General features: G+C 37.3%; 6 protein-coding genes and 1 long non-coding RNA gene across 8 annotated transcripts; 3 read left to right on the plus strand and 4 right to left on the minus strand.

The window, feature by feature from the left end:
• Positions 1-2,345: 2,345 nt before the first annotated feature.
• paxip1 (PAX interacting (with transcription-activation domain) protein 1) lies at positions 2,346-30,754 on the minus strand. Its single transcript, XM_056267480.1, has 20 exons — positions 30,599-30,754; positions 29,828-29,962; positions 29,621-29,664; positions 29,390-29,453; positions 29,176-29,286; positions 21,682-22,311; positions 19,479-20,340; positions 19,234-19,328; positions 17,823-17,915; positions 17,508-17,645; positions 10,463-10,584; positions 10,054-10,238; positions 9,894-9,937; positions 9,662-9,729; positions 8,803-8,905; positions 8,196-8,364; positions 7,252-7,352; positions 6,922-7,056; positions 3,144-3,219; positions 2,346-2,974 (listed from the first exon to the last, which is right to left on the minus strand). The coding sequence occupies exons 1-20, from the start codon at positions 30,677-30,679 to the stop codon at positions 2,856-2,858; spliced, it is 3,375 nt and encodes a 1,124-aa protein (XP_056123455.1). The 5' UTR covers positions 30,680-30,754; the 3' UTR covers positions 2,346-2,855.
• On the minus strand, positions 10,356-82,668 carry cnpy1 (canopy FGF signaling regulator 1). Of its 2 annotated transcripts, XR_008809025.1 has the most exons (7): positions 82,424-82,668; positions 81,173-81,281; positions 78,677-78,792; positions 75,000-75,209; positions 74,298-74,394; positions 73,179-73,281; positions 10,356-10,365 (listed from the first exon to the last, which is right to left on the minus strand). XR_008809025.1 is itself a non-coding variant. In XM_056267496.1 (6 exons), the coding sequence occupies exons 2-6, from the start codon at positions 81,270-81,272 to the stop codon at positions 73,241-73,243; spliced, it is 564 nt and encodes a 187-aa protein (XP_056123471.1). In that variant the 5' UTR covers positions 81,273-81,281; positions 82,424-82,668; the 3' UTR covers positions 72,815-73,240. The 2 variants fall into 2 exon arrangements, 1 of the variants encoding a protein (XP_056123471.1); XM_056267496.1 differs by lacking the exon at positions 10,356-10,365 and having other exon boundaries at positions 72,815-73,281.
• Positions 39,942-42,431, plus strand: htr5aa (5-hydroxytryptamine (serotonin) receptor 5A, genome duplicate a). Its single transcript, XM_056267487.1, has 2 exons — positions 39,942-40,719; positions 42,049-42,431. Exons 1-2 carry the CDS (start codon positions 40,021-40,023, stop codon positions 42,382-42,384), a joined length of 1,035 nt encoding a protein of 344 aa, XP_056123462.1. The 5' UTR covers positions 39,942-40,020; the 3' UTR covers positions 42,385-42,431.
• en2b (engrailed homeobox 2b) lies at positions 65,101-68,512 on the plus strand. Its single transcript, XM_056267493.1, has 2 exons — positions 65,101-65,647; positions 67,468-68,512. Exons 1-2 carry the CDS (start codon positions 65,176-65,178, stop codon positions 67,782-67,784), a joined length of 789 nt encoding a protein of 262 aa, XP_056123468.1. The 5' UTR covers positions 65,101-65,175; the 3' UTR covers positions 67,785-68,512.
• Positions 78,366-78,670, minus strand: LOC130101677 (uncharacterized). Its single transcript, XR_008809026.1, has 2 exons — positions 78,548-78,670; positions 78,366-78,508 (listed from the first exon to the last, which is right to left on the minus strand). It is a non-coding gene; the product is annotated as an uncharacterized LOC130101677 (long non-coding RNA).
• A 3,269-nt stretch (positions 82,669-85,937) lies between the features above and the next one.
• On the plus strand, positions 85,938-120,853 carry rbm33b (RNA binding motif protein 33b). The gene is made up of 11 exons (XM_056267485.1): positions 85,938-86,001; positions 86,341-86,389; positions 93,632-93,705; positions 94,071-94,251; positions 104,675-104,792; positions 107,223-107,491; positions 109,118-109,366; positions 109,964-110,572; positions 114,136-114,291; positions 120,420-120,454; positions 120,578-120,853. The coding sequence occupies exons 1-11, from the start codon at positions 85,994-85,996 to the stop codon at positions 120,654-120,656; spliced, it is 1,827 nt and encodes a 608-aa protein (XP_056123460.1). The 5' UTR covers positions 85,938-85,993; the 3' UTR covers positions 120,657-120,853.
• Positions 120,854-125,044: 4,191 nt separating this feature from the next.
• On the minus strand, positions 125,045-128,899 carry shhb (sonic hedgehog signaling molecule b). Its single transcript, XM_056267486.1, has 3 exons — positions 128,300-128,899; positions 126,439-126,700; positions 125,045-125,731 (listed from the first exon to the last, which is right to left on the minus strand). The coding sequence occupies exons 1-3, from the start codon at positions 128,606-128,608 to the stop codon at positions 125,052-125,054; spliced, it is 1,251 nt and encodes a 416-aa protein (XP_056123461.1). The 5' UTR covers positions 128,609-128,899; the 3' UTR covers positions 125,045-125,051.
• Positions 128,900-144,179: the final 15,280 nt, after the last annotated feature.

Raw genomic sequence — 144,179 nt, forward strand, 5'->3', positions numbered from 1 at the left:
GACCACTTCAATTTCCCATCACAACAATATTTGAGCTGCAGAGGGCAGCACCGACTTGCAGGACTTCTCGGTGAAGAGAGACATGCTGTAATCACCTAAAGCTCAAATGGATGAACCTCTCAAAATTCATTTGATTTATTTTGGGGGAGGTGTTACGTTTTCTTTTCATTTTTCATATTTGTTGTAATCATGCATTTTTGCACAGCTGTATTTTTTGATGGAAAAATAATATTGACCCAATAATTTGAAAGCAACTGGCATCAGTTTTAGCACACTTTTTGTAGATAAAGTACTCATAGTAATAAGTATGTTTTTTCTTAATACATATATATTATTCACATGTGACATGACTCACTGTAACCAGACACTTTGGATGTGATCCTGTCACGTGTTACCAGAGTTGCCCTTTAATGTTTCAGACCTTTAAGTAACAATTTAAGAAAGGCTATATTGAGATATCAGATAAACTGAAGTGGGGATCTTAAACAAACGTCTTTAAAAATGGGTTTCAAAAGCCATTTTAGAACTATGCCTATGCCCTTTAGCAGTCATTTCATTATATGAGACGTGAAAGCAATTAATACCTGATTGATGTAAGAGTCATATCTATTATGTGGACAGCAAAACTCCTCTGAGACAAATGATTGGCACATCTATTAATTTGGACTTCTTTGTGCTTAGATATGCATTACTTTTAATGCCAAGTTCAATTCAGTCTTCAAGAATTAATTTAGCATACCTGTTCAGACACACATGGTGCAGTTGATCATCAGCTGAGTTGACTCTTTTATTGTTGCCATTCACATACTAAGCACCATGAAATTCACTCAAGGGCATTTGTAATGAATATTAAAAATGAAATTTCAATTTTCTATAAATGAATTTTCCGATTTGATCAGTTTCTCCAAATGGTCATACAGGCACAAACAATCCAATGTCTAATTAGATGAAAACACTGTCTGGACAAAGGAGTGCTGCATTTTCATTCCAGGTCCTCCTCAAATTTGTAATTAGCCAGCTTTAATGAAAGATAATTAGTTCATATGCAAATTTTAGAATGACTGAATCCCTAAGCTTTGCACCATCTAATTAGCATGTAATTTGTATAGTATAATACATTTACCATTAAGAAGTGAGGAGACCAAATGCTACAATGCTACAGAGAGGAGGAGAACAGGAGTAATTAAAGCGCAAGTCCTTTTAGCATTTAAGATTAATTATTGTGTCTCCTGATGTTTTATGGTACAAGAGCATCAACATCATAAATCTTTGAGGACATTAACAAACCAACAAGGAACTTGTGTAAGTTAATCAAAGATCTGGTCACTAATTTGCATTTTTAATTCATCGCAATTAACGAGAGTGTCAATTGGATAGGAAATTAGGATGGCTGCAATAGCAGTTTGCTTTATTTCTTTAAAGTGCCTCTAGAAAAGGAAGCTCATATTTATGCTTCTCAATCTTCTGCTAGAGCTTAATTTACTGCAACATAACCAGATATTAAGCATCTAACCAATAGTTTAAAAAAATCATGTTGTCACCATAGAACCATCCATGAATGTTGAGCTAAACAATCTGAACAGCAGTTACAAAAGAAAAAGAGATACAAACATTTCACAACACTCAAAGGCTAAAGAACCATTTCAATGGATCCATGAATAAAACTATTTAGTACAAGTTTGCAAAAGAATATATAGTTGTATGCATTCCCCGATGCAGTATATTAGATGCCAAAACAAAAGCATTTTGAAGACACTTCGGGTACAGGTATCGATCTCTATTTCCACACTCGAGGGTGGATGATCCCCAGCTCTGAGCGAACCACCTATTGTTTCCCCTGTTGCATTTCTGGCACATGACCTTGGCTGGTTAGTTTTAATTTATCCCATTTTAGAGGGCATTACTGCCAACTCCTCTCCACAACCCAGCTCAGGAGCCAGGGGATCACCCCAGGCGAACTGTCTGACAGCACACAATTGCCTTCCACCGGTAAGTACTCTAACACTTCATTAGCATTTAATTGAATTTCGTCTATCAGGAATAATGCTTTTAAGAGAAGAATGCCTCAATGAGAACAGAGCACCCTGTGTACTCCCAAAAGCATCGGTCAGGAGAGATGATTGGAAGCCATTGTGTAAATATGTTTTGTGACCTGCTAAACCTGGTAGTATTCTTTTTTTTTTTAGTTTAGATAGAATAAAAGATCTGTGATTTAGGAAACTTTATTTTAACCTAGGTTATCTTTTAGACTTGACATTAACAAATACTAGTCGATGTTCAAGCAGGCTCCAGAAAAGTGTATAAGAATCAAAACAGTCAGTCAGATATATTGACAGACTCATTAGTTAAAAATCACAATCAAATTCAGATTTTATTCCAAACCATAAAAGGGGCAGACATGTATCACAGTAAAAACAGCTTTGCCTTGATTTAAACAATCATTACAAATAACAGTAATTTATTTAGATTCACTGTTACTTTGTTTACAAAATTGGTAACAAATTATTTATTAATCAAGTAATAAAATACAAACATTGAAATATAACATAACTGTACACTAAAATTTAACAAGTAACCTTTAGCATCGATCCAGAGCAGGGCACCAGCAGTCAAATAATATTCATGTCCTAACAAGGACATCATGTGAATTTATATGTGAGATTGTTAAGGAGCAAAACATACATCTATAATTCTTTACAAAAAAAAGATGTTGCAAATGTCTAACTAAATGCCATCATATAACATCAGAAATGATGAGTTTCACAAAGTTTAACACCACAAATTCCAATTCATTGAGAGAAGTCCGGCATCACTGAAAGTAAATACTTGTGGTTCAGGGAATCACAAGAAACCGCTCAAAAGTGATTGTTGCTTATTTGTCTGTTAAATCTTGCTTCTATTTTAAAAGGATATGATTCATAATCCAAGGTTTGAGTCAACACCCCTGTCAATATAAGCTCAGCAGTATACACATCTGAAATAAAGAAAATAAATCATTAGATTCTGCTTGATGACTGATGAACAGTCTTAAATCTATACACATACTATAGCATGTCAATTTCATACTACCGTGGTTTTATACTATACAGTGATAAATGTAAATACTAAGATGGGAACTGGACATGAAGGATATGCCGTCTTACCAATGTTCTTCAGGAAGAACTCTCGACACATATGCCAGTCATTTTCACAGGTTATCAGAATGATCTCCGGTAAGTTCTAGATCAAACATGGATGAATCCAGAGTGCAATAGTCAGTTACTATTTTACACATACAAACATCAACAGAACAAACTTATTTTAAATAATGTCTTACATGCACATCCAGCATGCTTATTTACAGTTATATAGCAGGCCATAGTGTCAAAACCTTTTGGTAACACCTTACAATATAACTAATAATTATGGCATTTAATAATTACTGTATACTACTGTACTCAAGTTTGGGGTGGGTAAAATGTTTAAATGTATAAATGTTTCTGAAAGTCTCTTACACTCACAAAGGCTGCATTTATTTGATCAAACATATAGTAAAATGTTACAATTTATAAGACTTTTCTATTTGAATACATTTTAACCCTCTGGGGTCCTTCATTTCAGAGTCACACTCAGGACCTTCGGGTCCAAATGGGCCGGAAGGGTGGGATTAATATTTATAAAAAAAAAAAATCATCTTTTTTTTTTTTTACTTGTTTTTTATAATATTTTTTCTTTTCTTTTTTGGTGTTTTGAGATAATTTCAAAAATAAAAATGATTTATAATTAATATTAATGCAATAATTATGACCCATTTTTTCCCCATTGAATATAATAGAAATTTAAAAAAAATATTTTTATTTTATTTTATTTTTTTTAAAGCTGTATTTCATTTTAGAGTCAAGCCTAGGCCTCATGAAAGCAATTTTTGAAATGAGATGGATGCCATCTGGTGGACAAACTGAGCATTTTAAAAATTCAAAATTCATATGTAATCTGAATTTATTAGTGTGTATGTGTATAAAAGTGTGTTTGTGTGTGTGTGTGTGTGTGTGTGTGTGTGTGTGTGTGTGTGTGTGTGGATGTGTCTGTTTTGCACTCTTGATGTTTTATAGATTCACCCCTTCACTGTTGTGTGCTTTTTTTCTGGATCGTGGCTGATTTGTAGTTTGTACGCACAAAATAACTCTGTATTTTCACATTTTTGCCAATTTCCCATTCATTTCCTATGCGGGTCCATTTGGACCCGAAGGTCCTGAGTGTGACTATTTTTTTTACAACCACTTAGACTATTCAAATCCTGTCCCCAATTTTTTGGGGTGTTCATATGCCAAGTACCAACAAAGTCACCAAATTTCGGACCATTCCGATAAAGCAATGATTTAAAAAAATATATATATTTAAATGCTTCGGGTCCATTTGGGCCGAAGGACCCCAGAGGGTTAAACTTGTTTATTTCTGTGGTGGTAAAGCAACATTTTCAGCATCATTACTCCGGACTTCGGTCACATGATCCTAGGGCTGGACGATATGGCCAAAATTTATATCACGATATATTTCTTAATTTCGGTCGATACGATATAATTCCGATATCGATATGAACAGTATAAAAGCCTAAGGAAAACTGCCAAGAACGCCCACAATGAATGTCTGTACCTACAAACTTCTGAAAGATTAATTTGCCAAGTCTCTGAAACCTCCTCCTATAAAACTATATAATATTTTAGAAATAAAAATGGTACAAATAAATTGTTAATATTTTATTTGTATTTAGCCTTCATACTAACAAGAAATGTGAAATCACCGTCAAATAAACATAAGACTCAAAATATTAATATTAATATCTTTAACTTTAAACTATAGGCTAACATAGGTTGATTATAATATTCTTATAGATTGAAAAAAGTGCTTCAGCCAGAATAAAGAATAAGAAAAGTGCAGAGTTGCTGCAGAAAAAACACAGATGTTGCTAAGGGAGATTTTGAGTGCTGATGACACCCTGAATTCATTCCGTTTGATGAATCTGAATGTCGTGTTTACGCTAAACAAGTGATCGGGTCACAAGCTTTAAGCTTCAAATTGGAATTGATTTTTTGACATGCGCTCAATGCACAAAATAGAGTTTCCCGCTGTTTGCACATAATAACTATTCTCCTACATTGATTGATTATTTATTTGTTTTAAACCGCAGACTTAATATTTATCCATTTCTGGTGATAATTTGGAGACAATGAACATATGAACCGTTGTGCCGCTGCTTATATTTATCACGCAGTTAAAGCTGCAGTCGGCAAGTCTGGCAGATTGAGTGGACTTAGGCAAAATTTGGAATGTTTACAACTCTCATGCCCCTCCCCCACTATCAACGGATACCCTCCCACCGAGTTCGTGCTCGTCAGTGCGTGTGCACCAGGTTATCTGTGAACGCGCCCGTCTCATCAGCATCCATCAACACCATGGAGTATTTGGAGGTATGCTGCCCTGGCTAATCTACCAATAGATTGCAATTGCAAACGTCATTTATACTCTAAATGAGCTTACTTGATTTGTTAGTGTTTTGAAAGCGAGATACATCTGCCATCACTCTTCGTTACTGCGCGAACTTCAAGCGTGTGTTTGTGATTGTAACGTGCGTGAGGGGTGGCGTGTGCCCGATGTGTGATTGACAGTCAGATCTCACACCCCCCTGCGCTGATTGGACATGATGATCCGGGAGCTGTGGATTTTTGCAAAACAAATAACACGCTCCAGGTGGAGTTAGAAGTTCGGGTTTTTTTCTAAAACCACTTTATTTATGTTGTTCTGTCGGATTATAGTGTCGATTTCACTGAATATGATCAAAAAAATGTTGCCGACGGCAGCTTTAAAATACCCCTCCCCGCCATAGACTGTAAAAAAAAAAGTGCACGCGCCCAAAACCAGTCGTCTATGGCTGAGAGTCTGAAACGAGGACTGGTGGGACGTTGTCCTGCTCCACTTCACAGATGCTGAGTGAAATGAGTATTATAGAATGACGGGATGCTCATTTATATGACACTTTATTTAAACAGGAAAAACAGCTTGTTCGCACGTCATTCATACGCTATTTCAACGTCATTGCACATGCGCATTCCTTTCAGTTTCGGTTTTCAATCCGATCAAGTGTTTACATGTCCTCTCGATCGTATTAGAAAAGGAATAAACCACCGCTCTCTATTCGATCAAAAATGTATTCGGGTCGAGCTCAATCAGATCGATTAAGGTGTTTAAATAGAGGCTTTTCAGTCCGATCGAGCCGTCAATCCGATTACTAATGGATTATCTGGTTGCATGTAAACGTAGCCCATGCCTGTAATGTATATTGAAATATCGAAAATGTGTTTAAAAATCATATCACCGTTATTGAAAAAAAATATATATGGCGATATATATATATATATATATTGATATTGAATTATTGTCCAGCCCTACATGATCCTTCAGAAATCATTCTAATATGCTGATTTGCTGCTCAAGAAACATTTATTATTGTCAATGTTGAAAACGGTTGTGCTTCTTGATGTTTTTGTGGTGAATTTCTTCAGGGTTATTTTATAAACAGAAAGTTCAAAAGAACAGCATTTATTTGAAATCTAAATCTTTTGTAACATGATAGATGTCTTTACTGTTGCTTTCGAACAATTTAATGCATTCTTGCTGAATAAAAGTATCAAGAAAAAAAGAAAATCTTTTGGAAGTGTATATTAGGTACTACCATAGTCCTGGATACTCCTCTTAAATAGTGCGTACTTTCAATTTCACATTGTGAGCAATTATTCCAAACACCAAACAAAACAAAAAGAGCACAAAATCTAGAAAACAGCTCTGTTGTGTAGGCTGTAAATAGATGTTCATTAAGTCTGACACAGCATCCTCCTCAATACAACAGCCCTGTACGCCCCTGTATTGAGGATCTGATTAGTGTACCTTGTTTTGCTTGTGCTCCATGATCTTGCGGAAGGAGGGCTGCTTGGAGAGCACTTTCCCTCCGGCACTCTCCACTATAACTTTCATTGTGCTGAGGCTTGGACAGATTCCTGGAGTTATATAGAAATACTTCCCCTGTTAAAAGAAGAGTGAGACGACTGAACACACACCCATCAGTGAAACACATTCTCTGTGATATCCAATTAGGCCACATGTCAGTGCTGAAATGAATAGTTGTTTGGCTTATTGTTCTGCAGTCATATAAACAAGTGAACCTGCACACAGGGGAAGTGATAGTGGATGGACTGTAATGTCCTCAAAGCTCCTCACCTTGAACAGCGGAGCTGCATGAGCTCTCTTCAGTGACTCCTCCAGGCTAAAACAGAACAACACCTCTGCCTCTGCATCTCGCAGCATGTAGCTCTGCTCATCTGCAAACAAATCAAATTATCACTAGGGATGCACAATACATCTATGCCTGCTAATATAATGTTCTTAAAGGCATAGTTCACCCAAAAATGAAAATTCGTTAATTTACTCAACCACGTTGTTCCATAAATGTACGACTTACTTTCTTCTGCAGAACACCGAATATATTTTGAAGAATGTTGTTAACCAAACAGTTTTGGTGACCATTTACTTCAAATGTATGGACATTTCTCAAAATACAAGAAATAAAGTCATACAGGATTGGAACCACATGCGGGTGAGTAAATGATGACACGCTGTCATTTTTTGTGAACTATACTTTTAAAGTACAGCCACAGGTGTGACTGAAACAATATTGCAGGCAGATCATATCAGGCCTTATTTTTAAAGTACTAAATAAAGGTGTAAACCTAAAAGGTAACAGTATATTCAAAGCCTTTCAATGTTTTAATGCATTTGTTGTAACATTCTAGATTGGAGCTTATGGAAAATACACTACAAGATTAATAATTCCAATATTCATTTGCAAAAACACTTTTTTGGTGTTGATGTCAAAGTTGGCAGTTGGATACCAAACAAAAAGTTGGATACCAAACAAAATTTCCACATCAGCACATTTCTGATGGACTTTACTTTCCCAAGATGGAGCTGAGTTGAGATTGCCATCCATTTCTATGGAAACTGCTTGTGAACTCAAGAACCAACTTTTTTCCAATCTATGTTTTTTAGTATTTAATTTTTTAATCCAAAACCTTTCTTGATGGGATATGAAGCAAGGCTCCTCAGAGCGTCTACACATCAGTAATAATCGATTGAAACGTAAATTAGACTCCACACAGACTCACCCACAAATTTCTGGCTTTTCCAGCTTTCCTCCAGCCATTCTGGAGTGACTATGTGCTTGACTACGGATACGGCAGTGAGGAACTTCACCGTTCTTGTCACTTTGTTAGCAACCAGATGAGTGCACTTCTGATTGCTGTCAGCCACTTCCCCTCCAAGATCATACAATTTCTGCAGCCAAGGAGAGAGAGAGAGAGAGAGAGAGAGAGAGAGAGAGAGAGAGAGAGAGAGAGAGAGAGAGAGAGAGAGAGAGAGAGAGAGAGAGAGAGAGAGAGAGAGAGAGAGAGAGAGAGAGAGAGAGAGAGAGAGAGAGAGAGAGAGAGAGACCAAAAGAGATGAAAAAAGAAAGGATAAAAGGATGCAGGGGAGGGCGAACAGAACACCATGAAGGTTACTTACTGAAGCTCATCTGAATGGAGCAACATATTTCTCAGTGCTCTCGAACCGTTCAAATGGAATTAGTTCATGACCATTTTACAACATCATTTTCAACCTTTCCAGCAGCCTTTGACTAGAGAAATTTTATGGTACATCTTCAAACTAGGCCATTGTCATTAATTTGACTAAATGTATCCGATATCTGCAGGAAGTGAGCATGTGTTTAGATACCTTTATGTACTGCTGAGCCTGCAGAGGTTCAAAGCCTGTGAAAAGCACGTAAGGTGTGGACTCAGGTGGAAGCTTTTTAGTAGGTGTTGGCAACTCCTCTAACCTGCAAAATAAGAGAGACAATGTTATTTTGTCCAAAATTCAGCTCGGAAAGTTCTCCATGGTTTTTGAACTTCTTGTACTTAATGGAACTTTCTTTTAATATGTTATTTATTTATTTTAGCTTTTTTGTCACCTACTCCCTAAGTATATGTCTGTCTTTAGGCGTACGCTAGCATATACGTACCATGCGCACGGCGCAAATTTCATCATCATTATAGTATGCGTGTACTGTACACCCAGAGCTCTGTATGCTCAGCTACCACATGCACCTTGAATTTTTTATGCACTTATTAGTTTGTCCTAAAGCTGTTGTCTCACAGTCAAAAAAGAAATGGAGATGGAACAACAAAATGCAACAAACAGACAAAAGAGACGCTAAGAGATGTTGTCTGGCTCTTGGGTGAGTGGGTTAAGAGATACGCATAACTCCAGTTTAAATAAAGATTTTTTTACTGGTCATAACTCCTGGAGAGAAATGGGGAAGACACTGGACAAAGATGAATCTTTTCATCATTCATGCGTCGAGCGCCTGTGTTCAACTTCACATATGCTACCACATTGAGTTTATTGTAAAGGCTATGAATTTGGCGGTACTCATGCACTAAGCATTCATGATAAAACTGAAGTGTACTTTGGGCTTTACAGGAACATTGAGAGATACAACAGAAAATTATAGGAAGAACGGAATCACCACAATACAGATTCTGCTATACAGCTCTACCTACAGTTCCAGCAATCTTTCACTGTTTGTACTCACTTGGGCCTCTTGTTGGGTGGCTGCAAGCCGATGTCAGCCTGTTTCTGTTTCAGCTGCAGTCGCAAGGTCTGGTTGAAGAGACAAAAAAAAAAAAAGATGACTGAGTCTGCACACATACACCTCTGCCCAGACATGCTGTTACATGTGTATCCACTGAGGACCTTCACTGCAAGACTCAAGCATCACAAAGAGAGAGAGCAATCAGAGTGTGTCCGTGTGAGAGCCCACTCACCGCCAACACCTCCGGTGAGATCTTCACAGGAATGCGCCAAGCACCTGACCACAAAAATGAGAGAATGTTATTCTACCTCCTCAATAGCTTGGAAATCTGCCAGCTATACAGCATCAAAATAACTTGAAATTACATTGCTGAAATTTTAAATGAAACTTACTCAGAAGATTGTGCACAAGATGCGGGTTGGGTGCCAGTGGTTCGGGCAAATTGAACTGAGAATATCTACTGTGCTGGATTTGCCTCAAAGCTTCAAAGTGCCCCAGAAGTATGTCACACAGCCACTGGGCGTTCACACATGGGATCCTCCACTCCTTTGCCTTCTCGTATTTCAGCCCACTCGGCCTGATGGCATTGACAGGGGCATAGCATATTAACGATAATTACTAAAAACAGACAGATTGAGTTTCCAGAGAGATATAAAACAATTACTGTTGTTTTAGTTTATATTAAAAAAAAAACTCTACTTTAGATTTTCTACACTAAGAAACTTTTAACAGTTGCTAGAATAAAAAAAGTGAGCAACCAGTTGGAAGCAGGCAACAACAGGAGACTGCATTGGTTCTTACTCTTTACAGATGAGCACAGTGTTGCTTCGACACAGATAGCCTGTGTATCTTGCTCCTGCTAGATAGGCCATGAGCTTCAAATCATCACGGTCACTGTCCACGAATCCAGTCACAGAAATAACCTGAGTTACGACAAAAAACACAAAATCAGATAATGACACTGAAGTTCATGTAAAACTCAGCCACTCAAATGTATGATAAACTGAATAATGGCATATGACTAACATACATAGGACTGGGTATTTGATTATATTTTATTTCCTTTTTGTATTGATTCAATATCAATGAGTATGGTTCACACACACTGTGTGAACGTTCATGCCCTGGATTAGTATTTTATTATTATTTTCAATAAAACAAGTATTTTTATTTAAAACACTAGGATTGTTTAAAATCAGGACATTATTGTCATTATGGATGTATTGGCCAAATATTGGCTGATTTTAAATTTTTTTTAAACAGCTGATGATCAGGGCCAATTGTATCCTGCCAATCAAAAGGGGGCAGTAAAACAAATAGTACTACAACTCATACTAAGTGTGAAGAAGCCTCCATCTTGTCTTTAATCGTCTTATTTTACGTTAAAATATATGCATTATGAACAAAGAACCGTCCTTATTTCCAACTTCCAAGCAATATGTGTTTTTGTTAATCCTGTGGACATGTAGTTGTGAATGGGGTCTCACACACTGCTTGATCCACGCCCGGCATTTCTCCCCTCGGCATTTAGATTTTCGGGAAGGAAAAAAATTCCACTCCCCCGTCCAAACTTTTAGGATACCGGGTATCAGATTTGCACAATCCATACGCACAACGCTTCGGCATGTTTCCCTCGCTCGAAAGCTTGCCAGACCTCCCGCGCCTAGTTACGGTTGCTAAGACACGATTGGCCAGTGGCGGTTTTCGGACGTGGCATAGCGAAGGGTCAATTTAAGGCTGTCGAAGTTAAAGCAATAATGTAATAACACAATCTCACTTTAGTGCAGTTTTAAAAAACAATTGCCGGCGTTAGCTCCGGATCTATTTGACTATGAATCACAAGTAGTTCAAGTGAGGGTTGCCCATTCCATGATTTCAAATTCTGTCAATTTTATCACAAAATTCAAGCAATAAATGCCACTTTGAAATGCGGTGTAACAGATTGTTGTAGTGCCCAAGTTCAAGCAGCAGGGCGGAGCGCAAGTCATCTCTCTTCTACTTTTATACAAGTTATAGCACAAAATAAACATGAATGAACATCAGAAGGTATATTAAAAGAGAGGTCGACCGTTTCATTGGTTTTGCAGATATATATATCGGTACCGATAGTTGATTGGTGGAACTATCCTTATCGGCAAAAATCCACACCGATACTTTTTCCGGGTTACGTCCGTTGCTGGAGCGGCTGAGAAGTGCGCGCGGTCATTACACAGCACGAGAGCGCTGAGAAGAGACTGCTGGCATTATACAGAGCAAGAGCGGCTTCTAGAGGACAAATAACACACGATCACTGGCTGAGTTGTTTACGCTAACACATGAGGCAGCGCGCAGCACGGAGAGAACACGCAGCACAGAGAGCGCTGACACTTCAGATGTGCGTTTAAAACACAGAGATAGCGGAACGGTATGAATACAGAACACTAAAGTACATATTGCCATATCATTATAAAGTAATTCATTTATTGACTAGATGCTGCATTCGCAGAGAAATAACAGCAGTATGTTTGCTGTCAAGTCTGAGAGGAATAACATTAGAAACGGCTACCGCAAGCGATTAAAGCAATGTGACAAAAACACACGCAGACATGACCCAAATGTTTTATGTCGCAATTGTTACCATCTATTTCCATTAGTTTATATCCGGCTGGTCACTTTTATGCATTCATTAGTCGGTGAAGTTGCGTATTTAAAGCTAGTGACGTGATTGCTTTCTCAACATTGATATGTTCGTGCAGCCGACAGAAACAAACAGATTTTTTTTATCACTTCAATATATATTGTTATTTTGATTAGATAATCATCAAGTGTTCTAAAAGAGAAGCAAATAAAGTGAGAGACTATACATGTAATATAGGTCTACATTTATGTAATTTTAATGCTATGGCCTTTGCAGTTATTTAACCCTTTCATGCATGAATTATGATAACCTCAGTCAGGATGTTTTTCCTATGTGTTTTTATTGCTCTTAAGGCATGAAAAACAAGATTTGATTTGATTTTTTCTTCCTTTTTTTTAACAAATTTTTCAAAGATATTTTCAGATGTCCACTTGAGTGGACAGCATGCATTTATGGTTTAAACTGAAGAGATACTGTATTAAACATAATACAATAATCAAACAGATAAAGTATGTGTATTTAACAAACTAATCAATACAATCATATCAAATCATGTGAAAACTATAAAATATATAAAAAAATATATATAAATCCAAAATATTGCAAAGGCAATTGACCTTCATACAAGTTGCACTTCGTGTATCTTTGATATCAGAACATGAGGACGTGATTCCATCAGAATTTTCTACAGCCTGTCAAGGTACAACTGTGGAAACCACTCAGATGCCCCCTCCAGTGTGCCAGAGTATGTCAATTTACCCTTATTAGCTGATAATTCTGATTATGTTAGAGATGGACACATTTCTAGCATTGCCCTCTTCTGAGAAGACCTAGCGATACGTTTTTTTCAATCTCATCTGAAATGAGCAGTGTTGGGGCAGGCATAACGCATTCAGATGACTTTTTTGATGTTACAAGTAAAGTAATGTGTTACAAGTAACATGCATTACCTAATCAGATTACTTTTTGATCTAACAAGTAATTAATTACAAGTAATGTGCATTACGTAATCAGATTACTTTTTGATGTTACGAATAAAGAAACGCATTACAAGACAAGTAACATGCATTACGTAATCAGATAACTTTTTGATGTTACGAGTAAAGAAACGCATTACAATAACGTGCATTACGAAATCAGATTACTTTTTGATCTAACAAGTAATGCATTACAAGTAACATGCATTACGTAATCAGATTACTTTTTGATGTTACGAGTAAATAAATGCATTACAAGCAACATTCATTACGTAAACAGATAACTTTTTGATCTAAGAAGTAATGCATTACGTAATTAGATTACTTTTTTGATGAAATGAGTAAAGTAATGCATTATAAGTCACATAAATTATGTAATTACATTACTTTTTTAGATGTCAATGAAAATTACATTCTAATAATACAAATACATTTATTTACAGTCAAAAAAAGTTACTGCAGATTATCGGTAAGTATTTTCAAAAACAATATTCACAGTATAAGTATGAATTGTAGCTGAAATATAGCCATTGATGCATGAGGTCCACTATAGTGGACAGATGATAAATCTGATTTTTCTCCCAATCTAAAATCAAAACTTGGAAATTTTTACCGTGATATGACTCGTTAGATATTGCTTGACGCTGCAATATTTTTTTTACCTACAAGAGTCTCCTAGGATAGAAGGAATGGGTGGATATTCCGGAGCAACTTGGCATTTCTGACTGACCATTGGCCATCTTGGTTTGGAGGGGGAAGAAATCAAAACACAATGGCTTACAACCTGGTTGCAATGTATAGGATGATGCACCAGGGTCCACTGAAGAGATTGATGTGCAACTTTGCCATCAAAACCCTTGCAAATTCAAGAAAATGCTTTTTAAATAGCTGTCGGCCATCTTTAAGCATGACTTTTTGGATTTATATGAAATGGTAACACTTTACAATAAGATTCCATTTTTAGCATTAACTAAGGTTAATAAGTGTTGTAGAAGTATTATTCACTGTTTGTTAATTTCAACATTTAGTAATAGGTACAATTGTATTGCTCAAATAACAATGCATGCAGAAAAACTGTATATTGTATATTGCATAATGCATAGTTCATGAAAGCTATATTACATCCTTGTTAACAAATGGGACTTGCAAAGTGTTACCTATGTCATTTACAAATGTTTCTAGGTTATAGCTAAAAAAACACATATTTGACCTGTAATATTTTAATGTTTAAATTATTTGCTGTAGAGTTTGTTCTGTAGAAGTTCTCATTTTAATATATTCATTTTTATATATTTATTTAATTTAGCACATTTCAGTTCAGCACTGTTTTACTTGGAGTGTTATGTTTGTTTTTAATCCAGTATCCATTTAAAAAAATATCGGTTGAATAATCGGTTATCGGCATGCATGGTCAAAACTAAATATCGGTATCGGTAAAATCCACTATCGGTTGACCTCTATTAAAAGATAGAGTACAACTTACTAAAATGTATCATCTCTCATGTAACTGCCCAGTGTTTTAGTCACAAAATGTTTACATACAGATTAGAGCCCGACCGATATGGATTTTTGGGGGCCGATGCCGATACCGATATTAGGGAGTAAAAAAAGCCCGATACCAATTTATCGGCCGATATTATTTATGTGTATATTATAATACAGTAGCAATATTATTTATGTGTATTATAGTACAGTATACCAGTCAAAAGTTTGGACACTTTCCTATTGGTGTGTACAAACTTTTGATGGGTACTTTACACATATAAACTATAAACAGAATAAATATATTTTATAAACACGTTTTGCAATGATCACTCAAATGTGGTGATCAAACACTTGTGTGACACAGATATGTAATGGAGGCAGGGGGAATGATAGAATGAGAATTATACAGCTGAACTGTAACCAAACTAGTTTGCATTGCATGTTATATTATATTATATTATATTATATTCTAAATACTGTTGCATAATCTTCACTAACGACTTTGTCTTTTAATTTAGTCATAACTTGTATCAATAAATATATAAAAAGTGTCACTGACAAAACCTTATTATCTTCTATTTTTACTCTTAATTCCTCTAATCTCTACCAGTGGAGGAAGAACTCAGATCTTTTTACTAAAGTAAAATTAATAATATCATAATGAAAACATTTTTAATTACACAGTACTTTTATACTATTTTAAATAATTAGTAAGCAAAATATAGGCTACTAAACGTGAAACTAGGCTACTCTTAATGCAAAATGGCCCTATATAAAGTGTTATAATTATATACATTTTTGGAATATTGCTTAATGTTGAAACGTAGCGTTATAGGCAGAATGAGCTTTAACACTGTGTCTACACCGGACGCGGCCGTTACTGCTCGCGTCGCAACAGCTGTTTACCCTAGACAAAGCAGAATCAGTTTACTGTCGGAGATCGCTCGCGCCACGCATTTTAATCAATGTTTCATCAACCAATTGCCTTAATAAATAAGAAGTAGGCCTAAATATAGCAGACAATATAATCAGGACTTCTCAGCTGCGCGCTTGCAATAGTCACAAGCTCACACAATACGTGACAGAGGCTTATAGCAGAGATATCAATTCTGTGAATTACACTGCGCAAATCACAAGTAGGCTACTACCCACCGGATGAACAAGGGTTGGCTCTCAGTCTCCACAGGCTACATAAAATATTTGTTTTATTTTATTTTATTTTTCGTGTTCGCATTTATGAGGAAAAAACAATGTTACAGACGCCACAGTTCAGCACTACGGACGTGAGCGCTCTGAAAGCGGCACTAAAATATGCTTTGAAACTTTCACATAGACATCAAACAGAAAGCACAAAACCTTTCGTTTCAAAGTGAATTTCGTTTTGTATTAATTGTATCTTAATTTTAATCAATGTTTCATCAACCATTTGCCGGAATTTAATTTATAAGAAGTAAATATAGCAGACGATAGATAATCTCGACACGGAGGCGCCTGCGGGTGAACTGGAGCTCGTCTCATGAACCGAGACTCAGCGTATAGACCTGAGAATTGAAATATATCTATATTGAAATGTCTACTTTTAAACAGAACAATTCAAAACGAATGACAGACAGACTCATGTAATCGTATGAAATGTGCATTTCTCTCTGGCACGCGTTCACTGAAGATCGCGAGTCAGCATCGTCAACTTCATCTTTGGCTGACACTGACTGAAAACACTTGTTTATTAATAAACAATTAAAATGTCTCCTTGCTATATTTGTTGTATTCATAATCATTACTTTTGCCAGTTCTTGTGACAGCTTTTAGGTGCTTTATTGGCAGCGCCACCCTTACATGAATCACCGCACCCGCATTTTTTATAATATTCATTTATCGGCCATTATAAATGCCGATACCGATAGTTAGGAAAATGCCTAAAATCGGCCGATAATATCGGCCCGCCGATATATCGGTCGGGCTCTAATACAGATGTTATTTGAGTGTGTGAATTATATCTGAAAATAAATAGCAGTTAAATATAATAGTTTGGGATTTGCTGTTAATTTTAACCTTTCATATAATATAAATGTACTAAATGAGAAGGTTCCCTGTATAGTTTACAGCATTAGTTGGGAGATATGTACTACCTAAAATATATACAAATGAATCAATATTGAATTGAACTTTGTAATACCATTTACCGTGATATTTTCAGAGATGGTTATCGTAGCATTCGACAGCATAATAAAATTCAAACAGTACAGCACAAAAGCCTGAGGCATTACCACCAAACTCTCAGCATATGTAATTTCAAATAATCGGATATCAGTAGATATTTTGTATCGTGTATCCCTAATTATCAATAATTAATAATAATTAAAATGGGGGACGGTTCTTTGTTCATAATGCATATATTTTAACGTAAAATAAGACGATTAAAGACAAGATGGAGGCTTCTTCACACTTAGTATGAGTTGTAGTACTATTTGTTTTACTGCCCCCTTTAATAATAATAATAATAATCACAACAACAATAATAAAATATATGGATTATTTTTTAAAAAAAAACATGCACATTTTAATGAACCTCAATATATAAATATGATTATTTTAATTAACCCTAATATCTTAATATTATTAATAATAACAATAACTTCCAAGTAATGACAGTCAGGTATAGTTTAAAAGGTATAGTTTACAGCAATTAATCTATCATTTTGATATTTTTACCCAGGCCTAATTTAATATGATGTTGAACCCTTCAATAGAAAGGGCTGGTTCTTACATGCTGCGAGCAGGGCTTGGCCCCTGGAGGGAAGCTGAAGGGAAGATGAAGAGTCCTGTGAGGGGGGACCATCTTCTTCTTCTTGAGGACAGTGTTAAGCCAGTGAGCAGTCACACAACGCTTTCCCTCTCTCAGAGCCTGGTGCAGGAAAAACAGTTTAATAACAGATCATTAGTAAATGTCACGACTGCGAGTAGCCTAAAAAAGCACACATAACATTGAGGACATATTCCCACCAATTAAACCATGCAGTATAAAAGACGGTGTGATGATGTATAATGTATGTTTCTTTTCAAAGCAAGCTTTTATGTTTACCTGGAGATAGGTGTTGCTGACTTGACTCTCACAAAGTAAATGAGTGCAGCGGCTAAGAGCAGAGTCTACAGTGCCTCCGTTTGCCTGAATGATCTGTTTGCAAAATAACAATGTCTTAATTAGATTCTGCCAGAAAAACAAAAACAAAAATATCTAAAAGGGTGTTAAGCGATGGGTAGATGCACCTTCTTACAGATGTTCTAAAATACCATTTCATCATGTGCTACTCACATACAGAATCTAAGAATTTAAGAAACTGATTAATTTTAATAATTATCCTGACACTTGAAAACATCCAATTTTAATTAATTCCTCCCACTAAATGAGGTTTGTTGCACTGGAACTGGGTTGCTCCATCACCTGTTCTCTGTTATTTTCTGTATATTTAGAAGCACTTTACAGATCACATTTTAAACTGTTTTCTAAACAAAAAAACTAAAACAATTGTTTACAGTTTGGAGTAGTGGTCGACCGATAGTGGTTTTTTGATGGCCGATGCCGATATCTTAGAGAGCTTTAGATGGCAACTTCTTGAATCTGCAATCCTATTAGAGTATTTTTCAAAAATAAAGTAATTGTTTACATATATATGACTATGTGAATAAAAAAGAGGTAAACACTGTAACAGGGCACTCAGTAATCTGGTAATTTCGTGCGCACTGGTAATCATATTTTTTTTCAAATAAAGACAAGGTAAAGCTAATTTTACATACAGCACACAGTGAAAACGATATGAATATGACACAGTGGGTAACTGGATATAGCACAGCATATTTTAAAACCAAGGATTTCAAGTTTTTTGATCGAGTCTCCTGTGAAGCATTCACCTTCTGTTTGCATTCACTCACTTGGCATGGACCAACCGTCACTCGCAGTAACACGCTTATGCAGGGTACAAATGCACACTTCACAAGATATCACAGCTGGATTCGATTAAATCTGCAAGGTTTGTGAAATTAAATGTTTATTAGATATTCAGATTTGTTTAAATGATGTAGATGCGCATTTGCTGAATGTTGACGTAAATGAGAAAGTATTTGAGCCTGATTGTTCGCCTTTTCTGTTACAAATAATATAAAAGCAAACGCTTTACTTTTCGCATACCATTTACTTTGTTTACCAGTTCTGTCTAACAAAGTATTAGATATGACTGACAGAGATCGTAAAAACTAATGAAGACGGAGAATGTGAGTGAGCGCTGTGTGATCAGGCACCCCGTCAAAGCGCCGCCCGTCAAAATAAAAGTCCCGCTTCCAACACATCGGCCTATCAGAAAAACTTATCGGCCGATGCCGATATATTTAAAAAATGCCAAATATCGGCCGATATATCAACCTTGGCAATATATTGATCGACCACTAGTTCGGAGTAACTAATTCAGTATTAGCTGAGGTGTGGTGGAGTCACTTGCCCTTTTCCATGTGGCCAGTAACTGTTTATCAGCCATCTGTTCTGGATAGTCAGCAATAGCAAAGATACAGCCAACCAGGAATCCCTCTTCAGGGACTGAAAAAAAAAAAGAAGCATGAAGCTAAATTTATCTGGCATCTTCTCAGTTCATTCAGAAAATTTTTTTAGGCTAGCTAAAATTAGCTGAGACTCAGCATACATCTCAATAACATATGTATTGTGTTCACAAAAAAACACTGTACTTACTGTCTTGGCCTGGCTCATGCCCAAAGAGTTGGTGTAGCTGTGCAGGCATCACTGGAGGTTGCAGCATGGTCTGGGTCTGATGTGGAGTAACCTGCTGGTTCTGATGCTGCAGAGGCTGCTGGTTCTGCAGATGCTGCTGTTGCATTTGCTGCTGTTGGAGTTGTTGTTGCATGTGCTGCTGTTGGAGTTGTTGTTGTAGGAAATGTTGTTGCTGCTGCTGCAAATGCTGTTGGTGCATCTGCTGCTGGTTTTGCTGCTGCTGTTGTTGTTGTTGTTGTTGTTGTTGTTGCTGCTGCTGTTGTTGTTGTAACTGCAACTGGAGTCTATGCTGCTGTTGTAACTGCTGCAATTGCTGCTGCAATGCATGTTGCTGCTGCAAGGGTGGCCTCTGGAGCTGCTGTGGTCGCATTTGTTGCTGTGGGAATGTGTGTTGCTGCTGCTGCTGCTGCTGCTGTTGTTGTTGTGCATACATCTGCTGATGCATCTGTTGCTGTAAGAACTGATGGGATTGCTGAGGCATTTGAGGAAAGCCCTGCTGCGGCTGCGGCTGCGACTGCGGTTGCTGCTGCTGCTGCGGTTGCTGCTGCTGTTGTTGCGATTGCTGTTGCTGATGGTGGTGCATCTGCATGACCTGCGGCAGCATCATAGGATGCTGTTGTGCCATCTGTTGTGGGTGCTGTTGTTGATGTTGTGGTAGCTGATGTGACTGCTGCTGCTGCATTAACTGCTGTTGTGCTTCAGGTGGTAGTTGTTGCTGGGTCTTACCTGGATTAAACAGACTCTGGTTGGGAACACCAGACTGGCCTTGATTTCCCAGGTGCTCCACCATACCTTTAGAGGAGGATGAAAGACCCTGGAGGATCTAAAATTTCACACAGAAAATATAAATCATACTAGCTTCATAAATGTGAAGAAAAGAATCAAACTGAAAAACAAAACAACTCTTTTATATTAAAATATAAGGGTGGGTGGTATGGCCAAAACCTGATATCACACACAGTATGTTTCAATTTAATGGATGTCAATATAAGAAGTTAATTAAATACTACATTATATATATATATATATATATATATATATATATATATATATATATATATATATATATATATATATATAAATAATACAAATTAATTAGTAAGTAATTATCTAATTATCTTATTTTATTTAAATGTTCAAACAGTATACCATCATGCTTTTATTTTGAAATATTGCCGGCTAGAGGTACAAAACTGAAGGTCCGGATCATATTACTGAGTCACGGATTGGATAATTTTTCAGATCAGCAAAAAAAAAAAAAAAAAACCTTCTTTGCATTATTTAATACAAGTTTTATTACTGAATTAATATTTAATTCAGTAATAACATAAGCAAAAATTACAAGTATTGATAAATACAATAGAACAAAGTTACATATAAAGTAAGGTCTAATAGTAGTACTCGGGTTCAGAAATGTATGTGTAAAATAACACTGCACAGTGTTCACAGTATAAAATAAATATAGATTTATCTTTGTTAAAGCTGTGATTTGTCATTTGATTAATGTCATAGACAGCACGCATTCAATATACTTTTGACACAAATCCGTTTTTTTTCTCAATTGTTTACGTACACTTGAGACATAACCGACTGTGTTTAATAGAATGCTTGCAGAAGCGGGTATTTTGAGATAACTTTGTGTCCATTTAAGCGCAAGGAGACATGAAAGAACTCAATTCTGTGTTCACTCACTGTCTGTGTGCACGATTTGAGTGTGCGCACAGAAAACAGCGTGTGAGTACCGGATTGAGTTCTCTTTCTCCTCTTCTTGTGCTTAAAATGTTTAAGAACGGTTAAATGTTTAAATAGGCAAGACTACGATCCGTTACACCCCATTGCCAGCAAATAAATAAGTGTGCTGTTTTCAGAGTAAGGTCATTTACATGCATGCCGATCACCAAGCCACTCTGAGAATGTGAAACACTGTATTTTGAACTAGATGTGTGTAAATGGCACACTTCAGTCTGAAACTGGTAGCACATACATTTACTTAAATAGGGTAAGTAAGCCTGCGTGATTTGCCAATTGTACTAAGCCATTTCACAATATCGATTTTTGATATATCGTGCAGCCCAAATAGTGTACTTATCAGAATCTCTACCAATGGATACATCTTTACTGTCACAGAGTACATACGGTCATAGAGCTCAAAATTATTTCTTACACTGGAGGGTCGCGAGGCTTGTTGCGTATCTGCATTGTTAGTAATGTTCCTCAGTGTCCTGGGAGTTGGATTCCATCCACCCATGACCTCAGATCTCTCCACCCCTAGAGGCACACCTCCACCTGTGCCTACCAGCCGAGCATCTGGCGGCCCAAAGCCTCCAGGTACAGGTGGGACATTGGCACACAGATTGATCAAACCCGTTTCTTTGCCAGGCTGTAGTCGACGCTTGGCAGGGCCAGGCTGTGGCACCTCAGCTGGGGTCCAGTTCAGGTTGCGGTCTTCCTTCTCTGGGGATGAGTCATCAGAGTCATCGAACATCAACTCTGATTTGCGCTCATGTTTTGGTGAGGTTGAACGACTACGCCTGCCTACTGGGGAAGCATCACGAGATGATGTAGGGCTGGACTTTCGGCTGTGAGGTGAGCGTCTGTCACTGTAGCTGCCTTCAGAACCTGAGCTCCTCTCATTTTCATACTCGCTGCCATCCTCTTCCGGTGCCTCATATAATGTAAGCCGTGGGTGATATAAAGTCTCATCTTTCCTGTTCTTTTCCTTTACAGAGTCCAAAATCCATTCTGGGGTTACTATCTTAATGTTGCTATGCCGCAAAGCACACTCATACTTGGCCTGGAAAAAACAGAAGTAAAAAACATATAAAGAGCAAATTTCAGGTGTACTGTAAAATATATTATTTTTTAAATATTCAATTGTATTTAACAGTGAGATATTACAATAGTAATATTCTTCATTTTGTTTAACCCTTTTCTCTGCACCCCCCATTTTGGCAAGTGGGCCATAAATGACACACCCAAAATAAAAAAAGTTGCTGCTCATAAGTTATTCTGAATAGACACATAACTAACTTTAAAAAAAAGCCAACAGTTTCCAGTTAAAGATTTAGAATTAGTCAGACTGTTATTAATATGGAGATATATAAGCTCAAACATAAAAACAAATATAAAAATATTGAGAATGTTTCTTAAATGTATAAAAATATTATGTGGCTGTGGTGTTTAAGTCACAAGTCTGCTCATGCTTCATTTCAAATCTAAGGATGTTATCTCTAAAAATAAAAAATTTATGTACAGTACCTGGTATTTTTTTTAGTACCACCTCGGTTGAGGTTCCAAGCGAGCTGTACTGATCCTAAAATTTGATGTATAAACACTGCAGATCACTGATTGGCCAGAGAGAATCGTCACAACCAGCGTCATTGGATTTGAGTCATTTGAATTTGGCGCAACTATAACGATCAGTCTATAATCCAACCCACTTTAAAGCGGTACTAAACTGCAGTGGAAAAGCAAAGTAAAGCGAGCCGAGCCATACCATGCAATGGAAAAGTTCCATATGCCTGCTTTGGAGATAACTGCCCAATTCATGTTTCTATTGTTCTCACTCGATAACTCTTTCATACCTCTGCCAGGTATGAGACCTAATCTTCATTACTCTTTTATCATTATTCTTTTGCTTTTTATTCAAGGCTATTAGCTGTTATTCTGGTATTATGGCTTCTCATTCACACCGCTTTGATCCCAATATACAGGGTTCGACATTAAGCCTTTTCGTGTGCTTGTCCTTCGAACAAGTAAATCTGTCATTCACTTGTCCGAGTAAAAAAGTTGCTTGTCTGGGGAAAAAAAAATTGTGTTGTAAATATAATTTATTCTGAAGCAATATTCTCATCAGTGTTCAATCAGCTTTGATATACTTAAATTGCATATTGTCAAATACTGTATGCACAATATGGTATTTAGGGCATTTCCCCCCCTAATCTTATTAACATCATTATCATTCATTTTAAATTCTTAAATTTGATCAATTAATTAAATTAGAATAATAAGACACTATAGGGCTGTTACTCTAGGTAAGGCTGATCAAATTAAATAATTTATGTTACATTACATAATGTAATAAAATCAGAATCATTCTCTCATTTTATTGATTCCCTAGTTCTTTTTTTGTTATTGACGTTTTAATCAGGCTACTTATCCGGTTGGGCAAGAAAAATTCTCTTCTAATTGTCCCTTCAAAAAATCCACTTGTCCCGGACAAGCGGACAACCATTAATGTCAAGCCCAGATTTATCCACCTATTATAAAAAAAATGTAAAAAAAAATTGTTTAACCTTGCGTGAAATTCTTTTGACGAAATACATCATGAAATATAACTGGACCTGTGCAGCAGGTGCATTAAAGCCACAATTAGCATCAAGCTACATAAGACAATTTATACGATTAATTCAAACTCCCTTTAAACCACCAACGAGTGTTTGCAATAATTTCCAATTGCGATTTAATATGGGTTTTGGTCATATGTTGTTGAAACTTGGAATATGTTATTTATAGCCTTTTATAAGCTGTCATAATAGAATATTGGTGAAACAGATTTGCCAAATGCTCCACAAGTATTTGTGTTCCATACAGGTTTGGAACAACTCAAGGGTGAGTAAATGATGGCTCAAATGATACATTTTCATTTTTGTGTGAACTACCCCTTTAATAAAGGTTATAGATCCCATTAAAAAAACATTTAGCCATCGGCGTCACAGAAAAAGTGGCGACCCATAATCTGCAGTGAAGGAATGTCAGATGTGATATTTCAAAGAATGGATCGGTCCTCTAGCTATTTTCTCATAATTTAAAGGGGTCATATAATGCCATTTTCATAGAAGTTAATTTGATTCTTTAGGGTCTAAATGAATTTGTAATATACTTAATTAAAAATTCTCATTAGTATTGTAAGAAAACGCTCATTTTACCTGGTCAAAAACAGCTCTGTTTTCAGCACGCCGTTTCAGTGCATACGCCTTTAAATGATAATGAGCTTCGCTGAGTTCACTCCGCCCCTCTGTTCTGCGGGCGTTTTGACAACACACGTGGAGTGTTGCCTTGACAACAGTTGAGGGTATATTTTGGAGAAAGAATGGCAGCGGGAGTCCCTGAGGACACATCTGTGCAAGCGTATCAGTTTGTACCGGAGTCGGACCCAGAACAAGATGACAGCCGCAAAGAAGTTCGACAATTAAGGCTCGATCAGGATGTTTCTGAATGGTTGGTAAACATAATGTCACTTTGATCTATCTTTGTGTACTGGCAGGGTAGAGTAACTTAGTGAGATGTACGAAAGCTATGTGTTTACTGATGTATACGAACTCAGTTTGTAATAACACAATAACCATAACGTTGTTCATTATAAACGTGGGATTATGAATTATATTGAGAACGTCGTACAGAGAAAACATGCCGTAATGTATGTGTGCCTGTAATGTATGCCTGAGTGTAAACCTTAGCCGCATTCATCGTGAAGCGTGCAAGCGATTTGCAAAGATTAATATAAAGGTTAATAAAACTTTACACTCACTTCTTCTGGAGGTGCAGCAGGGACACGAATAGTTGGTACCGATTCTTTTTTCAGGAGCAGCTTCTTAGCAAAACCAGCTTTATACTGATCCTCGTTTATAAAGCAGTCTGCGAAAAGATTCGCGAATCGCGCAAACATGAAAGCATTGTCGTTGCTCGTGGGGAATATTCCCTTCGAAAACAAAACTCAGCCACTGTGTCTTCAGCGGTTCGGATTTAGGATCATCAAAATGACTGTGTTCGTTATTACACCCAAGAACAGAACACCACAATTGCTTAGACACCATTCTGCTCCAGCGAATCAACAATGACGGACTATGATGACAGCTCGCTCAGGGCGGGTCTGTGTTGAAACGCTGCTGTCAACAGGGTTCCTGCACACTTTTGAAAGTCAAATTTAAGGCTTTTTAAGACCTTTTTAAGACCTGAAGAAATCAAAATTAATACCGTACATTAGGGCTGTGCAGTATTGACAAAAATATATCTTGATATTTTCAACGTTTTGTTGATAATAATTAGATGATATTTTACTGATTGTGTTATAGGTTTGGTCTGTTTAGGTCTAGGTCTGTTGGGGTCTGTTGTTGACAGCTGACTCACGAAGATATTCATATTTTTCATATTCTATGCAGTGGTCAGTTCACAGCAGTGACAGAAATTAATATTTTAATTAAGGGGCAATATTTGCCACCTTAAATTGATTTTTTCAGGGGCATTTTTACCTATATATGGACATTTTTTCTAAACTTATTTAGAGTTATGCACCACCTTTAATGTCAAATACTATCATTCAAATTAAATTATACAGTAATTATACAATAATACTTAATTATATAATAATCATACAGTACCACTGTTACAGTCAAATTAAATCATTCATTCAAAATCCATCTTTGCAGTGCAGAGGTGACAGAAGCGGCATCAGAAGTGGCATTAATTTATTTACACTCCATTTACAACTGCATAAATAAAGCTATGAGATATATATTTTTAAATCAATATTCAATATTTAAATATGAAATGATTTCTAATTTTAACATTTTATTTAAAGGGTACTTTAAATATGAAACCGCAGCGGCAAATCACTGTCTTAATAAGTGAGTTGAGGGAGTCATTCATTCAACCGATTCGTTCAAACGGCTGATTCATTCGAGAAAGAAGCAAGTGATTCGTTCAAAACGCGGATTTCAGTCAAGAAATCATCGCTGTCGGTTGCATTGAGACTCTGCTACGGTTTCATTTTGAAATTATAGTCGGCGAAATAAAGGGAAAACAAACAATATTGACAATATTGTGTCTAAAAAGTAACTCAATGTTAACTTATTGTTAATTTAACAGTTGTATAACATAAATATCACAATTGGAATTATGCACGGGAAAACGGCACTCTTTCTGATGTGATATTCTAATATATGATATAAATATAAGACAAAAACTAACTTGGGGACATAACAGTTACACTGCACACATCACGCAGTGAAAGCACGAGAGACAAATGCGATGTCAGCTCGCAGTGCCTCGTACATTGTTAAAACAATGATTACAATATCATAAAAGACAATACACATCGCACACCATACGCACATAAAGAATGAACTTACAACTGAACTGACATTTACGACCTTTCTTCTCCTTCTCTCCTCTCGCGTGCAGGAGACAGTTATGCTGCCGCGAGCCCGCGACTCGCGAGTGACGCGAAATGTCACGTGAACTAGCAAATCCACAAAGATAGAATAATAAATAAATAAAAATACGTACGCTAATTAGATGGTTTTAATTTGGAAAGCTTTTAGATATGTCTAAGTCAAAGTGTCATCTAAAATTTAAGACCTTTCATAAGTAAAAATAAGACTTTATAAGACTTTTTATGGCCTTAAATTTTAAAAATCTAATTTAAGACTTTTTAAGACTTTTTAAGGATCCGCGGGAACCCTGGTCAATCAACAATCGTGGGAGGGGCGTCCGACCGTGTGACGTCACGCGGTCGAACGGCTCGATTTGAGGCAGGGGAAAACATATAAGGAGATTAAAACAAAAACACTGGATAGATTTTCAGGGCTCGAATTTCGGCACGGGATTGCGGGTATTGCGCATAATTCTAATCATTCCCGCAGGTCTCCCATTTATAATGCGGGAAATTCTCGCAATCGTAATCCACACAGATTATAAAATCAAATCATTCTTTTAACAACTATCTGCCAAACGCAATTTCACAAACACCGTGAGTGTTCAGCGGTGCCACGCGTCTTTTATCTCTTCTCTCAAAATGTGTTGTGCAAGGCATCAGTAACAAAAGTTATTTTTCGCCGATTATATTGCGGTCTGCGGGAGTTCAGTATACTCTAAACATAGTCGCTTTTGTCTTTAATAAGCATAAAACGCATGCCATTGCCAGTATAATGAACACAGGATCCGTGCACTAGCTCTTAAAGTGACGGCAGCCATATGTGTGTGTGTCATTAATTTTGTTGTCAAAACAACAAAAGATAGCTTTAAGTTAAAGGAATCAGGATTAATAGCCTATGTATTTAATTTATTCAGGACTAAAATACTACCCAGTGTTATTTTCCATTTGATTACTTTATTCAGTTTCTGTATATGAATACTAGTGTTAGACCTATTTAAAAACTTTTCTCTTTATTTGTCTTTATTTGTATCTTTATTCTATTGTATTTATTTGTGCTACTTTTTTCAATTTAATTAAACAATTTAAATCAAGCTTCCTTGTGTTGTGTAAATTTACAACCCCCATTGTAAAAATGCAATGAGCGCAAACATTTAGGCAAGATAAATGTAATAATTTTGTTTGGAAAAAAATTCATTCAAGGAAATTCATACAGGTTCGGAACAATTTCAGGGTGAGTAAATGACAGAATTGTAATTTTTGGGTGAACTATCCCTTTAAGGCTAGAGCACCCAGGAACCGGGCCTGGGCTCTATAACCCATTATCTGCATTTTTGGTTCATTGCCAGTTTATAAAAAACAAAGAATGTTAACGATCTCTGTTTCCAAGTCCTCATTAACCAACGCGACACAGTCAGGTTTGTTAAAATTCTTGCAGTAGGCAGTGGAAACTTGCGGGTTTGGTTGTGTGGGCCATGAGATGGAAAAGGATGGGAAATACAGGGTGGTGATGGCGCAGTGGATAAGACACATGCCTTTGGTGTGAGAGACCCGGGTTCGAATCCACTGTGAGACACCAATGTGTCTCTGAGCAAGACACTTAACCCCTAGTTGCTCCAGAGGCGTGCGACCTCTGACATATATAGCAATTGTAAGTCGCTTTGGATAAAAGCGTCAGCTAAATGAATAAATGTAAAATGTAAATGTAAATTACTGGGTATGGCTAACAGTCGACAGGGAAAATAGGCTATAGTCTGAGGCAGCCCTAAAAAATAACAATTATTATTATTAAATGTATTATTATATTCATATAGATATAAAAACAAAATGAATAACAACAACTTTTAAATAGCTGTTTTCTGAAATAATTTTATGATAAATTGCAGCATGATAATGATAAAATTGTGTGTTTGACAGATACACTAATGCCTACTGAACAATCCACAACCCCAAAAGTCAAAGAAAACAAAGAGATCACATCACTGCAGTGACAATATTTTCATGATACAAAAAGGTTTCAGCATTGCTCACCAGATATTACCAACGACATTTGTTTGGTTACCAAGAGTTTCCTATAAAAGGCAGGCTTTGAAAACCTAGACAGTGAAGATGGGGCAATAAGACTGACTGACCCTTGTTAAATACACCACTCAGACCTCAAAAACAGAGCCAATAAAACGAGACCAGCAATCCAATCCAGTCCCATCCCTCAATTGATCCAAGAGAAAACAACCCACAGATGTAAACCTAGACAACATCTTGCAGATAGCAGCTGTTAAAGGCACTCTATTAGTCGTAAACTTTAACTGAGCTGCTGAATCTCACACACCTCCCCCACTTTACTATGGAGAGTGTGGACCATAAGACTGTGTTGATGCACAATGCCTTACTGTGCCCTATACATTTAGTGTTAGTAAACACACACCCTCAATCTGACTGACATTTAACTTATAATAGCAAACATTAATTATATGCATTAAGACAAGATGACAAACATGTGCTTACCCCCTTCGGTTCAGGCACAACAAGATGGGTGCACTTCTTGTTGAAGTGGAGCTGACAGTCACCTCCATAGAACGTGATAAAGGCCCAAAGTGTGTTGAGATCCTCTGCCAGCTATAAACAAAGACAAGATTAGTAAACACTAAAATCAACCCTGCTGCCTGATAATGGCAGACGATAATATGTCGATTTTAATGAATATGCATGAATTACTTACATGTGGCAGACAAGCTGTGACACCAAAGAACACTTGTCCTGACTCTGGAGAAAACCCTGTAACTCTGATTTATTAACCGTCAAGATAAAAAAAAAATGAAATGGTATGATATTCCTCTTTAACTCATTATCAGTTCCAAGATTGCATGAAGTTTATGGTGACATGTGAACATGGGTGCAAAAACAACAGTAGAACTGAAGATTTTCAAACCAGTGAATCTTAAAAGGATACGGTAGCAGGTCTCCACATTTGACAGACAGGATCACCCAGCTTGGCTGAAACAGAAATTAATGTGCATGTTAAACATTGCAGCACAATTTTATTAGCAACAGTAAGTGATCACATCTAATTATAGGCAGGAGATCTGTCTAAAATGTTCCCAACTAAAAATGTCTGACTTCTAAACCCTGCCTTCAGTGCAATCTTATGTCTGTTTACCTTCACAACAGGCAAGTCAAAGACCTCTCTGGACTCCCCGACCTCTGGATTGTCCCCATCTTCTGCTATAATGTGGGTGGCGAGGGCATTGTAAGACACTTCTTTTCCTTTCCCAGCTTTCAGAAGTTGCACAACCTATAAGCAAATGTCAACAGGCAATCATCACCATGTCAGTCATAAAACAGATAATTCATAAAAACAAACTTATAATCTGCTTGCTGCAAGCTCTTAATGTATGGACCAGGAACCGTACATAAAATCGTGCAAAAATGTAAGCATAAACTACACATAATGCCAAAAGATGAGACACTATGATAAACACAGAAGAGGGCTAACGTTACAGATGCTAGCGTTATAGCGTTTCCTTGACTTCCCATTTAAGATACAAGCTACCCTTGACAATTAATGTATACACACAGTTCAGGGGCATGATTATTCATTCACTTGCAAATAAATCGCTGATACAACTAACAGATTAGTTCAACGTGGGAAGTGTCGCATTGTTGTAACTGATGATGGCTAACATACTGAAGACAGGACTTTCGCTAACAGCAGATAAAGGAGAGTACACCATACATACAAAGGGCGTCCTGAATAAATAAACCCTAATGTACTCAAGAGTTACATTAATACAGTTTTTCCAAATGTATCCTCTACTTTTCGCCATGTTATGAGTTTTTTATGTGGGTTAGCCTTTATGCTAACACCAGTCAGTAAGCCACTATTAGCCAAAAGGCTAAATGAATGTCTTCTTATTACAGTTAAAAATACCTTCTGATCAATGTCTCCCACCACATAGAATTTCACATCCTTGAAAAGCTCTTCCGGTACTTTTAAGTCGTCTTCCGACATTGTTTTGACTGCTCTAAATTATTTTACAGCGGAAAGTAAGCATTGTGTGGCTGTCAGATTAGCGTACAACCGGCCTCATAGGAAAGAGGTACAGAAGCGCCAAAGAGGATTCGGCGGGCTCTGGGCGCTTACATGTCTTTCATGGGGGAGATCAATCACTTTACGCAATTAGGTCTAGTAAATATATAAAATGCAAGAATAAATTGTACAAATTCCATTATTAACTTGCTTATCTTGTTTCGCAGATCGTTTGGTAGACTTAAAATATTTAGTTTTAAAATATCAAATATACTGTGTTTTCATAACACCCCTATATTTGTGCAATATGTCACATGTGTGGGCGGCGCGTCATTTCCTACGCGCTTATTTACATCAATAAAAGCGCCAAATATGAAACACTTGTGTCTGTATTGTGAGCGTTTCATTTTGTAGCACCAAAACATTTTATCTAGGAATATGTGTAACTTAATGATCGATTTAAATATAAAAGTAACAGTGTGTTGCTACACTTTCCTGTATCTGTTTGTTTAACTTGATGTAACTAATATTTTATCATTATAGTAGATCTAACTTATTCAGTTACAGGTCAAACATTTTTTAAAGTGCTGTTAATAAGACCTAATATGATGTAACAAGGATGATACATAACCAAGTGAAACTTCAAATCTAATAAAATGTATATTATGTCCACAAAAAAAATAAAAATAAAGAGAGAATAAGTTAAACCTTTTATTGCAATGTATGGTCTGGCTGGCTCCAGGACATGTCAGTCAGAAGACATCTTTACGGATAATGAAAATGAAAAGAAAAATATCTATTAAAAATAAATGTGGATTTTTGTTGGTATGTTAAGAAAAATGGCTTATGTTACTATAATGTGTAAATAGCCTAAATAAGGTTACAGTTGCAAGGAAAAATATTTGTCTTTTTTCTGCTCAGTTTCTCCAAAATCAAAAAGTCAGCTAAGAGCTACTTTTTCATTCATTCTCCCTTTCCGTATTGTGGTGTTTTGAGGACACTTTTGTTGAAAAAAATATATATCACGAATTTGTCTTCACAAATAACATAGGCCTACTGTAAAAACCTTTTCTCAATTGGAAATGCTCGAAAAGCAGCACAATTATACATTAATAGCCTAGATATAATAACAATGTGAGGGTTAGGTTTAGAGAATGATGAAGCTTATAAGAAAAAACATTTATTGGTGCTTTAGTAATAGCTTCAGCTTCAAGTCTGTATTTTTGTTTGTTTGCCTTTCACATGTTGAAATGGCTGCCTCGGTGAATGTGATTTCCCCTGCGTAAAGACTGCAGAAATCTACAATCATGAAAAATTAAGGAAACAGGGTAGCCTACAATCAAAAACGTAGACGAGAAAACATCTCAGTTGTCTATGTCATTGTGATATGGCAACACTTTGTTCTTATCCTTGTATCAATGTGGTCTGCGCCGAGGTGGCGACTTGAGACACTGCAGTAGCGCGGACAGTCACTCCTCTCTTGCACGAGATCCTGACACTCAGACTCAGGATATTGTTTAGCCTACTACAGATTTGGGTGGCACTGCCGTCGTCGCTGAAGCAAAAGTGTTGTTTCCTAAGGTAAGTGGGAAGCATGGGTGGGAAGGGGAGGAAAGCAATAAACGGTTGTGGAGAGATGCCGTGAATACGCGCTTGTGTAGCCTAAATCTGACATGCAACGTAATATGCTAGGCTACCAATGAATGATGCTGTATTGGCTGAGATATAATAGTTGAAGTAGCCTAATTAATAGCCTATGAATGTCACGTGGAAGTTAGTCTTTCTAATTCATTAGTGGGCTAAATTGAATTACATTACGAAATTATAGTGCGAACCATTTACGACTTTATTTAAACACTTTGTGGAACTTAATTGTAATCTTAAATGTCTTAAAAATAATTTAAGCTTCTACCAATGAAAAAACAGCGCCAGTGGTCAAGTAAAAAATTATAACCTATATTTTAATGACCTATTTCTGTGTTTAGGGCAAGGTCCCATTTCATAGTCGTAATTTCTTTGCACGAACAAATTTTGTGAATGGCATGAAATATTGTTACAAATGCTTCTGTGAGTCGCGCTATCAGAATTCAGAATGTTTTGCATGGGCATACTTACCTCGCATCTGCATATGTTAATTGCTGGGCTGCTTGAGTAACATTGATGCTTAGCAGCATATGTAAATCAATGCACAAAAGTAGCCTACCTTCACAGAGCAGCTCAGTGCTGTGCCTTTTGATTCAGCTACTTTGGCTAGATCACGGATTTAAAGTGTATGTATGATCATGCACTCATATTGCAAATTAAAACGTTTTTCAAATGAACAGTACAACACTCTTAAAAATAATGGTTCTTTATTGGCATTGATAGTCCATGAAGAACCTTTCCTTGGAACCTAAAGTTCCATTCCTCAAAAGGTTATTTATAGTAGGAAAAGGTTATTTACATTTTTTTTAATGTTATTCACACTAAGAAAACCATGGTTCTTTTCAGAACTGTTCACTGGAAGGTTGTTTGGGAAACCAAAAATTGTTCTTCAATTGTATTGATAACTTTATTGATACCTTTATTTTTAAGAGAAAAAGCTGTTTCATTCTCAGAATTCTGTTTCATTTCACACTCAGAAAAAGCTGTTTCATTCTACATGGAGTAGGTCATCTCCTGATGGTCGCTGCCATATTGAGATCATGGCATGCCTTAAAAATAATAATAAATAATAATAATATCAGCAATATTGTTTTCTTTTAGTGCTTTCACCCAGTGCTCATGGCTGATGGTTTATGAAGAATAAACTTAAAAGTACATGTAAACAAAACAGCACATCAAACAATAACAAATATGGTGTACATACAACACAAGAACTGAACTGAACTTAGACATGACAGCATGTTCACAATCCTCCAGACAGGAGTACATGTGGAAATACAAAAAGTCCAAACAAGCAGTCCCTGCTGGAGTGATTAAATAGACTGTGACGACCCGCAGCTCCCATGCCACAGATCAAGGGAAAAAATTAATCCAACACACAGCGACCACAGGGAAGAACTCATGGCCTTCCAATCACAGTGCAGTGCAGCAGCCAGACCTCATGAACCACCAACAACGCACAAAAACTAATTGGGATTGAATCCAATAATGTCTGTCATATAAATGTGTGTGGCGGAGACAGAAAAAAACATGAAGTGGCAAAACAAACTTAATGCATCAACAGCAATAGTGTCAAAAGTTAAAGGGGTGGTATAATGCCCTTTTCACAGATGCAAACTAAGTCTATGATGTCCCCAGAGTCACTTCATCTACATATGAAGTTTTAGCTCAAAACACCCCACAGATATTTTTATATAGTATGTTAAAGAAATGGCTTTTTAAGGACTACAACAAACGGCTGGTATAGATTACAGGACATTCCTCCCAGGTTAGTGACATCACCAACCCTAAAATTGACATAAACCCCACCCCTGGGAACGCGACTTATAGATTATCATGACATAATATGCTAATCAATGACTAGAAGATAGACACATAAGCTACATAAATACATCAACTAACCATTCAGAAATGTCCTGTTGCATTCTACATGTTGTCACTTCTTGAGTCTCTCCATCATTGTCTGACTCCGGTTTGAATATAAAAGGCTAAACGTTTTTGAAATTATCAGTGTGTGTCTGTGTGAGGAGGTAATCAAAGCTCCGCCCTCTGTGAAGGGAGCAGCAGCTCATTTGCATTTAAAGGAACAGACACACAAACGGTGCGTTTTTGCTCACCCTCAAAAAGTGACAATCTTAAAAGAAAATATCTCCCTTTGCTTTGAATTTTGAGCGTTGTAACTTTCCAGATGTTGTTTATGCTCAAACAGCAACATTACACACTAACTAAAGTTAGAAAAGTGAAATCATAATCAATCACCCCTTTAAAACTTACTGAGTGCACCTTGAAAAGTGAGAACTATAAGGAAGTGCCGTAGGTTTGGCATGTTACATATGCACACAGCAACAACAACAAAGTGTGATTTCTGTGTGGTTTACAAGTACTTGCCAAAACAGTGTAAAGGAGCATTGTGTTACTGAGCAAGTCTGTAAAAGCAGTTAAATGAACCCTTGTCACCTATTTGAAGGAATCCGCTGTGAAGAGAATTGCCAGTGTGATTAGGATGAGCCCTCCGACGCTGCTCTGTTTTAACTGCCATTAAAGTAATGATTTAAAGAAGAAGACATTAGCTATGTGAGAGCGGATGACACATCTGTTGGATGTCTCATATTTGATTTAAGGAAATTATGTGGTTTGTGAAAGTCCCACACATGCATATCATTTTTAAAAGACTGTCTAATAGAGCAGTGTGACACTAAAGGCCAATGCACACCGCACTGACAGACAGCAACAGACCCTTCAACGGGTTTTGTCTGATCAGTGTGTTACCCCTGTCGCGGTTGGTTGGCTCTCGTTTTCGACGATTGAACATTTTTCGGGTCTTGGAATGTTTGAGAAGTGACGTATTGTAATTGGCTATTGGTAATTGACGTACTGTCGGCGCCTGTCAGTGCAGTGTGAATTAGCCTTGAGCTGATGTTTGATTTAGGCCACAGACCAAAAAATATATTCTATTGTAGTATGCACAGGTTCAAGCTTGAGGTGTTCTGAAATATTTTAATGTTACACATACATCAAGCACAGCCTATATTATCCATACTTACCCTTAAGGCATGGGAAGACTGAAGCTATTTTGGTCACCAATCTGCTTGTATTTCACCTTTTCTGTTTGAAATGTTTATTGTTTCTGCTTATGAATTTCCCCACGCCATACATGAATGCTTAATCTGTTTGGTCAGCGTTCACACAGACATTGTTCAAAAACTCAATTACGTTTTTTAACAATCGCTACTTGAACAGATTCCAGTGGCAGATTCATTATAGAGTCACAAAGCATGATTAAACTAGTGTCATGAAGGAATACTTGTTTTAAAATATTGATGTAAGCACCTGTTGTAAAATATAGATTTAAGCTTTTCGCTAACATTAAATATGAATAAATTATCAAAGACTTCATTAGACTTTGCTCCCAGCAAGATATCAAAATGCAAATACTTTGATCATTAAAACAGAGCAGTTGAAAGGATCAGTTAAGAGTCCACAATCCACCCAGAATCCAATTTGTGAAGGAGAAGTGTTACAAGCAGTGCAATATTTTACATCGAATTATCAGCACCAATGGTTGAACAAAGTAGTATGTTTCTGAACCTTCAGACTCAAGAGTATTTGACACTTCTTATACTGATCATGGGCAGATGGGGAAAAATCTATTAGATCTTCCTTCATTGAGAAAATAACTACAGCACCATGTTTTTACCTCCCTGCCATTGGGCTAAAATGTTTTTACCAAGTTGTTACACAGAATTTGCTTGTCAGCAACATGTTTTCAGATAATTTTATACAATGTCAACTGACACGAAACTTATTTACACAGCTGTCTGGAATATTCTGATCGGACAATCGCGGTCAGATTCAAGATGTCCTCCCTGCAGCCTGTAGTGCGATGATGTAGAGTAGCTACTGTTTTAAAGGTGCGTTCGCGCCATGTTGTAATTGCTGTAATTATGTTATTTCAACTTGTAAAAAGCGTTCATGTCCTTGTAGAGTTCATAATTACAGCTTGTAAGATGGGAATTTTCGGAGAGCACCTATTCACCAGATTCATTTAGGCGTTGATAGTGTTGCCATAGAAATGCATAATTTCAGCTCAGAATAGAATGTCACCTGTTGTAATCTCAAAACTACGGTAATTATGCTGCATTCACGTGCTATCGAAATGTCCTACTTCCCGCTTCTGAAATTTTGATTACGAGCTCATTGCGTTCAACCGTTTTGTTGTCGGAAAGACACCACAGGTTTATTCTTGCATATTTATTGGGAAAATCTCATTAAAGCCAAAATGATAATTAGCTTCTCATTCATTGACAACTGTATGAACATTCACCCTGCTATCAGTAATGGGCAACTTCGATCCTGGAGGGGCCGGGCCATTGTCCTGCAGAGTTTAGCTCCAACCCTGACAAAAAATCACCTGCCTGTAGCTTTTTAGCAATCCTGAAGACATTGTTCATAATATGTTTTTGATTTGGGTTGGAGCTAAACTCTGCTCCAACAGTGGCCCTCCAACACTGAAGTTGCCCATCCCTTAAAAGCGCTATATAAATGAAGATGACTTGACTTGACTTGACTGATCTCTGGAGTCTGGAATTTTTAGTCAAATAAAGGCTATTTTTTGCAGTGTATAAAACATATAATACGCTTCAAATGATTATTCATATATGTGAATATGCACTACTTTAAAGACACGACAAGGCGAAACTGTTGTGGAAAAATCTAGTAAAGAATACCAGTCACAGCAGCAATCGTTCTTTTCTCCGGCCATGTTTAATGTTTATGGCCCGTCCAACTCTGGAACTTGGGTATCAAAATTATCTCTGAGCTTCCCAGTGGTAAAGATGACTTGAGAGGGGGTTCATGTGCAATTTTTAACTAGAAAACTCGTATTTACAATTGTAAGGGGATTTACAGTCATAAGCCCTATTCGCACGGGATAAGTATTACCTGGTGACCTCTAGTCATTTGTAATAATTGCAGAGGTTGTCTGTGATCTTAATCCCGTGCGAATCGGCCATGTCTGTGATTTTGCGGGGTCGTATATAATTTTTTTCAAAGTTTTTGTTTCCTGTGCGCTTTTTTATCAGTCTTTCGCGAATAATGGAGTGTTTTGATAGTATTTTGGGTGCTGGGTCATATCGCTATCGAAAGAGAAAGCTGAAAACCATCAGAAGAGCAAAAACAAAAAGAATGATTTGATGGAGATGAATGATATAGCAGCATGCGGAAAGGAACATTATTCTGTTTATGATATATCATACAGCTAGACCTATAACTACAAGACATTTCCAAGCAATAGACATCATATCCGGGAGATAAGTCAGTAAATTCGAGTAAAATCACAGGCTTCACTTATCCCGTGCGAATGCGCCACACGAAATTCAGATGTGGGGGGGTAATTTCTAAATCACACGTGGTCCCCAGGTAATATTTATCCCGTGCGAATAGGGCTAAAGGCCACCTTATCCACCTAAACCTGCTTCACGGTATAGGCCTCTGTTTTCGGTTTCCTTTGTTCCTTGTTCCCGCTTCTGGTTAGAAGCATCTCTTTCCCGGACATTTACCATGACTGTTCCCTGCTGGTGGAATGATCTGCCTAGCTCAACCAGAGCTGCTGAGTCAGTAGCCAGTTTCAAGAAACTGCTGAAGACGCATCTTTTTCGGCAGCACTTGATCCAGTAATACAAAAAAAAAAAAAACATTACATGGACTGCGTTAGATTAAACTGAGAGGGGTCATAGCACTTGCATATTGTTGTCCTACTGTTAGTTTAACTGCTTCTATTGTTCTCATTTGTAAGTCGCTTTGGATAAAAGCGTCTGCTAAATGAATAAATGTAAATGTAAATGTTAGTCTACTTGGTTACTCATTGTTTGATTAGTGTTCACACCTTCACTGCATTGATTGGTTTGGTCTGTGTTTAAGTTCTATGTTTTCCTCAGTTCATTCTTTGTCTGTCTTAGATATCATTGGGTTGTTCTGTTCAAGTGTTTGCCACTTGTCTTGTTATTTTAATTTTCTGCTTTATTAAAGATTAAAGAATTATGTAATAATTATAATACTTGTAGCTACCTTATGTTCACAGTCAAAGTTTATACTATTGATTTTATTTTTCTCCAACAGCTCATATACTTATAGGATTTTATATATTTTCTCCAACAACTTATAAAAACTAGAAAAAATTGTTGCACTCTAAATTGACAAAAAAAAAATGTTTTCCTCAGGTGCTTAGAGCCAAGGGAATATGGAAAACGAGCAAGAAGGTGGCTGGCCACACTCTGGATTCAGTACAGACTACAGAAGTCTATCAAATATATATATATTTTATGGATTGCATTGTGCAAAATTATGTCATGTTATGATAGCTTCTGTTGTCTGTACTGAATCCAGTGTGCGGCCAGCCACCTTCTCGCTCGTTCTCCAACAATTTATGCATATAGAATGGTGCATAAAACCAATTCATAAGTAAAAAGGGGTTTAAATAATAAATCCATAGTGCATTCCAAGTGATCAAGAGCTTAGTGCGTTCCATTGAAACCTTATGCACGATTTCCACCAGTAGTGGGCACTCGTGCAACGTAAGAAATGACTCTCATCCGAGTCCACGAGACGGAAGGAAGTAAGCGAGTGATTCACTGCCTATGTTCAGTTCCTATAGGTTTTGTAATTATTTTGTAGTCCTTTTGCTGATTGGTTCCCCCTGTTCACTAGTCTTGATTTCTCCCAGGTGTGTCTTGTTATATTGTTAGCCTTGTGTATTTATACCCCTGTGTTACCTGTGTTCTTTGTCAGGTCTTGTCCTTTTATGGCTTCATGTTGGTGGTTGTTTCTGTTCTGTTCTGTTCTGTTCTTTTCCGTTCCGTTCCCTGTGGATTATCTCTGTTCCATTCCGTTCCGTTCACAGGAAACGTGAATTTTGACTGTTTCCAATCTTTGTAACTTGCATACTGCACATGGATCCAGGCAGCACCTTATTTCTGAGTTCTCCCTGCGTGACAACTCGCCTACGTTTTATGAACAGTACCTGTACTGACTGGTGCATCTCTTTTAAAGTCACTAAGAAATCAAAGTTGACAATTGCTATTTTTATGGAATATTGCAGTATTTATTAAATGATTTCACATCATTCTTTTTTTTTCATGTGGCCTTATATTTTTAATCAAAATAACTTTCCTCTTGCAGCGACATCTTTTCTCTGATGACGTGTTTACTGGTGCAAAGACAACCTGTCATTCACTTGACATCACAGAAATAACAAATGACAACTATCCAATCAATTCCAGAGGTACAAATTCGAGTCCCGCCCTACATCACAATATGGAAGAAAAGACTGTTGCAACTTCCGTTTCATGCTGACTTTAAGCTTTAATATTTATAACTTGAATTAAAAAAAAGGTCAAATATATATTAAATTTTTTTCCAAATAACAGTTTTATGGTGATTTTGACTGGCTGACTGTACATTACCCCTACATGTCTAAATGGTAAATTGTATCATTTCATAGCAGATTCTACAAGCAAACATTCAGTTTCCGATGTTAAGTATCGCTATTTAATATGTGTAGAAGCAGATTTTTTTACCAATCTCTATTTTCTTTTCTTTTTTTTACAGCTGTTGCAGTCCAGTGAAGTTCTTTCTTGCTATTTTGTAAGTGGTGTAAAGTGGACAAAAGTGCACTCAATAACATGGCTGATGTCAGCCATAACAGCTCCTTTAATCAAAGCTCAGAATATGGAAATGTCTACTGGCCACAGACAGTGTTCAGCGTCTTGACGTTCACACTGCTGGCAATGCTTGTGGTGGCTACATTTTTCTGGAACATGCTCGTCCTTGTCACAATTCTCAGAGTCAGAACATTCCACCGTGTGCCCCACAACCTGGTGGCATCCATGGCCATATCTGATGTTATGGTGGCTGCTTTGGTGATGCCTCTCAGTCTGGTCCATGAGCTCAACGGTCGGAGTTGGAAGTTGGGCCGAGCTCTCTGCCAAGTCTGGATATCTTTCGATGTCCTGTGCTGTACGGCCAGCATTTGGAATGTGACCGCAATAGCCCTTGACCGTTACTGGTCCATAACGCGCCACCTGGAGTACACGCTGAAGACCCGAAAGAAGATCTCTAATGGGATGATTGGCTTGACCTGGCTGCTCTCGTCTGTTATTTCCCTTTCCCCTCTGTTTGGCTGGGGTGAGACCTATTCAGAGATGGACATGGAGTGCCAGGTGAGCCAGGAGCCGTCTTACACCATCTTTTCCACATTCGGGGCCTTCTATCTGCCTCTCTGTGTTGTGCTGTTTGTCTACTGGAAGATATACAAAGCTGCTAAGTTCCGTATTGGATCCAAGAGGACCAACACCATCACTCCAGTTGCAGAGGCTGGAGAGGTATAAATGATACTGTATGTTGTGAAATGCTTTTTCTTAATGCAGCAACATTTTAGGATCTTTATCTGATGCATGTTTTAATTTTGTACAGACTGTACAGCACAGAGAACTTCTTATATTTTAAAATTCCAGAACGTATTCTATTAATTCAAATCAGACTGTTCATATTCCTCTTTACATTACCGGTATTCTACAGAACGTCACTGGACAGCAATTCAATAGGCAATTGAACCCGAATGTCCCATTAGCTTGCTCTATTACCTTGAAAAGCATGGCAAAATCTCTGAGCATGTCACAACACTGTGGCGAATAGTAATCCTGACACCTTACGTAGATAAGTTCCACATTATTTTCCATTCTATTACCATCCTGTTCTACTTCATTGGGTTTAGGACTGATTGTCAAAGGTTTGACACAGAAACTTTAAGGGTTTAAAAGCTTATGCTTAAATGGCTATTTTCATGGCCATTCTAATACTGCCGAAGTCCTATGCAATTTCACATTATGTTATCTAGACCCTTGAAGAAATGGCACAAAAAACCTACATGAATGCATGAGTGAGGTCAGCATGTCATGCATTGACTTCATTGGATTGGTTTTCTTTGAAGACTGTTTTTATCTATATTCTCACTCTAATTAAATCATTTAAGAATTGAACACTATTCAAAAACTGGGATCAGTGCAGTTAATACTTTTATTCAGAAAGGATGTTTTAAATGGTTCAAACGTGACATTATAACATTCGCTCTGTTACAAAAACTCTATTAATTTATCTAATTTCTACTAAATGCTGTTCTTTTGATCTTTCTATTCATCAAAGAATCGCCAAAAAATGTGTCATGCTTTCCACAAAAATATTAAGCTGCACAACTTTCAACATTGATAATAAGAAATGTTTCTTGATCATTAAATCAGCATAGAATGATTAGAAGGATCATGTAACACTAAAGACTGAAAATTTCCCATCACATAAATTGCATTTTAATATATTAAAATAGAAAACAAACATTTTAAATTGTAATAATATTTCACAATATTACTGCAGATCTTCTGCATATCTTAGTGAACAAGAGATTTCTTTTATTAATTAAAAATCTAAAATCTTACAGACCCCAAACTTTTGAACATTAGTGTAAATATTTCAAATGTAATATGTAAATTCAATTCACATGCTGTATGAGGACACGTGGAATATAGAGGAATTGAATGATTTTATTGAAGAAGAAAAAAATGTACTAAAATCGATCTAGGTTGAAATACGTACTGTGGTTTATTTGATTATAATCTATGCTCCTGACTGATCCACTCAAGACACATGTGTTCCCTCAGGTAAAAGAGGCCTCCAGGCAACTGCCTCAGATGGTGTTCACGGTCCGCCATGCCACTGTGATATTTCAGACTGACAGTGAGACGTGGCGAGAACAGAAGGAGAAGCGAGCGGCTCTGATGGTGGGCATCCTCATCGGAGTGTTCGTCCTGTGCTGGATCCCTTTCTTCCTCACCGAGCTCATCACTCCGCTGTGCTCCTGTCACATTCCACCGATATGGAAGAGTGTCTTCCTCTGGCTGGGCTACTCCAACTCCTTCTTCAACCCGCTCATTTACACAGCCTTCAACAAGAACTATAATAACGCTTTCAGGAATCTCTTCTCCCGCCAGCGCTGAGAGATAGCAGAAGTCTTGGCCTCGCCACAAATGCCAGTTTAAACCACCCATTTGGGGAAGTGTGGTTATGAGCTCTTCAAAAAACACAGTGAAGAACACTCATCAGAAATGTCAGTCTGTCCCCTGCATTAAATGAAAATAGACTGCTTCTGGCTTTTGACAGTCAGTTTACATTTACAGTATGACATTACATTCATTAGTTTCAACTGAACAAATTTTTAAAACATGTGACTTCAGTAGAATGAGTATAAATTGAGTATCTTCATAACACTTTTTTTTTTGAGAAATGTATACGTTTATTCAGCAAGGGTGCTTTAAATCAAAAGTGACAGTAAAGGCATTTAATTATACAAAAGATTTATATTTCAAATAAATGCTGGTCTTTTGATAGAATCCTGTAAATAAGTAACAGTTTCCACAAAAATATTAAGCAGCACAACTGTTTTCAACATTAATAATCAAGAAATGGTTCTTGAGCAGCAAATCAGCATAGAGTGATTTCTAAAGGATCATGTGACTTAAAGGGATACTCCACCCAAAAATGAAAATTCTGTCATCATTTACTCACCCTCAAGTTGTTGCAAACCTGTATGCGTTTCTTTCTTCTGCTGAACACAAAGGAAGATATTTTGAAGAACTATGGAACTTTGGCACCATTGACTTCCATAGTATTTTTTTTTTCTACTATGGAAGTCAGTGGTGCCAAACAACTGTTTGGTTCCAATCGTTCTTCAAAATATCTTCCTTTGTGTTCAGCAGAAGAAAGAAACTCATACAGGTTTGCAACAACTTGAGGGTGAGTAAATGATGACAGCATTTTCATTTTTGGGTGGAGTATCCCTTTAAGACTGGAGTAATGATGCTGAAAATTCAACTCTGCCATCACAGGAATAAATTACATTTTAAAATATATGTAAATATAGCCTATAATAAAATAGAAAATGTTTATTTCAAAATTTGAATAATATTTCACAATATTACCGTTTTTACTGTATTTTTGATCCAAATTAAAACATTTGAACAGACCCCAAACTTTTGAACAGTATATATAAAACTGTTAAAATAGACATACTGTATATAATTTAAGACAGCGAGAACTTAATTTATGTTTTTATATTAACTTGAATAAAAACATTTATTTATTTATTTTGGGGTATCGAATTCTTACTTCAAAAATAACTTCCCATTGAATTATTAAGTTTTATGGGATTTAATGAGAGAAAATGACCCAGAACTACATGTGGTAATTGGCATCCCTTTGGTAATTGATGATTTTAACTAAGATCTGTTTTAGGATTTGGTTACATTTTAATTTACAAGCACATTGTACCTTTTGTTTAGGCTATATCATTTTGGACACATTAACCTTTTATGTTATTCATTGTAGATTATTATTGTTCCTGATTACAATGCAGACATATTCAGACACACAGGTACAGATGGTTTTTGTTACCGTTGTGTGTTAATATGAAAGATATAGCTTGTTAAAATGAATAAAATAAGTTTGGCATATTGTCTCTGTTTTGATAGAGTGAATATGGAAATGATATTACAGCTCCACTGATAATATTTATGAACTGTTGTTTGATTCTCATGTTCTCATCAATTTTAGCTGATGACCAAGCCTTTCCAACTGTGAAGTGAGTATAGCTACATGTAATTTAGACTTTGACTGAAGTCATCTCTGCTTTTAGAATTTTAAAATGGTGGATCAACAGCACTTATTCCCCCTATAATGTCCGTGCAAATTATATTGGGCCACTTGACATCTGTAAAGAGCCTGGATTTTCATTCAGTCCCATCCGTGTCTGAAGCTCCCACTTGTACATGAAGTGCTCATCATTACGAGTGGAAATAGCCATATAAATAGAAGCAATCTTGATAAAAAATACTAAAGAACAGATGAAGGGCTGTAGATATATTGTCAAATCTAATACTATGCTCTCATTTACCTTCAATGAAGATGCTTCAGGCTGTGAGTATTCATATTAAGATATCTGTGCATGGGAATCAACCTTATTTAGCTGTTCATTCTTGCTGCACTTACACATTAGAGAATGTGTTTTGAAATCCATGAGACAAGAGATTGACAGACCAAAGGCTGATGGCTGCAAATGGAGCTTTGTAGAGTGCTTTTGAGCTAGGTTGCAACACACTGCAACAAAAAAAAGAGACGTTTTAGGGCTAATTGAAGTGAAGTGTCAGGTAAGAAAATTGTTGGTGGCGTGGGAGACATAAATAATGGATGTGACACCTGCCTAAATGGCACCTTCCCCTTTAGCAGAGATGGAAGGGATAGTAAAACATCTGACTCACTGAGGAAATAAGCAGATACATGATCCTTTTTTTGCAGGTATTCTCACAAACTTCATGATGTAATAAATTATGCTAATGACCAAACACAAGAGATCACATGTGAAAGAATTATTTTATCAGTGTGTGGCTCAAATATTCAAATGCCCTCATTATTTTCTACCCGAGGAGGGAAAAAACAGGCAGATCAGAATGAAGCTGCATGTAAAATACGGGACTATTTTTGAAGCAGTGGTGTGGGATAATATTTATTGTCAAAATCCTGTTCCTTTACCAAGGACAGATGCATCTAAAACATTTGTCTTTTAGTGGATGACAGAACAGACGATTTTTTTTTCTTTTCAGAGAGCTCTGTCGTGATTTCAGATCAGATCTCGTGGAATTCAGAAATGAACTTTTCATAATGTTCATATTCTTCAGCCTTTAGAAATAAAGAGACAACACAAAGAGATGGAAGAAAATGCCATTGTCGATGGTAACCTGGGAAACGATATCTGCGCCAACAAATATAACGCATATTTTATTGAATTATGAGAAAATAGCTAGAGGTCAGATCCATTCTTTGAAATATCACATCTGACATTCCTTCACTGCAGATTATGGGTCGCCACTTTTTCTGTGATGCCGATGGCTAAAGATTTTTTTTAAATGGGATCTATAGCTTTATCAAAAGAATAGTTCACCCAAAAATGAAAATTCTGCCATCATTTACTCACCCTTGAGTTGTTCCAAACCTGTATGGATTTCTTTCTTCTGCTGAACACACAAGAAGATTGTAGGTAACCAACAGTTGATGGGACCCCATTGACGTTCAGAAATTCATACAGGTTTGGAACAACTTGGGGGTGTTTAAATGATGGCAGAATTTTCATTTTAGGGTGAACTATCCCTTTAAGTGAAAGTCAATAAATTCAGGTCTTGCACATATTTTCTGAAAATGTGCACATATTTTTTTTATGTGCACATATTTGCTATGTATATAAAGACATTCAATAAAACAGGTTAGTCATGCATAAACATTTGAGACTTTTTATTGTCACACAGCAAGGCATGTTTTACACGATGCTCAATAAAAATATCACAGGAATCATAAAGAGCAGAACTGGAAGTAGTGCAAAAAGTAGTGCATACTTTTTTTTGCAATAGTTGAGAGATAATTGTTAGAGGGAATGAACTCATATCATTTTGTTTCTGACACAAAGCTCATATTCTATTGTGTTCTATGAGATTTATTAATCTGGATCTGGTTGAATATATCGTTCCCGATAGTTACAGTTGCATCAGCTGAATGTGTTTGTTGTGAAATTTCTGCACTTGAATTGCTGTTCAATTATATCCTGATTTGGTAGTGTTGGTGTATTATTTAAAAAGGCATGAAAAGATAAGATTGGTGCAAAGATAAATGCAAAGCGAGACATACTGTCAGATTTTCTCATTTTCTCAATTACATGTGTATGAGATGGAAAATATCAGTAAGAAACTATCATAAAAATAGATTACAGTGTATTTCAAAACAGCATTTCAGTCGAGAGGAATCAAGCAATGCAGACATTTTTTTTTTGTTCTCAATCTAACTGCAATGTCATTAATATATTGCAAAGTGTTATCTCCCTGCAGATATTAAGCAATTAATTTTTCAATTATTATCAAATTCTTTCACAATAATTTTTGATATTATATAGCTTGATTAATTTTAGCTTGGTTTTAGATTCAAACAAGAACAATGTAATTGATAAATTTTTTACTCCCATCTATTGCTCAACTGCCACTTGATTGAATTTTTAACTACTCTGCAGAACTTTAATAAGTAAATGATGTATAATTGTGTGACAATCACAAAATTGATTCCCCGTGAATGTACCCATATAAATACAACATTCATAGACTCTCTATCAATAACTTTGACTGGAACATGACTGTAAATGTGCAATAGACACATTCTGACTATTCGTTTATGTATCTTTGATTGTTTTTATTTGGAAGGCCTTTAATACAACTTTGTTTGGCTGCTGTGTTATGCAAACCTGCCCCCTGGTGTACATACATGGGAAACACATTGCCTGAGGATTAAAGAGTCTCTATTCGTCAAGAATACAGAACAGCCAGCAAAGTGGTTATGTGCAGTTCAATACATATTATTATATAAAGAAAAACATACATATAGGCTACTATGATGTTGAAAATCGATGTTGCTGCTTCATATTTTTGTTATAGCCTATATATTTTTTCAGGATTCCTTGATAAATAGAAAGATCAAAAGAACAGCATTTCTTTGAAATCTAAATCTTTTGTAACATGATGTCTTGAATAAAAATAATAATAATTTCTGTTTTACAGACTATTGAATGGTATCATGTTTTCCACAAAAAGGATCATGTGGTACTGAAGACTGGAGAAACAAAATCAAAATCGTATAGTTAGCCTACTGAGATATAGGCCTAAGCCTTGTGACAACTTTCCCATAGGACAATCAGCCCTGGTCACACCTACGTTAGAATTATTTTCTGTGGAAACTATTCTAGACTTTGAATAGAGACATACAACTCAGAGCATGTTGAGCTTCATACACTGAAGGTTGAATATACCAGCATGTTGTGTAAATGTAAATCAGCCTGATGCCTCAAAGCTGTTGTGTAATTTCACCTGTTGTCTCCATTTTGTCCAGGTGAGGGCACACTAGTAAAACAACACACTCCCTTCATAACATGAAACAATACAGACTAGGCTTTATGCACAGCTACTTCCTGAACTTCAGCCAGCCCTTTGTTTCCTGTCTGTCATTATTGCACAAACTGATTAATCCAGGTGTGCCTGATTATTGTTACTGAGGCTAGGCACACCTGGATTAATCAGTCCAATAATGAGGCAGACAGGAAACAAAGGGCTGGCTGAAGTTCAGGAAGTAGTGAAGCTGTGGCATAAAGCCACTTGACCAACTGCTTATAAGGTAGCCTAATATTATAGCCTAAGTGCATTTAGGCTACATGGCATATATTTACCGTTTATGTTTGGTAGAGGTATAGTTCCTATTTTTATCTCAACGCGTCCATATAATGATCTCACGGGGTATAATACGAATGGTTGTCACATGATCAAATACATCAACATTAACAGACCTTGACAAACTCTGAAACGTATCCAATCGGAAGCATAATTAGATCATTTAATTGACAGCTAGATTCAGTGCAGGGATGGGACCTTGTGACCTGAGAGAATTAGGTTTTGACATCCCTTTACCTGACTGTCTGGCACAGCGTGACAGACTGATTAAGACCAATTTTACCCATGTGGTCACATTTTGCCACTTGCTTTTCAGGTGTAGCCATCACATCTGTGAACAAGCTTTGATTTCTGGAATACAGGCCACATTTTACAATTGGTGTGAAGGTTTTCATTAATTTATAGGCAAACATCCTGAGAAAGACTCGGAATCTTTCATTTTATATCATGAAACGGGCAGTTGATGTCATATTCCACTAAAACAGGATCCTTGGAAAATCGAATCTAGCTCCAGAGCCTCCATCAGCACAAATTAGTCATGATTAAAGGTTAACATCTAACGAAGGACAGATCAAATCACTTGGCAACACAGCAGAATATAACACACTATGACATGATGAATTAATTCTGATTCAGATTATACTCATTGAGAGGTGTTAATCTATAGCCTACCTCTGACGGCCAATAATAGGCCTATATGCTGACATTTCAAGCAGAATAGTAGCCTATATGATGAAATCATTACTGCCAAAAGCCATTTCCTCACACTTTCCATGACAGAGTTGATCTGTTTTGGCTTAGTGAAGCAAATGTTAATTCAATAGGCCTATATTTTTATTCAATTAAGTCATACAGAATTTGGAAGCATATCATTGCTGCTTTGGTATTGAAATATGCCTATGTAAATATGTTTATACTTATAGCCTTATTAAGGTGCGGTCACATTGGCGATATTTCAGCGAAATTTCGCGGGCAAAATAGGTTAAATGCATAGGCGGAGTTTGGGGGGGGTTAGGGGGGGCACTGCCCCCCCAGACCAGAGCCAATTAATGCCTGCCTTGTGCTTTGAAAAAAAAAAAAAAATACTGTATTCATATTTTCTCATTTTATTTGTCTTATCTTATCATTTTTGCGGGTATAATGAGTAAGTTAAGGCTAAATTATTTTTAATTACTGTATTGAAAAAGAAGCTAATTTTCTCACGACTGGCGGATCTCAAAGTATCGCGGTAAGTGAGGAATTTCCTGTGTGTTTTTCGCGTACAGACACGTCCGTTCACATGGATCCCCAAAAAGGACTAAAACCGCTGTATTATTCATGCCAGGCCGACTCTCCATGAGAGGATAAAGAACAGGCTGCGGTTGACGATGGGAGCAGCCAGGTTTTCTTCTCTTGCGATCCTTCACATCGAAAGCGACATTACGGCCAAGCTCTCACCTGAGACCATTATCGACGCAGGACGCAAAAAACCGAAAATTACTGTTGCACTAGTCTGAGCAATATCTAGGTCTGTAAGTTTTATTTCTCTGCCAAATAACTGCTTAAGATGGAGAAAAACTCAACACACTGCTTTCAATATGCTGTTCAATATGTTTCAAAAGTGGAGAGTAGGCTATGTGACCGTTAATTTTTCCCGTGTCTCAATGTTTTAAATGTTTCATGAAATGGCTACAACAAAATGCGAAATAACTTTTTTTTTTTTAATCGCTCTCATTGCCACAATTGTGTTTCAAACGTGGAGAGTAGGCTATTGTGTGACTGTTCATTTTTCCCGTGTCTCAAAATGTTTTAAATGTTTCATGAAGTACAATAAAATGCGAAATATAACTTTAATCACTCTCATTGCCACAATGTGTTTTGAAAAAAGGAAAGAAAAGAAAAACTAAAAATCTTTTTGTTTTGGTTGAAGATAATATTTTAACAGTGCAAAAGTGGTCCACATTTCATTTATCCTAATTGTGTCCGAACGACAATGATTGCTACATGAATGAATGAATGAATGCTACAATGATTTTTTTTTTTTTGCCCCCCCTGGCTCGAATGTCAAACTCCGCCTATGGTTAAATGTCAAGTGTTAATGGTGTAGGCCTAGTAGTGATGTAGCCTAGAACACTGCGCATAGCCTACTGAAGTCACTTTCAACTCAAATTCTCGCGGGACCCATTTAAACATGAGCGAAATCTTCATGGAGAACTTTTTCGTCCTCACGCAAAACTCTTGAATGCGCGGATTCCTATTGAAATGGCTGGATTTCGCCCCCTAAACTTCGCAGACCACCTGTCTGTGGAATACTCGATTCTGATTGGTCAATCGCGCAATCCCACGTTCTGACATCTCCTAATATTCATGGTCGTCAAAGCGACTGCGTATAGACCAGGCGCTACTTTTATGACTCACCTATCACAAGAAGATAGGGAATGGAATCATTAAGAAACCATAGGCCTAAATGTAAAAAAAAAAAAAAAAAAAACTTAAAATTTATTTGGCAAAAAATAAAGTTATTTCAGATACATTTCTTCAAAGTTACATACAAATATTCCTATAAAACATAATCAAAGTATTGTCAACAGTTTCTCAATCACAGAGGATGACCAACTAGCCCTTGACTGCATTTCACCTTCTCACTAGGCTATACTTTACAGGCTTACCTTCTCAAATCACTGTGGATTCCTCCTGCCAGAAAGGATATCAATACAGATATTGTCATTGGTCTCTCTCCCCCTCACCTAAGTTACTCTCATTCTATTTTTCTCCCTCCCTCCTTTTCTCTATCTTGTTAGAGCACATACAGTGATGCTGGCATACATCCAGCTCTCTTAGTGTGCCCAGACTGCCGCTTGGATGAGCGCAGTAACCTTCAAGGAAATGTATTCCGGTGTCATTGGCCGGACTCCGTGCTTCTGTTTGCAGATAGAATACAGAGGTTCCCATTCTCCGGCATCATGGGAACTCCCACCATCCCTTGCATCTGTGCCTCCACCCACCACCAACCAATTATGAGCGAAAACAAAAAGCAGGGGGAAGAAATGAGGCACTGTACCCTCTGAGGAATGAGTCTCTTCATTTCAATTTCAGAGCCAGAGGATGAGCAAGTTGGCACATTCAGACCAGGAGGCCAGCATTCAGTATTCTGCCTATATCGAATATTATCTCGGTCAACCAGATCACTAAATGTTGATTTAAACTCTTGATATGCTGCCATCAGCTTTATGTTGAAAGTGTGACAAGCTGGACATTTTTGGATTTTGGAATCTTTACCATCATCCTGTATTGCTTAATTACTTTGCTTTTGGCATCACCAACTGCTAAACAGAAGAGAGATTTATGATATTCTGACATCATTTAAATCAGAATGGAATGCAGCAAAATTGTACTTGGAATGAAACCACTTTCATCCCTAAAGCATTTATGCATAAAATATTCATTTCTTGGCATTCATGTGATATTGCTATGAATAACTAGACACAAAGCAATAAAAACAAGTGGCATATCAGGGGATTTGACAAACAACAATTACATCAAATTGACTTTAATTAAAAACTGATGAAAATATCATGTGATGTACTAACACAGTCTCATCGGTTCAAATGTGTGTGTGTGTGTGTGTGTGTGTGTGTGTGTGTGTGTGTGTGTGTGTGTGTGTGTGTGTGTGTGTGTGTGTGTGTGTCAATTCGTACGAATTTTACGAGGTGGCTGATTCCTACGAATTCATACGACCTCACTCGTACAAATTCGTACGATTTTTGCTAATTCGTACATATTTTACGAGTTACCAAATTCGTATGAATTCGTACGAATGACCTACCCCTGACCCCGCCCCTAAACCTACCCATCACGTGGGTATAGACAAATCGTACGAATTCGTACGAGTGAGGTCGTACGAATTCGTACGAATTAGCCACCTCACTCGTACAATTGGTCGTGAGATGGCGTTGATGGGTGTGTGTGTGTGTGTGTGGCCTGGTAAACCCTACGTTATGGGGACAAAATGTCCCCACAAGGATGGCAATATCCGAAATCCTTGTTCGTGTGGGGACATTTTTTGGTCCCCATGAGGAAATCAGCTTATAAATCATACTAAGTGATGTTGTTTGAAAATGTAAAAATGCAGAATGTTTCCTGTGATGGGTAGGTTTAGGGATAGGGTTAGTGTAAGGGAATAGAATATACAGTCTGTACAGTATAAAAATCATTATGTCTATGGAAAGTCCCCATAAAACATGAAAACACAACAATGTGTGTGTGTGTGTGTGTGTGTGTGTGTGTGTGTGTGTGTGTGTGTGTGTGTGTGTGTGTGTGTGTGTGTGTGTGTGTGTGTGTGTGTGTGTGTGTGTGTCTGTTGATTTGCCTTGAACAAAAGTGAAAGCTATCTTAAGAAGAATTCCAGCCTTTTTTAAATGCCAAAAAGGCTCAGTAGGCCTATTTGTTTATCCATTACTCCATTACTTTAAAAATGCCATTTTTAGATTTTCCTGTTGTGCTGACCTAATGTTTTGTAGAACGTTTACATCTGTGCATTTCATTGTGCAAACATCATGCTTGCTTGTCAATAAATTTGAATAATATTTTATTCAGGAACTGTGGTGCTGTGGTGGTGCTATGGAAATGACATGTGTGCCTGATTGTCATTGCTGTGAAACACCATCGCCCACATCCCTCCCATTTTCCCTGTCCCGTCCCTCACAGGCCAGACACTGTTCTATCTATTTGCACACTGTCAGTCTCAAAAGCAAGTGGCCCTCTCCTTCTCCTTCTGGGCAAGTCCCTCCTGAGAGGCGGCCATTCTTGCCTGCTGGGATACTGACAGTTAACCTTTCGCTCAGAGATTTCTGGGAGCTCTGCCAGATTTTCCCACCCTGAATAGCTTTTTAAGAAAAAGCTGCAAACTTAACAGATCCCACATCCCGAGCTGTACTACCTCTGCTACATTATAGCTTATACCTACAGAGCCTGTTACAAACCTCTGGTGGAGTGAACAAAGCTCATGACCTCTCCATGTGCAGCGTCTTGTTGTTCTTTAAACTTCTAAATACCCCATGCAAGGTATTATATTTGAGGTCATCTTAGTTGTCGTCATTGCCAAATTATGAAACAAGACTAAACATTGCACATGATATTGTGGTAATGAAAAAAATATAAGTAAGCATTTACTCATTTCTTTTCTCCATACAGAATCAGTACAATAGCATTAGAATGTCAATGGACACATGAATGAATATCATGTCATATATGGCATACATCATAAGACATCTCTGAACTTTTGATCCTCTCCAAGTCTTGAGAGATCTATTGTTCACCCAAAGACTTAGTGAACAATAGTGTTTGACACAGGGAATCTGGGGTACAGTATGGGTGTCTCTCGTCCAATCTGGTAATTAAGTGGGGTGAGAGCCAGGAGGGGCTCAGCAGGGGCGATGCCTGGATGGTAGGGGTGCTTAAGTCACTGCAGGGTATGTAGGAGATCACAGAGAGCCAGAGACAGACACCCCACCAGGATACCAGGCTGCCTTTTGACATGTCAGGAGTGCGGAGGTGTCACCATGCTTATGTGCAGATTTGGGATTTTGTCTCTAATTCATGGAGGCGAATGAAATGAGTTCCACCACTATATACTATACTATACTATACTATACTATACTATACTATACTATACTATACTATAATGGTAGCCTGACTTCGTCATACTCATATTCTAGTCAGAATGTGAGTCTGATACTGCTTCATAGGGCTTTGATTATGAGGCGTGTCTTAACCGAACCAGGAAAAAAAAAACTCTACACTCAATTGGATAGACCTACAACCAATGAGAGCAACGCAGTAAGTCAACTACTTTGCATAGCACAGTTGTCAACTACAGAACTCAAATGCACGCACGCTGGAAGAAGTAAAATAACGAGTGTTGCTTCTTTTACTTGGCCCTCTATGAGTGCGACCAAAGGAGAAACCACAACGACCACAGGGTTTTCATTGCGTCCCATCTTCTTAGTTACCATCGGAGCCAGCTGATAAATTAAACTTTTGCCGAATCCCATAGGAAGGACGGCAAACACATCTTGACGATCGACAAATGCCTTGATTGCAGTTCTATGTTCGTCTTTTAAAATGAATGCGCTGTCGATTTCTTTTACAACGGACGCGATAGCGGACTCTAGTCTCTACATCTCAGTTCTCCAGCGGCAGTCATCTGTGAGGGAAACCAGTTCAACCCAAGCGCTCTTTGATAACGTGAGGATTACGTCCCTGCAGATCATCTGTCCATCATCGTATAAAGCCCGCCCTGGCAATTTGATTGGCCCGACGATTTCTGAACCGATCATAATTACTCCTCAATGGAGCGAGACGAGTCCAGACCGAACTTCCCGATCAAAAAATGTTGTGGGCGGGGTTCGGGCTGGCATCCAGGCTACTATAATGGGGCAAAGGAGTGAGAATAGTTTGGTCTTATACCGTTGTAAAATTCTCAAATTTTGTTATATATTGTTAGCTGAAAGGCTCTTCCATAGCAAAACACAATGAATCTGTTCTAATTACCAATGCTTGCAGAGCTGTCTTAACTTTCTCACAATACAGCTGTAAAAAAGTACACAGCATGAGCAACAAACTAATTAATTAAAATAATATTACAGAGATTACTATCCATAGCAATTATGAGCCATTAGGTCAGTTTAGCAATGAAATTCTCAGTCTGCCCTATAGGAAACCATTAAGTCCATTGTTCATAAGCCATTTAAGATTATTTTAATATTTTTATTATTATATATACATTAATCATACCGAGAGCCTCTTTCGCTTTCCTCTTTTTTGTAAGACTCTGTAACGTAAGTTTACATTTGCCACAACAAAGAGCTTATACAAATCTGATGCCATTTTTAATAAATCCCTTTCCTGCACATAAATATAAAAAATTGGATATCTGATTGGATATGAAAACATTCTCCCTTTGTATAAAATGAAAACGAATTTATCAAACATCTTTAAGGAAAAATTATACAGGGTCTTTGGGTTCAACAGTTTTTGAAAATTAAATTAAGGGCTTGCTCCCCAAAGAAATTGAGATCATATCATTACGACTATTATACTTTAATAATATGACATTAATTGAAAACCAAAGAGTGACCTGCTGGAACACACTTTTTCTCAGCAGTGCCTCTGACAAAAAATGCCCCTTGGGTTGATTTACAGTAGTACTTACATTAGGAGCTAATAAGTAGAGTTAAATGAAAAAAACGGGACAACGTTTTTAATTAGGGCAGTCATCCCTAAGAACAACATACTTCAAGTTGATGAGTGAGATTATCATTCCCAGATTGCAAGGTATTATGCTGGTTTTGACCTACAAAAATGACTCAATATAAGGTCAAGGTCGAGAATCATCATGTCCTGCTGAGTGTCAAAATTAGAATGATTTGGACAAGTTGTCCTAATTCAACACACAATTACAATCAAAAGCCATTTAATCAATCTAAAACTATTTTAAACAGCATTTTGCTAATTATTATGCATGTAAGCTTTAATTAGTTAATATTAATTGAGAGGCTACTTGTAAAAATCCATTTGCCACAATGAAGGATCATTTCAAATGAACAATTAAAAGAAAAAGAAGATGAGGACTGGTAAAAGGACCTAAGATATAGGTACACTTTAAAGTGTTGAGATTGATTAAACACACACACACACACACACACACAGTATACCAATAACAACACTTTCTACACTAAAAACATTTGAACAGCAGGCAACTTTTTGTCACTAAAACATTTGCAGAGGGCCATTACCCAAATCCTCAATTGAGAGGGTTCTTAAGGAGCTTAAGGGTCTTGAATCTCATAAGAGAGCAGTCTAAAGAGGCGCGTTCAGCTCTGCTGAGCCTTTAATAAGTGAGATACATCCCTGTCCCTCTGTGCACCTCTCTTTAGCTCACATTTCAGTCAGGACTCCAGCGGATGGCAATACTAAAGTAGGGTGAAAATATATCATTTTCTTTGTACACAGATGCATTTTTGGTCAGTTCAGTGTCATTCCAAACTGCATAAAACAAAGTAAATGTAGGCTAGTTGCTGTACACACAACTGAGGTCACTAATCTCATGCGATAAATACGCGATTATATTCAACCGTTTAGGCTATAGCTACGTTTAAATTTTCCTTAGTTAAAATTTTTAAAACCTTCTACATTCGTATTACAGAATGGAACTAATCTAGCAGCAATTCACCCAAGTTTAACCTGTTTTGACATCATGTTAATCTAACAGGTGAAATTAATAGAAATGGGTCTGTGTTTATAATTTCACGAGGATTACAGGCAGAGAATTTACATTAATTGCCTATTAGTGCTCTCACAAGTTTCTTTTTTTTTTTTCCTTCTCCCGGACGACAAAAACAGCCATGCACGAGCTCAGAACACGGCGTTATTTGAGATTTGGGGTTTACAGATGAGAACATCGACACATATGGTCTTGAACCACCAATGAACATGGCTACATCCCTAAATGCATAATGTCATTTTACAACAAAGGAAAATGAAGCCGACGCACCGCTGATGCGTTTCCCTGCAGCTGGCAAATATCATGCTTACTGAAGTCACCGAAGTTACGCTGTGTAATCACGCTAATTAGGCTGAAAAGCAAACTTTAACATTTGTCCTATTTTAAAACTAAATTAAACTTTATATCAAAAGTTAAAAATGATAAACATTCAATGACATTATTTAAAATGTGGAGTATTTAGCTACTGACATAGGCTATTACAAATAAATAGGGAAGAGATGATGTGGATAAAGACTTTTGTTGAAGATTTTTATTTAACCTATAGAGTAAAAAAAGAAAGAAAAAATATTCGAACTAGAACAAAAAAAGGGGTGGGGGGGGGGGGGGGGGGGGGGGGGGATGGTGGGTTAAAAGAAGTCTGATTCCATATGAGAACATTTTTATATAGCCTAGGCTATATATGGAAAAAAGAAAGTTGGTGTGAAATTTTAAAATAGCCTATTTCCTTATAATAGCCAGAATTCGATAAGTTGATCGCAGACACATTAAGCAAGAACATTTTAAATAAAAATAAAGTTTTGTTGATTTAATGAGACGATTTAACAGTTCACTAAAAAAAAGACAAAGTCTGTTCCACAAGTAGATCATTCTCTTATGAATTCCCACCATAAAAACAAACATAGCAGAATCTAGCTGTCACTTTTGGGATGAATAAATCAGCGATGTGGAACTTTTGCTACAAAACCTGTGTCATCAACATTGTTTTACAGGGCTATTTTACATCTGAGTGATAAGTTTAATTTCATTCGCAAGCTTAATATCCAATTTAAATGCATATGGTATTACAAGTGACACCGTTTTGCATACACTTTAAACATTAGGTGTAATGAGGTTTGGTGATCTCGGAAAATGTAATAAAAGTTTAAATAAAGATTAATCGTGAATGAGATGAAAATGAGTATTTCCTATAGGCTAATTTTGGCACTTTGGCGACAGGTAGGCCTGATCAAACGGCTTCATATCTTTGAGGAATTATTGAAAAAAATCAGAAGTAATTATTAAACTCGCCCAAAAAACAAATGCCACAAACATTACAAGGAAAACAATTATTGGTCTGTTGTCGCTATGTTTTGCCTGTTGTAGGTGTTTCAATAATCCTTCCCAAGAGATGCCCAATGAATTTTTTATTTCATTTTATTTTTCCATTAAAACTTTAAAATTAAACAGACACAAAAATACATAACTGAAGACAAGGCCAGCGTTGTCATGCAAAAATTACAACTAAATAGCATTTCCTATTTAACAAGATTTTATCCTCATGATGCAGTTCTATATCCTGACTTACAGTGTGTTTGCTGGTATGTTCTCAGCCTCAGCTCAGCCTTTTGTAGGCTATTACTTCACTCGTAGCACAAGGGTCTTTTACAGTACAGCAGTTTATCTGTCAAAGTTTGAAAATTTCAGACTAAAACGGCTGAATAGAGCTCTTCCAGCCATGCAGCAGAGTTTTACGGAGACTACTTTTAGACTACTGGGATTACTTTAATGGTGGTTTGTGATGTCACAGCGCAACATCCAATTAAAGCTCGTCCCCAATGACATTGTGACAGTGCCAAACCTTGCATGGCCTCCTATACACAGGTAAATTAGGTGAAATGTGGTTCATTTACCATTTTTTTATATACGGTATAAAATAATTATAGGCCTCTATATTACAACACATTATTTTGCTCGATATAGCCTAATGATTATGTGGGTTCTGCCAGCAACGTTAACGACGAGCAAAAGAGCTGCATATTAACCATTATCAAAAAGCATTGAATAACTAAACTTGCTTCAAGAGTTTTAACAGAAGAAAAGCCACAAGATATTATGCCACATCTTTTTTTAATTCAGGAGAATTATTATTACGTCAAACATGAGAGGACATCATGAATAATGTAATCTACAGTTCAAGTAGCCCCTAGTTGACCCCAACGGCATGACCTCTCTATTCTCTAAGTTTCTCTTGCATAATGAACGTAGTAATACGTTAATATTTTTCCAATTTAGTTTACAAATAAGAAAAAATGTTGTTGTTTTTTCCCCTTTCTATATGGGTTATAAGCTATACAACGTTTACAACTTTTTTGTTGATGTAACAGCCAAGTAAAAAAAACATGAAAACCAGAAAATAAAAACTTACGAACTTTTGAAGCTACTCAGTCGGTTTGTTCTGGTGGTCACAGATGAAATCGAAATGTTTGTCAGAGGCTTCGTGTCATAGAATGACACTGGTGTGATGTTGTATGAATGACATGACCATGTCATTTCCTCCCCATTGAGACTCGCTGAGTCCTTTCACCGATATTATTAGCATCTGGGTCAGTCATTATTGTAGTCTATACAGAACAAAACGAACGAGGGGGTGAAGGAGACAGAGCATTTCCTCTCCTTGTGAGCTTCTCTGAATATTGATCTGAAATATATTAATATAGATGTTCGAGTTGTAGTCTATAGCATAAGATGCATTTGTATCGGGCTTCAAGATCAAATGACTGTCAAGGCGTATAGTGGAAATCCGAAAACGTCTGTAATAATAGAGCTTCATGTAAATGTCACATATTTTTATGACTTTAAACTTGGGTAATAAAGAACGTAACAAAAACACAGCTTTTGACTGGCTGGAACTTTTCTATTTTATGTGCTCACAGCGTTACCGCTATTGTGCAGCAGTCGGTTATGCCTGACCTCAGATTCACAATGACAAACTTTTACTTAACAATAACGAGAAAGGATTTCGGGGCGCCCAGTTTTACTCTTACGGTCTTTTCACGCTGCCCTTTCTCTCCGTCGTGCTCTTTATTTCTCCAAAATAGGCTACATGCACACGAGAAAAAAAAAAAAATACAAATTGAAAAGATTCTGAGGGAAAACAAAGGGCAATACTTGCACGGATAATGGTGAAGTGAAAAATATATACACTATTATTTTACGTTTGTTATGTTTCGTTATTCTTTATTCGTTATGATATTTTCATAAATTCCAGGGTGTACGCAAGACTTTAAACCTTTAGGAAAAACTAAATATTTTAGAACATGATATCATAAAAACTCAATAGCATATGTCAATATATATAGGCTATATAGCATATATATAAATTGCATAGCCTATGTATAAAAACAATTTGAGAATAAGATATCATAATAAACTCAATAGGCTATGTGAAAATAATATATAGCCAAGACTATAAATTAAGTTTTATGGGGGGAAAAATGTTTTATTTTATAAAACTCAATATATAGGCTATATAGGCTATATGTATTTCACATAGCCTATTCAGTTCATTATGATATCTTATTCTCAAAAATGTTTATACATATTAGAACCACACATTAGCCTATACCATATTTCTACAAAGCACATGCCTAAAACATTGTACCGGGGGTCTATAGTAGGCTCTTTCGTTTTGTTATGGCAGAACTACTTTTGACAAATGATTACAATTTATGGATGCGGTTGATTAAACGAAACACGCAACAGAAGTTATACACAAAGTTAATTTTGAAATGATATTTCATTTTTTTTATTCAGCCCAATTTTCTTGACGTGCATATGTCAAACCCCAATATGATATTATTTCTTTAAAAAAATAATGTAAGTCATTCCCAGCTTGTTTTAACTGACCTATACGGTCTGACGAACAATTATATAGCAAAACACAGTGTCTTTCAATTTCATCTGTGATTGACGGCTCAGGCAAGTCCAAGTGTGCAACAAACAGCATATTGAAGAGATTTTAGTTCGTTTTCATGTCTATTGCAAATTGTTTCATAATTTCGACTACCTGAAATTATGATTCTTAATATAAAATCTCAAGATATTTGTGGATCTTTAAGGCATGCATCTTACAATAAAACTAAGATTATTAGGTAGAAATTATAGTTTGACACGGCATAATCTTTCATTGCTGAAAATAAATAGCCTAAACCAAAACAGCATTTAGAACTGTGCGCAAATTGATCGTTTTCGACATTGGTGATGTGAGATTTGGAGAACTGAATTGAACAGCATCAGATGTAGCCTACACCTGTTGCACAAGTCGCTTATATCTGAGGGACCCGAACAGATGTCCCCTTCTACGTCATCCCGCGAGGCTTAAAACATCTGAAGTTGGCCAGCTAACTGAGAATCGACCATTTGGGATTTGTTGTTTAATGTGAGTTGCCTATAAAGTGTTTTGTAAGTTATTTGTTTACAACGAAGTTGTAGGCTAATAGCTTTTCATTCATAAATGCAAACTTATCCCAAGAGCCCGGAACATGTGAAAACAAGTTATAAGTTCATTAATTTGTTAAAATACAATTTGATCTATATGATGCAGGCCAACTAATGAAGCTTATAGCCTATACGCCATAGGTCTAACTATCGGACATCCGATATTCGATGTGCTACTAATCATCAATAATCGATTCGGTAATATTTCAAAACACAAAATTATTCACATGAAAATAACCACTCACTTAAACTGGTTAATTTGATGAGCCACTTTTTTTGTGTTGAATTGGGGATTTTAGACCGTCTTTACCCAACACACACACACACACACACTTGTTTGGAGCATAATAAACAAACTGAAGACATTTTTGGAAATATATACTTTATTTTATTTAAATTTAAATTGTATTTATGATTGTATTCATAATGACACCAGGACCTTTATTAAGAAAATTAAAAATGAAAAGACACGAAAAGGCAAAAACAATGTGTTTTTTTAATTCATCAATCAATTTTTAGGTTTCAAGCTTTTTTAGTCCAAACTTTAGATGATTCTCAGCTGGTATAAAATATATAACATAATGATTTGATATAGATTTTTACTTAATGCAATATGCGTAAACATAAATGCCATTCACATTCTGCAATGCACACTGTATCTAATTTGCATAATTTTTTCTTGGGGCAATAATGAAAAAAAATACGTGTAATAATGGGAGTAATTTCGAATATTTTCATACATCTCATAAGAATATTGATATTTATTTCCCTATTCACTTGTGTCACCCAAAATGCCTTAAATAAACACAAGTCCTGGTGTCCTCTACTGAGGTCATGGATGAAATAATGTTTCATTTGTAGCATCCTGTTTAGTACCTATTATAGCCTAACAGAAAGTCATATTCTGATTTAAAACCCCATAACGTTTCTGAGATGTTGATTTCTGAAAAACAATTTGAAAATAAGTCAGATTTAAATAATAATTACAAAATATGATAATATTTCCATAAGTGTGCTAAATTTGCATAATAAGTGTCTATACATTTTTATAGACCAAGGAGAGGGAGTAGTCATGGTTACACCTCCAAACATTTGGTATCTCTGCAAAGCCCTGAATGTGCTCTTTACAGGACATCCATGATTTAAAACCGTGACTTATATGTTGTCAGAGAAATTATAATGTCATCTACAGATAAAAAACTCTATTGGGTCTCAGGAGGATATGATGAACAGATTTAAAAGATCAACACAAACATTAAAACCAGCGGAAAATCCGGAACATAACAATAAAATTACATGAATATGTATCAGAAGTTCACAATCTGAAACAGGAAATGGTCAGTAACCTTTATCTTCATCCTCTAGGTCCCTCAAGGTTTTCCCCCCTATTTCTTCAGTTTGTTTTCAAAAGGCCAACAGGAAGCTGGGGGATCCCGTGTGACCCCAGCATTGTTCTAGACCCGATATCACATCCATTGACTGGGTCACATCTGTGCTGATCTGAGCTCTATGATCTGTGAGCTGGCAAAAGCCATTGCACGCATTCACAAATCCCTCTTTGCTTCTGCGCGCGACCTTTTGTAATGGGGGAAAAACAGAAACTAGACTTTCGTAAATGTTTAGGCAACCCCAAAACGGACAGCATTCTAAAGATAACGCTTATCAAAGCTAAAGCTTACTATTCTACTTACCATTCAAGTAGGCCTATACTATATATTCGTTCGACTTTTAATAGGTCGAGATAGGCATTATTAAATTAGATTACACTAAAGACACATGAATATTTAAACTATGTTCATGTTAAAGTCTCGAGGACTCAACCCTGATCCTGAACTGGAGATGCTGCATTTAATAGTCTACACTCAAGCTTTTGTTTTCTGTTTTGTTAAATGGTTGATTTTTTTTTAGCGGGCTGTAGGCCAGCCTAGCCTACCACCACGACAACGCGATTCAAGAGTGTTAATCCTCAAGGCTTTCTCTAGGATAAAAAGGTGCATCAAATTACTCAGAGCCGCAATATGACAGCTTTTAAAAGTTTTGTGTTTCTGTAACAATCTTTGTTATGACTGGCCTGAAAAATGTCACATTTTAGGCTTACCATTTTACTTTCAAAAATGACTTAAAACCTCAATTTAGAAGTAAACATTCTTCATGTATCAGCGTTTCCCTGTCTTTACAAAACAAACATAGTTGTAATACCTTATAAAACATCATATTTAACTCGTATAGCCTATTGTCAGTAAACGAAAACTAAATTTGAATGCAACCTAACACATAATAAGTAAGTTAACAGGGAAATAACCAAGAACAGTTCAGTTCACCCTTATTATTTTTTATATGGGTTTACATTAGGCTACTGACTTTATTCTTGACAAAATTCGAAAATATTTTAAAACAAGTATTGGAGGGAGTATCACTACTTGTGTTCAGAAATTGGAGAGAGCGCGAGAAGGCACTTATAGCAACACGAATGCACTTACAACACGCATGCATTATGTTATTATCATAACTGAAAAAATAAAATACAAAAATATATTATTTTTTTCAAACGTGCCTTATAGGTTAGCCTATAGCCCAGAGTCTGTGTGTACATAATCTATGGCGATATGGCCTAATTTAAACAAAACATAGCCTACTCAAAACACACTACAGGAAATACAAGTTTTTGAAAGTGCCCTAACAGGTCTCTGCATAACTTAAAATAGGTTTAAAAAGTTTAATAAGAATAGTAAAATACTTGAAATTACGCTAACTGAAGATCTTAACAGTACATGCTAAGCAAAAAGAGTGCAATAGCCTTTCTATTCATTCATCCAATGTAGGCTATAAATGAAAGGCTACACTTTTGTGTTATGCTATGTTTAAGTGTTATGCATTTAACTAGGCTATATAAAAGTAACTTTTATGGTAACACATGCTCTTTTGTGGCCAATGATGAGCTCACAGATAATGCTCACCGTGATCGAACACCTAACATTCAGACGTCACACCAAGTCAGCAACTTCGCACACACGATTATAAACGAAGTATTCTGTCAGTTTTCCATTCAAACACTGCGTGTTGCATTCATGTTTACATAAATCTAATCAGATGAATGAGTGTGTCATGTAAACTGTCTGTAGCCTACATTAAACAGTGTGTAGGCCTAGAAAGATTTGACATAGATTTATCTAAACTAACTGTGATGGGTCCCTCAGTAAAGTCAAAAATGAAAACGAAAAGCTAGTCCACAATTTTCCAGGGACGAAAGGAAAAGGTGAGCACGAGAGTGAGACAACGTTAGCTCTAGGCTATAGCTTGCTACATACCACAATATGGGCCATGCGTCCACTTTTTGTTAGTCAATTTGATTTTCAACAAGGCCAAAAAACCTGTCCTGGAACTTCCCAATAAGCTCACTTCCAAAGTGGTCGCTGGTTTCATTTTGACTCTCCAGGACGCCACGCACGCTCCAAAGATCACTGTTGGTTTGCTTCGCTGGTTTCTTTTGAAGCGCCACAGCTATTTATCCTATTTAAAACTACTGGAGTGAATTGCTTTTCGTCATTATGTTCCACCAAACAGATGAAATAAACCGATTGATTTAACGAAATATTTTGGACACGAATAGCCTACCCTTTTTAAAAGATAGTACAAGAACATTAAGACACAATACGCCAGACCAATAGGGACATTGCATAGCCTACTAACATTTCAAATGATGACGGTTTGTTTTAGGCTATTGATAACGAGAAATGTAAAGCCAATGTAGGCTTAAAACTTTACTTCTGACAAAATAAACGGACGGTAAATCAAAATATTTGTTTTGAGTGATGATGGATGTGCCATGTGCGTAATTAATTTTTCATTACGCGGACTTAAATACACAGTTATAGGTAGGCTACTTATATAGGCTAGGTTTCTGACTTTACCGTAATTGCACAGCAATTCATACTGTAGCCATATGTGGCTACGAAATTATGAAATTGGACAGACTGTGACCTACTACCACAGAATTACGTGTAAAACTGAACACACCCCTCCCCCAGTGCGATCTAAACGATAGTTTCACGAGACTGCTCAAAAAGATAGCGATTCCCCACACAGGCAAATAAACGTGTTTGTCAAATAATTCGTTGTTCGGTTAGTGGTTTGAAAATACAAAATATTGGAATGCTGAACACTTCTGGGCAATAAAGTAGCTACTATCGCTTTAAGTATTGAGAATAAGGCGAGGTTGGATGCTGTCATTTACTCGAGAGTCACTGGGTCATGTGATAAAATTTCGCTCCATTTATTGGCCAAAGGCACGTGTCTAGGATACCGGACTGCGACGTCACCCGGGGGACTCGTATTAAAAATAAGAACAAAAATCCGTAGTGAAAGTATTCCAGAGCCAGTTTGCGTTTCCTTGTTTACTAGAGCAGGTCTACTGCTTTGATACTGCATAGATTAAATTTGCCTGTATGTTTTATAAAGTAGATATAAAGACAACTGCAAGGGGCACACTGTGGGATTAATTTTTAAAACTATGTTTTTTCTATCTACGCACACAAGGCGGTTTCGTCGTATTTAACCGACAAAAGAATCTGAAAAAAGGATTTGTCCTTTTTTCCCTGTTTGTTTCTCTTTGCAGTGAGACAAAAAATAATAAGGAAAATATAGGCTACAACAAAAACTGGAACACAAACATACGTGTGTGTGTGCGCGCGCGAGAGAGAGAAAGGGGTTAAAAAGAACATTTGGAGAGTTTCACTATGGAAGAAAATGATCATAGCAACAGAGATGTGGAGCGTCAGGATTCGGGCGATGAGTCCAATAGGGCTATTCTACCCCTGTTGCAGGCTCCTGGAAACCTACTCCCTCACAGAATCACCAACTTTTACATCGACAACATTTTAAGACCAGACTTTGGGCGCAGGAAAGAAGGAACCAGACGCGACGAAATTCACATAGTTGAAAGAGAGAACCGTTGTCCATCGGCTCCCGGATCAGGACAGGTAGGAGCTCCAGTGTCCGGGGAAGGAACCTCGAGCCCTCACCCAGTAAGCGCGTCTAAAAAAACTGATATTACTGCAGACGCATCTCTGAAAGCCCGTGCAGAGACTGGAGATCAATGTTTAAGCTCAGATTCGGATTGCTCCCAAAGTAACGCTGGGCAGACGAACAAACCAATGCTTTGGCCTGCTTGGGTATATTGCACAAGATATTCAGACAGACCTTCATCAGGTAAGAATTTCTTTTATTATTTATTTTTTGTTCAAAGTTATTTTTATGTAGCCTACTCAAAAAGTGCGCCTCTGTTTTGGCTTGAAAGTGAACAAATAACAATAAAAAAGTTTTTTTTGCAAACTATACAGACATTTTGTCGATTATGGGGCACTTGAAGAGGAAATGTTCTTTATGTAGCCTATGCGAAACGGCCCGCCAAGAGTCAGGGAGATCTCTTTTGTGGAATCCATTCTCTTTTAAATTAACAGGAATAACTACATTTTTATTATGATTTAAAATCTAATATTTACAAACATTTTAAATAGACACAAAAATATTTGCTGCAGTATAGGCTATGTGTGTAGCTACAACTATTTTATTTTATTACTACTATTAGCCTATAGGCAATTTTTTTCACCGTAATTATCATCCAAATTTTGATTATAATTATGTATTATTTTAGAGGCGTAGTTTTATGTAGCCTAATCAGTTGAAAACCCTAAAAACAACTGTTAGTTTCATGGTGCAAAATAGCCATTCGTTTATGTTCGACTTGACATTTCTTGAGTTATTAAATAAAAGGGAGAAATAGGCCTAATAAAATAATACAATATTAAGATTGGTAGTTATGGTACATTTTTGCCTTTATTTATTAATTATTATTTTTTAAATGTAACGGGTAGTTTTGTGCCATTGTTACTTCGATGTCTTTGTTGATATTTAATTAGCATATTTTTGACAATGGAGTTGGACGCACCACGGAAGCTAAATGCTAAATCAGATTTCTTCATAACTAGCTCCTGAAATAAATATAGCCTTGGTAGCCAATTATTACAGCACTAACCGGCACAAGATAGATCCAAATTTCGTATGATTTTAGACAACATTAATAAAATGGATTTTTGATCAACTAATTTCAAATGAAGTTCAAATGGCGCACAAAACGGCCTTCCGAAAAAGTAGCAACGCAAGTTGTCACGGCGAAACTTCTCTGATTAATAGGCCTATATGTTCTACAATAATCTGGCACGAATAATCTTAAAACATTTCAAATATCCGGAAACACAATTTGACCAAAGTTTTTAGACAACGAAACCGACTACACATTGCCTATTAGTGGTGAATATTTGGACAGGTCACACTAACTTGGTGTAGCCTAACTGTCATGTTGAGAGTATAGGCAGCCTACGTTTAATGCGACGGCTACCTAAATTGATTTTCGATCATACAACGTGGAAAGATTAATATTATATCATGGCAGTCAAAATATACGCTATAGAAATCAGCTTAAGCTAAATAAAAGGTGCAAAAAAATAGGGGGTACGAGCAAGGGCTCATCTCATAGGCTGCAGATCAATCTATTGTCAGCATTCATGCTACGCGGAACGCGGGTGTATTGGAGTAGCTTATCCAATAATTAACAAAAAATTGAATATATGGAGTGGGAAAGCTACTAGTATTAAACGAAATTTGCTACTCTTAGAGCAAGTTTATAAAAAACGTTCTCTTATAAACGTAGTTCCTATGGCAACAGAGAGAGGGAAAAGCCTCTTTCACCCCTCCTTTTCAGGCAGTCACCCCCACCCTCACCACTACACCATGCTCCCATAGTAAAATTAGAGCAGACTCCTTGAAACATTTGATCTGAAAGAATGGGCTATACTTGCTCCCATTAGGTAACTTTAATCAACACTTTATTATTAGACAACATTATTTATTATTGCAGCCTATTTTTTAGGCTATTAGGCAAATACTGATAATAGGCTAATACAACATTAATATGTGCATTTTACGGCACGATCAAAACGTAATCTCTTTCATTATATTCTGAAATGCAGGACCAAGATCCCGCAAACCAAAGAAGAAAAATCCAACCAAGGAAGACAAGCGTCCAAGAACAGCCTTCACAGCGGAGCAACTCCAGAGACTCAAGAATGAATTCCAGAATAACCGTTACCTGACGGAGCAAAGGAGGCAAGCTTTGGCCCAGGAACTCGGCCTCAACGAGTCTCAAATCAAAATCTGGTTTCAGAACAAAAGAGCGAAGATTAAAAAAGCTACGGGGAGCAAAAACTCACTTGCATTACACCTGATGGCACAAGGACTATACAACCACGCAACAAATGCAAAGGACGACAAATCAGACAGCGATTAACGTGAAGGACAGGACATCTAAAATGCAATAATTCTAAACAAGGGCCAGTGTACAAAATACCAGCATTAAACGAATGAAAACTATATGTATGAGATCATATGATTCTGCAATATTATATGTATATACTTTATGTGTACGGTGGTGTAAACACTTTTCAATTAATATCACTGCTGTACACTGACTGAAACTTCAGATAGCGCAAGGAAAAGGACGCTTCTTTATTTAAAAAAGGGGAGCGATTTGATTGACACTTGACGTTGAGCCACATGTGACCGTGTTTAATCCATGCTGAAGTCCAAAGATTTTTCCTGCTGCATTCAGGCAACTGTGATTTAAAATAAATGGTAAAAAAAAAAAAAAAAAAAAAATGTTTTATCTGATCTAGATGTTTGTTTCCATGTATAATTTTATTAGTCCTGGATGAATGTTTTACTTTGACTTGAGTTGTTATGACATAAGACAACATTGCATAACATCATATCATGCTTAAAATAATTCAGTATATTGTATTTAAAAGATATATGGTCTAAAATATATCCGTCAAGGATGGTACACATCAAATGTCCTCACATTTTCAGGAAATAGATCAGTCGTCTGAATGCATATGAGTCAGCAAACCTCAAAACTACTTCTAATCCAAGTACTTGATTGAATTTGCTGTCTGTTAATTTAGCTGGGAATGTTCAATAAAAGTTCTCTCGTATTCTTTTTCTAAATGGATATCCGGCAAGTTTTTCGTTTGATGGAGCATTTATTTTTATTTTAAGCTTTCGCATGAAATCATAATCATTACTTGGCTGAAAAATAAAAATAAACTCCTAAGTAAAATAAGTTGAATATTACCATTTAAAATGTTGACAGCGGTGAATATATTAAGGAAGTCTGCAACTGTCGTTTTACCCCCTTTTTCGTTATTTTTACTTTTAAAAAGGCTAATTTACATACTGTGAAAACGAAGGAGCATCATCAGCATTGTCAGCCTCCACAATACGTTTCAATAACGTGTTTGTAAATTAAACACACTCAGATTTAGAAAAAAAATATCAGAACTTTAACAAAACACGTGTAAGAAACATTTTTAAACAACCATAGCCTATCTCTAAAAGATAAATAATCTGCAGTAGGCCCTATGCATGTATGAAAAGTAAACAGACCATTTCATTTATTTTTTCCCATCTTTATTTCATATCAGTTTCAATATTTAGTGTAGCATTAAACAGAGGTAGATCATAGCCTACAGTTTATTTGTGTAAGAGTTTCAAAAGAGAACTAGAAGCTTATAAATGTTTTTAAATAGAAAGAAATATCTGAAAAGACGACAAGTAGTAGGCCTACATTGCATTAATGAACAAAAGCATAAATTTAACTTTAAATTGTGATTTGTACTACTTTTCACTAAATCAAACTCAGATGCTAAAAGTAGGCGGGACATATAGAGCACGAGGTTCTTTACCCAACTAAAATGTTAAGGAAAAATAGACCTAGTCCTAGGGCCTACAGTGGGATGCAACAATGATTATACCTAGGCTACAACCAAAAGAGGTGTCCTTGATTCCCCAATCATTTGTTTGAATCTCTCTGCACAAGCACGAATAAAATTCACGTTGGTACAACTTAACTGCGTGTCCTACACGATGATGCTATATAGCATACAACATTTTAGAAAAGTAAACGATGAAAACTTTCAGCAATTAACCTATTAAAAGTTTGCAAAATGATGTAGGCTACAACCAAACAAATAAATGAATAAAAGTTCGTATGATGATAGCCTATAAAGTTTGTGTATGACTTCGAGCAGGGTATGAGCCGCAAAACTTTTTGATATAGATTATTATGGGACATGAGGCACATCTGGTTTAGCCCCATCTTGTTTAGTTGCAACAAAATATCTAATATAGGCTACTGTCTAAAGCCAACTTTAATCTTTAAAAGTAGCCTATTAAAATACCAAAAAAAAAAAAAAAAAAAAAAAAAAAAAAACGTAGCCTAACTATTCAGAAAGAAAAAAAACTTCGAAGATAACTCTTATAGGCCTATAGTTTAACACAGACTTTAAAAACTGTGACACGTTTTGGTTCAAAAACGTCTAATTTAGACCCAATAATTATACTCCAAAGTCAAATTAATTTGAAATGCTATTGATTTAAACTGCATGCAAATAACGCACGGGGTTGGTATGGTTGCGTTTGTAAACCTTACAAGAAACTTTACACATATAATTCAGTGTTAGGCTACCTGATGTCACGAATACATTTCAAGAAAAGTCGTATTAGTGAAAAGGTCATACACAAAAGGCGAGCTATCTCTGAGAACCATTCCCAGCATTGACCTGTTCATCAATGCCAGAGAATCTCATCTGCATTTCTATTCTTGCCAAGCTTGTATGTGGAAGTAACGCCCAACGGCCACTGTCTTGATGAGCTTCACTGGGAAGAAAGAGGCAGTTGCCGCTCAGACGCGCAGCGAGGCTCCTGAATAAAGTCTGTGGCCGGGAGACCCCGTTGAAGGTCAACGCCTCCTGTCAAAGCTGCAGGTGGCTCGTTTCACTTCGCCTACATTTCATCACCTCTGAATTCTGCACGGATATTTCTTAAAGGCATCGCATTAATTGGTTTCATTTCAAACACCAACAGAACGTTTCTGCAACCCAAGTTGAGATGAAATGGTGTGAGGAGATTAGAAGACCTCACATCCACCTCTGCATAGGATGCAGGAAAATCTCAGGATCTCACCCTTCCTCAAGCTGTTTTGTCCAAAAAGTCATTCCACCAACTTTTGGCAGCTTGTCTGGACAGATATAATATGAAGCTCAACAGGCCGGCTTAAAAGTTTGATGTCCATCCCAGTTCCCAATAGATATAGCAGAACCTCAGAGGCCCTGCTTTGGATATTAATTCTTCAAAGATTTGATAAATTAATTTGTCTTTGATAAAAAACACACACACACACACACACACACACACACACACACACACACACACACACAATTTTCCTCTCCCTAAACAGGTCTTTCCAAAGTCAGAACGGCTTGAGTTCCTGAGGCCAGTCACTCTTTAAAAAACAAACAAACGAAAAAACACATAGACCGGTGCTGATCTCCCTTGTCTGCATATCACAGAAAGGCCTATCTTGTCCCCATTCCAAAGGAGTCATATATCTATAGTTTTTGAATGCATCCTAGTCAAACTTGAATATGCAATGAAGAGCTGGGGCTTTGTGGCGGAAATATAATTAAGGCAGTGAAAGATGTAGAGGGTGAAGAATGGGGATGACATCAGGCCAATTTCACACTTGGCACTCGGATGGCCAAGCCAAAGCCAGGCTCTTGCCACGCAACACAGATCAAAGCACACTGCCAGTTCAGAAAAAGCAAAAAAGGATTTAAGTATGCTAATCTCCAGGACAAATATATTTTAATCTTGTTAGAATACAAGTTAACGCCACAGCTCAGCGGTTGAACTTTATAGCGAATTTAAGGGAGAGATCAAATTTCACTTACATTTTTTTTCAATGTGTAGCACTTCTGGTCCATTCTGACTGACTTGGGGGTAATTTTACAAAATGGTTAATCATCCAGTTGATGTGATCAGCAAAACAAGCATTGCTTTCGGTGAGGACGTCTCCACTCTAGGGCAGGCAAGTCATTCAAGCTAGCAAAGCATTTTGACTGCATAGGAAATTGATGTTTACTTGTCCAGTTCCCTTTGTTTGGAGTCATAGCCCACTGCACCTTAGTAACACTTGATCAGTCAAACTTAAGCTCAAAGCACATACACAGACCTGGATAAACACAATTGAAGTAAGCTACTTTGTAAGGTCATAACCAACTTTTTAAACAGCAAGCAGTATCCTGATGGGGGCCAGTTACATACACATCAAATTTAAGTTTAGCATGAAAAAAAAAAAAAGAGAAAGAAAAACACATGATCCGAAAAAATTTAAATCTTCCAAGAACAGCAAAATTCATCTGACGGTTAACAGGCTTCAACCACCAGATAACTTTGAACTTGCCGTTTGATGGCATTCTTTTTAAATTTCATAAGCTGATCTAGCATTTTTGGGACCAAAACCCTTTTTTTTTATTAATTTTTTTTATTTTTTTATTTTTTTTAGCTTTTTAGCCATTTAATCCCAAGGTTACTAGCAAAAAATAAATATTATATATATATATATATATATATATATATATATATATATATATATATATATATATATATATATATATATATATATATATTAAATGAACAAATAGACATTAAATAAAAATATAGAAAACTGAAATATAATTTTATAAATTATATTCTTTGGTTTTCAAAGTCTTCTAAGTTCTTTTCTTAAGATTATTAAATCTAGGCTGACTAAAAACTGACTGATTTTGCTATAAAACAACAACAAAAAAACACGCAGAATTACAGATTAGTTTGTAAATTGTAGAAAACAGTACAATTACATTATTCATTTACATAAACTGATCAAATATAAAACACCCAAGTATTATATTTCCCAAAAGAAATCGGAATCATGGTAGATTACTGAACATTTCCTTGTGATATCTATAATTCTCCGACTACGCACAGGGAGCTGACTTGTGTTAAACAATGCAACATTATCAGAGAAAACAGTGAGTATTGTCATTTTCCCCCTCAGTGATTTGGCTGACACCCATATCCAGACTAACTCACAGAGCTAAGCAATCATGGCGTCTCTTGCTCCTTTACTCTCCCAAAACAGGACCTGCCCCTGTGCTGCTGCCACAGTGGCGCATGCGTAGTTCTGCATGGAGGGAGCTGTGAGGGAAGGGTGCGAAAGGCATGCCATCATACTTACCCAGCGGCCATGTTCAAAAGCCTGACTTGGACAGACATGGGACATCAGAACTAAACAAGCAGACTGTGCTGTGAAATGATTTGGGATGATAAAGCCTATGGGTTTGCCGTCACACCTAACCTGCAGTTAACAGTTCTTCTGACAAATTATTCTGAATTAGGAAAAATGTGCCAAGTATAAAAACAAACGACTCATTTCAGCACTGTATTTGAAACATTTTATTTCCTTTTAGCAAGAATGAAGCCATCATAAATTACACCATAATACCATAGTGACTGCCATGTCAAGTCCACAAAAACTATATAGAGGTTAAAAATAATTGATAATGGAATTAAACATAAATTGCATGCCATTAGAAGGCAATCGGTTTAACATCAATTTAGTTTTCACACACATATTATATATATATTTATATGTGGTATGCATATATAAAAAAGTATTACTCAGCAGTGAAAACTCATTCATTTGTAATACATTTTTCATTTATAATACTAATATAAAATCATTTTTATCATCAAATTTTGTAGTAAAAAAAACAAAACAAAAAAAAACAATAGCATACTTTAAGAAAATATTTGATGTCTCCATTTTTGGTCCGTGTTTTGGAGTGTTCTTCAGCTGATGTGAAACTAAAGTTCACTGTGCTGAAAAACAGAGCTCTTACAGTGACCTGGATACGTAAAGAGAACAACAAGGCATAAAATTACTGAAGCAATTACACACACACACTTACACATAGCTATCTAAGTGGGGACATTACATAGGCATAATGTTTTTATACTGTACAAACTGTATATTCTATCCCCTTATACTAACCCTACCCATCACACAATTTTTTTTTTGGAGATTTTGGTCATTTCTGGGAACAAATGTCCCCAAGATATAGTGTCTCTCACACACACAACACACACAAAAAAGGTATTTGTTTGATAGACTTCTTATTCTTATTAAACTACTTGCATATCCAGATCAACATTACTCCAAGATTTAAATAAGGTGCAAAAATAATTATTTTTATAAGAGCATCTAAAAATTATGGATTACATTTAAATTTACTAAGTGCATTGAAGGAAGAAATTAAAAATAGATACATATCAGCTTAGCTAAGAAAATGAAATTTTAGCATAGTGCATAATAAATTTAACATCAATTTCTGTATACTTTCCCATTCTTTAACTAGCAATAATAGTGATATTTCAGATAGCTACACATTTAAAATCGCTTTCTAAATTTAGTTTAATTCTACCAGAATGTTTGTTTACACTATTCCACTTAGACTCTCAGTACTTGCGGATTTTTGTTTTTATGAAACTAAAATGTAATGCTCTAAGTTTGTGAATAGCAGATTTTACAGGAAATCAGTGAATATTGTCTGAGGGATAATGTGGAAAAGGCTACATGTAGATAATACAATATCATAGGGTTAGAAGTTTAAAGATTTAAAATAAAATAAAAAATAAATACAAAAAACAATTGTAAAATAATAGTTTAAACATACAAAAGTTCAATGTCAAGCACACCAGGAAAAAAAATGTATACACTGCATTAATATTTGCATGCAGAAAATCATTAAAAGTGTAAAGCAAAATCCGGAAAACAATGCACAATGCAAATCATGTCAACACTATGGTTTTCTATATGCTTAATAGTGAACGAAAGAAGGTATATCACATCATACATAAATACCTGATACTTCACTGCACAATGTCTTAGCCACACGGTCTGCCTCACTGGCAAAGAGAGAGATGATATCATCTTCCAACTCTTCCACAATGCTTTCACACTGCAATATACATTTAAAAATATAGTTAGCATTCTATAAGCATGTTGACAGAAAATAAGCAGAAATCATTCACAACAGTAAAAATAAATGAACACAGTAATGGGCAGCCATCTTTAGTGCTATAGTGTTAGCAAGTCTGCCATCTTGGACGGTTCACGAGGCAACTTGCAGGCAAATGGCATGAAGTAATTTTACTCTGGCCTATAATTTCAGTCATCTTGTAAATAAAAAAATAAAATAAAAGTCCAAAATGAAAGCTTACATTAAGCATGACATAAGCATGTCCTATAGACCTTGATAATTTGCATTTAATTAAAAATAATTAACAGCAAATACAACAAAAAGTAAAAAAAAATATATATATATTTATTGTAGAGCCATGTCATTTTGTTTAGGAATAAGACAGATATCAATGATCATGCAATACGTAAAGTTTTCAAAGGGTTTTCAGAAAAGAAAACCTGTTTAATAAAATATGATTTGTAACCGTTATAGGATAAAAAAAAAAACTAATGTTAATGTAATTAATGTAATGGAAATTGTATGATGAACTGGGAAAAAAATACAAATCTATACAATGAAAAATATATAAAATTGATACTCACAGCAAACTTCAAGGCACTGGAACTCTCTGGACCATCAAACTTAAAATTTTTGAAATCCGGAAAATTCCCGGCATCATTTCCTCTGGGTGCAAATCTCTTGTAGCTCTTCTCTTTGGTGTCCGGGTCCTCATAGAGAGCATAATCGCTCATGCTATTGCAAACTTCCTCCAGTAGTTCAGTTAAGTGAGTTTCAGACCTAGCAAGAGGAACCTATCGGAAAAAGATTTCAGAATAAAAATAAATAAAAAATGTAGAAAATGTTGACTAAATTATCAAATCACCCCTTCTTTTTTTTTAAACAATAAAAAAAAATCTTAAAAAAAAATAACAGGGCGCCGAGGTCACTTAGATGACCTTTTCCTTCCGTTCCCATTTAAACACATCCCCTGTGCCATGACGCTGACTTTTAACCTGTATCTCCAAAGTTGCAAAAGTAGATCCCCTTGCCTTGGCAACAGAACAAAAACACACTGTGGTGTCTAGACAGGTCAAGGTGCACCCTGCTCCCGCCCCTTTGGCCTCCCCCGGAAGGAGAAAGGGGAAAGGGTGACGGGGGGCGGAGAAAGTGAAAGGGCTGGAGAGCGGGGGGTAAGCAGTGGGGAGGGGAGTTGTCAACAGCAGCCAAGTGCAGGGTAAACAGTGGAGTCCCATCCTTTGGTTCTCTTGGGCAGCTCATCTCTTCCACCCTCCAATGATCAAAGCAGGAAGTCTTCCTTGTCAGGCCAGTCAAAGGCTGGCGGGGTTGGGGGCGAGGGGGTTATTGGAAAGAGGACAGGTTGCAGATGAGCTGGATTTTCTTGCGATGTAGATATATCCCTGACCCCATTGTCCCCTTTCAGACACAGTATGGACCCTTCCGGTCTCACTGATTACATTATGAGGGCGTCTCTACCCCCTCCACTCTTGTGAGGCTCGGTGACATAAAGAGGCTTCCGTGGCTCGCTGCCATCTGGTCACAAATAAGATAAAAGGTCCCATGGAAGGACAGCAACCTATCCACACATCCCCCATCTTTTTAATTAAAAAGCTGAATGCAGATGGATGGACTGCAAGATAAGACAATTTATGAACGACTATGGGTGCAAAAATCTTTGAACGAAGGAGCCGATCGCTTGACTATCGATGCAGGATCATGAAAAAATTTAATATTGTTCACCAGGACTTTTAATCGGAGCATAATTAAACAATGTGGGTGTAATGTCATCCTTAGCATAAAAATGGATTATCATATTTGAGATCTACACCAATTACACTTTTAAATTCAACTCATTAAACTTTAGGACACTTTAGGCTAACCACCAGAGAACAATAAGAGAGATTCTTTCATGCACAAAAGTCCAAAAGCAATAAAAAACTTGCCTTTGGATCTAGCAGAGGATGGCTTGTGTGCCGCATCCTCTGCCGAGTCCTTATCATGCAATCCTGAAAATGGTGGGGAATTAAATTCCTCCCCGTAACAGTCTGAAGGGTTTGAATAGAAGCTGTCAATAAAGAATTTCTGTAGGAATAAAGAGAGGGGGGGCTAGGCGGCCCAGGCAGAGAAAAGGCTTCTCAGGGATGCCATCCTTCACTGAATTCCTATTGGAGAGCCAGGCATCATTGTAGTATTGGGACACAGGGCATTTTTGCTGCATTAATTCCCAAATTTTGTTGTTGTTAAAAACTCTGAACATGCACACACACACACAAAAAAAGCATATAGATTAGATATAGGACCCAATCAAAAGTTTTCGTAATTATTTATACATAAATCGACCTTTTAGCAAAAGCAGTCGAAGGTTGTCTTTGGTGAGTCTGCTAAAAACATGGGGGCGCATCGCAGGGGTTCACCTACAGCTTCTGGGCAAGTGGACCAAGCCAAGTATGAAAAGAGAAACAGGGAGGGATTTGGGGAGCTTTAATTAGCATTTATTTTTAAGTGAAGCCACTCTCAGGGAACAGTGAGCGAGTTCTGCTACACTGCTTCTGCTTTGCTTCCTTATTATTGAAGAGAGATGGGATACTCAGGAACCAAAGACCAAAGCAGTCAGATGGAAGAAGTCGACAAGGATCGTGCTTCATTTTCCGGCACCTCATGGTGGTTACGTGCGATAAGTAAACATGCTTGACGTTTAACTTAAACTGTCTCACTCTTTACATTTATCACTCGTTTACAGCAGCAGTTAAGGCTCTCTTTGGACTCGTTACATATGGCGACACGGTTCTAGAATCTCACCCTTAGCTTTCCACTTGATCTGGAATGAAAGATGAAAACTTGATATTGACCAAAATCATGATGTTACAGCTCCCTGAGCAGCAATTTAAAGCATAATATGCAATTAAAACCCAAATTCCTGACTTCACCTCAATGAGCTGATAAATGACAAATTAAGAAAAAAGACAGATGCATGAAACAAAAAACTAAGTACCTCATTAATCAACTGTTTCAACTGCACTGAAGCAAGACACAAAATATTTAACAGGTTTTCTTTCTAATCCCTAACAATACCTGTATGTTAGTTTTTGTTTTTACCTAGACAGTGTACATAAATCCATATTAAAATTCAGGCTTGATGAAGTTCTATCATCATTTGGGGCAGAGCATTACTTGCGTTAACGTTTCGCATCATACAGGCTGACAAACATTTTACTCAGTTGAAATAGCCTGAGAGGTGAGGGGAAAAGTCAGAACTGAGCAAACACTTGTTATTAGGCAGCAGTTACAATCAAAAAGGGATTAACCCCTAATCAATAGTGGAGTCAGGGACCTAATGACAGTCCCTGGATACCAGGGGTCAGGGCTTAGAGTTCATTGGGTCTGACCTTTACATATTGACACCACTGTTGAGAAGGAAACAGTGAAAATGGCTCCCTTTACTCAAGTAAACAGAACAAGCTTTTAAACACCAGGAAATATTAAAGAGCTAAGAAAGGCAACTAAGCACTAAATAAATACACAAATCTCGAAGATAAATACAATTAAGTACTTAAGGAAAACTTTAAGTATAATCGTAGAATATTTTCAAACATTTATTCGTCAGTGTTTTTAATAAAAATATCTCATAATAAATGTAGTGGTGGTGAAGACTGCAAAACTGGGGCACTAACAGGAAGGATACAAGCTCTAATCTAAGGACAGTTAGAACTTTTCACAATTTATCGCTATCAATTTTGTGCTCTTGAGCAAGACAAACCCCAGGTTACCTGTCTGCATTACCCTGAACGAAGAGCAAATGTTGCTGTTTAAAAAACAACAACTAAGCATTACTCTTCTGCATCTGATTCAGACACTATTAAAAGTTGTTTTGTTGATAATTGTAACTATTTTTGTAATTTATTTAGGATTTTCTAAACTTTATACTTGTTAAGAAAATTACCGATTTTATCGCCTTATCGATTTTAAAATGTCTCCGGCATGATAATATTTACATACAGACAAGGTGATCGGTTTTCTTAAATCTATTTGCATGCTGGATAACGATTGGCCTTGTCTCTTTCATTTGTGCCTTCATCAGGCACAGTGGTTGATTCTTATGTGCAGAGCACAACACAGAACCCAAGTGTAAAACCTAAATGTTTCAACAACTTTGACACCATTCTCTTGTTGCCTTGCAAGCACTGAAATTTCTATCAGAAAAACTAGCTCACTTCGAAACTGGATTCAGCATTGGTTGTGAGCAATTAACACCGAATCACACCTTTTTGTCTGTAAGACTTCCGTCGGGTTTAAGTCTGAATCCACCAACATGAATCATCTTTTTTGGATCAGTTTGACTGATTGAATAGTTGAGCTCCTCTGCAATCGCCACACAGGCTAAAAAAAAAAAAAAAAAAAAAAAAAATCATTACAATCATTATATAATCATTTAAACCTCAATGGTAGACAAAAAGATACACATTTAAAAAATTACAGGCTTATTTTTTTTTTAACTAACAAAACTAACACAATATCTTGTATCTTGGAAAAATACTTAAAGTAAAAATATTTCTAGCAGGAATGAACCTTAACTTTGTATAATAGAAACTTTGTATACGCACTGCAATAAATATGTCTAAATCACAATTTTAAAGCAGTATTTATAGCAGTAAATACAGCAACATTACTATGCTTTTTTATGTTGGATGGCTACGTGTACAATTAATGAACTTAGGTTTTTAATCATGGCTAGTATTTAAATAATCTGAACTAGAATCAATTTTTTTTATCAATGAATTGTACATTTTTTATAATTTTTTTACCTGCGTGCACTTTTTTTTAATGGAAAAAAATGCACTAGCTATGCTTCTGGTAAAATCTTGAGTTTGCTGGTGCTTAGTCATGCTTGCTATATTTCCATGGCAACTGTCAAACCTGGGCGGAGCTTAAAGTAGGCTTTATCTGAGCCAAGCTTTGCACCCCTTGACTTTCCAAAAAAAAGCTTGGTTCTAGCACAAGTTTTATTATTTCGCAATGCAAGTAAAATTTATATTATACCCCAGCAGGGCTTTTTTGAAAGAATCTTAGTCTTTCCATGTGACCAGAATGGAATACACATCTAAATTGTACATTTACCAAACAAATTAACTTCGGAATCCTCTGAAAGTAAGAAATGAACTCTATTCACATACAAGACAGTAGAAATAGATTGTTTCAGTGTTGGTTTCATGTTGGCCTTTCAAAATATTTCTATATGATATTTAGATTTATGATTAATCTGAAAATTAGTCAACAAAATAAACCAATTAGACATATTTGCTTGACTAAATTTAGAACAACGGTTTAGGTTGGAAGACATTTATAATTGGAGGCAAGTTTTAAAAAAAAATGTGGAAATTACAGTAAAAGAACATCCATCGACTAAAGACTTGTACTGAAGATAATATTCATACTGTCAAGTAATTACAACTATAATCTAAATAAGCTTGGAACAAACAACTGAAACTTGCACAAAACGATAATAAAATGTAGCCCTTAAATATGACAACACTTATGTTGAGTTTTATTGTTTTGAAAATTTACAAGTAATTTGTGAAACCAAAACACAGCTAATAAAGTAAATAATGCTGAAAGTTGTGATAAAACATACACATACATTTTGTAATTAACACGTTATGGAAGAGACAAAAGTATGGACTATTTCAAAAAAAGTGAACTTGATCAACTCCAATTTAAAACAATATACATTTATTATTTAGAGCTCACTCCAAGTACTTTGATTATATCAAAGTCATGCTGACAAACGCACTAAAATCATTATACAATTTTAAACAAATTTTTCCAAGATGAGATAAAGGAAATCAATAGTATTCTTAATTATAGCAATACATTTAACTTCATGCAGATATTATAAGCGTTTAAACAAGTGGTGTAACGTAGGTCACACATGAATAAAATCTGCTCTACCTACTGAAAGTTTAACTTAACAGGCTTAACTACAGTTCATCTCAAAATGGAGGCTATTTTTTGCAGACATACTTTTTAAACAAGCATAATCAGTTGGGATTGAGCATGTGGTTGTTCGCCGTAAAATATTTTAAAAAGATAAAACATATGGAAGGATTTTAATTGTTTACAGGGCATTTTAGTCAGTGAAAAAAATTAAACCTGAATGAAACAACATTGTTGTACATGTTGCACTAGGAGAAATACAAATAAGTTTCACCCTGTTCAGTTTATGGCTTCACTTTGAACTTAAAAAAAAAAAATTCAGAGTAGATATTTAGTAAATTTGGTATATAGCAAGCCATTGTTTGTCTTTCCAAAAGGTCAAAGGTTTCCTGGATAAATTAAGTGAAGAATTGCTCAATAAGAATCATGTGGGGGTTGGACAGAACAGAACCATTTATAAAAAATATTGCTGAATATAATTATGTGAATTAAGTAATTATGGGAAAAAATACTAAGACAATAGATAGATGTATGGCTAGCCTAGCCATTAATTCTTGATCAAACTACTTAATGATTCTGAATAAATTAGCATTTATTGCACATGCTCCCATTTATCTGCTCTGATGTCACAAAATGCTTAAAAACATGGTGACGACAGTTTAAAAGAGAGTGGAAATTAAATGTAATAAATGTCTATAGGAAAAACTAAAAAAAAACTGGGTAAATGTGTTGTAGAGACCAGCTCAATCCTCACCTACTATAGCATTACAAGTAATCTCTCTGTGTGTGTGTGTGTGTGTGGAAAGGCCACATAACATTAACTCACCTGAACAGTACAATGCTTCATCTTTCTTTGACTCTGTTGAACTGGGCAACATGAACACTGCCACAAGAACAAGGCAAATCTGATTAATCCATGGTGACATGCTGGTCTCCTGAATTAGGAAAACATGGATTAATGGAAATTGCATTATTCCATTTTATATAGACACTCACATTCTGAGCAATTGTACTGAAAGTACTTCACAATCTTACAATAACCAACAGAAAAAAATCCCAGTTTGAGTGAACAACTGTATAATTGTGTAAAATATCTAACTTTTAAGCAAACACTCAGCTATTATACAAATATATCCAAATTGGCACACACAAGATAGCCAACGGTTTGGGTCTATCAGCTTTGCATACCGGTATATTAAAAATAGTGTCTTGGTGTTCAGAGGGCCCGTTTGGACAAAAATATGGGATATATTACATGGCGTAAAACATCAGTGGTCTACTAAGGATAACAAATCTATGAAATGCCACAATTACAATGAGCACACATTTGGCATATCTTTTTAAACAAACAAGTTTCTCTGATGACAATGAGTGTCAACATTACTAAATTCTTTGAATGGGACTAATAATGGTCTGAAAAAGTATGTGGCATTTCACTCAAGAGAGAATTAAAAAATACACAAGCCTTTTTAGTAATGGTTGGAATAGTGAACACCAAGAGAAAGTATAATGCTATAACACACCTCCACCTCACTGTATTATTTAAAATGCCAAGTTGTCAAGCTATAGCCTTAAAAAGCCCCTTATTACATAGTTTCTAAGGTGTATGCATATTAGTCTTGAAGTTCTATAATCAGCTGACTTTACAATCTTTAAAAAAATAATAATTTCTGAACGAACTGGCGGGCCCAATTGATCAACACTACTATTTTTCGTCCATCAACTACGTAATTTCCTTTTTAAAACTAATGTGCTGCTAACCAAAACAGTGACTCATCACAATATTCCCCTCTGTCATTTAAAAGAGTTAGGATACTAGTCTAAATGAGAGTCAACGCTCTGAATACTCCGAGTAAAACTTGCTGCTGCACAAAATCTGTTCATGTGTTCTGACAGCTGCACCTGTTTCGTGTGTGTGAGAGTAAATTAGCAGCTCCTCCAAAAAAAACGAAAATAAAGAACTAAAATGGCTTAACTGTTACATATTAAGGACTGGATAGGGTACTGGCCAACCTATAATTTTACATTCATTATATCAAGACATCATGAACAGTCGATTAAGTGTTTCCTGTCTTACCTGAGACGTGAGAACAACAAAAGGTGAGTGAGGTAAGTTAACTTAATGGTAAAAGTTTTCGTTGCTACAAAAAAAGAAGAAGAACAAACTGAGGCAAACTAGGGTACACGTTAGATACGAGGTAGCGTACACAGAAGCTCAACAATCCGTCTGAAAATGAATTACAAACGCTCTTCCTATACAAAAAGCCAAGACTATCTACGTGCCGGTCCGTCGTGCTGCCACGACCAGCAACCTTGCTGGTCACAATGAGAATTGACAGCCGCGGCATCCAATGAAATCACAGAATTCTGACTTTTATCCAATGAAAGCAAAGAATGCCTAGACATCAAATACCCGGATGAGAAAGTTCCCAGACGCCACTCGACCAGATATCATTAGTGTCAATCAAGCATGGTAGGAACTTCCTTTTACTGTCTATAGGTAGGAATCATCTGTTTTTAGTACCTGCAGTTATGTGAATAATTCCATGAAAGAAACTAATCGGTTTTCAGTAAAAAAAAAAAAAAAAAAAAAAAAACATAAAATACTTTGTTTTTGTAACAACTACTTCATTTGTTGCCGTTAATTAACAATTGCAGTGTGCTAAAATAGTAACAAAATATCATATTGTTTTCTATTGGGTAAACAGAGAAGATCAAGCTGCATGGGAGGTCGTAATAAGGTAACAGATTTCTATAAATTAATCAATTAAATCTAAATATTGTTGGAACTTATACCTTCTATTTTGTGAAAACTACTATAAAAAGTTTGTTTTATGTAAATTTGCATGGCAATGGGATAGATGAAGTTACAGAATATTTAAAATACATGAGTATATATATATATATATATATATATATATATATACAGTCATGCTCAGAATTAATGGCACCCCTGATAAATATGATCAAAACTGGCTGTAACAAATAAATCTGGGGGGGATGGGTCAAATTATGAAATAAATGTTTTTCTCCAAAACACATTGGCCACAATTATTGGTACCCCTAGAATTTTTTATGAGTAAAATATCTCTGAAGTATATTCCCATTAATATATACCTTTTTTAGCACACCAGGGTGACTAGGAACATGAAATTGTCCAGCCATGACTTCTTGTTTCACAGGAGTTTAAATATGAGGAAACACAAAGGCCAAATTCCCATAATCATCCATCACAATGAGTAAAACCAAAGAATATAGTTCTGATGTGCATCAAAAGATTGTTGAGCTTCACAAAATAGAAAGTGGCTGTAAGAAAATAGCTACAGTAAAGCATTGAAAATTCCCATTTCCACCATCAGGGCAATAATTAAGAAGTTTCCAATCAACTAAAGATGTTACGAATCTGCCAGGAATAGGACGTGTGTCTATATTGCCTTAATGGACGGTGAGGAGGAAAGTTTGAGTGGCCAAAGACTCATCAAGGATCATAGATGGAGAATTGAGTTGAGTCTTGGGGTCAGAAAGCCAAAAACAAAACAAAAACCAAACAACCCCTATCACCACATGTTGTTTGGGAGGGTTTCAAGAAAAATCCTCCTCGCTCATCCAAAAACAAACCACAGCATCAGTTGTCAGACATGACTGAAACTTCAAACGGCACAGGGTTCTGTGGTCAGATGAAACTAAAAATAGAGCTTTATGGCATCTTTAATGTTGTGGGCATATTTTTCTGCTGGAGGTCCTGGACATCTTGTTCAGATACATGGCATCGTGGATTCTATCAAATATCAACAGATAAAAAATCAAAACCTGACGCCTTCTGTTAGAAATCTTATAATGGGCCGTGGTTGGATCTTCCATCAGGACAACGATCCAAAACAAAAATCAAAATCAACACAAAAATGTGTTAAGGAGCACTAAATGAAGCTTCTGCCATGACCGTCCCAGTTCCCTGACCTGATGAGTGGAGTGAACTGAAGAGAAGAAGCAGAGATGTTATCTTGTCAAAAGGAGATTGTAAAAAGTATTTAATAAAAGGGTGCCAATAATTGTGGCCAACGTGTTTTGGAGAAAAACATTTATTTCATAATGTGATTTCCCCCCCCACTTTCAATTCTTTTACTTCAATGAAAGTTAGATTTTTGGCAATTTTTTGAATGAAAGATCAAAAGGATAAACAACGCAGATTTATTTTTTACAGCCAGTTTTGATCATATTTACCAGGGGTGCCATTAAATTCTGAGCACGACTGTATATATATATATATTTAAAATACATGAGTATATATATATAGCAGTACCGGTCAAAAGTTTTGAAACATTACTATTTTTAATGTTTTTGAAAGAAGTCTTTTATGCTCATCAAGCCTGCATTTATTTGATAAAAAATACAGGGTATTATCATACATTTATTATCAATGTTGGAAACAGTTGAGATGCTTAATTTTTTTTTAATAACCTGTGATACTTTTTTCAGGATTAATTAAAGAAAAAAAGAGAAAAATAACAGCATTTATTTAAAATATAAATCTTTTTTTAACGATATAGCCTATACTAATGTTCAAAAGTTTGGGGTCAGAAATTTTCCTTTCTTTTTTTTTGAAAGAAATTAATACTTTTATTCAGCAAGGATGTGTTAAATTGATAAAAAAAAAGTGGTAGTAAAGATTTATATTGTTAGAAAATATTTCTATTTAAAATATATGCTGTTCTTTTTATTCATCATTGAAACCTAAAAAGGTATCACAGGTTCCAAAAAAATCAGCATTATTATAATGATTTCTGAGGGATCATGTGACACTGAAGACTATAAGTTGAAAATTCAGCTTTGCATCACATAAATTATATTTTAAAGTATATTAAAGACCATATATAATATACATTACACACACACACAATTTTAAATGTGTGTTTTCAAAAGTTGTTGTTTACATTTTTTACCCACAATCCATTGCATATCTCCCTTTTTTATAACTTTTCACATTTGAAACCGTTAGTGTACATCAGGTCAGACAGGCTGTGTATCATATATTATGGAAAATATTCACGGTAGGCAAATTGTCATTGGGTTCCTCGTCTAAAACCACACTATATTATTATTACCGTACAAGGTTTCGTAGGTGGTTCACGGATCACGGTGCTCGAGTCGTTAGCCACGTAACGTTAAGTGCTGAACATTGCTCTTCCATGTTTCTTGACACTTTCAACTGACAAACAAAAAAACAATAAATAAAGTGCAACGCTCAAAACATTAACTGGGACGAAAACGGGATTTAAAAAAAAACTGTACGCCTCTCTCTAAATGAGTAACGTTACTGCGCAAGTGCGCACGCATGCGCAACGAATAATGTATCATTTTACTGCTCAAATATTGCACGTTTATGTTTTCTTAAACACGTAGGGCTTATCTATTTCTGAAATAGACAGTATTATGTGTGCAGAAATGGATTATTAGTAGGCCTATTCCTGCATTGCACGTTCTCTGGTACATTTTCTTGTATTAAAACCACTCTTGGTGTGCCACGGCACGCGCCTTAATTTTAATTCAAACATAAACAAACTGATTTATTCTCTTCACAGCGAACAATGAGGGTTATGACAAACCTGGCAGAGAGAGGTCCTTCAGAGGGAAATATCAAGTTCCAGATATGAACAGGTAACTTAATGCTGCTATGAACTAATTTTGAGTTCAACGGCCTAATGGACTGTGTGTTATCCAAGCTGTAATAATGGATATAATAACATAATGACTATCTAGAAATAAAGATGTCTAGTATTATATACAAGACTATTTATATTTATTGCCATATAGACATGAACATGGTAGAGCATGTACACATTTGATGTATGTGTGTATACATTTCAAAGTGTTGAATTGTGCTTTTTAGGTAACGTAAAGCTCGTTTATTTCTGAATATGCCTGAATAGTTGACAGCAAGATCAGTATGTTTCTAAATGGCTCTTTGGTCTTGCTGTATCTTCTTTACTTTCAAAGTGATTCAGAAGAAGGCGTTCTTGTGGATGACTGGCTGACATCCAAACAAGTGAGTGCTTACTGTACATCCAGAACACTGCTTAGATTTGAATAGATTTAAGTCTGCTGTCTTACACTTAGATCTCTGAATCTTGTCTTGGAGATCATGTGAAGTGATTGCATTCTCAGAGCACAGTATGACATGCTGATAAACAGCAGTAAATATCTGTTAAGATGCCAGGTCTCAGGTGATGATGTCACATTCTGCCTCAGGATTGTGACAGGTGGTTTCTTCACAGGGCCAGCTGTCCTATTTTTTTGCAGCTAATGGTATATTATCTGCTAAATGTGTCCTACGGCACAAATACAAGGTGTTCTGCGGATAAAGGGACCTTACTACTAGAAATAGCCTTAACTGTGACAGGTTTGAGGTCTCTTGAGGATTGACCAGATCTTAAGTGAATGGAACTGCAAAGTCTTCACATCGCTTTAATAACTGAGAAGACTAGCTGAATAGAAAGTAGCAAAAATATTCGCGCCCCAGGACCGACGTTACCTACCCCTGCTTTAGATTATTAACGTTCTGAGCATGCTGTATTCCACAGATGTGAGATTTATTTAAAAATGCCAATAAGTATTCAATTGGATTATTTGACAGTATTTATCATTTTGCCAATAATTGTAATAATTCAGTGAGATTTTTGTATGCACAAAGAGTCTGATAACAGCCGGCGCTCCACGCGGAGATTTGATCTCACCATCATCGAGTCTGTCTGTGATTACATGAAGAAGTAGAAAAACTGAGACAAACTAAATCCAGAAGAACTGCGGCAATGTCTCTTGACGCTTGAAGAAAACTACCTGCAAAGCTACCAGAAAAACTATGTGCAAGCAAGTGTATCTGGACAAAAGCTGTTTAAAACGCAAAGGGTGGTCACACCAAATATTGATTTGATTTAGTTAATAGAAGTTAACTGATGTATAAAATCTATTTATGGGATTATTTTTGAAAGCATCCTCACTTTACAGCATTTTTACACAAGTGCCTAAAACTTTTCACAGTACTGTAGCTGTGAAGGTAGGTTTCTTCAAGCGTCTTGGAGACGTTGCCACAGTTCTTCTGGATTTAGTCTGTCTTAGGCCCTGTCCACACGGACACGGGTATTTTTATAACCGTGACTTTTTTTACGCGGTTCGGCCGTTCGTCCACACGAAAACGCACTGAAACCGAACATTTTTGAAAACCCCTGCCAGGGTGAGGATTTTCAGAAACGCCGGTTACAGTGTTGTCGTGTAGACAGTGAAACCGGGGTTTTTGCCTTGCGACGTCAGAGTGTGCGCCGTTATCAGCTGTGTTTGACATCAGATTTGCGCTTCTGATTGGCCAACGTGGCTTTAGGGTTAAGGTTTATATCACCGCCTGCTGGCGTGGCATGCTCTTGACCGCGCTTGATTGCGTGTTTTTACGTTTTCATGTAGACGGAGACCGAGCATGTGTGGACGGGATTTAAAAAAAAAACGCTGTAGGAAAAACTCCGGTTATAAAAATACCCGTGTCCGTGTGGACATGGCCTTAGTTTTTTCTGTTTCTTCATGTAATCCCAGATGGACTCGATGATGGTGATCAGGGGCCCGTTCTTTGTACGTTGCTAACTCAGTTAGCTGGATTTGATTGTTGACAATTTGTCATGATCTTGGATTGTTTGGTTCTTCGACGCTCATCCTGGACTTGCTGTCATAGCAAAAGGTCCGTAAGCTTAAAGACCCACTCCGATGAAAATAATGTTTTTCTAGGTGTTAACATGTTCTTGTGGAATTTTTCTGATGTTAGAGGACACACCTTGAGAAAAATAAGCTCAAAGTTGTATTTCTGAGTATTTCTACATTCAAATGGCTGTGAATCAGTAGCAGACGCTAAAATGCCGGCTAAAATAGACTGGAGTTGTGACGTAGTAACTCCACTGGGCGTCTCCACACGCGACGTCTTGGAGTGAAATAATGATCGGTGATCGGTGATAACTTTGATTAACTTCGGATAATAATAATTAACGTGCATATAATACTGTTGCCCCACCGGTATTGGGGGTGTAAGCTAGCGGGAGAGACAGAGCTCTCAGCAACGGGCAGGGGGAGGGTCGTCTCCGTGCCAACGGCTCCGCCCACAACGCAGAGGCGAATTGCTAAAGAGCTACTGCCGCTCTGCTGAAGCGAAGTCCCAGAAAACGGCACAGGTTTTGTGATTTTGGCTAAAAATGGCATAATCATAATTTAAAGACCACTGGGAATGTTTAAAAATAGCTCAAAATATGATCGGAGTGGGACTTTAAACCTGCTCGGGAGCAAGCTTATTTCATGTAAACAGAATTAGATTGCCACTTTTTAAGCGGCGTTGATACTTAAAATATGTCCCAGCCACTGCTACTTTATTACAAGGGTTCCTTACTGAACCAGAGGCAATTATAATGTAAAATAATAATATAAAATTAATTTGAAAATAATAATGTTGTGTAGTCTATATACTATAGTATAGACACCGCCAGTGATTGAGAGATTTATTTGTGATGGAATAATTGCTTTATAATTTTATTGGAGTCTTACATTCTTTACAGTTAATCTGAGCCGTGCTTTAATTGAGTGGTGACAGATATTATGGGAGTGGCTTGATGCAGCGCAGGGGATGCAGATTGCAGATAACTTGATCTTGACCCTTTAGAAACTTTAATTAATGCTGTCGCATAACAAATCTGCTTCAAAGATAAAATTAAATTAATTGCTAATTAGAACATTAAACAAAATAAAATGTAAAGCCTGTACAAATACTAGAAATTGGGAATCATGTAAAAAAAAAACCCAAAAAAACAGTGCACATTTCATTTATTTATAACTTTTATATAATTTTGGTCGCTTTCTTTATAAAGGTCTAAAAATTCGTCCTGTGTTTCGTCAGGTGTCTTTTTAAAATATATGATGTCATTACGTAGCTGTCTTGCCGCCAGCCAATCACTGCATTGCTGATCATGGTTTTTCGAGTATCGATATATCTGCCCTCTTCAGGGAACATACGAACACACAGTATTCTCAGACAATTTAATCCAGATATTTTAATAAAATCTGCAAATTTGTTTGAAGAACCAAATTAGCCAGAGATCAGTTATCACGATTAGAAGCTCTGGCATCTGTCAAATCATCTCAGATGTATTAAACGAGGTACGAAGAACGGACCCCAGATCTCCTTGTGGATCATAGGCTTGTTTTGGTTGTCAGACTCTTTCACAATTTCACTGGATTATTACAATTAATACCAAAAGGAATGTTTTGAAATGTAAACTGATATTTACTACTGACACACTACATCAAAATATATAACTGGCTTAAAGTTGCAGTAAGCCATTCTTGAAAAACGCTGTTGAAAAGTGGAACGGACCGAGCACCAAAACACTCTTGTAGCCAATCAGCGGGAAGGGGGCGTATACACTCATGATGGGCGAGGAGAGAGAGCTAAGTGCACAAGACAGACATTAGCAGAACGACTAAATTGCCAGGGGAATACAACTTTAAAAAGAAGGGTTGTGATCAGGCAAGAGGTAGGACCTACGTTAATATTGGAGAAGCTTGAGCCTGAGGTGCGAGAAGGCCTGAAAATGGACGTCGATGTTGCTTTATTTCTTCTCAATACGTGAGTAACGTTGGTTTTGCTGTGTTTCACAGAACGAAGATATGCTGTCGTTTGCTTGAATATACACTCTAGGGTTGGGCGATGTCTACCAATTTGGCATCAGACGATGTCTACAGTGAAACATCGCGATGGACGATGACATCGGGGGGAGGGGAGGAGGAGGGGGGTAATTTTCGTAATATTCGCATTTTCCACTAGATATTTTCCTCTATATCTCATCAGCAATTTCGATGTCGGCAGCTCTGCAGCAGCTGAGCACTAAGAGCGAATGTACAGTGATGTGACATAACTGGCAGATTCAAACTGGGTGCTTTCGCGCTATGGCTGGCGCTGAGCCAAAGACGGACGCGCTCAGCGCTTGTCATAGGCTATATTACAACTGTTCAGTGTTTTTAACCACATAATGTTTATTTTAGGTTTCAGACATTTAAATACATATAATCTATAGCAAAACAATACATTTATAGTTTGTAAAATACACAATGGTGTCTATGGAAGCAGCAATAACAACCCATTCAAATATATTTGACGACGGTTTTTATTCATATCAGAGAGACACAGTGTAGCAGTAAACAACTATAATGTCAACTCAATTTTTCTCCCAGTTCACCGGCCACTTATGCCGCGTTCCAGGCAACCTGTAACCCGTGTTTTTCCAACTCGTAACTGGGAGTACATCGTTCCAGGCAACCTGTAACCCGTGTTTTCCCAACCTTATACCCGTGAAAGTGCACTGGAACGGCAGTCAAACCCGTGACTTCCCACCCGTGAATTCGTACTAGATCGATGTACTCCCAGTTGAAAAAACACGGGTTACAGGTTGCCTGGAACGCGGCATCACTTTCATGTATTTCGGGAGAAACTGGTGAATTCACGCGCTGTTATAAATCCACCATCTCTGAACTGCGGCCCGAACACGGCGCCCATCTCAAGTTACAGATCAAGATAATTTATAAAGTTTTTTTAAACGACAAAAACTCACTTACACATATTTGAGAATCGGAATAGAAGATAGTTCATGACATGGTAAGCAACTTTGTTAATATTTAGAAATAAAAGCGCTAAATCTGTCATACAGCGCTATTTTGGCTGTGGTGAATCACGTGCCAAGCATGACGCGTCACCATGGAAACGGGACACACGATGTTTAGCCGATGCCGTCTAAACATCGTGATGTCTGTCAGCCATCACGATGGACGATGATATCGTCCATCGGCACAACCCTAATACACTCCCCTAAAGGATTATTAGGAACACCTGTTCAATTTCTCATTAATGCAATTATCTAATCAACCAATCACATGGCAGTTGCTTCAATGCATTTAGGGGTGTGGTCCTGGTTAAGACAATCTCCTGAACTCCAAACTGAATGTCAGAATGGGAAAGAAAGGTGATTTAAGCAATTTTGAGCGTGGCATGGTTATTGGTGCCAGACGGGCCGGTCTGAGTATTTCACAATCTGCTCAGTTTCTGGGATTTTCACACACAACCATTTCTAGGGTTTACAAAGAATGGTGTGAAAAGGAAAAAGAGCTCACCAAAATTGGACCGTTGAAGACTGGAAAAATGTTGCCTGGTCTGATGAGTCTCGATTTCTGTTGAGACATTCAGATGGTAGAGTCAGAATTTGGCGTAAACAGAATGAGAACATGGATCCATCATGCCTTGTTACCACTGTGCAGGCTGGTGGTGGTGGTGTAATGGTGTGGGGGATGTTTTCTTGGCACACTTTAGGCCCCTTAGTGCCAATTGGGCATCGTTTAAATGCCACGGCCTACCTGAGCATTGTTTCTGACCATGTCCATCCCTTTATGGCCACCATGTACCCATCCTCTGATGGCTACTTCCAGCAGGATAATGCACCATGTCACAAAGCTCGAATCATTTCAAATTGGTTTCTTGAACATGACAATGAGTTCACTGTACTAAAATGGCCCCCACAGTCACCAGATCTCAACCCAATAGAGCATCTTTGGGATGTGGTGGAACGGGAGCTTCGTGCCCTGGATGTGCATCCCACAAATCTCCATCAACTGCAAGATGCTATCCTATCAATATGGGCCAACATTTCTAAAGAATGCTTTCAGCACCTTGTTGAATCAATGCCACGTAGAATTAAGGCAGTTCTGAAGGCGAAAGGGGGCCAAACACAGTATTAGTATGGTGTTCCTAATAATCCTTTAGGTGAGTGTATACTCGTGTGTCATTTTCGTTTGTTCATTTTCGCATTATTATTCTTATTATAAGCCTGGAATGTCTAAACCGAGGAGGTTTAGACATTCCAGGCTTATAATAAGAATAATATAACTGTAATAATATAACAGTGTTTCTTATAATAAGAAACACTGCCTGTTTCAAGCAACGGCTCCCAAAGTATGTCCGAAAGTCCAAAGTAAGATAAGATACTCCTAAAATATGTTTTTTCTTTTGTTTCCCCGGCCTTTTAGTGATTGCTATAACCCCTTAATCTTGTCACAATTGTGATATATTAGTTACTTGGACTATCGTGTTATGTAGGAAGCTGTTCATGAAAACGGTGTTTGTTTTTTGGGATGGAAGGGATGAACATAGTAACACATTGTTTTCACTTATTGATGACATCATTCCCTTGGGCAGCAGGTACAGCAGATCCCGCCATAGTCGTTGCCTGTGTTGCATAGCGTGTTTGTGAATATGGGGGTGGAGGCATCAACATAGGGGTGTAATTAGGGGTGTGACGGTATTTATATAACCGTGAGACTGACGGTTATAGTTGAACACCGTCAATAGAACTCTATAACCGCCAAAACCGTGTTACTAAAATATTTCTTAAAAAAAAAAATGTATCATACATTTTTTAAATACTAATATTAGCTTACGAGGGAAACGGAGGCGGAGTTAGTGGTGCTTCGGAAGCTGCTACAGCTGGAGATGATTCGGGAGAGGTCTGTGGCCCTTTACCGATCAGAGCGCGCGCTGACACAGAGTAAAGCCTTGTTTATACTCGACGTGTCCGCAAGAACGGCAAGACCCCATTTCGCTTGGCTGTGTGCACGGCTTTTTTTTGTAACAGCGCGCGCGGCGCCTTATCCGAGGATTAACGATATCAAGCCGAATCTGCCCGAGCATGTACGTCTCACTGCACCGGCACCCAGTTTGCACGTCTAAATGGCAAAGTTCATTGCAAAGTTTTTTTTTGTTAAGGTTTTGTTTACTGTGTGTGATTCATTTAATGGAAAGCACATTCACTTCTAGTTAACTAATCAGTGTCTGGTCGTTCATTCAAACTAAGTCCTATAACAGACGAACCCCCCCCCCCCCCAATTCTGAAACCGGCACACCCCTAGGTGTAATCCTTTTGGGTAGGGGCGTGTTTGTTGTGGTGATTTCAAACATCAACAGCGTTTTACCAGAAATTGCTTACTGCACCTTTAAAACCATTTTTTTGTGTGAAAATACTAATGTCCCTTAGACTTTTACACAGTACTGGTATATGTGAAATATTACCACAAAATAGATTGGTAAACCAATATAAGAAGATATGTCTACATTACATAAGTTGGATAAGTTCTCGTTAGTTCAATAGCTTCCATTTTCAAATGAATGACTCATTAAGTGTTGTTTGGAACATACTTAAATTGAGGGTGTATTTCTCAGGGTCTCTTGGATACATCAGATGAAGAGCTGAACGATGACCTTTTGCGTAGCGATGATGAGAACGAAACTATGAGGTAGGGTGAACTTTTCCTCTTCCTGTAGCAACCTGGTCTATAGGTGAACTGTTGGATAAAGGTTGATTTTTGATGCGTCCCAGAGCCTTTGTTTCGACTAAGCTCTGCTCAGAGCAAACACTGTCGAAGCACATTGCACATAATGGGAATGTTGTTTTCAGAATGCCCTTATCTTGCTCTTTTTTTTTTTTTTTTCATCTGGCAAATTTCCAAACAAGAATTACGATGCTGTACTTAGAGAATACTGATTTCCCGACATGGCCAATAATCTTAATACTTCATTAAAATGGACATGTATCAATAATTTTTTTTGAACAGTTATATTTGCATTGTGGTACATTTGACAGGTTGTGTTTTCTTTTCAGATGTCAGGATGAAAGTGTTTCTAAACCAAAAGTGCAGGCGATTGCAAAGCCTTACCTCGTGTGTGAAACTCCACACCTTGCTGAAGACCAAACCATATGTCCTAAAGAAGAGCAGACAGAGGTGGACCCTGGTGAAGTTTTAGACATCGAAATCAATGCTCCTTCTGGAGATGAATTTCAAGTGAGTTACCCCTTTATCTCTTTAGATAGCATTGGTTTGTCGTTTTATTTTTTTCCTTCCCCTCCTTAAGCTCTTTCGGTGCTTTGGAATTGTCTCCCTTGAGGGAGGGAGGGAGTGACAGGGAGGTGAAATTAGATCTATTATCACTCTCTAGCAGTTTATTTGTCTGTGCCCTGACAAAGTTAGTGCTGACAGCTTGTTTGGTGGAAGGTAATGCCCCCCTGTTGTCTCCATGGCAGAACTGAGCTCTGACCTTGAGGCCCGCATCCCTGCGGAAAAGAACCTTTGTGTTGTAGGAGAGACTCCCCGCCAATTATCAGCCTCAGATAATGCATAGGCTTCTATCAAGCCGTAAACCAAATCTGATAATGTCCTGTGTAGGTGAAAAGATTATTGACCCTTTAAAAGATATCTGTGTGACTTAAATATGGAGGATATAACTGATACTCTTCTCTTATTTTCCTGTCCACCAGAGAAAGAGATTATCCCTAATAATGGTGTGATACGTGTTGTGAAGTCAATGTATCATTATTTCAAGGACGTCTAAGACATTGCTGAATAAAGGCTTGCCTTTCATTGTAGGAGGAGATACAATCTTTTCATAAGTGATTGAGAGCAATACAAAATAAGGTCAAATAAGCTGTCATTGGATAACCCAGAGTGAGTAATTCAATGGTAATGCTATTGAATATGTTAATCAGATACAGGGACAGCTCTATCCAAATGTCAGCTGATTAGATGTTCAGATGATTAATCAATAAAACATAAAGCCTGTGATGAAACACTGTTATGTTTTAGCAGGAAGTTGGTGACTACAGTGACCATCATCAGCAGGCCAACATAAAGATGGATTAAATATGGATGGTTTTGTCCACTTTACACATTAGGGCTCAACGCTAAGGATTTTTTTTACTGGTCCGAAGGGCCAGTGGTTCAGATTTTTACTTGCCCTGACAAAATTTTCACCGCAAAAAAGTAATTAATTAATTAATTCAGTTAAAATAGTTATTGTTTTCATTGTGTTTGACACATGAAACCTTAATAAATAATGTTATGACACCAAATTTCAGATACCAGTGAAATTTCACAATTCTCGATTCCAATTTTGATATCACAGCAAAAACTACTTGCTTAACAAATATACATTTCATAAATTAAGAAAGAAAAGCTAACAGTCAGTAATAAAATAAGAAAAAATAATAGCAATAGGACAACTAAATACAATAGAACAAACATACAAATGAATTTAAATAGTGCTTCTCAGGTTGGTCTAAAGTCTCACACACCGTGCGAACACCGCACGTTCTCTTTTGTGTCTTCTTTCACTTGAATATTTATACTGGCAAGGCTTAAAAACGTGCAAATGATAAACTTTTGTGACGCTGCAGCACTGGTCCGATCAGGCAAGGACAGCTACCTCAACCATCATTGACACTGGCCCCGGGCCATCGGGCGGTGCTTTTTGTCGAGCCCTGCTCGTGCAGGAGTAAAAAGAGTTATTTTATGTTTTGGTATTTCAAAAGAGAAGGTGAATTTAAAGTACATAGACGCCAGGCCTACTAATTACAAAATTAATAATTTGAAGGCGAAAAAAAAAATATGGTTCCAAAGTTTGTGGTCTGGTCAGTAATTTTTTTTTGTTGTTGAAAGAAATTGTATTCAACAAGCATGCATTAAATGTGTCAAAAGTGACAAAGACTTTTACATTGTTACAAAAGATGTCTATTTCAAAATCAAATAAATGCTGTTTTGAACTTTGTATTCATCAAAGAATCCTGAAAAAATACATTACAGTTTCCACAAAAATATTAAGCAGCACAACTGTTTTCAACATTGAGAATAAAAAGAAAAGTTTCTTGAGCACCAAATCAGCGTATTAGATGGATACGTGAAGGATCATGTGACACTGAAAACTGGAGTAATGATGCTGAAAATACAGATACATTACATTTTAAAATATATTTAAATACAAAACAGGCAATTTAAATTCAAATGAGTGCAGCCTTGATGACCCTTGCAAGAGGCATCATTAAAGGGGTCATATAATGGTACATGCACTTTTACAAGTTGATTGTACTGAAATGTGTGTTAGCAGTGCCTGTACACAACCATCATATAATGATAAAAATCCATCCAGTGGTTTTGTTTTAATCTCCTTATATGTTTTCCCCTGCCTCAAATCGAGCCGTTCGAGCCTGTGACGTCACAAGCTCGCACGCCCCTCCCACGATTGTTGATTGACAGGAGCGTTTCAACACAGACCCGCCCTCGCTCATGAGGGAGCTGTCAATCATAGTCTGCGCGGACCGGCGCGATATGCTAGAGCACTGTCTATGAGCAGAATGGCGTCTAAGCGATTGTGGTGTTCTGTTCTTGGGTGTAATAACAAACACAGCAGTCATTTTAATGTTCCTAAATCCGAACCGCTGAAGACGCAGTGGCTGTGTTTGTTTTCGAAGGGAATATTCCCCACAAGCAACGTTAATGCTTTCATGTTTGCGCGAATAATTTCACACACCAGACTGCTTTATAAACGAGGATCAGTATAAAGCTGGATTTGCTAAGAAGCTGCTCATGAAAAAAGGATCGGTACCAGATATTCGTGTTCCTGCTGAATCTCCAGAAGAACGGAAGTGAGTGTAACGTTTTATTAAACTTTATATTAATATATTAATCTTTGCAAATCGCTAGCTGCACGCTTCACAATGAATGCGTCTAAGGTTTACACTCAGGGTACATTACGGCATGTTTTCTATGTGATGTTCTCAATATAATTCATAATCCCACGTTTATACTGAACAACGCGTTATGGTTATTGTGTTACAAACGGTGTATGCACAGAACAGAGAGGCGGGGTGAGCAAAGCTCATTATCATTTAAAGTCATATGCACTGAAACGGCGTGCTGAAAACAGAGCTGTTTTTGACCAGGTAAAATAAGTGTTTTCTTACAATACTAATGAGAATTTTTAATTAAAGTATATTACAAACTTTTAATTTAGACCCTAAAGAATCATATTAGCTTGTACAAAAATGGCATTATATGACCCCTTTAAAAAAAATTACTGATCACAAACTTTTGAATGGTAGTAGTGTTGTTGCTGGGTTTTTTTTTTTTTTTTGCAAAGGATTGTATTTCACACTTGAGATCTGGATGTTAAAGGTGCAAAGTAATTTCTCCACTTAATAAAGTTTAAACCTAATGAAATTACCTACCTTGTGGTGCCTGCCATATTGAGCATCACATGACAAGCCAAATACTGCTAACTTTATCTTTGTAACCCCATATTAGCTGACACTTTCATTAGTAATGGGTCTCAAGTACACCTGTGGGTAAATAAGGTATTTCTGTTATGATATTGACAACCAAAAACTTTTGCGCTTTTGCCAGTATAAAGTCCAAGTCCACTTTTGTAACAAATGTCATGTCTTGTCATCTGCCAGCCTAACCATTTAGTTTGCTAAATAGATGCTGATATCTTAAATCTTCAGCTAATTGGATCCGTCTGTCACCTTTGACCTACCGCTCTATGTAGTAGCAAGAAGCTGTTAGCCTAGACTGTAAACATAAACATACACCTGCGGTACAGATGGTGTCTGCTGTTAGGTTTACAGTCTCTGTGCACAGAGTGTTAGCCTCCAATTGTGGCTCTGAGCTGCATTGTTTGTGTCAGGAGTAGAGACACAAAAGGGACCGGGGGGCTTTTTTTTTTTAAGCTAAGAAGGGGTTGTGCTTGTGGGGGCTGGGATTCCCATCGGCACTCTGGTCACTTCTCAGTTTTGAAATGCAAGCTGACATAATTTTAGCTCTGGAGCCTATTCAGCAGTTTTCTTTAATGCTTGGTCATGCGCTATTCTAGCTTTACAGAGTAAGGTAATCCAATGGAAAATCATGTTGTTTCCTGTTAATTTTGTTATTTTGTAAAAAAAAATGTTCTGGGCTTAATTTGCTTTTTTTTTCTGTTTGAGTGCTTTGTTGGCCAAAACTGTAAAAAAAAAACTATTTTGGAAGCGATAAAGAGAACCTAACCTTTACAACTTTCAGATGTAGAAAATAGAAAAAATGAATAAATGGTTTTAAAACAACCATTTCACTCGCACCATTCGACTCTTGATCTAGTGCACACCATGCACTGTACATTTCCAAGTATAAAAACCTTAGGGGCAGCTCTAGCAAAGCTCAATTGACATTTCAGTTTATGTTACAAATGTAATTTGCATTTTGTCAGAAGTTATGACCCTGTGCAGCACCCTATTTCCATTAAAAGGATGTGCTCCCTACCTACTGATTGGAGATGTCACCCGAAACCATTCTGTTACGCAGAGCAGTGAAATTGATTGTGACACATAGTGTGAAGGAAATAATTGCTGATTCATAGCCTGTTGAGAGGAAGACAGGTTAAAATGGAGGGTTCGATATGATGCTTGTTGTATAGATTTCACAACCACCATTGCTGACCGTTAGTGCGGCAATGGCTCAGGTTTTCAGTGCTGGTCAAGTTCTTCAGCAGTTTATGTACAGTTTTGTCACCATTCATTTTATGGCAGGGGTGATCTGTGAGCAATCTACATCACATCAGGATGTTTTATTTAGGTTCTTTTTCTTTATGTTTTGTGGTTGTTTGAGAATAGTGCAGAGTGGAACCGATCGACTTGAAGCAGGGCTGCTTTGGTAAACAGGGATCTTCTGCTTTGAAATGAAAGACCTTGGGGTTAATAGACAGACAAGAGAATGGGGGATTGATACACACTCCATACTAACATAATCAACACACCCCCAGTCCCAGCAGACCAGCACTCAATGGGAATTTATGAATTTATTAAACATAAAATGCCTATCCTGCCAACTATTTGCATGTATTAACTTTAGTACATGTAATTGTGCATTTTCATTGGCAACTGCAAGAATGAGCGTGTGTATGTATAGATTAAAAAAATGTTTTGGTCTTTTTGTCAAGCGAGTATGTGAGCTTGGTGAGTTTGCTTTACGAAATTATTTCAATCATCAAGGGTTGTTGCTCCTCTTACTGTTGTTGATATTTGGATTATGCAAAATAACTTGGCAGTTTTCCACTTTGAGTCAATCATGCGAAATTAGCTTTGTGTTTTGCTTTGGATTTAGCATCTCTCATGTGGTAAAAACATCTTTTGCATTAGACGATTACTGTAAAGCCCTATATAATATTTAATTAATGCAAAAGACAGTGGTTGCACATTCTGATAGCGCTGCGGTATTGTTCTAAACATGTCCCTCTAATTGTTTAATTGATGATGAAGAGAACCCTCTCCCTCTTCCCTCTCGACTCCATGACGAATGCTGAATGAAGCGTTGCTGGTGTCGGATCGGCTGAAACTGCTCATTTAACATGTCAGGAGTGAGTAGAGTGAGTGTAAATTATGCATAGCTCCACATTAGCATTATGTCATCTGCAAAAAGCTGACTGGAGTTGCAGATGTCTTTATTCGCTCTAACGTAAACTCCTCTGTAGTGCCTCAAAACGGCACACCTGATGCTGATTTTATATCTTCCAAGGTTGCCTTTTGAGATTGCCTTATAAATATTGCTACATTAACATCTGGCATATTAAATGGACAGATATTTATCTCCAAATTTCTTTCATGTAAAATGTAGTAATACAATATCTCCAAAAAAACAGTCGTTTTTCATATTTTGCATTTGTTTTTATTTTATTTAGAAAAAGTTAAGTCACAGAAAGTTGTGAAATATAATTTGAATGATAAAATAATATAAATACAAAGTGTATAATTAGTATAAATGGATCTTATTTTTCTAATCATGCTCTCTTCACTTTATTGGCTGTGACTCTTTGAGCAGTTCCCCTCTGACACATTTGTATTTGTCTGTAAAAATGTTTCAGGTGGTTGCTCACACCAGAGGTTTTAAGTATTAAGGCCCTCTCTTTGTCTTTCCCTTTCTTTACCTTTCTGTCTCTCTTTCTATGTTCCCTTCAGCCCCTGCTCTTTCTATCCTGAAGTCACGGTAATCTGTGATCATGGCATTAATAGACACAGACAGGCGGAGGCGAGGTATCACAGCCCCTCCTTCCTCTCTTTGCAGCACGAGTGGCAGCCCTATTGTCTGCTGGCGTCGTTGGAGTAAAGTCCTGAATTGCCCCGCTTTATTCAAATGATATCACATTTGATAAAGTCATCTCTCAACGAAGAACATCATATAGCTCTGACCCTATTGTAACAGGTATACAGTATCATTAAACACTGCTTTTAGAAGATGTAATCAAACCTGGTCTTTTTGCACCCGCTCGCACCCCTCAGGGGAAGTACGTTCCACCCACAGACCAAACCCTTCAGAGTCCTGAGTCACACCCTAGCTCTCTCTCTTTCTGAGCCCCCACAACACTTCGAGCCAATCGGCTCCTTCCCCAGGACCAGAAGAGCCCTCTTTCGGCAAGGTCAGTCTCAGGCCTGCAGCCGCTTTCTGCCTGAGGGCTTCGCAAATTTACTTTCATTTCATCAAGCTGTTATTGCTGTGAATGGAATAATGAGCTGATAAATATTGCTCTGGGTTTAGATTTTTGGTTTGCCATTTCGTCTCAACATTTATTGACTTTTTCTAAATTAGGGGTATTAATACTGTTCATATTAATAATGCAGTTTAATAAATTAATTGACATTTATTATTAATACAATATGTATGTTTATATTATTGTGTTATTATTGATAATAATAATGCTATTTTAAAATATTTTAATGATTTATTATTGTTGTTGTGGTTTATCAGCAATAATTTTCCAGAATACATCATACTTTAATAATAATAGTAATAATAATTCATTATTATTATAAATATAAATCATTATTATTCTTGTTTTTGTCAATGATACAAATTCCCAAATACATTATTAATAATATAAAATATTTATTATATTCATTATTGTCAGTAATAATTATAATACAATTCCAAATTACATTATATATTTTAATAATAATATATGCTTAAATATTCTAGTCATTACAGTAAATAACTGCTTTCTTGTTTATTAAACTGCAAAGCTCCTTATTCATTGGAATGTTCTTTAATAGCTTGTAAGTCCATTTCCTGTCTTCAATGGAAGTTAAGGTGTCTGTACCGAAGTAAGTGTCAAATAGGCATTATCCTTTTCTATTGCAGTGCCCTTGATGTCTATACAAAGCCTTGCCCGGCCTGCTGTGGTTCCCTTGAGCATCCAAGGGAGTAGCAGCTGCTCGCTCAGTGTGTGTGTGTGTGTGTGTGTGTGCGCTCACAGACAGTGCTGTGTATATGTTTTCTACTGCTATTAATCATGAGTGCCCTGGCTAAACACTGTTTGAGTTGAATCTGTAAACATTGATAGGCGTCCTTGTGCAACTGGAAAGGTTTGATATGGGCTTTAGGCACATGTTTATTTCATTTCTAGGGAGGAGGGGGACTTAATGCTCAATAGGATGTGAGGTCACGGGCTTGGTACATATGCCCCAGCATCAACATTTCTATTCAGTTGAAGTCTTATTCATTATAATATGTCAAAATATCATTCCTAAATATCTTTTCCTCAAATTAGTTCTGCTCTACACATTAGATGTCAAGAAATGAGTTTTTATCAATTAATCTGAACCTGTAATCCTGTTTTCTTTTAATCAATCAACTTGCTACTTTCCATGAAGTCCAAAATCATTGGTCGTTGCCTCCTTAAAAATGGCTTTATAAATGTGCACATTTGAAATGGTTGCACGGGCTGCTTTTTTTAGTAAAGGAGAAAATTATCGTTCGTTTCTGCTTTTTAGCTGCAAGGTCTTGGGTGTTTGACCAAGCACACTTGTCTGTTCTTCAAAAATTGTTTTCCAAGCCGGTTATGTTCATGTGCTCTGGTGGTGTGTATTTTTCCACTCACAAATGTGAATCTCAATCGAGTGGTGCACTTCAGAGAGCAACTCAGCCTAAGCCAATCAGCAGTGTCGCTGGGCCAAGGCTTGGTATGATGCCGTTTAGAATGCAGGTGACAAAATGCCCCCCGGAAACTTCCATTTGCCAGTGGGCATCTGATTAATCACGATTATCATACCATTATCATACAATCACACCCTAATCGTACATGCAGGGTCCCATCTGTGGTGTGTGTGTGTGTGTGTACGGAATATTTTCTGTGTAGAAAGGTGCTTAAATATTAATCCTGTCTATCATTTTAAACTTCATTTTACAACTGCATTGAGTATTCCATTGAATTGAAATGGATGAATTGCCTCCAGTGAAAGATCTCATTAATTCCATTAATTGCAGGAGAGAATGGGTTGGCTGCTGTTTGTTTGCACTGGCTGAATGACAGCTCTGATAGTGAGTGAGGCAGATAAAGGCTCTTTGCTATGGATCAGTGGATTGCCCGCAAGTTTTTAATTCAGTGATGTCAGAAGTCACTTAAATGGCTGTTGTGAAAAGAAAAATATCAGACCGCTGTCTTGTTAAAACACATCACAAATAATCCAGGTCATAGAAGTTCAGTTTAGAAAATGATGCACTTTCTATTCAGCTCCGTTTTGATTTTGGCTGCAGATATATTTCTTTTTTCTTTTCTTTTTTTGCATATTATAATATTTAGATTATTAAATAGTTACCTATCCTGCAATAAATTATGCAGAAAACTCCGAAATTATTTTTAAGTGAATCATTTTGCCCTCATTTGACCTTCTTCAGCAGTAGCCCTACAGCACTTTTTAATTTAGAGTGCACTGAATATAAACATCCCTCTTATGACTCTCTGATTCCACAACAGCATCTCTCCTTCAGGAAGGAGCCCCAGCGGCATGACCGTCTTTCCTCTCGATCTGTGCGGTTTCAATGGCAATTCTAATACTGAGAGTGGAAGACAACAGGCAGAGCATGATTCTAATGAAACATCCTCCCATTGTCCTCTAAATCATCTCCGTTATTGAATGCAGTGCAATCCACACCTGGCTCCAACCCTGGAGAGATTCGGCTGCCTCTATCTCTCCCTCTCCTTCCTGCTCCGTTGCTCTATCTCTCTCTCTCTCTCTCTCTCTCTCTCTCTCTCTCTCTCTCTCTCTCTCTCTCTCTCTCTCTCTCTCTCTCTCTCTCTCTCTCTGTAAATGCAGGATTAGCCATTGAAAGAGCATGCTTGGTTATCAAATTCATACAAACGGCTTTTGCTTTTGTGTAGTGCTTTTAATTAAATCCTACTGGGGGGCTGGAACTGACCTTTTGAGTGGAGAACTGATTAAGTGCACAATGGCCAGTTATTTCTGAACCACAGTCTGTTGCATAGAGCTACTGATTAACTTTCTGTTTAGGATGACTTGGCTTGAATCTCATTCACACACAGGCCAAGGAGAGGAGAAAAAAAAAGGAGTAATCAATTTTGGTTTAGAATGTAGATTAAGAACGATAGCATCAGGTAATTAACACGGGTAAGGGTGGCATTTTTGTATGTGAAGTACAGTGAAAAAGGGCTTATTTGAGAACCGAGGTGGATATTTAAGAGGATAAAGGTGAAATCAGGGTGGTTAGCTTTTATTTGAAAGGATTAATTTGATTTATATGATTTATATTGAGGAAATATGATTGTTATCATGCCCCTGAAAAGCTCTGTGCAATTATGTCAGATGTGCGTAATCATAATGGCAAGGCTGCCAGCAAAGTTTCCTCTAACATTTTAAATCTCTCCTTAAATGTGAGCATACTAAAGACAATCATTGTACTGTATGTTGTCTTGCCAAAACAATAAAAATAATAATTAATTAATAAAAATTAACATAATAGGACGTTTACCATTATTTCAGTCTTCAGTGTCACATGATCTCTTAGAAATCAGTCTAAATGCTGATTTGGTGCTAAAACCCCCCATTTATTATCATTATGAAACTTTTTTGAATTCTTTGATAAATAGAAAGTTCAAAAGGACAGAATTTATTTGCAAATAGAAATATTTTGTAGCATTAAAAATGTCTTTTATAAACTGTATACAATATAAACTGTCACTTTTCAACGATTTAATGCATCCTGTTTAAATAAAAGAATTAATCTATTTTTTAAAAATGAGACTGTTCCCAAATGTTTAAATGGTTAAATAACAATGCTTATTAAAAATATACTTTTATTTTCTACATTTTCTCTATTTTATTTATTTATAATATTTAAAAAATATATAAATATAAATTCTTATTTTATCATTTTTTTCCCTCTTCCTTAATTTGCTTTAGAGGTGATCAAATTACAAAGAAACCTGCAGAATAATTTTGTTTTATTTTCTTCATAGTGTCTTAAAGTAAATGCCAGAGATTTATAGATGTTGATGTACTACTGTCATTTATTTTTTCATGCACTGTGGTCTACATGGATTGTTTAATGTTTATTTGAATAAAATGTCAGAATATGTGTTTTTTGGTGATCAGTTGTTGGTGTTTGTCTGTATTAGGTTGGATCTGACTTGCGAGAGGGTCTCTCTCCTCAACCCTCTGGGCATCATCTTAAACACTCCTGCAAGGGACAGCCTGCCCCAGAGGAGACACTCACCAGACCCTGTCGCCGTCCTGGTGAGACCACATATCCCAACTGCATACAGTGCTCCAGACGGTTGAGCAAACACATCCGGTCTCGGAAGGTGTATGCTTAGATGTGCACACTCTTTTCTTATCTTTTTTTCTAACCGAACCATCTGTTACCATGCTGCTCTTACAGTTGGGACACTTTAGAACCCTGTAACCTGAATTTATACACTAATGTTTAAAAGTTTGGGGTCAGTATGATTTAAAAAAAAAAAAATCATTTAGCAAGGGCACATTAAATTAATGACACGTATCAAAGACATTTATAATATTACAAAGGATTTCTATTTCAAATAAATGTTGTTCTTTTAAATTTACTATTCATCAAAGAATCTTAAAGCTGCAGTCTTTAAGCTTTAGCTTTTTTGGGTTAAAAATTATCCAAAATAAATATTTGAGAAAATACATAACCAGCCAGTGTTCAAAACTATCTGCTTGCCTTTGCTCGATTCAAAGCGGTAAGCTTGTAATAATGTTTTTAATTCCAGTGGTACTGGTGGATTTCCGCGGGAGATTCGAGCATGTCTTTGCGTCATTACGTCACATCTGTACACATAAAGGAGTCTCGGCTAGTAGGCTATATTGCGAGTGAGGATGCTGGAGGTGGAGATTTATAGCCTTTTCTCACAGCACTTGATATAATTTAACTTATCAATTTGATGGCGGATCCAGAAAGGTTCAAACAACAATCACCAGTGACAACAGATTCACCCGCTGTAAAATGCAAAAGACTTCGGAGTGGCTACAGAAAAAAAGAGACTGCAACCGGACCCATGCGAAAACAAGGATACATATCGGAAGGACATTACATGTAGTCACGCAATACTGACGTTGTTAACATTAACAATTTGAGAACAAAGTATAATTTGCACGGTTTTGCCTGATATGATAAGCGATTTTTAGATTTAATCAGCGCGATTTACTGCAATGTCAGAACCACAACAAAAGTGGATGTTGCTTACTTTTTCAGATGACATTTTACGGTGAAAATTATTATGTTGGTCATAAGGTTGCAAAATTCTGGGAATTTTCAAAGTTGAGGGTTGGCTCTTCATAGGGAACTTAAATATAGTTGAGGAAAGTATATTTTAGCATAATCTTGACTAAAACAAACAGATGCCATTCAAATACACTTGAATATCCATGCCATTCCTCAATCACATGCACATAGAACACTTGAGACCACACCCCCTACTGGCACTGTGCATGCCTCCATCACATGTACAGAAGCCCAAAGCACAAGACTATTGAAGGCACACATTTGAGCCTGTGGACTAAACAAAGTGAAGTAAGTTTTGATGATATTATGGGGAAATATATTTATTAAATGTTTAAATTGCAAATATCACATACAAATGTATTCATCTAGTAGCAATGCTGATAAGTTAGATGCTAAATAAGCTAGCACAACTTTATTTACCACATAAGGGAGATGCTAACTACCTCATGTGGCTGTTTTTCTCTGCCTCCTGCAATATGTTTTCAAGATCATTCCAGTTGTTTAGCTAGCCTTACTATTTATGTATCTGTTCATGCCATTGCATTAGTATTCTTACTAGGGTTGGGCCGATGGACGATCGTCCATCGTAATGGCTGACAGACATCACGATGTTTAGCTGACACTAAATAGTAGTTTTAAATTTATAGTTATTTACACTGTCTCTGATATGAATAAAAACCGTCGTCAAATATCATTTGAATGTTTTCTTATGACTTTTATATTTATGCTTGGATATGATACAATGATCGATTACATTACAATGAATTCCCAGTTAGTTCCCTTAAATTCCCATTAATTCCCATTATTCCCAAGGAAAGTTTCTAATATGGAACATTTCCAAAATTTCCCAGCTTTACTTCCCATGGAAATTTACGGGAAACTTTCCGGAAATTTACCAGAAATTTTCCGCCCCTTTGCAACCCTAGTTGGTCATACTTCCAAAAGGAATAATCTGTGATTCTGAATGCCAGTATCCACAACGGCGCGGTGACTGACAGCTGCACACTCTACTCAAACATTGTGTTCATCCGCGCTGTGCCGTGTCAAAGTACAACTCACGTTAAGTTGATAATTCCGCGAATGACTGCAATTGCAGATTTCGAACAGAGATGGCGACAAAGAGGAAAAACTCCGGACTGCAGCTTTAAAAAAAAGTATCATGGTTTCCACAAAAATACTAAGCAGCACATAATGTGAATTAGATATATGCATGCATTTACAATGTTTTGAATTACATAGAAATGCCTATTTGCCTCTTTGACCTTTGCTCCATCCTCAACACCTGCTGTATGCGGTCAGACACCCAAGGTGGAAACAGAAGTAGAGATGTCACATTAGATCAGCGGAAATATGGCAATATGGCACCCGCATGTTCACTTCCCCTCTTTTTTTGTCTTTGTTTCACCCCTCCTTCAAAGAGCCAGTGTTCCCAGGACAGCATATGTTTGATCAACAACACTCTGCTTCAGTCTTGGACACTAATCCGCTCCTCGCTGGACCTGCTCCCATGGGCTCCATTCATCCTCCAGGATATGAGAGTGACCCCTGGAGGCCCAGTCCAGCTTTGCAGGGTCTCACGGATCTGTCAAAGTCTGGGTCTCCCCACCGTGGCCACTACTCTCTCCCGAAAAATCCATCTGCTCTGTCTGGCTGTCCCTTTTCTGTTCCCTCTGGACCACAAGCACAGGTAATATTAAAGGATGTAGCATAATGACCACTCCAATTTATGAGACGACTCTGGCAATTGTGAATCGAAAGATTAATGTACGCCTTATATAGGCTGTTTAACCTCTTGTGATGCTTAAGGTATTTTTGCCCCATAAATACTCTTTAGATCCTTTACTTTATCTCTAGGTGTAGTGTACTTCTCATAATTAAATACCAAGTGCGTATTTGCCCTATTTATAAGTTTTGTTGGAGCTGTGGCCTAGTTTGTGTCAAAAATGCCAACAAAAAAACCCTGCTAATATCATGTAAATACAATTTTTAATGTCTACTCTAAATACATGAATGCACTTCAAAGTATAAATTTGGATGAATAAGGGTAAGTCTGTTTGTTCTCATGAACAGATGGACCCATAGGCTACGCTGCCCTCTAGTGTTTTTAGGCAGTTTTGGGCAATTACTCTGTTTCCAGTTTGGCTTCATTAGGCTGAGGCAGAGCTGGATCATTTCTACATCAAGGTCATTACATTTTGCTTACTGTTGGCCTTTTTCTTAAACTTATCTATACACACACACTGATAAGATGACCCCAGTATTATTTGTCATCCTTGAATCTTTATTTATTTGTACGCCATTGAGTTGTGGAGCTGACCATGTTTATATGATATTTTATTTATATGTGTTGATTCTCACATTGAGTATTGTAGCTAATTTTACAGATTTTATTTCCATTTTAATCAAGTTTCTTTTTCAAAGTATGCCGCAATTCAATTGAAATGTCATCAAACAACAGCTCTTAGATTGGAAGTACTATAATGCCCTTTGTCTTAAACTGTGTGGCCAATCACAAAGCAAATCACAGTGTCAATCTGCCTTCATTAGTAGTGCCAGGGAATTGTGTTGTTTAAAGCTGAAACTCATTTAGTTAATTTTAGTTAGATGTATAAAGAATTAAATGACTACAAATTTGAGTTTTTTAATGCTGCACTTGACTAAGGTAAGATAGTTAGGAAGATATTCTGTAAAGGAATATAGTTTTTGATCTTTTTTGACTCTACTGTTAAAAAGTTTGGGGTCATCATTTATTTGTTAAAAAATAAAGTATAACAGCAATATTGTAAAATATTACAATATTATATATATATATATATATATATATATTATTAATAATAATAATTATTATTATTAAGGTAATATTTTCATGTGAAAGCACATAAATTATTTCAGTCTTCAGAGTCACATGATCCTTCACAAACCATTCTAATACGCTGATTTGGTGTTCAAAAAACATTTCTTATTATTATCAATGTTAAAAACATTTGTACTGCATAATTTCTTTGTGGAAACTGATACATTTTCTTCAGGATTCTTTGATGAATAGAACGTTCAAATGAACAACATTTATTCATGATGGAAATCTTTTCTGACACTTTTGATCATTTTAATGCATTCTGACCCCACACTTTTGAACTGTAGTGTGCTTCTAAGATGTATCTTTTATTGGTAAAGGTCATCCTCCCATTTATTCACTCATCGTGTCTCTACGTGTAAAATTTTGATATAACTTTACTAATCCAGCAAGCCTCACTGGCTGAGCTTTTATTACCAACTGCAGCACATCTCTAATAACAGCCTCCATCCTACTCAGAAACCTGCTGTGCTGGTAAGAGCTGTTGCCAGGATGGTGCAGAGTGCCAAGCCAATGGCTGTTGCCAGGGGGATGCCCATTGCTGCAAGGCAGCCAGCAAGTGCCAAGTCTAAGATATCTGCCAAAACTCCGCCAGCACCAGGGATGGTGGGAAGAAATGTGGGTCAGAAGGTCAAGGTGAAGCCCCAAACTCCTCCAGCTACTCAAAAACATCCCGCAAAGCTGCTAAACATGACAAACAACAAAGAGGTCAGTGTGATGTTTGTGACAGTCACAACTTTATAAAAAGAAAACCTTGTTGAATAAGACATTAGCTGTGTTGTAATGTTTAGCATCATTTCACAGTTTTTGAATCAATGTGTTTGAAGGCTAGGAGTCTCTCTCTCATTTTCTCTGGACTTTGATATAAATGTGTGTGGTAATAGAGCCTTTCACCCCCATGCTCAAGGTCAGGCAGTCTGTGTGAAAGCTGTTCATTAGACCAATTATTACCTCTAACAATGCAGTCAGGAGGAAATCAATAGCCACTGTCAGGGCTGTTTCAAAGCCTTGCTCTGAAAATCAATCAGTCCAGCTTCTATCTGCATTCTCCTCCTTCAGTCATGTTCAGACAGCAGACATTTGCCAATATCAGCAAGGATTTTTGTTTGAAAAAATGCTTTAATTATATTTAGCAGAATGTCTGCGCCTAAAGCAATAACAGAAAACGAGCAGTTACACCTTATAGTGATTTTCTTTTTAATGAAGTGTTCATTATAAAAAAATGTACTAATAAATGTTTAAGCTTGCTGTGATTATAGCATTGAGTTGTTTACTTGTTTAACTGGTCTGTTTTGTTATCCTCAGCATGATGAGGTGTCCTACAGGCAGAGGCTGAAGAAGCAGATGCGACTGAGGGAGCAGGTTATCAAACATAAGGAATGGATGCGATCTATGCGGGCCATAAACGAGAAGCATCTGCTTCTGGAGCGCTTCCAAACTGATAGTTCCACTGGACACTGGAACAACAACCAAAATCAACAGAAACAGCCGTGCATCCTGAATTTTTGCCCTCAAAAGGTTTCGCACCAGCAGCCCTTCCATAATCCCCCTCGCTGTCTCGTTCCGGAGCGCCAACCGGAATTCCAGTCTCTGCCTCCACAGCAGCACCAGTACCAGCTTTTAGCACCCGCACTTCAGCCGCCATGGCAACGAGCTCCACCGGCTCGAGGGAATCCATCAGGCCGTGCAGCAGAGATGCAGCATAATCAGCCTCATCAGCGGGGCACAGACAGGGTGATGTTACAGGGGATGGAGCAAATCCCAAATCAGATGAACCAACAGTACAGTAATGACGAGGCCCATGCAGCAGATCCGCAGGTAGTTCGGCAAGGAGGCAAGAGGATATTGGAGCAGAGAACTTCTGAGGGGCCTGGTCCCACCAAAATTACAGTGGTCAATCACTTCAGCCCAGGTGTAAGTACTGTACTTCCACATGAATTACCACATATAACTGCTACTTAGGCATTCATTTGTCAATCTCAAATAACTCTCACAAGTGCTGTGATTCGAGATTTAGAGATATTGGCTTTATTATAGGCTGTTACTTACAACAATACAGTTTATTTTGAACTGTCAGATTAGATTACTGATTACCGGTACTTACAGAACCGATTTTTAAATATTGTTTTATTTCTGCACCAGTGACACAATAATAACTAAATAAACATTAAACCACAAAAAGTATGCATTATGAATGTTTTGATGATAATGATGATATTGTTATTTTTTGTTGTTGTTAACAACAATAATTTACAATGCACATGTTTATATTTTAATGTGATTATTATTATTATAATTATCATTGTTATTATTATTGATGATATTATTACTATAATTATTATTGTTATTATAATTATTATTAAAATATTGATAATGCATATGTTTTTATTACTGTAGTCTAATCATTTTTATTTAGCTTATCTTGCTGTACTGTATGTCAAGCATTTCTGTAACAAAAGCATAAATGGCTGTTATGTAAAGTTAATTGTTTTTAAGTTAATTTTTGCAAACAAACATTACAATATTAAACATGTTTACATGTTCAGTGAATTAAATAAAATACGTAATTTCCAAACTGAATTAAGAAATAAAATCAAATAAATGTAATATATTATATTAAGTATTGAAATAATCGTTCTCCTCCTTTTCCAGTTTGATCACTATTTTTTGCTAACTTTTTAGCATGTTAATACATTTTGGTGCCGTTTCCACAGTATGAATTGCATGTCCATATATTATTGTATGGCAATATGCACATGAATATAGATGTAAAAAAAAATTCCCTTCTATCATTCCTCCTTCCGAAACAATCTCCTTAATTCACCCCATATATGAATTCAATCTTCCCCATGCAACATCACACAACGTTCTCCTTTCATCTCTGTCTTTCCTGTGTAGCCGCCCTTTCTCTCCCTTCTTTCCTTTCCATAACCTGTCCTGAGACGAGAGGCACGCGAGCTTTGGAGGCCGATGAAGATAACAGGGTGTCAGTCTTAATAGAGGTTGTGGTGGTGGTGAGGGAGGGGGAGGGGGAGGGGGGGTTTCTTTGCGGAGAAATATCTGCGGACAGCCGAATCGATGAGGTTGCATTTGACAGAGTGGTGCGGGCCTGCTGAAAGACAGATCAGCAAGATGCTACCCAGGGACATTGTTCCGCTGTCAGTCTCATCCGCGCTGACAATGTTATCTCTCTCCCTCTCTCCAGTATCAAGTATCTTTCAGGTGTTCAGAATTGGATGTCACCCCCTGAAGACGTTCAATTAATCTTTGGTGTGTGTTTGCTGGCATTATGGGTGTGTGTGTGTGGGCACGTTCTCTTAATACCTGTAAATGGAGAGTTGCTAGTATGGCGGATTTGGATTGAAGAGCTTAGCCACAGATAAGGGAAATTAATTTTTCATCAGGAATAATAGCAGGCGTGCCAACAGGGAACACAAAGCAGGAGTGAAGGCGAGTGGGGAATTTGTCAAGTGTTGTCACCCCGGGATAATACTGCTTAGTCTGTGATTGGTGTAATGGAGGGCTGTGATTTCTATGGAGGGGGATTAATCACTTTACACTGTGCTGAGAGCAGCGGAATACAGATAGCGCTGTATCACTGCGTCAGGTTGTGCTTCTTTAATTCGGGATGTCCTTGGGACATGTTTATAGCATAATATGGTCTAAAGTCGTATGCGCACTCAATGCATCAAAACAGGGGTATCCAGAGCAGTAAACACCTTTAACTAAGTATCAGCGAATTTAATGGCCAATAATGTCTAATTTCACTGGTCCTGTTACATTCGGAATTATAATTATTTTGGATGAAAAGTTGAAAACCTCTGTGTACAGTGGAACTTCTAACCATTTGCATTTCTCACTGATGTGCCACTCTTCTCTCCTCTATTGGTTATTCAACTTAAACTGGGCCCTTAAACTTCAGCTTTGAACTTAAACTTCCAACTTGGAAAACTGCTGAACTCCTTGGCTCAAAAGTGTTTTCATTGGTTAATTTATCCCACCCAAATCAGCTTTTTAAAGAAGCTATGTGTTTGTATGGATTAACATTGGGGATGAAAATTCATATGGCAACAAGTTTTTTCCTTTAGTTCACACCATTTGGTGGCGCTAACATACTTAAACTGTTTTGCATTATAGAGTTTGTATTGCATGAATAAACTACGGTTCAGGAGTTTGGGGTCAGTAAGATTTTTTTTATAAAGAGTGATGATAATAATAAGAAATGTTTCTTTAGCACCAAATCAGCATATTAGAATGATTTAAAAAAAAATCCAATATTTGCTAAGGAAAAAAAAGATTTGCCCCCAAATTAAACTAATTCAAAGACATTACATTATAGTGGCAGTAAAGTTTATAGTTAATTACGAGAACCTTGCATTTTGTTCCATTGTGTTGTGCTTCATCGAACTGTTGTTAAATGTGTCTTGAGGCGGATGTTTACACATTCTGTATTGGCTGCTCTCAGTAGGTGTTGTTTGGCTGTAGTAGTAGCTGAAGAAGAAATTGAAGGTGGTTAAAAACTGAATTGCTCTAATTATTTAAATTATTAATTTTTGGGGTATTTTTATTCTGTGTTTTTGTTTATATATATATATATATATATATATATTTTTTGACAACCCTAATACATTGTCTGATAATACCACAGACTGTCTCATAGACCATGTGGGAAAAATCAATTATGTCCAGGTCTGTTGTCCTGCAGGAAATGTTGTGATGCTCTGTCTAACATCATAACATAGTCTGTGGGAGTTCCATTGTTGTACATCACTGTTGGCCAGTTGTTTTGACTGTAGGTCTGGGGATGCCCACTGCTTTCACAGCAGTGTAGTGGTCAGGTGTGACATTGAGGCCCAGCCAGCCGAGAGAGGTGCGGAACTTGAAGCAGAGAGAGTCGCAGGGAATCCTGATTTGTTTATGCTCATTAAGCTCTGAGGTGGGAGGTGGGACACTCGGCAGGATAACAGGAAGGTGGATGCAGCATGGGAAGGTCAGGAAGACACGTGGAAGTTGACTAAAAATACACTGAGTTCAAGTCCATCCTTAGGCCTGCATTCCACCATTACTGATGAAAAAGAGGTTAATAAGAGAGAAGGAGATTAATACTAAGTGCATTTATGTAATTGTTTATTTCAGAAATGTTGAATTTCCTCTTAAATGCGTTTTTATATAGTTTTAGTCAAGTGGAATGTTCAGTGCGCGTTACGTAGTTTGGTCTGTTTTTGTTGCTTTTTCTATCAGAATAAAATTTTGGATAAGAAAAGAATGGGACAGGCACAATAATATTGCCATACATTATCTTTAACATTTCACACAAAACTAAAAGAAAATGACAAGTTTAAGACTATTTTAAGAATATTATTTAGGTACAGATGTATTTGATGCATGTGATCCTATCCATTTTTAACATTCCTATTCTTTTGTTGTTGTTGTTGTAGACTATAAATGGGAGTACAAGTTCTGATCTCTCTTCACAGATGAGTGAAGAGACTAAAGCGGTGACCGAAACAAAGGGCAGAATTGTCACCTTCAGTATGCCTGATTCATCTCCACCTTCAGTTCTGCAATACGGGCTTAAGCTAAACCATCCCAATGAGAAGAGAGGATCTGGCCCTAACCAGCCCCATGACAAGGTAAATGTGTCTCTTCCTTTATCCTGTTGTAAACGTGGGCGAGTGCTGCACTTTATTCTTCGTCCTTCTGGCTCATTTTCCTTATTTCTGTTTAGTATGCCTGTGGAACTTAATCTCATGTTTTAAGGGGAATTTTAACCTTAAGGTGCTGTCACATTCGCTAAATTTTTGGCAATATTTTGCAGGCCAAAGAGGTCAAATGTCCATTTTCGATAGTTTGATACATGAAGCCCAGAAGTCACACTCAAACCAAACAGTTTTCTCTTGATCAATGCGGCAAATTTGCGTTACCAAACTGAACACTTGCTGAACACAATTATTTCACTCTTTTGTGTGAATTCCTATTGAAATAACGGGATTTTGCAGCACCTTTAATCAGGGTAGACGCCATATTTAATTAGATGCCAGTGAAAGGTCTTTTGGATTGTGTGTTTGACAAAACATAAAAATTGTCTTTTCAAAAAATCTGGATTTTTTTTTTTTTTTTTTTAAATGTAGATGCCTTGGTGACCTAAGACAGTAGACCTTAGTCAGGGTAGCGCCATATTTAATAGTTTTGACTGGAATGAAAGCGCGGCTGTGAGGGAAAGAAGTACAGTATTTGCAGTGGATGCTGTTGTTCATTAACATGCCAAATGTCTAATGAAACATCTTACAAAAACAACTCTCAGTAAACAAAAACTCATAACAGTTTTGAAAATGACATGTGACCTAAAGCACGGTACTGAAAAACCTGGAAAAGTCATGGAATTTTAATATAGCAATTTTCAGGTCTGGAAAAGTTTTGGAAAAATAAATAAACCCAGAAAGTTTTGGAAAAGTCATGGAAATTTGTTCACAAATATCTGTAAAATAGAATGTTTAGTTGATAATATTGGTTAAACAAATTACAATACTTAGCATTCGGGCAAACAGTCACGTGACGTTTGCGTGGAGTAACATCTGGCACAGTCGCAAGCTTGTACTTGTGATTAAAACAAATAGCATTAATAGTTATTAATTTTAGTTATGATATGATACATTTGAACATGGATTTTTATTATTTTACATTTATACATAGACTTTCATGGAACATTAGGTAATTAGGAACATTTCATAGAACATTTCGTGGTAAAAATGTGTATGAATCCTGTTTATGCAATGCATGCCATTGTAAAAACACAGGCTCTTTTTCATCCGCAAAAAAATCAATATGGCGCCTACCCCCTGACTAAGGTCTTGAAGATCCATTGACCGCACTGTATGTCTGTTCCTTACAGCCTCATTTCCATTAGTGTAAAATTTAATATGGCATCTAACCTCACAAAGGTCTGTTCTTTTGTTAGTCAATGGACTAATAAACATTGAGGCATCTCATTCGTATTGAAACATCAGCAGACGCCAGAAGGGCAAACTAAATTGGTCGTCCCGGCGTGCGCCTGGCGCTCGCTGCAGGTTGTTGTTCAGGGGCGAGGTATAGTCGAAGAGGGCCAGATGGGCAGTGCCCACTTGGTGCCTGGCAAACAGACGAGCGGTAGAGCGGGATGAGGGGGGAGAGAATGGGCAAGGCTGCAGACCTGGTGTCAGTTGAAGGGCTTTCTTCATCAACCACTGGGGTCCATCTGAAAAACCTGCTGATGTCAGTAAGACCCATTCAGGTAGGTCAAATCCCCACTCCCCTCCCAACTCCACCACTCACTGTCAGGCCTGTCTACTCACCCTGGAAAGCTGATACGATCAGTGCAATTTACTGTGAAACAGCTTAACCCCTTTGTGAAAGTTAGTGCGGTTAATGACACGCTGTCAGTACAGTATCATAAGATTGGCACTGCATTCTTCTGCCCTTGGTGTTTGTCTCCTTGGAAACATTTTCAATTTCTCATAATTTGAAGTGTCTTCTAAAAAAATTCACATTTTTCTGAAAATTTGTCTGCTGGATATAAATGCTCTTTTATCTCTACCTTAATTTACGTATTTTGTTATAACTTTAGGTTCAATTTGTAATACGTTAGGTATCATGCACTAACCATGAACAATACTTTTACAGCATTTATTAATCTTGGTTATTGTTGATTTCTGCATACTAATATATTAGTTATTTTATGATCAACAAACATGAATTAACAATGACCAATAGTGCACTATCATTCAAAAGTTTAGGGTCAGTAAGTTTTATATGTAAGATATATATATATTTATAAAACGGTTAGTTCCAATCCTTGATTCTGATTGGTCAATAGCTGTGCTTTATTCACGATAAAACACGGCTATGACCGCTTCACCCAACGGTTCTATGTATCACTACACAACACCCCTAGCAACCACTCTTAGCAACTTAAACAGATGTTTCATCTCATTGATATTGTTCATTTAAAGCTAGAGCAGAGCATTGTGAGAGATCGAGTAAGCGAGTGTACCTGCATTTACAGTAGACGTAGCATTTTCCTTCAGGTCAGTCCTATATTCATAATAAAAAAATGCGTTTGAATGTCCGCTGCATATTTTGTCCTTTTAACAGTCATGGGGTTTTCCGTGCATAACGTTAGTCATCTGTCAGTTGCGTCTGTCTTCTCCGTGATCACAAGTTCGAGTCCTTTCAAAAGCCTTCTCTACAGACTCACTCACTCACTCACTCATAAAGACAGTCTTTGCCGCCATCTATTGGCGAAATAATATATGTAACTTCTGTTGCTGTTCACGTTCCGGGACTATTTTTTCCAGCGGAAGGCAGGCTTTTAGTGATTTTACTTCATGAAAGTTGCATAGATACATATTTTTCGGCTTTAATATTTTTATTGTGTGGCAACCGTTTTATAAAAGCAATAAGGTACTCGAGGCAAGTGCTGTATCGTGAATAAGTAACGGCTGAAGGGGTTGCAGGCACTCCGCTTCGCGTCGTGCCTAACAACGCCCTCCAGCCGTTACTTATTCACGATACAGCACAGCCTCTCGTACCTTATTGCTTACATATATATATATATATATATATATATAAAATTAATTTTTTTAAGTCTAATGCAACAAATACTAAAAAAAATAAAAAATGTATAATTGTGAAATATTATTACAATTTCAAATAGCTGTTTTCTATATTTTAACCCTGTGATGGCAAAGCTGATTTTTCAGTAGCTATAGTGTCATGATCCTTCAGAAATCATTCTAATACACTACCGTTCAAAAGTTTGGGGTCGGAACGATTTTAAATACTTTTAAAAGAATTCTCTTCTGCTAACCATGGCTGCGCTTATTTGATTAAAAATACAACAAAAATCAGTTATAGTATTAAATATTATTCCAGTGTAAATCAGCTGTTTTCTGTGTGAATATATAGTAAAGTGTAATTTATTCCTGTGATCAAAGCTGAATTTTCAGCATCACCAGTGTCAGTGTCTTCAGTGTCAAATGATCCTTCACAAATCAGTATAATATGAGGATTTGATGCTCAAGAAACATTTATTATTATTATCAATGTTGAAACAGTTTTTGGTCTGTCAGTTGTACAGTTTTTTTTGTGTGTTTTTTAGGATTCTTTGATGAATAGGAAGTTCAAAAGACTTTTGTAACATTATAAATGTCTTTACTGTCACTTTCGATCAAATTAATTATTCCTTGATAAATAAAAGTATTGATTTCTTTCCTCCAAAAAATAAAAATAAAATTCTCACTGACCCCAAACTTTTGAACAGTAGTGTATATGCTGTGAATGAGCATTTCTTATTATTGTCAATGTTGAAAACAGTAAAAAACTGGAGTTGTTTTTGTGTAATCTGTCATAATATTCTTAGGATTTTTTTGATGAACAAAAAGTTAAAAAAAAAAGCCTTTAAAAATAAAACACTCACTGACCTCAAACTTTTGCACATAAAGTGTATATTTATAAATTAGAATGACCCTTTATTAATTAAATGCTGTTATTATTGTTCATTTTTATTTCATGATACCAAATGTATTAGCTAATGTTATTGAATTTAACCTTGATATAGTGTTACTGTTAAGTGCTTTTTATCCATGCCTTAATTTACATCCATCACTATGAACTTTTATGAACTATTATGGCCTATTAAATTAATCATTATTAACTCCAATTATCATGCAAGAAACCTAAATGAAGCAATGGAGTTACAGCACTACAGAAAAAGTAAGAAAGACAAGTGAGGAAAGACAGGTACGATGTGGCCACACGTGAGATTAAACTCGAAAGAAACAATGTCACTATCAGAAAGAAACCCATTACACAATACATTTTTAGAAAGGAAGTTGATGTGGAGACTGTCTGATAAAGTCTCTCGTTTGACCTAACAGTATGTGGCATCTTCTCTACTGGATCTGACGTCTGGTTTATCTGTTTTGAGAGAACAGAATAAATGTTTGGCTTTGCTATGTAATTATTCGTAATGCACAAGCCCCTCAGATGACTGAGCAGGAAGTAAGAAGCTCTGAGGATGAAGTATTCCCCCATAGTTCCCCATCCTTACTGCAGCCAATCACCTGCTGTTGCCTGGTCTGTTGATGTGCCTGTCAGCACAGTATGACTCTATCCCTGGTGTACGCGGATCTAAAGGCTTGACGGGGTTGAGAGGCGTTCGGCTGTCATGTCGTGCATTACTGCACAGAGAGTGAGAGGTGATTGTTCACTCGCTGACACGGAGGCATCATAGCACTGCCTTGAGCAATGCTTGCATGGCAGTCATCTGAATCACAGCTTTCATATGTGTTTTGTATGTGAGTAGGTGTGTTTTCTTTCTTCCAGATTAAACCATTTTTCCCCCTTGTGGCTGTCACTATGCATTATATTTGGTTAGCTGATAAGCTACTTGGCTGTTCATTTAATTAAATAAAAACGTAATTATAAAATGAGGATTAAGAAATTAGTTTTGAATGAAAGTAGAAATTACGCCATCACTTATCATGGTGTTATTACATAAGATGGTAATCCTATCATTACTGGGATTAGTGTTCATAATGTTCTTTTTCACTTATCTTAACATTTTGTGACTGGAATAGTCTTGGTAAGATATGAAGGCATATTGCTGTTCCCGATGCTGCGTATCCTAATTTCATAAAGCTCCGCTAGAGGGCAGTCTTAGTCGACTTGTTGAGGTCTAGGTAAGGCTGAATACAGAAAGGTCAAGAGGGACAATTTGCTATGCTATTAGTTACACTTCTTATATTTTATGGGTGTGGGTATTTGATGAGTTACTTTAAAACAATTATTTCTAATTGTTTGTTTATTGTACTCTTCAGAGATGAAATCAATTTTAAAATATTGCCTTTAAAACCTTTTAAAAAAAACAAAAAAAAAACCTTTCAGCTGCATTGCATGTATTTGATTGAAAATACAGTAAAAACAGGAATACTGTGAAATAATAGTTTTAAAAAATATATTTTTTCTATTATACATTTCTAATATACTTATTTGGTACTCAATAAACATTTCTTATCAACGTTGAAAACAGTTATATATATATATATATATATATATATATATATATATATTTAATATGTATTATATATGATATCTTTTTTCAATCTTTGATAAATAGAAAATTCAAAGAACAGCATTTATTTTAAATAGAAATCTTTCATAACATTATCAAAGTCTCTGCTGTCTCTTGATCGATTTCATCCATCCTTTCTAAAATGAAAGTATTCATTTCTTTTGAAAAATAAAGTTAAATAAAGTAAAACATTTTAGTTTTAGAGTAGCCTATGTATTTAGCATTCACTGAATCCATTGTAGATGTGATCAATGAAACAATCTGTGCGTGATTCATTTAGCAACATCCGCGGTGACAGGATGGGATCTACACTAAAGTCGTTTTCAAGTATTTGCTAGATGTTAAGATCTATACCACCCACAGCGTCCTGCAGTGACCAAACAGCTACCTGGAATGTTAAAACGAGCGGCTATTACATGCAACATTGATTCTCAGTGGCTTCTAATGAGCTGGCGGTTTTATGATGTCACAAGCATTACAACAACACCACTGACCCTGACAAGCAGCAGGCCCACTGTCACCCTATAAAAATGGGCCGAGTACACTACTGGAAGGGGATAATGGGCGCCAGCCCAACATCATTACTTTTTAATGAGTGTCCCACAGGGGTCATACCTTTGATCTGACCTTTTAAACCTTCTTTTGACACAGGTGGCTGTCAGGGGAAACGAACGCAGTGCTTTCATGTAAGTAGACTCCATATTAGTTTCCCAGCATGTTCTCGTTTCAATCATATTTGTTTATGTGGTATTGGGTACCATATACCATGATGCTCTTTTTTTTTTCTCCTTTTGTCTCGGATATTATAGACCCTTAAGTTCCGGTGTGAGAACAGAGCCTGTTACTGATCAAACCTGTGTCAACTTCATAGTAAGACTGAACCGCTGAATCTCTCGGAGACCAACCCTATCCAACATGCTGAGTAGAATATTTTCAGTGTTCTCCCAGTTTTGGCAACATTTTTGTTAGGATGTGATATTTGCCTTTTTTGTGATTGTTGAAGACAGTGGTTTGACAGTTGTTTACATTTTGCTCCTTGGTTTTCATTAAAAACAAACACTACTTGCATGGTCCTGGATGGCTGTTCATCTAATTTAGCAGAACATTTAAGAAACAGTTATATTGAGTAACTTTTGTGCAGTCACTCTTACTTATGCATTATTCCTCATACATGTTTTAAAATTTAAAACAAATTGCAGATAAAAATGACCTATAAAAACAAAGGCACATTATGATGGAGAGAATAGCCTGTTCAAAACTGCCAGTAATGATAAAACACCTGTTTTCTATTTCCCCCCAACAATATTAGCTAAAGCACCGTATTTGAGACAGGCACAGTGGTGTTTTTCATCTAGGGACCCCACAAGATCATTTAAAACTTTTAGAACAGCCGCAATGGTGTTTTTTTTTTTTTTTTTTTTTTTACAAAATCCTGATTTTTATGAACATGTAAGTTTATGTAGATACGGTGTCAGTTGTTCTCTAATGAAAGTTTCCAAAAGTTTTGACAGAATACAAAGCTTTGAAATAGGTCTGTATTTGTCTAATAAAGTAGAGTCGCCCCCTTTCAACAAAGGAACCACGAATGCAGACTTCCAGATCCGTGGAATTGCCTTGGTTGTTAAGGAAAGATTAAAGAAATATGTCAATGGTGGTGAGATGATATCATGATATCATGATAGCCAATTTGAAACACAATAGTTCTATACGATCAGGACCCAACAATTGAATATTGAATATCATATCGTTTTTTTTATCTTTCTGATAAAAGCCTGCCTTTGCCACATGGTTTGACTCATGCAGCTGTCTAGCACCATCTAGTGGCCAAATTCATTGATCTTTTTTCAGTCTATTAATCAATTGTGCTTTAATTTTTTACATTTTTAGAGTATTTGAAGATCTTTTAAGCAGTTTAAAATGTGATATTAAAGTTTAATTTTTTTTATAACTTCTCTAAATATATTCAAGCAGGCTGTTCATAATTAGTTTAGATTTTTTAAATGGTTATGTTTGATGAGCTTCATGCTCTGTGTATCAATATATTATTTCTTAGGCGATTGTGGTTTGAAAAATTGTAGGCTAAATTCTTGTTTAATCCTATTCCTTAGACAATTTGAGAATTCAGTTTTTTATAAATTCAGTTATGTTTTCAAACACTGATGAAGCTGTTGAATTGATTTAACTTTACAAAAAAAGATTGAACGAACGAATACCTTCCATCTGAAATCACACTGAAAGAATACGTGGTTCACTGCTTCTTAGATACAACAAGACCGCCTCATCTATTGTGCTCCGTCTTTTGCTTGCAACAGATGTTGCATTCTGAAATATTTTCCAAGACTCTAACGTCTTGTCTTAGGGAATGTCAACATTTGCAGAGAGTGGCCCTGCTCTAATCCGGCAGACTGTGGGATAGAGGGAGGATTAGGGGCTAGTTTGTTTTCCTGGTCCCCTGGAATGTTCCTTTAGCAGTGCTTTTGTACCTGGGCCGGGCCCAAGGTCATCCCTCTGTCTCCACGCAGCTCCTTTTGTGTCTTCCAGCAAGTCTCAACCACACAGAGTCAACACCGCTCCCTCCTCAAAAGCAGAATGTGAGTGGAATTTCAATCCTTGTCGCAACACTCTTTAAATGTTACTTACTTTTCTCATTAAGCAATTTGAGTCCCCCTCCCCACCACTACCACCAATGTTGTGTTTGACTAAAATGTTGAGGGGGAAAAGATCAGCATACCAGTGTATCTCCCAGCCTGTCTGCATCATTCATCACAGGTTTTGTGCCTGGTGTCTGATTGAAGTCTGATGGATTAACTGACTCAGGTGGGCAGTGTTATTGAGCTAGTCACTGCTTGAACTTGTGCCAAAGTTGAGCTTCATTGCTTTCAATTATTTTAGAGCTTTACGTGAATGAGCCTTTCCACATCTCTACATAAGCTCTTGTATAATAATGAGTTGAATGGCCTTTGAATCATCTCCATTCCCGTCTACAGAATGCCTTGCATGTTATCCGAAATTTACCAATATGTGCAGTTGAAACGGTGGTGTTTTTTCTATACTAAGCCTTTTTGTGGCTATTTTCTAGACTAAAACGGTCTCAGACTTCTTGATATTTCTTCCAAGACTGTTCAGTACTTTTTAGGAATATGTCTTGGTCATGTTGAGCTTGATTTTACTATACCAGGGAGCCTTCAAAATTATTGATTTTTTTTAAAGGCATATATTTGGTACATCTGTCAGGCTAACTGCCATGGAAATCCACTAACAATCATGTCAAAGGTTACATAGGGATTAACATGTCAATTAACTGCTTTATTCTTGTAATTCACAAGGTGTTCTTTTCTTTTAGCTTCAGATCTGCATAGTAGTTATCTATCTTGTTGGCTTTTTCATTCAATATGCAAACTTGACCAACCCAAAGGAGTGTCTACACTCTTAAAAAGAATGGTTATTTATTGGCACATCCACTGAACCTTTCCACAAAAGGGTCTTTATAGTGGAGGTTCTTTAGATTAGTAAAATGTTTTACTCAAAGGAAAACAAATTATTTTAAGAACTATTCACTGTAAGGTTCTCTGGGAAACCAAAAATGGTTATTCTGTGGCATCCCTACAAAACTCCCTTTTGGATCCTTTCTTTTAAAGAGTGTAATAGTATGTGAGTATGTTGGGTGGTGACTTTAATATTTTTAAAAAAAGCTTCAAATACAATGTCTCCACAAATTTCAAACCTAAGGATAAACTTCCTCTGTTGTTCGAGAAAAGATGCGCTGATGTTGCTTGTCGTCATAGGGAAACTTGGAGCACACAGTCTGTCAGAGCCGTAAAGACCCAGTAGATGTCGCACTACATACGCCTTACACATACTCGTCTCTTACTGTGGACGTTACAAGCATCATGTGTAAAATGCATATTTTGTAATTAGGATTGGTTATCAGAATGGTGACTAACTTACACTAACGCTTTGAAATTGTTGATCTGGGTTTTTATTAATAGACACAATAGGCCTACTTCCTAAGTGTTGTCGAAAGTCTTGCTGAAACATTGGCGATTAAGGGTCGAGGCCAGATGATCATGCTATCAAAAAGGCTAACGTTAGCACTATGCCTCGATTTTAAGTAGGCCTAACGTTAGGCATTTAGCTGCTACGGGTTTGCAGTCTTATTCGAGATTTTGCTTTTCCAAAAATATGAGCCCAACCCGAACTTAATGCGCTTGTTTATTGAACCCCTCAAACAAACAAAAAAACACAGATTAGTCAGTGGGAAAATAAAACATAGGTTAGCAGCTACGTCTAATCCAAATTCTGAAGTTTGTCTTTTCAATTCCTAAAACATTTAAAAGTGAAAAATACCTTTACCACTGTTTGCGCGGGGGCGAATTATGAGGTTGGTGGAGGGAGCTAGGGGACCTATTTTTACATACAAGTAAACAGCGTTTTCAAGCGAGTTCGTAAAGTTAGATTACAAGTTAGTCAGGGCAAAGTGCACGAAGTAGTCGGCAGCGAACTAAAGTCGCGCTCCCCCCAGGTGTAACCTAGCAACAGAAGGCTGCTCGAGCGGTTTCCGTTATCACTTTGTTATAGTATTTCAAGAAAATAACACAAATATTAGCATTTTAAGTTTTAGTTTAAAATACCTTTAAAATATTTGATGGTAAGCTAACTTTTTCGCAAGAAGACATTTTAACCCCAAATTAAAAGTCGACCTCTGAAGGTCATTGATTAATTTACACTTCGTACCATGAATTTATTTTGAGGAACGTTACTTTTGTCAAGAAATTTACATTTAAACAAAAAACTGTTAGTGTAGTGAATAGGCTACACAAAAACAATGACACGTGACATAATGGCATGAACAGTTCGTTGATACATCGCAACTGTTTAAATAAATTTATCACGCTTCCGTACTTGGCACTATTTCAAATAACGAAATATGATTCTGTAAATACTTTTAGATCCGTCAAAAATCTAATAATATACAAATCTGTGTATAAAAATATAATTTTTGAACGCCATCCTATGCTTAGCCTATCCAATATAACAGAACAGTCATGTAATTTCAATACTTTCTCTTATTTCCTATACTCTCTTTTATGTTTCACAAAATGCACAAAAAACGGTCACATGCTTGAATCGGCGTGTAGCCTACGTTTTCAGAAACAGATAATCCAATACAAATAAATTATTGAGTGAACACTTTAAGGCTTTTCTTACAGAAAATAAAGATAGGCTACATTTGAGTCTGATGTCCACGTAGTGATAGGTACACTGTAGGCTATAGCTGCAGTCTCAACTTAAATGTGAAATCCCGAGTGGATGGAAAGAGTCTCTGTCCAGCAGCCAAGATCCGATGTGAAACAGCATATTTGAGTACCAGTGGATGCCGTCCTCCTGAAAAGTGACGTTTGAATCACGAGCCGGAAAAAGCCACGTCATCATCTTGTGACTTAACCTGACCGGTACAAAAGCCCAATGTGCCAATGTGTGGTTCTCAATAACCGCGTAGCACGAAGCCAGCACCTGATTCACTATTATAGTTCCGTGAGCTGTGACTGGCGCGTAAGAGCCCTCGTGCTCTTCATTGTAAATCCTCTTTACGGTAACGCTCTTGAGGGTCCTGCGTGTGTCATCCGACACCAAAACCTTATCTCCGGGCTTCACGTTGCTTGCAAATGTTGCCGTTACACCCAAACTAGCTGAAGCGTTCCCGATGAAGACTAGGTGCGCGGCTGTGAGGGTCAGCTTTGTAAAAGGCTCTGACGTCTCGATGACGACGAATTGCCTTTTCGTTTTCGGATCGTGGTCCATGAACATAATGAAGTCGCTAAATAAGACATTTCCTCTCTCGTCGGATGCTAAAACCCGGTCGCCCACTTTAAGATCTCTGATATGTTTCCTCATCCCGTCTGCAAGTGTCACTGTACCCGTTCCAGGAAAACATCCCCCTGATTTAGCAGCGACCGAATTCTCTGCGATAAAAGTAAAAATAGACAATTTAGGAATGTGTATATTTGTTAAGCTTTTAAAAAAAATGCTTTGACAACGGGTTTGACATGGTGGTGATATGGAAACAAATCGTGTAGACTAAAGCAGCAAGGGTTGAAACGCTGTCTGGTGATTCTGGCTCCTGAATTGACACAAAAGTGATCAGACATTGTCATTTAAATTGAGCCTACAGACTTTGTTTTTCCTTGATCCCTTTAGTGTTGTATAACTGTTTACACAGGTGCAGAAATCCCAACGTGCCAATTCGCGCAGTAACTGCATTACACTTAGCAGCATTTAACACTTCTTGTAAGGGGTTGTCATTATGTGTTATTTCAGCTGCTCTTGGTTAGAAAACAATTAATTTATTGATAATTATTTTCATATTATGATCTTTTTTTTCCATATTCACAAATTATTACCCTGTAAAATTTAAAAAAATGTATGAGGCACCATTTTGGAATTTTTGATATAAGATCTCAAAACTTGGAAACTGTATTTGAGGTAGGCTAACAGAGTGCCAAGAGTGATGCCTCAAGCCTATTTTTCAGGCTATTTGCTGAAGTTCTTGATGTTTCTCAAATTATATACATTATCACATAAATAGACTGAGATATTTAAATTATGCATCTATATAACATAAGCTGCATGTATTATGTCAGCTATAGGCTAAAAGTGACATTGTTCTCACCTGCTTTGACGGAGCAGTGTATGTGGGCTTTAGATTCGTAATAGACCCAGTCGAATCCTGCCTCCACTGCAAGCCTAGATAGCATCCCATACTTGCTTTTATCCCTGTCTGAGGTAGTAATGTCCACTGCGCGTCCCTCGTAGTGCAAAGATTCTTCGGAATGGTGACCATCCTCATCCCAGCCTTCAGTGACGCGCAGTTTCACGCCCGGCCACTGGTTCATAACGGATATGGCCAACGAATTTAACTTGTCCTTACAGCGCTGAATGAGTGAGAGAGGAAGGTTGTCAATACTCACAATACATGCCCTTTTAAAGTGTCAGAAGATTTACTGAACATTTAGAGGTAAAAATATAAATAAATAAAAAGTATGCCCAAAAGGGTCTTTCGGTTCTCCTCTCCAAGTCATCACTGCAACTTATCCAACAAAAATGTTTGTTCTTCGCTATGTATGCATACGACTATACAGTGACCTTTATGTTGTTTCTGTGTGTTTAAAACAAATGTTCTTGCAAAATGCTAAATACAGCCTACATCTAAAAAGGAATTACTGGTCAATTGATGCAATCATTTCAGAATTGGGTTGATTTTAAATAACTGCCAGTCAGCCACAGTTGACATCAGTTTTGTGCGATGGAGAGATCGTTTATTGCCACATAGGTCAAAAGCGCAGACTCCAGACCGACCGATCGATAACCGAGAGGAGTAAATAGAGCTGAAAATTCAAGTTCTTTCTCTCAGCATGTGCATGAGTAATCAATTACAGAGACGTTGCCACCAATGAATCGCTAAACTGCTGATTATTCTATGGCACTGTGGACGTGCATTTTTGTACTGGGGCAATTAAGTTGCTTGCTTTGATGCTGGAGATTGCGAGTGAAAACGTTTTGTAATTGGCTTCAAGTAATTATCCTAAAACATTTTAATCAGAGAAAGCAGTCGAGCAGCTGAGTGAATGGCAACAAAACGCGCTCGCCACGGGAGCCGGTATTATCCAATACTACGTGCAACATCAGTGACAAAGATCTCGTCTGACCCATATTTTCTATTAAGTAAACAATAAAAGCAGGTCATAAGGTGTATTCATGAACACACACGCAGAAGTGATCTTGAGGGAACGAATTAATTGATCGGGCAGACCAGAGGAAAAAATATATATTACGCAATGCGATGTGTGGAGGCGGGATGTTTCGTGTATTTAATTATGTTATTAACTGTCAGACGCCTTGCTTGATGAGAAAAAAAAAACTTATGCTCAGCAAATGCTTTTCACCACTAACACCAAATTATCCAACGGTGCTTATTTTGCACTAATGTCAAAGATAGACTATCATGCTAATTTCCAGGGCAGCGAATAGTAGGCTAATTGTTAATTCAATTAAATGTAATATTAATATTGAAGTCAAAATACAAAAAAACATAAAGCTCGCGCGTTTCATGTAAAGTCTTAAGTAAATGTTCATATTGAGAATATCACTTAAGCCCAGCTGCCTGGTGAAAATGTTATAGCCTACACTGCTGTGTCGGATTATCAACAGTTAAAGTTTTAGTTTTACCGCGCGCTGTCAAAGTGCCAGGAAACCAATATAAAGGTTCTGTTACAAATTTGTACAGCCTGATGAAATATAACAACTTATTAGAGTTACACCAATAATTTTTTATTCTCTAGTTATGCAATAAAACATCCCTGCTCTGTTCTGGTGGGTTAAAGAACACAAGAACCCATAATGCAATATCAATGGTTTTTTTTACAATCTCCAAAAAGCCATATCGGAAATTCATTTTTTTTAACGGCCAAAACTTGAGATCCATTATTTATGATAGTGTGCGTCTGGGTAATTACGCACGCATGAGTCCATACCTTGGTCATCAGTCTGTCCGCGTTTGTGTTTTCCTCGTCTTTAAAGATGATATCGGGATTATAATTCGGAATCAGCTCATTAAATCTTTCTGAATCCTTTGTGATTTTGCCTTCGTGTTTTCCGCTGGCCCCAAGCGTTTTCTCGGCGACGTTGGGAATGAATTGCTTGTAAGCCAACGGGGTTAATTTCTTTGGGTGTCTTCGGTTTCCATACCCTCTACCAGGACCACAGGCTAATCCACAAGGCGTCAGAAGCAGGCTGATAAAACACAGACAAGCAATTTGCTTCAGATGCAGCCTTACGTCCATGACGTTAAATGATCTCTTCGGATCTCTAAAGTTTAGTCACTCACAGGGTCTTCTCGCGCGTGCCGGATGGATGCTACCCAACGACCACTACCGAAGCAGGTGCAATAACGACCGCTCTCGATAGCCACTGACTGAGCACATTGGAGGTTGGCTGTCACTGCTAAGTGGGAGACGAAAGAGGGACTTAGTTTGACGGGAGGTAGGGTCAGACGCTTATGAGTAGAGGCAGTCTACCCATATGAATTACAGAGCAAATCTATGGCAGAGGGAGGGAGTCTATTGACTTGACGGAGTGCCGTCCAACTATGATGCCTTTCGAGAAAAGACTGTCTCCATACCTCCTTCATTTCTGCAGAAATGTCACTCACGTTGCCATGGTAAACTCTAGGTTTAATGTCAATAAAATTGTTATTAGAAGCAGTTTCGAATCAGCAGAAATAACAAATGGTTATAAAAATGATATTTTAAAGAAACGAAAATATCATCAGAATTGCATTATTTTAAATCAGCCCTTTAAAATACCTTCTACCCCTCTTTTTAAAACTGTGTCATAAATCAAGGTCACTGGATCCTGCTTCTTAACAGATTATTAGTATTGTTTGATTATAGGTTAATGTACAAAAGTTGACATACTTGGACATGGTCATGATTTTAAGAAGAATTGTTTAGATCTGGAAAAAAACCCCCCATTAAATTACTCATATTCTTTTGTTGTCTCTTCATTCCTTTACAATGACTGTCTAATTTTATTATTATTCTTTTTTTTAGTCAGACTTCTCTTCAAGGCTGGTGTAGACTTCATGAAGCCTGTTTCAGCGAAGTGTAAGTCACTCGCAGATCCAAAAGCTGAGTTACACTGTTGGCCGTTGTATCTTTTACACTCATCCGTTTTCTGTTTGTCTTTGGTAGGGAATAATCAGGGCATCCAAAGTCCAATCATTCATTCCTGTCCTAAAGTTTAGATCCTGCATGCCATCTTAGACTGTGGGCTAAATTACCCACTCCTCCTATTGACTATTTTGCCTTTATAAACTATGTCTACCTCATAATGTTAATAGAAAATCTTGTAATAAAGTAAAAGTTCCCATCATCAAGATGATCATAAAGCACTTTTGACTGCTGAAATGTTTATTGTGTGTTGAGTTTGGTTGTTAATATGCGGTTGTTTGTGCTGCTTTAGTAAAAATATCAGCATCTTTTATTTTTCGTGACTCTTATTGAAGGGGTTTGTTTTCTCTGTATAGGCAAAATGAATAAATGGTGCATCTCTGAATTTATTACACCTACCTGGTTTGGCCTTTCAAGAGCTTCTGAAAATTGGCATGTGAGTGAGCAAAAACTCACCCTCTTGCCACTCTGTGTGGTTTGACCCACATATGACTCGGTTACACTTGAAAACGTTAAACCTTCATTTGCTAAAACAAATTTATTTATGTGACATGAATATATAGCTATACACAATTTTGTATACAAAATAAGGATTTGTTAAGAGGATATCTCAGACTATGAGATCCGTTCTGCAACAGGTGTCCCATGATAGAGTAAAGTGGCCTTTTAATCTCTTTAATCAGAAATATATATATATATATACAAATAAATAATTTTGATATTTATGATGTTTAGATGTTCAGCTTAAAAGATAAACCAACATATTTGTTTAGAATCCAGTGCTACACACAGGCAGACACATTTATACACTTCAGTGACCTCTTTACACAATATATTTAGTCCTGCAATCACTCTTAAAAGGCTGGGGTGACCTTAACTAAAAAAAAGTTCAATTTGTGAGATGAAACCATTCTTGTTTTTGATTTAGATGGGATGATGGTGGAACAGGACGTCCTTGCATCATTTGGCTGTTCTGGCAACAAGCGCTGTCAATCCTGAAAGCTCTCAGTGAGACATGCTTTAATGAACAGACTCTTCAATGTTAGGACTGAATTCTCAGCTTCCTCTGATAAAGACAAACCTTTTCACATTGCAGTAAGTACAGACATTCACATTAACAAGTGAGGCTAAGTAGGCCAGTCCATTAAATCGGACAATATTTTGTTACATGTTGCCTGTTTGGCCAATCAGATCTGTTAGTTAGGGCGTACTCACACTAGGCATTGTTGCCAGCACATGCGTTCTGCGCCCGAGCCTACCTCTTCAAGCCAGGCCATGCAGGGTATGGTATGGCGAGATCACACTAGTCAAACGAACCAGACTTTTGGGGTCAAACGTGCTCGGGCACGGTTCAGATCGCCAAGTGTGAGTACACCCTTAGTCATTTGTGTCAGAATTGAATAAATACTGGATTAAATTAAATTTAATGTCATATATATGCAAACTTATGAACAGAACTGTGTGTATATATAGGCCTACTGTATGGCCAAAGGTTTACATACACCTTGCAGAATCTCCAAAATGTTAACTATTGTAACAATATAAGAGGGATAATGCAAAATGCATGTCATTTTTTTTATTTAGTACTGTCCTGAATAAGATATTTTACATAGAAGACATTTACATATAGTCCACAATTCAAAATAAAAGTTCCGTTTATAAAAATGACCCCATTCAAAAGTTTACCTACACTTGATTCTTAATGTCTCGTTAACTGGATGATCCACAACCCTTTTTTTTTTATGGTGGTTCACTCTTTCCAGCAGTGACTGTATGATTTTGAGATCCATCTTTTCATACTGAGGACAACTGAGGGACTAATACATGACTATTACAGAAGGTGAAAAACAATCACTGATGCTCCAGAAGGAAACATGCGGGGTGAAATCTTTTGAACAGGATGAAGATGTGTACAATTTTCTTATTTTGTTTGAAGATCTTTTTTTTTTTTTTTACATTTAGTACTGCCCCTCATAAGCTACAGAAGATACTTGTTTCCCAGAAGACAAAACAAGTACAATTTACCCTGATCTTCAAATTCAAAAAGTTTACACCCCCTGGTTCTAAATGCATCGTGTTTTCTTCTGGAGCATCAGTAAATGTTTTCATCTTTTGTACCGTAATAGTATATTGTAATTTGTATATAGTCCCTCAGTTGTCGTCAGTGTGAAACATTGATCTCAAAGTCATACATTCACTGCTGGAAAGGGTTCAAATATGCTGAAGAAAACTGAAGAATTTGCGGGACCTGGAGGATTTTTCTGAAGAACAGCAGTTTAACTGCTAAGGACAAACAACGAACTCATGAACAACCATCACAAAACATAAAAACAGTCGTTGATCATCCAGGTAACAATTCTCAGTATTAAGATGCAAAATTTTGAATGATTAATTTGTGTAAATATATATGCTATGTTGTTAACGGTTTCTGAAAGCAAATTGCATTGCGCTGTATAGTATTTAAATTTTTCTGCATCACAACATGCTTAAACATGAACAAGGATTAGCAGTTTGCTATAATAACTGTTGAAATCACTATAAGTTGAGTATTCAACCCTCTGGCCTTTGAAAATGCTGGATTTTATTTAGCCGTGCCTCAGTTTTAGTTGTTTCATGGTTTTATGTAAATTCTCAGTGCCGACCATCCATCTGGTCAGGTCTAAAAGACATACTTGAACCAGTCTTTTTAGTCCTTTAAAATACCTGTGGACGGATGGGTCACTGGACCAGTTAAGCTGTTTCAGATAGGTATGGTTTATTCTTGTCGGCCAAAAGGCCATTCACATCCACAGGAAATACCTGGCTTTACTAATGGGAGGCCTCCTTTTTAAGTTTTGACGGACCCTTGTAAATGTTATGGCCTTCCTATATCTGGTTGTGAGACTTGTAGTGGTTTCTGACAATGGTTACAGAGTTATACAGGGACCTCTTGAATGTTGCAGAGCAATGCGACAAAGCAATGTCATTCTCATAGAAATGCTCTGAGATTTTCATCCTCATTTTGCAAGGTTGCATGACTTGAACCCATTAGTCTGGTAGGAAGGGGGGGTTCACCTGCACCCGAAAGGTATATTTTTTTAACCTAGTTTTTTGTAATCCTTAAGGTGTCTAGAAAAGGAATTTTGATGTTCCCCACGCAAATTATTGTCCCATATGTGATTTTTTGTATCATCTTTTGTGTCCGTGCTTGATTTTTGGCTGTGGAAAATGAAAACTTTAAATCTACATAGAATCTGAACAATACATCCTACAGACACAATCTACCCCATTTTCTCTTCGTCTTTGCATGAGGAATTGATAGATATCATGAGTATTGTCATGATTAGATGATGTATAGTGCATAGAAACTCAAATAAACACAAAAAAAATGGAAAGAAATTGTGACATTGGATCACTGGAACTCCTCCCCTATGGACCCTTCTGATGTTTTCTAACTTTTGTATTTTTACAGTCTTTAGGATGTCTAAGAAGCAAATGTTGATGATCCCACCTGAAATATTGTCACATGTATGTCTTTTCTGGCTATATTGGTTGCCACCCTGGATATCCAAAAAAGCAAAAAAGAACATTTACATAGGCAGTCTGTTTTTCTCCTTTAGTTTTCGATTTGATAGATCTCCTCCATTTTTCATAACTAAATTATTGTTGAGCACATTACTGCTTGTTTCCAAAGTCAATTGTTGCACATTAAAAATATAACGTAGATATTTTAAATAAATAATACATTTTAAGATACAACGTGTTCAAATATATGCATTAATTAAAAATCATACCATGTAATTAGGATTCACTGGTAGTGTGAGGTTTATTTAACATACATTTTTAAACTAACTACACACATACATAGCCTACATGATGCACCAACACACAATTAGAAAGATCTTTCTTGGTGAAGAGCATGTAGCATTATGGAAGCCCACATTAACTGGCAGATATTGGTCTCTCCAGGTTTCTGTTAAGTTGAATTTTTTATTATTATACTTAATAATTAATTAACTATACTTTAATTATTATTATTACTGGTGAGGGAATGTGTTTCATCTCAAGTGGGACAATCTGAACAAAATAACGCAAAACATTCATGGCTCAAATGTGGTGAACTGGACCGGTGGGACCATGATACAGGTGATGAAACCTGGATTTGATGCCCCCAACTCTCTGGAAATTCCACGAATGCTCCCACTCTACGAGCGGAACAAGACACGCTCTCTTAAGGTAGACATACCTGAGACCCTAAATTCATCATAAAGTCATGATTAGATTATGTATAGTGCATAAACACTCAAATAAACACCAACAAATGGAATAAAATGGTGACATTGGATCACTGGAACTCCTCCCCTAAGGACCCTATTGATATATGTTTTCTAACTTTTGTATTTTTACAGTCTTTAGGATGTCTAAGAAGCAAATGTTGATGATCCCCACCTGATATATTGTCACATGTTGGTCCAAATGAACATCTCCCATAATAAGTAGTTACTATTCAAACCGTTATATTGGTATTATATTTATTGAAACAAAACAGAAAACCACTCATATAGTCAAATATGTGTACAGTATATATAGGGTATAACAAATCCCCATTAGAATAAACTGAAATAGAAAAAAGTGATTCTAATCAACCCCTCCTTGCACTGCCACCTTAACGTGGTGGAGGGGTTTGAGTACCCGAACGACCCTATGAGCTATGTTGTCCGGGGCTATATGCCCCTGGTAGGGTCTCCCAAGGCAAACAGGTCCTAGGCGACGGGTCAGGCTAAGAGCGGTTCAAAAAACCTTACGAGTGAAGAAAAAACAAGGACCGTGCCGTTGCCCGGTACGGCGCAGCCGGGGCCCCACCCTGGAGCCAGGCCCGGGGTTGGGGCTCGTATGCGAGCGCCTGGTGGCCGGGCCTCCCCCCACGGGCTCAGCCCGAAGGAGCGACGTGGGGCCGCCTTCCCGTGGGCTCACCACCTGCAGGAGGGACCGTAAGGGGCAGTTTAAGGCGGGGGCCTCGACAACCCGATCCCTGGACACGGAAACTAGCTCTAGGGACAGAACGGCCCCCCTGACCTGAACCCGAGTGGTGTTCAGTTATTGGACTTCTGTGCTAGTCACAGTTTGTCCATAACGAACACCATGTTCAAGCATAAGGGTGTCCATCAGTGCACGTGGCACCAGGACACCCTAGGGCGTAGGTCGATGATCGACTTTGTGGTCGTTTCATCTGACCTGCAGCCGTATGTCTTGGACACTCGGCTGAAGAGATTGGGTGGAGCTGTCAACTGATCACCACCTGGTGGTGAGTTGGATCCGATGGCGGGGGAGGAAGCTGGACAGACTCGGCAGACCGAAACGTACTGTAAGGGTCTGCTGGGAACGTTTGCCAGAGTCTCCTGTCAGAGAGATCTTCGACTCCCACCTCCGGAGGAGCCTCGACCAGATCCCGAGGGAGGCTGGAGATATTGAGTCCGAGTGGACCATGTTCTCCACCTCCATTGTCGAAGCGGCTGCTCGGAGCTGCAGCCGTAAGGTCTCCGGTGCCTGTCGAGGCGGCAATCCCCGAACCCGGGGGTGGACACTGGAAGTAAAGGATGCCGTCAAGCTGAAGAAGGAGTCCTATCGGGCCTGGTTGGCTTGTGGGACTCCTGAGGCAGCTGACGGGTACCGGCAGGCCAAGCGGACTGCAGCCCGGGTGGTTGTGGAGGCAAAAACTCGGGCCTGGGAGGAGTTCGGTGAGGCCATGGAGAAGGACTATCGACTGGCCTCAAAGAGATTCTGGCAAACTGTCTGGCGACTCAGAAGAGGAAAGCAGTGCCCTACCAATACTGTTTACAGTGGAGGTGGGCAGCTGTTTACCTCAACTGGGGATGTCGTCGGACGGTGGAAGGAATACTTCGAGGATCTCCTCAATCCCGCCGTCACGTCTTCCATTGAGGAAGCAGAGGCTGGGGGCTCAGAGGTGGACTCATCCATCACCCTAGCTGAAGTCACCGAGGTAGTCAAGAAACTGGCTGTCTTGGCTGACACGCCTCTGCAGCATCTCGTGGCGGTCGGGGACAGTGTCTCTGGGATGGCAGACCGGGGTGGTGGTTCCTATTTTTAAGAAGGGGACCGGAGGGTGTGTTCCAACTACAGGGGGATCACACTTCTCAGCCTCCCTGGGAAAGTCTATGCCAGGGTACTGGAGAGGAGAATACGGCCGATAGTGGAACCTCGGATTCAGGAGGAACAGTGTGGTTTTCGTCCAGGCCGTGGAATACTGGACCAGCTCTATACCCTCTACAGGGTGCTGGAGGGTTCATGGGAGTTTGCCCAACCAATCCAGATGTGCTTTGTGGATTTGGAGAAGGCATTCGACTGTGTCCCTCGCGGCGGCCTGTGGAGGGTGCTCCGGGAGTATGGGGTCCGGTGTCCTTTGCTAAGGGCTGTCCGGTCCCTGTATGACCGAAGCAGGAGCTTGGTTCGTATTGCCGGCAGTAAGTCAGACTTCTTCCCAGTGCATGTTGGACTCTGGCAGGGCTGCCCTTTGTCGCCGGTTCTGTTTTATGTACAGAATTTCTAGGCGCAGCCAGGGGCCGGAGGGTGTCCAGTTTGGGGACCACGTGGTTTCGTCTCTGCTCTTTGCAGATGATGTTGTCGTGTTGGCCCCTTCAGACCAGGACCTTCAGCATGCACTGGGACGGTTTGCAGCCGAGTGTGAAGCGGCTGGGATGAGAATCAGCACCTCCAAATCCGAGGCCATGGTCCTGAGTCGGAAAAGGGTGGCTTGCCCACTTCAGGTTGGTGGAGAGATCATGCCTCAAGTGGAAGAGTTTAAGTATCTTGGGGTTTGGTTCACAAGTGAGGGAAGGATGGAACGGGAGATTGACAGACGGATCAGTGCAGCTTCTGCAGTAATGCGGTCGATGTACCGGTCTGTTGTGGTGAAGAAGGAGCTGAGTCTGAAACAAGTTATTGAGTAAGGTGTGATAGTATATAGTAAGACACCATTTTATCAGTTTCTCGTGTAAAACTGGGCTTGGCTAAATATTTTCCAAAAGTTTCTAATAAAGAAGAATAGTGAGAAAGACTGTCAAAATACTCACATTGCCACCTGATGACTCCAAATGATATGCTTTGCCTGTCTTGTTCTCATCATTTGCCAGGAAGAGTTTGAAGTCACTTGGCTTCCTTTTTGCAGGACCACCTATAATGTACCGCTGGGACAAGCCATGACGCAATCTCTCCTGAGCTTTGACAGAATCATCATGGTAGGAGTCCGTTGAGAAGACAAAATGCTTCTTAGCCACCATATGGTCAAGGGACTGGAGACAAATTCCCTCGAACATTGGTGGGAGGTTCATCAAGGCATGGAAGAGTGCATTGCCATCCTGGATGTAGAAAGCATCCTTCGGATAAGGCACATCTTCAGAAACATCTTCCATCAAGTAGTAAAGGATTACAGCCTTGTTGGTCTTATTGAAGAACCCATCAGCTGTGCCTAGGCTGGGAGGAACTGGGAAGAGTGAGTACCGCATTAGCTCGTCAAAGTTGAGGGGTTTATCCAGGTTCTGTGACTTGATGAGCACCATGAAGGCGAGGTCACTTTGTTCACGGTACTGCAATACCTGCAAAGATGAACAGGTGAACAATACTGTTATTCTCAGTATGCCATGTATTGTATGTTATATGTTATGCCCTAAATTAATACATGATTAACTAACTGTATTTTTCTATGTACATTTCTGAAATGCATTTTCAATAAAGCTGCTTTGAAAGAATGTGTATTGTGAGAAGCGTTATACAAATAAATGTGAATTGAATTGAATGTATGTCAACTATATATTTGTATATATATATATATATATATATATATATATATAATATGACAACAATTATTCATTTTCTATATGAGGAGTATACCTTTCTCATATACCTCATACCTTTCCTTGGGAGCCAGTGAGCTTGACTGTTTTGTTTGAGGCATCCATAGTCTTCAGCTTCTTGATTGGCTCAAAAAATAGCTCCTCAGAAGAGCCACTCACAAAGCGATCTTGGATGAAAGCTTCCTTGGACTCCTTACCAGCTGCCTCCGCACGTATGACATCAAACTCCACCTCAGAGGAAGCAGGGGCACCAGATGCGAGGCTGTAGAGGTGCTCTTTGTCAACTAAGGAGAAATGGAAATTTCCAAATGAGAGGCAGGGCCTTCATGCAACCACCGAGGTCAAAGGTGTTGAGTACGTACTCCTGACCCACCTCCATGGTGGCCTCCTCAGACTGTGTTTTAGCAGCTTCTTTATGACTGAGTACTCTGTAAAAGGTTGGTTGATTGGGGTGAAGTAGTCGATGGTAGATCTTCGAGGGGGCTTGTAACCAGTGGCTGATACAAAGCCAGCAAACCCTGCAACAATTAGCCAGACACGATACTCTTGGATGCAGTTTGAGTAGATTTTGTTGTTTGCTGTGGGCGGAGTAAAAACTGCTCCCTCAGGAAATTTGGGGCCGTCTCGGCTATAGATATGGACGGTGTTTAGGGTCTCAGGTATGTCTACCTTAAGAAAGCGTGTCTTGTTCCGCTCATAGAGTGGGAGCATTCGTGGAATTTCCAGAGAGTTGGGGGCATCAAATCCAGGTTTCACCACCTGTGTCATGGTCCCACCGGTCCAGTTCACCACATTTTGAGCCATGAATGTTTGTCGTTATTTTTTTCAGATTGTCCCACTCCAGATGAAACACATTCCCTCACCAGTAATAATAAATATTAAAGTAATTATTAAGTATAATAAAAAAAAATTTCAACTTAACAGAAACCTGGAGAGACTAATATCTGCCAGTTAATGTGGGCTTCCATAATGCTACATGCTTTGCACCAAGAAAGATCTTTTGTGTGTTGGTGGATCATGTAGGCTATGTATGTGTGTAGTTAGTGTAAAAATGTATGTTAAATAAACCTCACACTACCAGTGAATCCTAATTACATGGTATGATTTTTAATTAATGCATATATTTGAACACGTTGTATCTTCAAATGTATTATTTATTTAAAATATCTACGTTATATTTTTAATGTGCAACAATTGACTTTGGAAACAAGCAGTAATGTGCTCAACAATAATTTAGTTATGAAAAATGGAGGAGATCTATCAAATCGAAAACTAAAGGAGAAAAACAGACTGCCTATGTAAATGTTCTTTTTTGCTTTTTTGGATATCCAGGGTGGTAACCAATATAGCCAGAAAAGACATACATGTGACAATATTTCAGGTGGGATCATCAACATTTGCTTCTTAGACATCCTAAAGACTGTAAAAATACAAAAGTTAGAAAACATATATCAGAAGGGTCCATAGGGGAGGAGTTCCAGTGATCCAATGTCACCATTTTTTTCAATTTTTTTGTGTTTATTTGAGTTTTTATGCACTATACATCATCTAATCATGACAATCCTCATATCTATCAATTCCTCATGCAAAGACGAAGAGAAAATGGGGTAGATTGTGTCTGTAGGATGTATTGTTCAGATTCTATGTAGATTTAAAGTTGTCATTTTCCGCAACCAAATATCAAGCACGGACACAAAAGATGATACAAAAAATCACATATGGGACAATAATTTGCGTGGGGAACATCAAAGTTCCTTTTCTAGACACCTTAAGGATTACAAAAAACTAGGTTAAAAAAATATACCTTTCGGGTGCAGGTGAACCTTCCTAGTACCCTACTACATGCTTGATTTCTTTCTTAACTATCTGAAGTTTCGATCAGTTGCTTTCTTTTTATTCCATCATCTACCAACATTCAGTACCTACCACATTTAAATGAACAGTTCACTATCTGTGTCAGGTAGGGATAAGAAGGGGCCATTGTGAAAGAGTTTTGGGACAGTTAACAGTGGGGATGCACCATATATCTGTACCATATCAATTATCGGCCAGTGTTGACTGACAGAGTGACTGATACATTTTGGATATTTATTTGTGCATGCTCATTTCAGCCATTTATGCTTTTAGATTACCTTTACTGTCATCTAACACTCACTTAAAGTAAATCTTTAAAAAAGACTAATAATGAAATAAGACTAATAAATGTAATCTTTAGCAAATCTTAAAGTGAATATATTTCATACCGTACAATAAAATTATATATTAATTTGGTTAAATAATTTATAAGTGTTGCCTATTTACTTTTAGTATTGATAACATTGATCAAATTATTAGTTTTAGTTTTTAATGGTTTACTTTTGAATAATTTTTACTTTAGTGTTTTACTGTTGAATTATTTAGACAAAATGTTTAATTTTAATATTGGCCCATTATCGGTTAACATATGGCTGCGTTTACACTTGGCATTAACATGCGACCTGTATCCGGATGTTGTTGACACGTGTAAACGCGCTTCTGATCGGAATGTGATCTCAGTGTAATGTAAACGCAATCCAGCCATCGTGTCTGCATTCACAGCAGGTGGATGTCATATAAATCTCCGCGTGGCTGTCAGAAAACAATGGCCAGACGCAGTTTAGACAAGAAATTAAACTTATTTGAACCTTACAATAACCCGTCAATCTTTAAAACAGTTTATTTAAACTTACGTGAAACTATGCGTGTCATTTTTTTCATTTTAATTGTGCAACATTATCTGAACGAGGCGATCGCCTGGACAGTTCTACGCCTGTACAGCTCTTCATCAAGATCTCATGACTGACTGTCAGTCATGAGATTTCAAACACAGACAACCCCTATTGCAAATCTGGTTTATTTGCCAAATTTACAGACTTTCAGCTGTTTGAAATAAACAAATCAATCAAAAGTAATTGAAATAGCTCAACACAACAAATGTTTCAAGAGGTTTCCCCAAATTCAACTGAAAATACATCTTTTAATGACTTCTGCAGTCTCAAAATTATTCAACCCTCTGAATATAATCCCTCACAACAGCACAAATCTGCAAAACAGGTGTTGTCTCAAACACACCTGCATGCAACTAATCAAGGGCTCCATTAGTTGCACCAGAACACATGAAATATTTAAACTGGCTGTTTGTTGAGTGTTATGTTTGACTGCATGTTAGAAATATGGTCAAAAGAATGGTCCAAAAAGTTAAGAGAAGATATTATCACCCTTCACAAACAAAGAACGGGATACAAAAAGATAGCGAAGGTACAAAATGTTCCTAGAGACACCGTTGGAAGCATAGTTCACAAGTTCAAAGTTAAAGGAACAGTGGTTACACTACCTGGCCAGGGTAGAAAAAGGAAGCTATCAACGGCTGCAACCAGATTTCTGAGAAGGCAGGTTCATAAAAACCCTCGAGTGACTGCAGAAGACCTGCAGCAAGACTTGGTGGCAACAGGCACTGAGGTATCAGCTTGCACAGAAAGGCGCGTACTAAACTCATGCCAGTGATAATGACATGCAGCGTGTGAAAGGCAAGATGGATTCATTAAAGTATCAGGAAATCCAAGGAGAAAACGTTGTGCCGTTAGTGAGGATGCTGAAGCTTGGGCGTCATTGGACCTTCCAACAGGACAATGATCCCAAGCATACCTCAAATTCCACCAAAGCTTGGTTTCAGAAGAAGGCCTGGAAGATTCTACATTCTACTTGGACCCCATAGAAAATCTCTGGTGGGATTTGAAGGAGGTTGCAGCACCCAAACCCAAGAATATTACTGAGCTGGAGGCCATTGCTCATGAGGAATAGGCTAAAATTCCTCAGAAACGCTGCCAGAAGCTGGTGTCTGGTTATACATCTCGTTTGCAACAGGTCATAACAGCAAAAAGGTGTTCTACTATACTGAAGATGCTTGCCATGAAGAGGTTGAATAATTTTGAGACAGCAGAAGTAAATAAAAGTTGCATTTTTAGTTGAATTTGGGGAAACCACTTGAAACATTTGTAGTGTTGGAGTATTTTAATTACTTTTGTTTTTGTTCATTGCAAACAGCTGCAAGTCTGTATATTTTGCCAATAAACCTGATTTGCAATGGGGGTTTAATAATTTTGATTACAATTGTACAAAATTTTGTCATGAAGCCAGTGAAAAAATTGGCACAGTGTGTACAAATCTGAATTACTGACCTAATTAGCATAAAAATCATTAACTAATGAGTTCCTAATTAGTGATTTCCTCTAGAATTGCAGTATGTTTGTGAAATGGAAGCACTGAAACTTAATTTCTGTTGGTGAATCAGCATAATATCAATTAATTTATTCACCAGGCTCACTGTGCTCTCTGCCAAAGCGGGTCTTACCACTAATGAATGCTCTAATGCCAATAAAGCCGTCTAATTCACTCATCTTCCTACCAGCATCACTCGGGTGACTCAGGCCTTGTCCACACGGATACGGGTATTTTTATAACCGGAGTTTTCCCTCCTGTTTTAAAAAAAAAAAAATCCCGTCCACACATGCTCGGTTTAAAAAAAATCTCCATCTACATGAAAACGCAAAAACACGATCTAGCGAGTTACATTTTTGTATGTGATCATATGACTTTTATATGATTGACACAATACAAAAATAATTATGAGGCCTTTAGCTATGTCAGGATTTTTGCATAAAGAAATGTTCATTCTTGAGGAAAAATATATATATATTCCACGCCGCCTCCTGTTTCCATCCTTTCATGGTTTATTAAATGAAGAATACAATCAAATACTAGGACTGAGGTGCTATCTGAGAATTTCCTCTCCGCCCCTCAGGCCTGAGGTTCCTGGAGTTGAGGTTTGTACAGGAAAGCAGTTACCATATTCACATGTCTCAGTAATTGAGAACACTGCTTGGCAGCCCATAGTGGACTTTTAGACAAATGTGTCCAATACTCCCTAATTAGTTGGTGAGACAACGGTCAATCTATACTTAGAATGTGAACCGAATGAAAACCTCAAGAAACAGTAGGCCTCTTTGCCGCAAATTTTGTCTTTTTTTTAACGCTCAACAATGAACAGAGGTTTTGTTCCACTGGATATGCTGTCGCTCCCTTCCTGCAATAATTATCAGGACCCTTTGATAAATAAACTTGACCACAGTGTCCTTCACATTCAGTGTGTACACTTGCATTCAGACCTTCCTTTGTTAAATTAAATGAAGACAGCGGTGAGCTCGCTACACTGTTAAAAAAAAAAAAAAAAGTTAAGCCTTAAGTACAATCAACTTGGATGTTAAAGTAATTTCAAATTAAATTACATTAAACTGACTTAAACAATGGGCTGAATCTATAACACAAAAACATGCTTAACTTATTTTGATTAGTTAAAGCAATGTAAAAACATATGTTGTCATAACTTATTGATCATATAATTTTTTACAGTGTAGATTCGATCTGTGGTAAAGGCACAGCGAAGTTTCATTGAATTGACACTTGCTCTTGTTCCTTTACCTCCATTAAATTTGACAATCATGTTAATTGTGTGCGTTTTTTTTTTTTTTTTTTTTTACCTAACCTTCCATGGTATTCTAATAATTCACAGAGCAGATAGGATGGATGAGCAAGTAAATAAGGTGGTCTGTTTCATTTCTAGAAGAGTAGACTTTCCATTAGCTACCATTTTTATCAATCAGTACCTCGGGTGTGGAGTGGATCAATGGTCTGTCGCTATGGCAACTGGCACAAAGTGATGGGTAATTCCACAAGGTGAGGGGAAGGATCCTGTGAGGTGGCAAAGACAGACAGGATCAATAAGGCCCAAGATAATGAGTGTGAATGCTCAATCCTGCCAGCCCTGAATCCTGTCTCTCTCAGGATAGCTGCTTCAAATTGTGACAGACAAATAAACCCAAATTATCTAATGTTGTTGTTTTTTAAAACATTTTAGTATGTATATTCTGATATTGATGATCCTTCAGAAATCATTCTAAATTGTTGATTTGATGCTCAAGAAACATTATTATCATTGTTGAAAACAGATGTAATACATTCCGTGATGCATTCTGTTCACAATTCTTTGATGAATAGAAAGTTCAAAAGAACAGAATTTAAAATAGAACTGAGGCCCTAATCCAAAGTGTGTTGTGAGTTGGTATTGATAAATCTCAAATGTATATGTTTTGGGTTGAAAAACTTTTTTTTTTCTTTCTATGTACGCTTTTACTTTTGGCAAAGAAAATTAGCTACAGATCTCCTGACCTCTCCAGATTAATACTGTGGTTTCAGTCTAATTACAAGCAACTATGAGAGAAGATTACAACTGGAGGAGGAATGCTAGAAATTCTCCCGTTTGAGGTTAAACCAATGCGTTAAGCCTTTGCGGTGTGATGCTTTTGCTTTTTTACACCAATAGTGAATTCAGTAGAGGTTTGCTACCAAAGATCTCATGCATTTTAGCCCTGTGCAGTTTGATTAAACAGTACCTGCCTACCTGTACGGTTACTGTATATCACAAACCTACATTTTAGGTTTTCACCACATGCTAATACTGTAAATAAATTAACTAGTGCTGTCAGTCGATTTAATTTTTTGTACTAATTAATATCACATTTTTCTGTAATTAATCGCACCTAACATTAAAGCTCCAGTCCGTAACTTTTTTGGGTTAAAAATTATCCAAAATAAATTTGAGCAGGTACATAACCAGCCAGTGTTCAAAACGATCTGCTTGCCTTAGCTCGATTCAAAACGGTAAGCTTGTAATAATGTTTTTAATTCCAGTGGTACTGGTGGATTTCCGCGGGAAATTCGAGCATGTCTTTGCGTCATTACGTCACATCTGTACACAT

The sequence above is a fragment of the Rhinichthys klamathensis genome, unplaced genomic scaffold (assembly GCF_029890125.1).
Source record: "Rhinichthys klamathensis goyatoka isolate OS25496 unplaced genomic scaffold, OSU_Roscu_1.1 h1tg000261l_1, whole genome shotgun sequence".
Lineage (NCBI taxonomy): Eukaryota > Metazoa > Chordata > Actinopteri > Cypriniformes > Leuciscidae > Rhinichthys > Rhinichthys klamathensis.

What these genes read in the sequence shown, in the direction of transcription:
- rbm33b (XM_056267485.1), top strand. An exon ending in ACATGACAAACAACAAAGAG is followed by an intron (nt 109,367 to 109,963) that starts GTCAGTGTGATG and finishes TGTTATCCTCAG; the next exon opens with CATGATGAGGTGTCCTACAG. An exon ending in CTAACCAGCCCCATGACAAG is followed by an intron (nt 114,292 to 120,419) that starts GTAAATGTGTCT and finishes CTTTTGACACAG; the next exon opens with GTGGCTGTCAGGGGAAACGA.
- paxip1 (XM_056267480.1), bottom strand. Translation starts at nt 30,679, where the DNA reads ATGTCGGAAGACGACTTAAAAGTACCGGAAGAGCTTTTCAAGGATGTG. An exon ending in TTGACTTGCCTGTTGTGAAG is followed by an intron (nt 29,665 to 29,827) that starts GTAAACAGACAT and finishes TTTCTGTTTCAG; the next exon opens with CCAAGCTGGGTGATCCTGTC. An exon ending in AAGCCTCGCGACCCTCCAGT is followed by an intron (nt 20,341 to 21,681) that starts GTAAGAAATAAT and finishes GTGAAATTTTAG; the next exon opens with ATCCTCCAGGGTCTTTCATC.
- htr5aa (XM_056267487.1), top strand. Translation starts at nt 40,021, where the DNA reads ATGGCTGATGTCAGCCATAACAGCTCCTTTAATCAAAGCTCAGAATAT. An exon ending in CAGTTGCAGAGGCTGGAGAG is followed by an intron (nt 40,720 to 42,048) that starts GTATAAATGATA and finishes GTGTTCCCTCAG; the next exon opens with GTAAAAGAGGCCTCCAGGCA.
- shhb (XM_056267486.1), bottom strand. Translation starts at nt 128,608, where the DNA reads ATGGACGTAAGGCTGCATCTGAAGCAAATTGCTTGTCTGTGTTTTATC. An exon ending in CGGACAGACTGATGACCAAG is followed by an intron (nt 126,701 to 128,299) that starts GTATGGACTCAT and finishes TCACTCATTCAG; the next exon opens with CGCTGTAAGGACAAGTTAAA. An exon ending in ACACTGCTCCGTCAAAGCAG is followed by an intron (nt 125,732 to 126,438) that starts GTGAGAACAATG and finishes CTTTTATCGCAG; the next exon opens with AGAATTCGGTCGCTGCTAAA.
- en2b (XM_056267493.1), top strand. Translation starts at nt 65,176, where the DNA reads ATGGAAGAAAATGATCATAGCAACAGAGATGTGGAGCGTCAGGATTCG. An exon ending in TTCAGACAGACCTTCATCAG is followed by an intron (nt 65,648 to 67,467) that starts GTAAGAATTTCT and finishes TCTGAAATGCAG; the next exon opens with GACCAAGATCCCGCAAACCA.
- cnpy1 (XM_056267496.1), bottom strand. Translation starts at nt 81,272, where the DNA reads ATGTCACCATGGATTAATCAGATTTGCCTTGTTCTTGTGGCAGTGTTC. An exon ending in GAAGTCTTACAGACAAAAAG is followed by an intron (nt 75,210 to 78,676) that starts GTGTGATTCGGT and finishes TTTTTCCGATAG; the next exon opens with GTTCCTCTTGCTAGGTCTGA. An exon ending in ATTGTGCAGTGAAGTATCAG is followed by an intron (nt 73,282 to 74,297) that starts GTATTTATGTAT and finishes TTACGTATCCAG; the next exon opens with GTCACTGTAAGAGCTCTGTT.